General features: G+C 38.9%; 2 protein-coding genes across 2 annotated transcripts; one reads left to right on the plus strand and one right to left on the minus strand.

The window, feature by feature from the left end:
* Positions 1-26,559: 26,559 nt before the first annotated feature.
* On the minus strand, positions 26,560-68,199 carry fam135b (family with sequence similarity 135 member B). Its single transcript, XM_054606225.1, has 20 exons — positions 68,144-68,199; positions 59,290-59,386; positions 55,036-55,115; positions 47,238-47,377; positions 43,313-43,383; positions 42,149-42,322; positions 40,681-40,807; positions 37,650-37,809; positions 36,029-36,078; positions 35,174-35,329; positions 34,175-34,248; positions 33,931-34,085; positions 31,881-33,846; positions 30,367-30,533; positions 30,002-30,093; positions 29,794-29,891; positions 28,705-28,856; positions 28,384-28,494; positions 27,710-27,823; positions 26,560-26,854 (listed from the first exon to the last, which is right to left on the minus strand). Exons 2-20 carry the CDS (start codon positions 59,364-59,366, stop codon positions 26,649-26,651), a joined length of 4,170 nt encoding a protein of 1,389 aa, XP_054462200.1. The 5' UTR covers positions 59,367-59,386; positions 68,144-68,199; the 3' UTR covers positions 26,560-26,648.
* Positions 68,200-74,522: 6,323 nt separating this feature from the next.
* On the plus strand, positions 74,523-100,119 carry LOC129097751 (collagen alpha-1(IX) chain-like). Its single transcript, XM_054606651.1, has 38 exons — positions 74,523-74,551; positions 77,720-77,805; positions 79,240-79,311; positions 79,998-80,127; positions 81,668-82,064; positions 82,445-82,525; positions 84,538-84,555; positions 85,127-85,216; positions 85,333-85,368; positions 87,376-87,447; positions 87,538-87,582; positions 88,199-88,234; positions 88,331-88,354; positions 88,438-88,491; positions 89,185-89,256; positions 89,858-89,896; positions 90,024-90,080; positions 90,994-91,047; positions 91,315-91,368; positions 91,478-91,531; positions 91,653-91,706; positions 91,829-91,882; positions 91,955-92,008; positions 92,099-92,152; positions 92,316-92,369; positions 93,394-93,438; positions 93,561-93,614; positions 93,716-93,769; positions 93,955-94,008; positions 94,238-94,309; positions 94,420-94,455; positions 94,569-94,613; positions 94,719-94,751; positions 95,044-95,190; positions 95,767-95,821; positions 95,942-96,136; positions 96,621-96,707; positions 99,920-100,119. The coding sequence occupies exons 1-38, from the start codon at positions 74,523-74,525 to the stop codon at positions 100,117-100,119; spliced, it is 2,847 nt and encodes a 948-aa protein (XP_054462626.1).
* Positions 100,120-103,957: the final 3,838 nt, after the last annotated feature.

Consider the following 103,957-nt stretch of genomic DNA (forward strand, 5'->3'; position numbering starts at 1 on the left):
TACTGCAGAGTTCATCGATCCATTGAAACAAATGAACAACTCCAAACAATGCTGCACCGGCTTCATTGTTGTGCAGTTGACAGTTAAGAAGTTTATATAGGAAATTATTTTCTTGCTGAACCAAGTTAAAAGGAAAAACAGGTTGCTAATGTGACCATTACAGGCCGTCTAATTAGACCATGAGGTAAAGTAGCACACAGGGTTTAAACAAGGCCACAACTCTTTAGTCATGCTAGCAGCCCTGTGAGTCTGTAATGCTGATTACACTCAAGTAAACAAAGTCATTGGAAGGAATGCATTACTAACAGTGGGGCACAAAATGTAAAGTTGAGTCTGAGGGTTGTGCTAGAGAAACTTTATCCAGACCAGAGGGATTTATCCTCTGTATGTGCAACTTCAGAGTGCTAAACTTTTATTTTTCCAACCTGTATTTTCTCAGCCTCAGCTACTTAAAGTCAACTGATATGTGCACTTCATGCTAATCCTAGTTCCACATGCTAATAGTAGCATGTTGTAATGTAATGTAATGTAATAGTAGCATGTTGATATGTACCGTCATGCAATATCAAAATGTCATATTTCCTTTAAAAAGTGGTCCAAAAAGAGACTTAAATAGCCATATTAGCATCCCAGTAAGCCTACTCTGCTCAACACATACCAGAAAACAAGATTGTGTTTGTATGAAAACTGCTTATCTTATATCATCACCACTACTGATTTAAAGATTGGCGTTAGAGTTTTCAGCCCAAGCTGTGCTTTGAGCTAAATGCTAAACATAGTTAAAAATGATAACGTTGGCATGTTAATATATGCAAGCACATTGTATATTTTTTATATATGATATTAATGTGCTGACATATATATATGCATATTTTAGCAGGTAACATTAGCAGAATAAAAGCCTATACACTTACCAATGCGTGAGGCTGTAATTACCCACTAGAAAAGAAAATGACTGCGTAAATAAAAAAACTCTCTAATAATTACCTCCATTACCACAAATATGAGGCAGCCGTGAAGGATCCTCTGTTCTGTACGGTGTTCACGGTATGACACTTCAAGCTTTGTCAGTACAGCCAGCACTGTGTTCACTGCGTCTAGTGAAATGCAATCGACAGCGGTTCTGTTTTGATGAAGAGATATTAATACGATAACAGACCACCCAAAACGAGGTACATCGCTTATGGAAAGACTCGTAGCTCAGTTGCATTACATGATACAGATCAGAGACATGGCATCCCCCTGCCACTGTAATTATGCACTGCAATGGTGCCAATGCATGTAAATCAGCCACATTATTACAACTGACAGTAGACTCATCTCTTCATCACTTATTCAGTGAGAGGCAATTTTCCAAGACTTCCCCAGATGGTTGTCAATTTAATGCAAAATAGAAAAGAGATTCAGTCCAGCCAAGCTTAAATTGATATCTCCAAGTCATAGGTTGGATAGTTATTTGAAAGCCTTGATATAAAGTATGGGGTCTTGGTCTCATATATATCTGACAAAAGTGACAAAGAAAAATACATGTTTCCAAGAGATATTTTTCGAGGAGCACTACAAAAACATCCTTTCTGGCTTTTATGGAACCATTTATTCCACTCTAACATCACCCACACTTTTAAGGGTCACTTAGGTTTCCTTAAAAGTGGCCATTAGCACAGCTTTCAGAGACAGGGACCTCTTGTACGAGAAGCACCACTTGATACAAAAAGCTTTTGTCCTCTGATCTCTCTGTCTAAATGCAGAGCCGCAACTCTCAAACAAACATATCACGCAGGGTTAAATTAGAATGTGTCCAGATAACATATCTATCTTGTTTGAAATTCATAAACAACACACGCATCAAGCGTATTCACTATGCTTACATTCAACAGCCTATTATTATTATTAAATGGGACTTGCTCAGAGAGTGCGATGCTTGATGATATCAATAAAAACATGGCACTAAGACCTGCTGTGCCATTCATTCGCATCTTTTAATTGTAGACACCTCACATTTATGATTTGTATTTTTCTCTCTCTCTTGTTTTTGTTTCTTTTTCGTCCTTTTTGAGTCCATTAATGCCAGAGTCTTTTGCTTAAAAGCCCATGATGAAAAGGTTGGACTTGACCTGACTGAACTGCTGCTTCACAGAGTGTCAGCTGACTGACATCCAGTGCTGTGAAATATAAAATGGACAACCATTATGCAGTCGCTTTTCTCAATAATGTTTGTTGTAACAAGATTACTTTTGTTATGACCCCTGTAAATTTGAAATTGTGAAGGAACGAATGTTAAAGATCCTCTTCTGTATTCATGCTGCATGGCACACATTAAACATCAAGGCCATTTGAGAAATGGAAGATAAGATAAGATAAGATAATCCTTTATTAGTCCCGCAGCGGGGAAATTTGCAATTATAGCGTCCGAGGGTACCCTGATGTAATATATATAATATTGACAAAAATGTAATGTTGTTAAGTGAAATTGGACTTTGTTTGGTCCCCTTGTCATTCACAGGACAGGAAGTTGATTGATTCTCGTTTTACACCATTAAAGAAGTGAGATTTACCAGTTTTGGGGCAGTAACATGAGAGTGATACCCTAAGTTACTGTTGCCGTTGACAAAATAAAAATTATTTTGCTCCCTTGCATAATATCTTTCCTATAGTTTTTGTGTTTGCCGACCAAATATTCCTGATGAGGTCAAGTACATTGTAAAGGTCAAGTCCTTTTAGAAGGCCGTCCGTATTGCGAGAGCACAAACTCTGACTATTAGACACCAGATTAACAACCTCCTACCCTCGACCAGTAGCAACCCATCCTCAGACTTAGGAACCTTAGAAGCAGCGGTAAAAACTGCTATTAATATTCAGACTGCTCCTCTTTAATCAACCATCACCTATTAACTTCAACATTTTCTTCATCTAAACCACCTGTCTCTTAGACCCCATCCCGACTTTGCTGCTTAAGGAAGTTTTGTCCTTCACCGTGTCGCTGTCTTGATAACGTAGGATGACTGGGACGAGACTGAAAAAGGGCTCACATCTCAGTTTATGTATGCATGAGAAAGCAAAACTATTCAGTTCTTATTAAGTATAAAGTGGACTACAGTGAATTCTGCTGATATCTGAAGTACACATGTTGTATTTTTGATTGTAAGTATATCAGAAACAAACAATCACTATGAATGGATGCTTTTTAGACTGGCTAATAGCTGGCTTACATTATATTGCATGTACTTTAATTAGTAATTTTACTGATTTTATGGAGGAATTAGCTTCAAACTACAATGCTCTAGGTTCCCCTCTAAAGTCAATTTTTTTTAAGTTCCCATTCATTAAATGCTTGTATCTTTTCAAAATGTACTTCTTTCTTCACAGGTAGTTAGGTTCAATCATCCTAGATGATGGCCATACGAAAAAGGGTAAAACAGAGTAAACAAGACAATCCTATCTATGTACACCTGCTCGTGATATGCAGCCGGTAAGGATTGCTTTGTTTCTGTGGTGCTCCATGATGAAAGACTCTGCTGGATGCTCTGCTGAGAGCCGCAGAGGTTTATACTGATGCGTAACTATAAAAGATGCTGTACCCTTTGCTGTGATTTATTAGCTACTGTTGGATGTAACTGTAGCCACATTTGAAAGGTACATATTGGTCACAGCCCCCTATCGATTTTTCAACAGTTAAATGGATGACTTTGTTTAACGGTGAAAAAGTGAGCAATTTTACCCGCACTAGCAAGCTGTTTAATAGTCCCAAATCTATATTTCATTAAAATGATGACACATCGCACCCCTAGCCCTCTCCTAAGTCTTGTTCTATTGATCTCCAACAGTTTGGGCCTTGTAGTGAAAAATAAATCGTCCCAGCACTCTTTTTAAACACTCACCTCCAATTATACATGTAATGAAGCACAGGAATTACACAGTGACATGAGGGAATCACCACGCCATGAATCTAAATCATTCAAGATGTGTTAAAGAACAATCATGATGGCCATGCACAGCAGATGGAAAATGAATACCATCTAGGAATTTTCTCACGTGATATACTGTATGCTCTCTCACCGAAATGGAGAATCCATCTCACTTAGCTGCTCATAGTTCCCCTTTTTTTTTTTTTTTTTTTTTTTTGTGGAGCACCAAAAATCAATAGCCCTTTCTCTATTTTTTTCTCTACTCATACACACTCCTGCTCTCACATGCCTCGAACGATCTAAGGAAAAATCCCGGCTTTATATAGCCTCACAATCTGTTGCCGCTCATGAAAGGATGACCTTTACTGTCCCTAAACACCATGAAGCGTTTAGCTGGGAAAGACCTTTTTTTTATTTCATTTTATTTTCACACAATTAAACCCGAATAAGGGGCCAGAGCGGCTGAAACTAAGATGAGGGAATGTTTCTGTAATGGGAACCTGTTGTGTTTATAATGAATACTGGCCAATCTGTCTGCCTCTGGAGGGTAAACAAGTTTGACATTTGGTGTTGACCTTATCACTTCTATTAGGCTGCTTGATTTTTTTTTTTTATGACAGAGATAGATACGGGTGCTTTTTCTCATTTCATCATATAGAATGATGCTGGTTAACAAGGCATCCTTGTTAGGTCAAAGCAAATTCACATTTACATGTTTCACTGGGGCTGTCATATTTGAGGCAAGCTCATAATGAACAAGAGCAGCTCTGACTGCAGGTTTACTGAAACAATGTTGTTCCCATTTGACATGTCAGTGTGTACTGATTTTAAGTAGCAGTATATGACATTTTCATATAAATGTATTTATACTCACTGTTGGCGGTTAACATACAACATTGACCAATGTCATTAAAGCTTTGGCTGTATTATTGCAGGCTTTTACTTTGGAAAATAGTCAGGTTCACACAAAGTAACAATAAAGAAAAAGCGGGTTAGCCTGAATAGAAGTGGCTACCGTGGCTGCACAGTGAAAAAAAAACCCAGTGCTGCTGCCTACACAAAGTCAAACAGTAAGTCAAAGAGACATCACAGTAAACCAAACACACTGCTTGATTGACAAGTGACCTCTGGGAGGTGCAGTGCAGAAACGCCACGGCGAGATGCTAATCAGGATTAGCACCTGGGGTCTGTGGTTCTGCAGTGGCAGATAAAAGAATGGACGTAGACATTTGACCCGGACTGACCCAGACATACTCCACCCACCATATATGAAACAAAGTATAATAAAAGCTTCTTTAGATTGGAAATGTTCATATATCGATAAAATCACATTATTGAAATTTCTACAGGCGCCCAAATTTTCAGTTCATGCACCACTCATTCAAGCATTCCCCATGCGTCTATATTTCAGGACCCAACGGCTGCACACTGGGATAAAAAAAGTTCAACTTTTTGAACGCACTAAATGCCTTGACGAGGAAAAACCAACCACAGCTGGCAGATAAATGTATTCTCTTCCGTAAATATCAGTTTACAGTAAAGATATAGAGATTATTTTAGTGCTACCCAAAGCTTTACGATCTGTCTTACTGACTATTTTACTTGTTTCAACCTTTCTGTTACAACAATTAATTTGTTTTGACTTTAGTCGGTTAGGCTTATTGCTAAATTACCATAATTTTAACTTCGCCATCACAGCACACATGTTTTGGTTCCTTTGTAACAGCAGGCAGGACAGGAGTGCAACCTCCCAAGCCCCTTGTATAAAAGGATGAAAGCAGCGTGGCTTGTTTTTTCCACGGATTCTCTGACGCAACATCAGAACTGCCCCTGTTGTGCCCTCTGAACAGAAACTGTCCGTCCTGCTGTGTGTTTAGTTCTGATAGCCCCTAGCTCTGTTCGCAAAGAACACCGTAGAACTCCCTCAGGCTGCCAACAGCTAATAGCTCTCCTCCTACAGACATGAAATGATGCCTTCGTTGTAGTCAGCGCTCAGTACAGTTTGTCAAATCCTAAGCGATAGGTTATATGAAGACATACATGCACTTGTCTTATCAACTCAGAAAGAAGCAATTTGTAATCCTAAGCGAAAACAAAAGTCCAAACTGAAGCAGTTGTTGACCACTTGCTGCCGCGAACTGCTAGTTAAGATTAGTGAGAAGCCAGCAGTCAATAAAATATGTTATCAATACATTTTTAAAAAGTGTAAATCACAAGCATCACCTTGAGCATGCAATCCTAAATGAGGACAAAAATGATTAGGCTGATGGCACATGTAGTATGCGCAGAGGTAATAAAGTTTGCACGGGAGGACTTGTGGAATCTGATCCATTTATTTCCTCCACAAAGACCTAACCAGCCCTCCCGTCAAATAAAGCACACGCTATAATCTATCAAACAGCATATTCTTTATGTGTGTCTCTGTTAGTGTACACTAGACCTGGATCAGGTCAACGGATGCACCAGTAAATGTCCTGCCGCTCCACATGGACCCATGTACTAATATTTACCATTAGTAAAGTGGTCAGCAGTTTTGTTCACAAGAGTGCTTTTGACCAGACGTGTGGGTAGCACATCGCTTGTCTTTTGAATGGAAAGTATTTTAAAAAAAGGTCTGTTTTTATTGGTTAGACTGCAACTAAGGAGCAGCACTGTGGTTATAAGTGTGCTTTCATACTACAGAAGACACATTAGCTATGGGGGCATCAATCCACCTGAAATTCAGAATGCAGCAGGAGTTTCTTTTTCAGGACAATCTATCAACATGGTACTTTTGAAAAAAGATGAGCTACATTTTCCTTTGCAGAAATATGCCACTGCAGCTCTTTAGCTAGTAAACTGGCTTGATAGCTGTTTGCCTACAGATGGTCTCTTTAAAATCTATGTGTAGTACAGGAGTTAGTTCCTGTATATTCTTCACAATTTTGGAATTGATGCATTGTATAAGACTAAAAATCAGCCTATGCAATAAAATCACAAATTATGAAATATAGAAGAGGAAATTGCACAATGTAGTTAAGAATAACTTTTTTTGTTCACTGCCATGAAGTTAAAGTGTCACTAATCCAACTACAAATGTATCACATAGTAAATGTTATTATTTTGCTTAATTTAAAGCTGCATTTTGTTGGTGTTGTTTTAGGCCACATGGGGGCAGCATAACGAGCCGTAAACACAACATTGACTAATAGTGACCTGACAAAGTTAACATGGAAAACGCGGTAGCAAACATTAACCTTTTCTCAGTGGACACCAGACCAACATTGGCATTTTTTTTAAAGTTTCCAGTCACCTGAAGAAATGTAAGTCCAATTTTCACTCTGTTTTTAGCTCTGTTTTGGTCTACTCCGGAGGAAAATATCTGCCTTTTACCTGTTAAAGATATGTTTAAAAGCTAGCAGCTAACGTTGTCTGTCTGCCATTTGGCGCTGGACAGGTAGTGTACAGTGTTTGGGGTTTTTTTGCTAAAAAGAGACGGCTGCTCAAGCTGGAGATAAGGTTGTTGAGAGGGCTGAGTTAGAACCAAAACAATGAAGGGTCGGACCCCAAAACCAAAACACAGAGCTGAAAGATGGTAAAACGCTCTGTAAAGCTGAGGGGAACTGCAGAGCTGGTTGATTATTCTCTATGCAAACTGCCTCTTTCACAGTATACAAAGTAATTTGATCCATTGTTAAAATGTGAGTGTCATTCTAATTTGGTTTTAGTCAACTAACTGTATTGATTTTTGTTATCTCTATGCCATTGCAAACAAAACTAAATTTCTTAACAATGTTTGGATTAGTGGGGATGAAAAAGCCATTTTTACATGCTCCAAACACAACTCAAACAGCAACTAAATGAATTACCAAATATCAAAATCCATATAGCGCCACTTAGTCAACCCACTCGCCACATTTCTGCCTCTACCGCTATGGCACTTTATGCAGTACACACAAACAACATCTCAAAAGAAAGCAGACAGTCCACATATTCCGGACATATACATCAAATCCCTCTACATCAAAACATCAGCGAGATGTGAGCCAAAGAACACCAACAACAGAAATCGCTTCATCAAACGATAGTTGTAAATTTCCTCTTATCTTAGCTGTTTTGCCGTGAAAGGTTTATTTTACCGGTAAATGTGCAATTTTCGAGCAGAGGCCTAAAAAATAGGTGTGTTTTTAAGGGGTTAAGAAATGGTTTGATGACCTTCAACCAATGATTTAAACCATTTATGGATAAATCATTTTTTGTAAAGCCAATTTTAGTTAAACCTGGTTTGAGAATGATTGCTGGTTATGTGTGCATGTTGTAGCAACCATATTGGCCAAGGATAACATTGCTGATTCTGTTGTACTGTTCCCAGCTTCTTGAATGAAAAACATCTTTCTTTTGTCAGTTCACAGACACCGGGCCCTATGAGAACACATTACAAGGCCTGTGCTTCCACCTGAACCCTGGCTTTGATTACCGAAAAGAGCAGGTGTGAATTAAACGAGTGCAACAGGATAGCTTCCTGTGAATAAATGCATTTTGATTATGAGCAAACATTGCCCTCCTTTGGCCCTCATTATGCAAATTAGGAATTGTATTTTAGGGGAAGGGAGGGGATGGAGGGCGAGGGTGATTTGTTTGCAAGAGGATTTTGTGCAGCCTCACAGTCACATATTGTTGATTAACGGACTAATGGACAGGCAGCAGAGTGGGGTGAAGTAATTTCATACCAATCACTATTCATTACTTAATGAGAGATGATGACTCGGGGCACTCTCTGGCTCCAACGGCAGCAAAAGGCAAAGTTGATGAATCGTAATAAAAAAATGATATCATTATTTACCTCTTTAAATTCACCGGGGCCAAGGAACGTAATTAGGAGGCACATGGGAGAAAGATGGAACAGTTCATTTTTGTTTTACGCAGATAGACAATCATTTATCACGACCTAATAGGATTTTTGTTTACAGCTCGAGCCATCGGAACAGCGGTAGTCTTTACCTGTTGAACCAAAGCATAATCAAATCAAGTACAGCAATCTACGATATAGTTCAGTAATGCAGCTCAGTTGGCTAATGTGCAGCTTCCCATTGACTTTGGAGATGAATGAACCAGAAAGAGTCATCTTGTTGAACAATTTTACATGATTACATTTGATAGAGTTTTATTTTTAATGATATGCTTTTTTTTCCTGGAGTTTGTGCAGTGGATAATGAGGTGCCTGTAATCTTAATTTATTTGAGCTACTGAAATGGACAATTTTCTCTTTGGTTAACGGATTGATGAATGGAGCTGAGCTAAATGGTATATTGGTTTAATAAATATATTCTTTGTCATGCAGAGGTTGTTGGCAAAGTTAAGTATACAGAACAAAATGTAAATAATAGGCTGTATATATCTTATCTCTTAGCTCTACCCTACAAACCTGGAGGACCATCACTGTGACTTATTTGATTTTTGGTTAAATGATGTGAGGTGACTGATAAGGACAATTTGTATGAAAATATGCACCGATAAATTACTACTACCTGCTGAAATAAATGGCTTTAAAATGGTTCCTATATTATTACCTAATCGGGATTTATTTGCCTTGTATTGGGCCCATGTTTTAAGTTTTACATATTGCTACTATTGGGATGCAACAATATTATTTTCATTATCAATTAATCAAAAATTATACCAATAAGTCCTCCAATTTCAAGGGTTAAATCGGTTGTTTGCCATTGCTTTTCCAAACAACCCATTGGACGTTTTCTGATCTGATGCTATAGCTGGTATTATTACAAATATTACAGATGCTGTCACTTTTGGTTTTACCTCCAAATAATGTGTTTCAGGATCGCAGCAATTTATTATTTCATTCGAAAACCTGTGAAGCTGGGTCCAGTGAAGAATTTGGAACCTTTGCTTGATGCATGTCTTCAATTATAAGGTAATGATAATCAAAGTTGTTTTAAATTAATTTTCAGAACTACATAGGAAAAAAATGTTTCCTCTAGGGGCATTAGGGGCCCACAAGCAGGTTATGTTTACCGTGAAAAAAACATACATTTTAGAATTTTTGTAATTTAAATACATTTCCTTTAAACTTTAAAAACACAGAGGTACTTTGATTTCTGATTTCACCTTCTTTTCATTTACCTCCTAATCCGAAAAAGCAATTAATGTGCCATAACTCAGTTTCTCTTTTTGAAAAGTCCTCAGGCATGGTGTAGTTTGCAGGGTTTTAAAAAGATTTCTCTTTTATGTCCCCAATTTTATCATTTTTTTGTTTTTTCAAAGGAGAAATGTGGTGGATTTTATGGGATTTGAAGCAGCTTTTATGTCTTTCCTGCAGGTTTTAATGATTTTTTTTTGGGAGAACTATGTGTAACTTCAGCAACTAAGGCGCCCAGATGAAGTGCCGAAGTGCATATGGCCCAATAATCTAATCCATATGGTTGAAGTTATCACTCATGTAAACATCCACTTAAATATGCTCTCTCATTCTCCTCACAGTGTTGATCTATCATTACTGAACAGGTGCTGTTTGAATAGTGAACTGTGTAAATTTTGGAGCTAGCTGAATCGCTCTTCTCCCCTGACAGTTGGTGTGTTTCTGTGTGTGTGTGTGTGTGTGTGTGTGTGTGTGTGTGTGTGTGTGTGTGTGTGTGTGTGTGTGTGTGTGTGTGTGTGTGTTTCTGTGTGTAAGAAAAACAGGGAAGAAAGTCATATTTCTGATCACTTCACCAATGTGCAATATTCCACAGTGGGAGGGAGACAGCACGCCCACACCGGATTGATTTTGTTCACCACAGTAGATCACATTGCAGCCTCACTAAATCTGTATTTTGCTGCCACAGTATTACTCTCAGAGGACTCCCAACTGTGTGGCCGCCAGCTAAGTCTTTTATGTCCAAATATAATGATGATCATCACGCTTTCACTACTGTACTGTACTTAGAAGTAAGCAAAGTTCTTATCAGTAATGAAATCAGAAATTATAGTTTGATAATTCAGTATGGTAGTACAGTATCTTTTAAAATACTTCATCAGTACTTACAGTATAACTGAGACAAATATGTGAAAGTGTAAAGCATTAAATATGGCAGCCATCCATCGATCACAAATAATTTCCCTCTTCTCTGTTTTTACCAACTTGTTCCAGCTGACGAAATGGCCGGTACTCGCTAGAGGCTGTACATGAGCATCAGGGTGTTGGACATGTGTGTTTAACATTTTCTAGCTCATGGGTTATAACCTCAGTGTTTTGCAGTCCATTACGCATGCAAATTAGCGTTTCTCCCACCTGGCCCAAATACTTAACATTAGAATGACGTCAAGCATATAAAAAGTGTCCAAAAAAATTACTTTTTTGGAAACTGGAAAAGGTTAACAAATATAAAACCTTTGTGATTAAAAACATTTTAACAGCTTTTTTGGCCACAGGGGATTTATATATTGCAATACCACGAGTGGCCACTGGGATGAATTAGCAGTTATATCCAGCTCTCTTAGTTAGAGTCAATTGTATAAAAAAAAAATACATCCATGGCCTAAGTAGGGAGTTATTAACCATGCAGCAACAACAGTATTCTCATACCCACAATGTTACACTCTTATCTTAAGGTAACAGGCCAATGAGGCTCTTCTTGACATTAACCATTTGAATTGTTACATGAGGCTGAGAAGATATAGTTGTCGTCTTTTTGTGTGTGCACAATAAAAGTAATATATCATGTTTTATATTAACCTTTATAGAATATATAAATGTGGCATTCCGCTGTCCATGCAAAGTAATTGGGGTCAGAAGCTAGTTTATGTACTGCTTTAAGTGGTGATCCTAACGTTAACTCAGTCCATTGCTATTTTGTGGAGCACTTAACGTGTTAAGTTCAATAAAGGTTAATTGTGCAACAAAGTAAACTACGAGAGCGTCCTCCATTTAGGACTCTCCAGCTTCTCGCCCCCTAAACAATGTCCAGCTTGCTATATGTTCAACTGTGTGAAGTTGCAGGTCAAAGTTCACCAAAGTTGAAACTCTGAACATTCACACAGATTCATTTTGCCCGCTGATCACAGTGATTACCATGGAATGAATTAATATATCGACAAAAAATGTTGCTGTTTTTAAACCTTGTGTAAGAAGGCCTTTTATCTTCATCTTGCCTTTATTCTTCCTACCAACTGGTATGTAGTCAATAAGCAATTGATTAGTATCCATACACTGGAATTTCTAAACTGTAATCCAAAACGCTGCCCCATACTTGTGCAGACAATAGTTGATCGCATCCATCCAGAAATCATAAAACTTACTTTTACTGTTACTGCTACTGCTCTATATGAGTTAGAAGCAACAGGTCCCAGCCTGCATGTTCTCAGCCATCCTCACTGAGGTCCAGCTCTGCAGCAGTAAAAGTTTCTGACTTCCTCCCACTGTAAGATAATGAAAAATGCATCGCCATTGATCTCCTCGCTGTTGCAAATCTTGCATAACGTCGACTCTCCTGAACAAACCGTCCTCATTTATTTCTGTTATTCACTCTTTGTCCTACCTGGTCGCCATTAAAATGTAATGCTAACAGTTAGATACCGAGGCATCAAAGCTGCTCTACTCAAATGAGATGAGGCCTCCTTTCAATTAAAACCGACTCCTGACTGTTCTTTGTTGGGCATCCTGTGTTGGTGAATTCCTTGTACCTCTTTCATCACCTGCTCCTCATTAATTCGACTCAGAGGCTTTTCACTGTATTTCTCCTGCTCTTGTTCGTGGACAGCACTATAGGTTAGAAATGCTAATGAAACAGAGTGGTCAAAACAGGGCGTTGTCCACATCCGATGCAAGAGCGCTTAATGCGGCTCAATCTCCACCAGCAATTCCAGCAGGTCATTTTGCTCTGCATGCACCTCCTTTCAAATTCATAAAGCGGCCTATCTCTCGGTCTTCACTAGAATCCCTGCTGGATGTCTCCACTGAGGAAGACGGAGGTTTCATGTTTAATAAATCCACATTTTTCTATCTTGATTCTCTTTGCAAGCATTTCTGCCAACAATGCAAACGGTTCTGAACCAACCCACATCACGTTGCCACCGAAGAGGACATTTAAAAGTAATCCCCGGTCAAATCCTTTGTCACGACTATCTTTACCCAGAATCCACATCTGCTAGTGATTAAACGGCTCAGTAGCTTCAAAAAATTAGCTCAGAATCACATTACTTTTCATTAATAGACTTCTCCCCCATAGTCTGTAGTGAGAAAACTGTATCTCTGTAAAATGAAAAGGATGAATAGCCAACTTCTCAATTCAATTCTGAAATGTAATCAAATTGCCAATTAACTGTATTAGCAGGGGAGGCTACAATTGATGGATCCTAGATGCTCCTCTTGTTCTTAATGAAACTGTGAGGCAATTGAAACCTTCTGAGGATGACCTTCGACTACTAATCTGCCAATTAACTTTGTGAGACTTTGATGCTTGATTATTTACCTGCAAGTGTACGGCTAAATATCCACAGATTATGGGAGGAGAGCATTGGCAAAGATGAGCAAATTTGTGTACCGTGTCTTCTCTTATAAGAAGTCCTGCAGAAAAAACGACAACCCCGGCACATCTACAAAAACCCAGGCAGCTATGACGCCCATCCTCCCCCATCTGTCCATCCATCCATCTCAATCCACCCTTCCCCCCACTTATCCCCATCCAAGCTCCATTGTCAAAAGGAGCTGGACAAAAGCTTCGAGGGAAAAATGAAGAAATGCTACCTTAAGGCATGTATGGATTTCATGTATGGATACATGTGTGTAATCAGCCTAAATCACAAAAGGGTAACTGTCTGTGATAGCCATACAAGCAGATCAAACATCATATCATATCATCCTCAACTTTTCTTTTCATTTGACCTTCCTTTTATCTGCATTTTTGACATACACTACTTTCTAGATGTAGAGGAGGGAACACTTTAGCTTTTCTTTTGTACAATCTAGTTGGTAGCAAACTGCTTGTGTTGATTTGTAGTTATAATATATTAGCATCTTAGTTGATATTAACTTTGGCTTTTTTTTCTTTAATCATTTTCAATAATCATCTAAAACCTCAGTCCTTGTGTCTGGCTTTTGTCGATTTATTCAAAAGAAAGTTGGGTGTTAAGTATAGCTCCTGAGAATCCCAGGCGGTAACAAATCAAAACCTCAGCGAAAAACAAATTCTATTATATAACAGTGAGCAAGAACTGTATCCAGAGACAACATTAGATCTGTCTTTTCTCTCAAACCTTTATGTATTAAGTATAAGCAAAATAAACAAGCCGGAGTTTTGTTTTTTTATGATCTTTAAAGTTTGATCATTCAAGCACCTCTCTACCAGCTCTCCCAAAAGCTCCAATTTAAATTACTTATATTGTTATGTAGTTATCTATTTATCAACTTAAATCTTCATTTTCAGTCTTTAACCTGTATTTCACCAGTGTCTGCAGCCGGAGGCTGGCCTTCAGGGCATGGACGCTACAGCACCAACCTGTACCTCACTCCAAACTTGTCAAATACCAAAACTGTGGACGTCTCCAGATATTTTCCTAAACCTAACCTAAGTACCTTCGTTGCTTAACTCTCCCGATGAAAACCTAAAAAAATAAGTAAACCTACCTTGGAATTGTATTTTGAAACGACACCTTATGCATGTTTAGGTCGGCGACTGACATCCCATTCAAAATTGACGCTAGAGGGAATCCAAGATCACCACAGTTTGAAGCATAGGGTATAAGTATTAGTATCACGAGTTAGGAGTGAGAAAAGCTTTTTAATTTAAAGAGTTTACACATTTATTGCTTCCACACAAGAAAAATGTCGAGACTAAAGTGAGAATCATAAGTTAACAGGAATGCATCTGGAGGACAAATGTCAGGCAAGAAAAAAATCAGATTCTGCCTCGGAGGAGTTGTGTGATGTTCAGAGGGGGATCACAGCAGCCCCTGACATCTAAAGACGTGTGGTAGATTCCCAAGAGGCCAACATTGCTCCAGATCGGGAGGCAGATCCTGATGGGGGGAGGAGTAGGGGGGTGGAATGTTGGATTTGGATGCATTTCAGAAAAGCACACCATATGCACTTGTCACAGAGTGGATAATCCCGAGATATGCAGGATCAAGGTTAATCTGTCGTTAAAAATGAAATGGATTCAGAACATATCAAGACACAATATCTCTCGCTCAGCATGTTTGGGGTTTTGCCAATGCAGCACATTTTGTTGAAGGACGAAAGTCATGATGACTTACTTGAGAGTCCACTCATAAAGCCCGTATGGATATTTTTTCCTCTATAGTACATTCTCTTTCACCTCTCTGCCATCGCCTTTCTTTTGCATGAGAGAGTGGACCTTTGCAAGGATCATCTATCATTACATGGGATTACAATGTCTTTGCATGCTGGGATCTCTTGGGATTACAGGGAGATTAGTTCAGATTTTTTTAAAACCCCCGTGCCAGATCTGCCTTTATCTTTTCCATCCGGCAGTTTTTGGTAAGATGCTGAATCTCCAACATCCTGAAAGCTTCTCAGAGAATTAATTTTCACATCCTCAGGAGTTGCATAAAACCTGTGATTTGTGTGCATCTTTTTTCATTTCAATGATTTCAGAGAATGTCATATATCTCATTCTACATATTTTCTTTGTAAATTAACCAAACAAGCTTCTAAATTCCCCGAAGACTTGAATTCTGCTGCTTGTTCTGAATTATGCTGTGTCCTTAAGGCTTTAAATAAGATACAGTAGTCGTGCTGTGTAAGAAACTACACATCATTAACAATGCAGCGAGCTATAACGGGCAAATGTCAAGGTCATGTTCTGATGACATTGTCATAATGGAATCGACATATTTCATGAAATAAGGAGGATGAAGGAGAAGCATGAAAATGATGTCGCCAAAAAAAGCATTTGAAGCCAATATAAAATAGAAACGAATTGAGATAATATATCATATGCTTCTTTAAGCAATGTAAAACATTAATATGACTATTTGCATTCTCCCACAGAGTGAGAATAAAGACTGGCTGCAGGGGGGAGAAAGCTTGCCAGGCTCTGTATGAAATGAAAAACCACATATGAACACCATTTAAGGATGAAGAACATATACTGGGCTACAATTATAATAATGAGGTTATTAAAAAAACCAAAAAAAACCCACAGAATTTCCCTTGTGTTTTTTTCTTGTGTTTGAATTCAAAAATCCAAACCTGGAAACCATATTCTGACAACAAGGCTTTGGTACAGTCAATGCACACAGCTGTCCGTCAAGAAATGGTTAGCTAAAACCACAATGTGTCATTCTGTTTATATTCATATAAAAAAAAAAAAAAAACAAGCACCCCATGTTCATAAGTGAGCTTTATAGTTGTTGGTAGACATACTTTCTTTCACTTCTAAAGACCCCAGGCTTATGTCTTTATGCTAAGCTAGGCGAAACATGTCCTCATTTTCTGCGAGCTCTCTGACCATCTCAGTCCGTTCTAAGTAAATTAGTACTTTAATTTTGAATGTATAATGTCGGTTTTTTTACTATTTATTTGCAATATTCAGTCACGCTAGAATACCATGTACCCTTTATCATTGGTCATGAAAATATTGGATGATATTTACTGGCTAGCTAACTGCTAGAAAGCTAGCTTTATATTGCTAAGTTTCTATTGTTAATAAGCCTCATGCGCAGAGCTCATGGTAATATTTGTTTGCCCAATAGAGCTATAAAGACTTAACTCGCAATTGTCTACAGTCAATGTGTAATTGATTTAACCCTAATGTTTAATCATATAACCCCAATGTCAACTGTTTCTCACCAATTGGGAAGTGAGTGTATGAGTTTTGAGTTTATGTGTCTGTAAGTGAGTCAAGTAAAATCACAGTGTGATCGGACCTTCATCTGTATTTTCAAGTTCATTGTTATGACGGTCAATTTGAAACTTTATCAGCAGTCAGGTGAAAGAAATTAGAAAATCTGCAGAGAAGTCTCGTTGCAGTTTCAGCCGTACCAGCAGGACAAGGAGCAACAATCTAAGTGTGTCTTCGTAAAAAATCAATCAAAAACATCTGTTTGACGTTACAATCGGGTATGAGGTCTTAATTTTGGTGGTGAACAGACGATCCAAAGTGAGTCAATGAGACACTCGGGGGTTAAATACCAACTTTGTAGCTGGTCTTATGTTTTTGTACTTTGGCGAGGCAGGCTGTTTTCCCCCTAACTTGGCTCTGTGCTCAATGCACGACAATGAAATCCACATCAATCTTCTCATCTTCTGGAAATAAGGCAAATAAGCATATTTCTCAAAATGCTGAAGCATTTCTTTGAAACTGCATTGTTCAACACAGCATCATCCATATGCTTTCTCTTTCTCAGCCACTTAGCATCTCTCGGTCTTGACAGCCTGTCATCCCCCACAGATATATCTGGTTTCAGGATTCACTGACCTACAGCTACAGCACACCCCAACAGAGAAATAATATGGATGTGGCTGGTGAAGTGTGTTCACCAGCAATGCTTCAAAATTGGTAGGTATTGTCTGAATCACTTTTGGGAGTCGACTTGTTATTATCCAGCACCAGAAAAGGTTGGTCACCTTGAGGAAAGGTGAGAGCAAAAGTTAAGTTCATGGACTTTTAATGGCTGCTGAAGCCATGAGATGAATGGTTTTGACGGGATATTTTTGGCCTTATTTTCTCTCTAGTTTTATTAATCAGAAGTTTTTCCTTGTTCTGTAACTGCTTACTGTAGAGACTGGGAGGCATCTTGACACTTTACTGCACAGTGAGGATGCTACAGTAAATGTTAAATGCTTCAGGATCGATATCGTTACCTATAGCTCTTCTCTTCACCGGTTGTCTCACACTGCTCTGCTCATTAGACGTGTGTCTGACCTCCACGCTTACATCAGCAGCCTGGCAGCCGATAGAAAATGCCTGTTAGCCTGCTTTCAACACCCCTACATACCACATTCCTCTGCAGCTCACCAAACACAATCTATCTAAACACAATGCAATTAGACAATCTATCAAGTTTTAAAAGGACATTGTGTGAATGTTTGTCACGTATTAATGTCAAACTTACATTTAAGACAAAATGTCTTCATTGCCGAACCTTTTAATAGCCACAGCCTGTGAAACATAACGGGTGAAAACAGAGAGTAGTAGCACCATCTGCTGGAAAGACTCCTCATATCAGAAAACAGCCACGGCTAATGACGAAATGGGAGAAATAATGATAACAGGGAGAATATCTATGTCCTAATATTGGAGTATATGTCAACTTACAAATGGAGGATAACATCATTTATTGCTCATTTTTAAGGACTTTAGTCTCACATATTCTTGTGTCAAAAAAGAAAAAACTGTTACAAATGATTGATAGAAGACATTACTTCTCTGGCAAGTAGAGCACCTCCTGAAATTCTACTTCTCTGTGAGGAAAGCACTGATAAAGTTCCTATTGGAGACTACAACCACTTCTCTCTGAGAGGATCTCAAACCCATAGTGATGGTTGAAATTTGTATTAAAAGAAGATGGATGTCCACTCTAAAACCGGCAGAGCAGAGTGAAGTTTTTACTGTTTCAAACTGATGTAAGCGACATCTGGTTCAGAAAACGTTGAGTGATCTGTTGTGTTATTTGAGTAAAAGTAAAGAGTTTAATTCTAACTGAGAAGTCCCTACTCAGCCTATATACACCTGTGTTACAAGTCAGGAATGGTATAATGTAAATACATTGTTAAAAATGCATTGTGGGCAGTGTAGGATCTGGTGTTTTGTTTTTTGTGGGACCCATAAGGACTTTATGTCAGGAAATATCAGCCTTTGCTGCACTGATTTTGACCATTTGTTCAAATCCTTCCTGTCACCATCAATAAATACCCAATCCGTCTATCTGCCACTTTGGTAGTCCAGACTATAATGTATCAGTAACTACGGAATGGCTTGGCATGATAGTTTGAATAGAAATTCATGATCCGTGCACAATGAACCCTAATGATTCTGGTGTGAGGTTCACATTTGTGGATTTTGAGGGGAGTGTCGCAACAACTATTGGATGGATTGCCAAGAAATTTGGTACAAACATTCACGATACCCTCAGGAAGAATTGTGTTTGTTGATTATTTGACTGTCCATCTTATGCCACCATCAATTCAATGAATTCATAAAAAAGGACTTTGGTTTGTTGCCATATACTTGCAAAACATATGAAATTCCCATTGTGAATCTTTTTTTTGTTATGCAGCATTTGGAAAATGGTAATAAATGAGGGCCACAAACTGGGGCTAGCCAAAATGTTTGTTTTCTGGGTGATATTCTCTGTCTACAGACAACATCACACCCAGAGTTCTCTCCTTAGCATAATGACAGGTTCAAGTTTTTTAATCTTTAAACACTTTCGACAGGATAGAATATGGTGCAGAAAGTGAATTGAGAAAGCCAAAAAAAACACGAGTAAGAATTTACAGCCCTGACACCCTCATAATGGTCCCTTTGTGTTATGGAGCAGTGCCTTTATATTAAAAGGAGTCTAGTCTTCACTGTCTGCTGGTTATAATAATGAACTGCACTTGTATTTGAAAGCATGAAGCCTACTTTTTGCCAGGGTGGTATTGTTCTCAGTCAGAACAATGTTTCAAAGAGAAAAAAAGAATAGCTCAGAACAAACTGCACAAACATGATTGTGCAAGAAGATCTGTGGCGGCTTGTTTGCTTTTGTAGCATTTTTGTACTCTTCCAGATGAAAAAAAAGAACATCATCAAGACAGAAAGACATAATTTCAAACAGTGCTATAAGTCTAGTTCTGCTGTATTTAAGTCGCTTGATCTTCCTGACATCTAGGCGTGAAATCCTGCACATCAGCGTCATGGGAGATAATGAGACCATGTGAGATCTTATTACCTCCCAGCACCGGCAGTTTCATGCAGCAATAATTACTCCCACTGGCGGCTTGCTTATTGACGGTGCCTTCCCAAAGTATCACTCTGGGACTAATGGTTTCCCTCCTTCAAAAGGCAAACAATGGAATGAACACCGCTTCAATCAACCCAGAGTGATGGATTTAATGACAAAATCATTTTCCCTCCTCTTTATGGGCGAGGAGGAGCGACACATGCAGAATAAGATAGGTCTCGGAGGGGGTGTTTGCGCGAGAGCCGAGCTGTAAACAAGAGCGCTGCTTTTATTTGCTGTGATTTCATTGCATTTGATGATAAGTGAATGTGACCAACCAATTGCTGTTAACTTGCAGCAAATGAAATGCATTACTATGTGTGAGCGCGGTTCCCTCATCCGTTTTTTTCGCCGACGGAGTGATGTCTTTAGGGGTCGGGGTAGAAAAATGAGCTCTATTGATTTTAGGGAGGAAAGAGAAAGGGGGAAAAAGCAAGTGGAGGGACTCCAACTAGCCTCTGTTGGATCATGAGTTCAACATGCAGTGACAAATGGACGGCGGAATGAGAAAGAACACCCTGAAATCAAATTGAGTATGGATCGTTGTGGCCCAGATTTATAGCTCTGGGGTATCCCAAACCAGGAAGTCATAAATTGATGCAATTGAAATGGGGCGTCAGTGGGGGATTGCTGCTATGATTCGTTTACTGCGCGTGTCATCGACGGACAATACAAATGGTGAGTCATTGTTGTCCCACAACAGGGCTCGTTAATAGAATATACACAGACAGAAGTTAAAGGCCGTGACAAATCTGCCTCTGTGGACCTCTGTGGCTCAGGGAGGCAGCAAACAGCCACATACCTGCACACAAAACAAGCACCACTCAGGGATACTGACGCTGACAGGGTGACAGCCTGGGGTGGGACCGGTGCGTTGGTCTGCAGGAAGCATTGTGAAACTATTGGTCTTTAAGGGAAAGAATAGGTGTCAGTTTGTTACGAGATGGCGCTGATAAAAGAGTGTCTGGTGCAGAATTGATTAATACTATTCACAAAAAGGTACTAGAACTGAACATAAAGCTGTGATTTTATATTAGGCTTTAGAGAGTGTTAGCCTCCATCATTTTGTTCTGGCAATATGTTTATAATATTCAACAAATCTGATAATAAAAACAAAAAACATGTATTGATGCTACTAACAAATATTGCCTGTGTTTCCAATAACCCGATATATCTTATTCTTATGTGCCATAGAGCCCCATTGTTCTCCAAAACCATGAAAATTACATTAATTCGTGACACTGTTGCACTGATGGACATGTTCAGTTATTAAGATGAACATGGGCACTGTAGTTTATATTGAGTTTTTTCCACATACACTGTCCAGCTGACGGAAATACTCAGTAAAGCACTCAATGTGTATTAATCCACAACTGAAAATAGTTCCCAACAACGCACTCTTTTCTCCTGTTTAAGTAACATTTACTAAAATAATAAATAAAATGTATTTTTAAATAAAAGTACATATTTGTTTTTTAAAGATTTCCGTCCAGTTAACTTTGGGCTGAGAGCCACAGGAAGTCTGGGGATGTTGGACAGTATTGAAAGACAGACTGGTACATTGTTAATCGTAGATAGCTATAAAATACAAAAAAACAGCTTTAACCAATCAACATCTTTAATGCATCCATACTTCAAACAAAAGAGGATGCAATATGCTTTCGTATTTTAGAATTTATTTTGCCAAACAAAGGATTATTCAGTTTTTTTCACGACTTGAGATTTATTTTTGTAGTTTCTGGCAACAAATCCCATTGATTATGATAATATCTTATCTGCTTGCTGCCACAATGGTAGATGGGGCTTACCAACTCAATCCAATAGGGCAACCTAATCAGATGATCAGTCAGATTGAAAACAAGTCCACAAATTATCTAGGTTTTATGTAGCGCAGGAGGCTTTTCTTATCCTTCCCCTATGAGGAAATCTGGATAAATCTATGTTTTAAACATATTCGTGTCCTTTGTTAAGCTCTTTTTCATCTTTTAATGTTCTGAATGACATGGTGTAAAAAGTCTAACACATTACAATATCCTAACGATCGTTGTAACCACATATATTTTAACTATATACATGGATAGTACAGTATAGTATGTTAGCTGAACTCAGATCTTGTCCCATTATTGCCCACAGATCATATACAGTAAGTTGATCATGTCTGCCATCAGGTTAAATTTTTCAGTTGTAACACAATGTAGTACTTATACTCATACAACGTATACTAGTTCAGAAGTCAAGTGACTTTGTAAGGATATTGTAAGATGTGCATGGTAGTAAATGGCCTATGACAATAATCAATAACCAGGGCAGCAGTTACACTTTCTCTCCATCCAGGCTGCACACGATGACTGAAGGCTTTGTGAAAATACAGGTTGGGCCGCAGATAGCGTTTTGTTTAGTAATCTTAACCCATGTTTGATTGTATGAGGGACGAATTCAACCTGACTAAATACGTAACAGTGCTTAGGAGTGTCTCCGTATTGCCTGCAGTTTTCTCGTTCTCCAGAAAAACATGTCCAAATGTTACATGCAAAAGCACCTAGTTTGAACAATCACTCGCTCCAAGCCCCAAAAAAAGTAATTCAGCAATGCATTTACAGTTCATTCAAACATTACAACCTGAGATCGTTAAATTGAACACATTAATCTCGATTTATTTTAGAAATAGTAAGTTAAACAATGTTAATTAAAGCATCTAATTTAATGACCTGTTAAGGCTTTTACAGAAAATTACCTTTTGATATTTCTATGCAATGCTTAACTCATGTATCATAATAATGTAATGTTTCTTTAGGTAAAATGTTTGTATTTGGGGGCTTTCCCAAACAAAAATTGACATATGTGATTGTTTGTGGTAACATCATTATATATATATATATGTATTTATATATATATACCCTAGTCCCAATGGAGTTGCATAGTTTGTAGATGAAATTTCTTTTTAAAGTGCAATAATAAATATTTGATGTCTCTTACAAAAGAAAAGGTTAAACTACACAGAGGGAGAGGGAAATGTCATAATTGATAGGAAACTGACTAATATTAGAAAATGAAAACAATTCAAGCAAAGACAAAAATGAAGAGTGAATAAGATAATTATGCAAAAGGAACATTTTTATTGTAACATCATATCTGTTTACAATAATACTATTCTATATATATATATATTTGTATTTATATTTTTACATAGAACACAAGCTACTAAGGAATACATACAGTACAGTCAGCAACATATAAAAATATTAGAGTAGTATTGGCACAGATGTAGTATTTACTGTACTTTACATGTTGTACATTCAGCAAAAGAAGTGCAGAAGGAAATAAATACATGATTCTCACAGTGAAGTCAAACCTTTTTTTTTTTTTACATTCAGTTCAAACACATGAAAGATGTTCCAGCAACGAGCAGACGATGATCACACGTTTCCTTTCACGCACATACTATGCAGCCTCCTCCAGCCTCCACACACACACACACACACACACACACACACACACACACACACACACACACACACACACACACACACACACACACACACACACACACACACACACACACACACACACACTAAACATGAACAGGACTCTCAGTAAAGGGTAATCAAATACAAAAAAGGTTCAAGTCAGCTAGTTTTGAAGGTTGACAGCACTTGCAAGGACCTATTGGATTCATGGATCACCTCTGAATTCACTCTCAGTCATGACAGCAGCATAAATGTACAGTTAACACTCTCAGACACATATTTTGTCATACAAAACAAAACAGAAATACATTTTCTGAAACGAACAGAGTTCAGCTAAATGTAGATACAATTCTTTTTGATTGAATACCATGCCTTCGTATGAAACCTTCTACACACAGCCATCCATCTCATAAAACAATTTCAAACCTGTATTTGCCCTTGAAGGGCCCAATCTCAATACAACACTTTTTCCCTCCATCGATTCCCACTGACCCCTTTGGGTAAACAAGCATGGCCCTAAACGCAAACAAGCTAAAGCCTCATTCATATACAGTGTGCGTTTGTCTTGTGGGGGGAGGTTGAGAAATGATGCATGATGCATGGCAGCTCCCACGGATCGCTTACGCAGCTTTGCTTAGTGGCTTTTTGAGAACAATCTCTTCGTCCTGAAGGAGCCAATTTGATTAGAGTCAATCATGGTGACACGCTGTTTACTGTGTAGCGTACCACAGCAATGGCTCCGGAACAAAACAAAAAAGCACTGCTAAGTCATCTTTTGTACTACTTTGAAGATGGTACAATGCCTGAATGTACGAGACGGACAGTTGAGGTGTGTTTTCACAACAAGTGCAGGATGCGACCTTTTAGGTCTAAAGAAGCAGGGCATGTATGAACTAATTAAGCACATGGAACTTAGCAGTTTAGACTTTTTAAAGCTAGTGGAGGTTGATTCAAGGTTGTCAATAAAGTGCACTTGCCATCAAACCAGTGCAAAGGTTAAATATAGCTCTCTGTATGTACATAACTACATATGCAGCAGATGCTACCAACGCTGGATATGAGACGTCTGTGGCAGCACGATGATGAAAGTTTTCCAATGTCTAAATGTAAACATCATTTGATGGACAGCTCAGTGATTGGGGGAAACAGTCTAGTATTCTGGAAAACCACATCTCCGGTGTCACGCTTGAATGTGACAGTAGAGATTGCGGAAAAAAATAATCATATGTTTGTTTGATCGCTGATGAGATGATCAAGATATGGCATCATATGTTTTTCAGGAACGGGAGACGGTGTCTGCTACGACAGAGCCTCCCTGCTTTCATCATGCATCATATTGAAGTTGGTTTACAGAACATGACGGGGGGAGTACGTGAGGGAGAATCTTGGCAGTGGGTTCGTATTACGCACAGCCATCCAGTTTTTCATAAAATAAAAGCAATGACACCCTGATTAAAGCCATTTAAAAAAATGAGTGCCTTATGAAATCCATCCTCGTGTAGACAATTTGAATCCAGAATTTAAAAACGTTCATTAAGAAAGAGATGGTCATTAGACCGTAAGATTGTACTGTATAATCATGGATAATTAGTTTCACATTATATGTACAGTAGATTTGCTGTTAATTATTTCGGTAAGCCTGTTTTCTGTCTCTCTGTCACATGATTTAAAAACAAAAATGGAAATCATGTTACTTAAATGTATTATAGTGGTATTTGCTTTAATACTGTAAGATAGTTTTTTCAAGAAAATTGACCGTTTGCTAAACCCAGCCCCTGAATAGCCATTGTGACTAAGCACAACAAGACCTTCAAGCTTTGGATTCTTACGTGTTGAAGCGACACACATGGCGCTATATCAAGAGATAGTTAAACATGATCTGCAAACGTTAGTGTGTGGGTTACAGCTTACATTGTTAATAAAACTAAACTCAAAACTAGCACATTCACTGTGTAGTATCTTCTTCCTTTTTTGTGAAGCCGGCCCTGAATGCAATCAGACTAAATGCTAACGTCTTTAATGGAGAAAGAGGAACACTCCAGCAACATAAGCCAATGTGGTACATTTACAAAACTCAGTTCACGTTAAAGTGAAAATACTGCTTGAAAAATAAAAACACGTATCCAATATGTTAGAACGAAATTACAGTCTGATCCTATATTTTTGTGTCATTTAGAGTAGTCAGCCTGAATAACTGTGTGTTTAACCAACTCGTGTCGCTAACATAAGCTAGCTAGCTTGTTATAATCTACCAGCACGAGTTTGTCATTTAAAACAAAAGAAACAAGAGGAATAATTCCTGCTTTTGTCTGCTTTTGTCAACGACTAACTGTTTCCAAAATTTACTATGAATTTTGAGTCTGCTGTAGTGCCGCGCTGGTCTGGAGAGCTTGAAAGGCATAGCAACAGTAACTAAGGAGGGCAGGACTTGGCAAACGTTCAATTCATGAACTTATTCAATCAATCAACCTTTCAACCAATTAGTGCAAACAATAAATTCAGAAGTGAAGGCTAACACTGGTATCAAAGAGACTGTATTGCTCACTTGTGCTGAAACCATATACTTATCTATCAGTATCAATGAGTTCGATGGAACTGATCTACGGTTAAACATGTGTGTAAAAGCAGATGTCCACTATACTGAATTACTGGGGTTACATGGAGTAAAACATTTTACCACCATTGTATACTTTCATTTGACAGATTTGATGATAACAACACACAAAATATCACATTTAGATGGACTACCTACACTGTAGATACATTAGCAGATAAAAAATAAATAATTTGAAACAATATATACATTTTTGTATAAAGGAAGATTGTTTGTACAACAAAATACTTCATGTACAATCAAGGGGATAAATGCTGCCCATCTGTTACCTCAGCTCCAAGTACAGTTTAAGACTTTTCAGATCATTGGTGTAACCCTTAAGGAAGAATTCAATCAACCAGCCATACTGAAGGCTCTAAACCAACTATAAAGGGAAAGTAGTTAAATGCTTTTGACCACAATAAGCATCTGTTAGCGTTTTGGCTGACTCTGGTTATTAATAAGGCCATAAAAACATCGACAATCAATCCTGTGATAGATGTCAGATGTCTTGTTTTGCATGGCTACATGTCAAACTCAGACTTCTGAGTTAGTCTTTTCAACAGTCACAATACACTGATCTTTTTATAACAGCTGCTAACAATCCTAACAAAGGGGATAAACAGGCCTTGCCACTTGGATACCAGGAATTATATACACTTAGGTTACTGTACAAAGTGAAGGTAGGACCTTATCCTCCAAATCAGCTCCATCGGACACTAAAAGGTTCTGTCCCGTAAGCCTGCTGTAGTAGCACCTTTACTTGAAGTAGTTGAGCCCCGCCACTAGGAAGAACTTCTCCAAGAAAAGCTCAGAGTCCAGGACAGCGATGTGGGCGGCGCGGCCGATCAAGGTGTTGGCTGTGTTGGGCAGAGCGTGGAACACGTTCTGGCGGATCAGCCGGCACTCTTTAGCCGCCATAAGTGGCTGCAAAAGGTTGTTGATCATCTCCGTGTAAACGGGCCCTTCAGTGCAAAAATTAGAAAAGACACGGTTAGTCCTACTGCTTAAACCGATTTTGCATCCAATTCCCTCTGCTTCTAAGCTAAACTAAGCTAACTAGTTGCCGACTGTAGTTTATATAAACCTTGGAAAATATATATATTTTTTGTTTTCAGAAGGCCATAAAGACGTTTGGTGCATTACACCATATTGTAAAAGGTGTAGGAGTGGTGTTGTACTTTAAGTTAACCTACAAGTGACACATTACTAAATCAGCCAAATGATTTCGTAATATCAGTAAGACAGCAATATCTATCTGAAGCATGCTAATATTAGCTAACATTAGCCACCATAACCTACTGTTCATTCCAGACAAAACAGAGCTGTAGCAGCAAGTCAATAACATTTTATTTAATATATTTGTATAGCCCAAAATCACAAATCACAAATTTGCCTCAGAGAACTTTGCAATCTGTACAGCAAATAACATCCTCTGTCCAAGGACCTTCGCATCAGAACAGAAAAAACTCCCCGAATAAATAATAAAAAGACACCTTAGGCAGAACAACAGAGGAGGGATCCCTCATCAGGATGGCCATGAATGCAATAGATGATGCAAAACCAATGAGGGCATTGAATTGTGCAAGGGTGCGTTTTATTAACTATAAATTTTACTTGTAATTTGAAAGAGGCAGGACGTCTTAATTCTTCTTTCAAAAATCACATAGTGTCACTTTAAATAATTCCCGTCAGCTTTTACAGATACAATGGTTTAGTATTCATACTCAATACTCTGATAGATTATAAATAGAGAAAAATGGGATTGTAAATAATGAAAGGGAAGAGAATCCAGTGGCATTAACACATGCCCCTCTAACCTGTTGTCCTGTCTTTAAGAGCGGTTTTGCACATCTCTATTCTGGCAGAGTGGAAAGGAACATATCGGTCCTGTGGAGACGCCACCAACACCACGTTCTTGAAAAACTGTAGACCTAAAAGGAGACAAAACAAACGAGTAAATGAGTCTGCAGTGTGTTTGTGTGTCTGTGTGTATGTGTGTGTTTGAGACAGAGAGAGGGAGAGGAAGAAAGGGGGAAAGGACTGAATTGGTTTTAAAACGCAAAGTATAATCCCAAACTACAATGACAGGGTTGATACGATAAAACTGTGGGGTTTTTTTCAAGTCTCCTGTCAGTGTGCTTTTAAGAGAGTGTGCTGGTGGGTTTCCAATGACAGGGTTTGGATCATTTTGTCAGCCTGCCACAGCTCTGGAGGGGTAAAATAGTGTTTTCAGGCTTATCTTCTTCAAGCCTGTGTGACAAACGACTGCTTTGTTCCTCTCAAACAGTAGGGAGGCCTCTCACAGGCCTCTCGCAGCTCGCTGGCAGGGGTTTGAGTGTTAGCGAGCTGACACGTACAGAAATTTTTACAAAAAAGACAAGATGACAACATTTTCATGAATATTTGAACAGACTGTCTTTCAAGTAATAGTCTGTAAAGTGAGGCAGTCAATATACTGTCTGTGTTTCACAATCATCCTTTCAGACGGTACCTGGTTTCTGACTCAGGAGATAGAGGAATGTTTTCCGTGGATCAACGTGGTCTCTGAAGGTGAGCTGCAGCAAGGATCCGGATTTCTTCAGCTTCTGCATTAACCACAGACCTAAACAGCACACACACACACACAAGCACAATCAGGACTCCTGCTTTTTCTTAACAGCCTGCATAGAAGCAAAACAGTATGAATGATATTCTTGGATAAAAGATGCTGCTGAGGAGCGCAAAAAAACCCGAAATGCATGGCTGTACATCATTGTATACATGCCACATCTGCAGTGTGGGTTCCCTCCCCACAGCGGGGCGGTGGCCTCACCTGTGCTGACCAATGTGCTGTTGTTGTACAGCGTTCCCAAGTGTGGGCCTGACAGCGAGAGGAAAGTGTGCAGTTTGGGCAAATAGCAGCGGAAGCGAGGCCTCGTCAGCACCGAGCGGATGATGATGTTCCCCAGAGAGTGGCCGATGAAGCTGTTGGCCGAAGACAAACAACTTTCAGAGAGATAAACTTGCAACTTGAGTGGGTGGCTGGAAAAAAAACAGTGCCTCCAACACTGCTGACCTGTGACATTGTGCAATATCTTATTATAGACTATTCTGTATGTAGGAACTAGTTCCAGCTGAGGCTATTGGGAGATTTAAGCTATAACATCGGTAATTACGGAAAAAATCATTAACTTGTTTTAACATTCTCAAAGGCAATGACAACTTAATGATACTAACATAGAGGACATGCCACACAAATGAATAGTCTTCCCAGCAGATCCATGAAGCTATATGTCTGTCACTTAGTTTAATTACTGTACTGTTACAGCTTTATCCAAAATCCCTTATCGCCATGTGTGCTCCTTCTCATCTATCTGCTAAATAACTAAATATAGAAGTAATGTGGAAAGAACCAGATGCTGTTGTGGCAGTCCATTGCTTTTGTCTTTGATACTTTCTCTCTAGAGAATAAATACACAACAAGGAAAGTTACCAAACTTGGGGAGAAACTATCAGAAAAAAAAATGAATTGCCACATTGAGGGCAATTAGGCGGGAAGATGGATAGCTTAATTTGATGGGAACTAGGCAACACACTGCTGCATAAAGGAGTGCAGTCTATCAAGGGAAAGTCAGGAACTTATTGGCACTGTATGATAAGAGCCTTTCATCCATTCTGGCCTGCTTATCCATTTTGGTCTCGTACAGTCAATAAATTATCCTGAAGCTGTGCTATACATGAGTAGAGGCATTCTAAGTATCAATGTGCAGTCTCTGCTGCCATCTACTGCCCAAACAGAATGCTGCTTAAGTTGACGATCGCCTCCTGTTCTGACTCTGCCTCAAATGATCAATCAAAATCAATCAAAAGGTGAGCTGTCAGTAATGTGCATGTTGCACAGCATTAGAGTTGAGTGTCTGACCTTATCCGGCCTATGGTGAGATTGTACAGCTGGATATGCTGAATGATCTCATCCAGCAACCTGTCCGTCATGGTGTCGAAATCTGCAAATGTGTCGGTCTGCAGGGAAACGGCGAGGAAAAAGCACGGTCGTCAGCGCTCTACAAAGTGCCTTAAAGCACAAAATGTAAGTGTACATGTTACCAATTTGCTCCCTGCTACAAATGTACCTGGTTCCTTTCAGACATGAGGAAGTCGAGTCTGGACCCTGGCAGTCCCAACTCAATAAAAGTCTTCACCAGTCGAAGGTCTGCGCTGTTTCCTGGAAGCAAAGATGGAAATTATACTCACCGTTTCTGGCCCATTAATCATTTAAGTGACACCGGGAATTAGTATTCACAGACTACAAAGTGCGAAGTGATATTTTTTAAGTTTGCAGGACACCCTCTGAGACACTATATTACATTTACAATGTAAATAGGGCAGAAAACAGGATGTAAAGTATGCAGGAGTTGTGTCCGTTTAAAGACTATTACTTTCTTGCAGTGTAATTGGAAAGCAGTGAACCAGAACTTTCAGCTGTATGCAGACTCACCATCAAGCCCGTGGACACACACCACAAGGTGTATGCCGTCATCAAACTCCTCGTCATCCTCTTCCGGGGGGAAGTAGGGCAGATCCGATGCCAGGAGAGGGAGGTCGCTGTACAAGTTGGACTGAAAGCTCAACTCTTTGAGCAGCTCTTCTTTGGCTTTGTAGAAACTGGAGAAAAAGGAAATGACATTTGAAAAAAAAAAACACAAAGCAAAAGATTGTTTTCTGTATGTAATATGTAGTATGCAATAAATCGACAAAGACCTTTCCAGTAATGTGATCTAAGATTTAACCTTCCAGAGAAGTTTGTATAACACTAAAAGTGAATCATTCTGACAGTTCTCTGTCTTTGGTCTAAAATATAATGGACATCCTGCCTTGCATTTTTGTACAATATCAATTAACATTGCCCCCTCCGAGCAAATTAAGGGTTTTAAACAAATGTCACACAGATTTACGAGTAGCTCCTCTAGGTTTTATTACTCTTTCATCCCGCCAGGTTAAAGATTTCAGCTTTGGAGTAGTCAAAACAAATCTGTTTCCAGCTACTGTACTTTCAGCTAACCATGATGGATTTGTCTGCATCCTTTGATGTGATTTAATGCATTAAAGACGAGGCATTTCACCTCGTCTTGAATTCCTCGCTTCATATTTGCCCTGACTTCATTTTGTTATGCTAGGCTTTCCAAGCATGAGTAACTGCCAGCTACCACACCAGATGTCAACAGCCGTCTCCACATACCCATAAAACCTTGTGTTTTGGCCTTGTTTCCTGTAGTGCGTGTGGATTATCGTCTGAATCCTACAAAGTTTTTCTTGGAAGATGGCCTGCATTTGCTGATACATTATTAACTGACACACACACACACACACACACACACACACACACACACACACACAAGTCAGAAAGGCATAATTCTCACCTGCCTGAACACAAATAACTAATGCAGCCTTAATGTCCAACTGAAAGTACAAAGGCAGGTCCTTTTTGCAGTCATAAATCTGTCAAAAAAGGGGCTTTTTACAAATTCCATGCTCATATATTTGTATTATGGAGAGTCCCAAAAATCTGAGAATGCTCTATCAGCCTTAAAATTTGAAGTGGACGAGCCAGTGGATGCGTTTAAAACATCAGCACTTTAACCCCGACAGATGTCTGACTGGTAGTTTAGCAGCTAGCTCAGGTGCAACAAATGACGTGTGTCCATGCTTGTAGAGAAACAGAGACATAAGCTAGAAAGCTAATGTGGATAGCAGTTCAGAGTGTGTGACTCGTTTTGTTTTGTGTGGCAGGCTGCTGTCTGGTTGTTAGTCGGTGTCACGGACAAGCAAAGTATTTGTGCCTGTTCATGGACCCACAAATCGGACCAAATAAGGGACCACAGGAAGTTCAACTTACAAGGCAGGCTTGTTTGGTTTAGCAGGAAATAACATGCTTTGAAATGGGGTTTAAAACACATTTACAGCACAATTTGTCCTTTGCTAACACTAAGATAAGCTGAAACATAAACTCACTTTAGCATTCGTTCGTTGGTCTCCTCATCCATGTTCAAGGGATTGAGCGAAGACGAGGAGATTATACCGAAGGAGCCCAGGGGCTGATGGGTGATAGGTGAGGTAGTTTGGCGAGTGGACATTCCACTGATGGATGGAGAGTCTCTTAGCGCAGACGAAAATGGCAGGCAGGTCGGAGCACAGGACACTGACATGTTCACCACCTCCACCATCTTCTTATTCACGAAAGCCAGCCCTGAGTTGGGGATCTTAGAGGGCTTAGTCGGGCAGTCCAAAGGCTCTTTCTCACTGGCTGACATCCCATTGAGGTCAACGGGTGATGCAATATCATTGGCAATCAGCCCTGTAAGGTCACCTGGCCTCTGTGTGGTGGTACTTCTGTGGAGGTCATCAGTCTGTTGAAGCCCTAGAGGTGATCGGGAGGGATCCAGACACTTCTGGTCCTCAACACTAATCAGTTCGGTCTGATGGAAACTTTGGCAGTCATCTACAGTGTTAATTCTCTCCTGTGCTTCTGCACTTTTATGCACACATGGTTTGTTTCCACAGCTGCAGGGCACTGGTTCTGTTTCAACGAGATGCACATCCTCCTCCGAGGCGCTTACTCCACTGATGTGTGTTTGATAGTTCATATTCTCCCCCTGGCTGCCAATAACAGCGCTTTCCTTCACATGCAGGCTCTCTACAGACTCTTGTAAAAGCAGCACTTCAGACACACCACTTAATACTGACTTGGTTCTGTATGTCTTTGACAGATTCTGTGGAGGGATGAACTTTTCAGAGCTAATATTCTCTTTGAGCAAATGGCCAGGATTTGGTTTTGAAGTCGGGTCGAAAAAAGATGACTCAGATTGCTCCGCATCCAGGTTGCTGTTCAAAGAAGAGCAGTTGATCTTCAATGAATCCTGGTGTTGCGCTAAACTGTTAGTTTCCTGGTTGAGGAGCACATGGCCCTCCTCGGTGTCTTCAGGGCTGTTTATCTGTGGCGCAGAAACTGACTTTGTTAGTTTACTGAGCTGCCTCTGATGCTGGTCCTCCTCGTAGGGCAGGGAGCTAATAGAAGTGAGTGAGGCCTGTATGCCTCCGCTGCCGTTGCTCTCCATCTGCAGGCCTTCCAGAGAGCTTCGGTGGACCGGGTGGCGGCACACTATTTGCTGTGGGATCTCCCGTTCGCTGGAGAAGTCAAGAGGAGGTCGGCCTCGCAGTGCGGCCTCCGGGGGCCAGGCCACCGAGCTGGGCTCACTCTCAATACCTGAGTCCGAAATAACTGAGGATGAGCGCTTCATGATCTTGGAGCCGATCAGGCCTCCACGTTGAGTTACCTCTTTTCTGAGATCACCTGTAAAAGTAGGTATCACTGGATGCGCATGGGCAGGGTTGAAAGGAATATCCTCAATCTCATCGTCCATGGAGTGATTTAATGGCATCGCAATATCGGACTCCTCTTCGTTGTTTTCACTCTCCGTTGCATTGCTGTCATTTGTGGCATCACAAAGTATGATGGCATTTTCCGTCGCGTGATGAGCGGGAGACTCATCACTGCTGTTATTACAGTCAGTGAGGGGAATTTGGTTTGAGGAGAGAACCAGGAGTGCTTCTCCTTTGTATGGATCCAAATCACAAGGCTTATCTGTGATGTATCTCAGGCCTAGATCACAGCTCTCCTTATCCTGGCCTTGTTTTTCTTCTGGTTCCTTCAAGTGTTCTGCCGATGCTCTAGAGGGGTCAGCAATATCCTCGGTACGAATGAGGTTCTGGGTACTTCTGATGTTGCTATTGGTCTTACTCTGCTCTGCCATGAGTGAGACGTATGTGGGTAGGTCCATGCAATCATCACTGTCCAAGGGATCCAGGTGTATTGCTGGTGATCTGGCTCCCTGGCTGCTTTCAAAAATCCCATTGACATGAGAGATGGCGGGATCTGAGTGGGTCTGCCCATCAGTTGTTGGCACATGCGTTATCCACTCTGGAAAAACAAGGGCATTGCAGTAAACCTTATGTGGTTGGATGTAATTAAATAAAATATTTTCAGCCACTTTTTTCATATTACCTGTTTGAGGAGACTCCACATATCTGTCCTCAAAGATGATGGGCAGGCTGTTCCAGTCTCCATCGATGTCCAGGCACTCAACAGGTAAAGGAGGCATCTTGGTCAGGTAGTCTGAGCTCCGCACTTCTGCAGCTATCTGGCCATGTCTGTTGATTCTGAATCATCAGGATAATATCATCAATACTACACTTCTCTCCATTTATAGAATAAGCCAGTTATTTTTCCTGAGAAGGCTGATACTCACAGTTCCTCTTGAAAAGTCAAAGATATCTCCTTGGGGTGTTCGATGAAGAAGTACGCCTCTGAGAACCTCCTGACCTGGTGTTTCGAGACACAGACAAAACTATTTCCATCAGTCAGTCCGATGAGTCAATCACCGAATTTCAGCTCACACAGAGTGATTCATATCGCTGCTTCCGGTCTGTGACACAAGCTTGTTACAAAACCTTTCTCCTGCTCCAGCTCAAATTAGAAATGCATCATCCTTGAAAGTCAGCCACTGTGACAGGCAAATCACTATTTCTGGTGTATTTTCACCCCACAATAATTACAGAACATGTGTTAATTGAATTCCGAACTCCACTGGTGGGTGGAGGCATGACAGTATTCCCTCGGGGAAATCTAATACCAAAGCAAACATGTTCATTATTTTCAGACAACTGAGACCAAACAGTGCCGCACAAGAGGGCCTTAAGAGCTACTCCAATTTGAAACACATATTCATATTAAAAGCCAAGTGATTAAAAGGAAATTGCACTGGAAATCACCTTAACTTGCTCAGCTGGGTTTAAGCTACCATCTAAAATGGCATCTTATAATTTTTGCTAATTACTTGTCAAAAGTTTGATCAGTTTAACTCATAAATCTACACTTTACCTGATCCAACATGGAGGTTTATTCCTCTTCACAGCTGGTTTCATTGTTATATTTTTACTTTTCTTAGATCATCCCAGTGTGTTTAGAGAGAATTTCTATTCAGTATTTTGTAAAACCTTTAAGAAAATTGGTCACGACATGCCTTAAGGAGCCGGTCACAGAGCTAAAATGTCAACGGTTATGAAAGCATTTTGATTGTTCTGTAGTATTTCTGTATTCTTCTGTGGGTGCTGAGAATATAAATGGCTCAATTTAAAGATATCACAGCAGATCGTCACCATTGCACTCTAATATATATCTGGAGAACACACAAGAAATGTTGGCGTTTGAGCATTGTATATGCCTTTTGAAGGAATATCACTCTCACCCTGAGTGTGTGGTGCTCCTGGGCCAGATAAGAGAGGATGTGGGGGTTGAGAACAGCGGCCTCCAGGAAGTGGCTCCACAGAGCAGCCAGCTGGGAGCAGAGCTGGCTCACGTCCCTGCTGATCTGCTCCGCTACCCTCTCATGGCCTTCTTGTAGCTGATGGGGACAGAGATGAAAAAAAATAAGATCCCTATAATATCAAACTGAATCAGTCTTCCTAGAATACAGCATTCTATTCTAGGATTCTAGGATCCTCGGTTTTACTGCTGCCATATTTTTATCTACCGACAATGTGTGTCTGCCTGACTTGCATGTCTTCGGATCATTGTAGAAAAACTCGTAAATCAATCAACCCACGCTGTTCTCTATGTGAAAGGCTGGTTATAACAGCTGGGCCATCATATTACCCCACACATACATATTATAATCTATTCAGAGACTTGTTTTAACACTTGAAACTCATGATTGATTAATATCTCAGTGATCCCCTTCACGACTAAACACAACTTTAAGAATTTGAGTCACCAAATAAGATATTGTAATTAAATCCATCGCCGTGAACTAATACCATTGTCTAAGATGAAATCCACTGTCCTACGGATAGTAAGAAAATAAATGCAGAATTTCTTTTTTCAGTTAATCCAAAATCCTCTTGGGTTTGTTTGCATTCCAACCAAAAAAAAATCATAATCCTTTAGCCCCAAACATCTAGATTAAGAAATGACATTTGTCTGTGCAAATAATTAACTTGTTTTTTGGACGGCCAAAAAAAAGCGTTTCCTATACCACTACATCTGAAATAACAACAAATAAACAACATCAAAATAGGGAACACAATTTTAAAAATGAACATACCTGTAACTCTGTTGTGAGCAGATTTAGAGTTCTGTCTACAGGCAGCACCTCTGTGGAAAGAAACAATATTTGCAAAGCTTAGTGCAAAGGATTTCACACAGTTTGTACCGAGAGATTAAACAGGGTAACTACAGATTTAATAACAGACAGTTCAACATTTTATTTAGAATATTGTGTCAATACAAATAAAAGCTTCGGACCAGTCTTTAAATCTTGAATAAAATCACAAATCTGTTAAATAATCCCATACATTTTGGGATTTAAGACAAAAAAAATAATGATTATGGATGAAATTAAGTGTTAAAGGCCATGAAATATAATTGTGACTTCAACCAGTGGTAGAAACGAGTCAGTGCATTTATTTATGTACAGTTCACTTTCTAGGTATTCTGGTTCTTACTAATTTACTCCACTGCATATATTGACAGTTCAGATTACAGCTTTGATTCCAAATATAGGATGCATTTATAAAATACAATGCACTATTATGAATTAAACTACTAACCAATCTTTAAAATTAATAAAATCAGCTCCACAAGTTGTCATGGAGCCTACTTTCACCCCTCTCAATATATATTATTCTTGATTCAGTGCTGACAGGAAGGTGCACATTTCTCTCACTCATCTGTTGTGATGTTTGAGAGATGCTTGTTCACTTTAGTCTTTCTGCTTTCGCATGTTTTATTTAGGGGGCCTTTAATTCCCTGACCTTCCTGACCCTTTAAGGATAAGGAGTGCACTTCCCCTTTAAAATGTCTTTGTGGGTAGTTTTTCCTGCTCTAATGTTTGTCAGTTCCAAACAAGGGAAAGTTTACTTGTTTCTCTACCTCACAAAAAAATATTACTGTTTTGTTTATGCCTCTTCAGAAGGCAAATATGATTCATATCTTTTGACAAAGTGCATTTGACTAATTGGCTCCAAATGAGGGGAGATTAATGCCACCTGTGTGAAAGTGATTCCAGAGATCAACCATGATTGGCCAAAGAGAGCAGGTGACAAGGTATAAAACGTTTAGCAAGCCAGCAGATGGGTTTGTATGTTCTCTACTCGCCAGAAAAAGGCTGTGTGTTTTGTGTACTGGAAGGATTGTTCTCATTAATCGTCTGCAGAGGACCTTAAGTGATAAACCTAATGAAGTGGTTTATGTTTCCCTTTTGTTGCCAGTCTGAATAAATTCTCTGGAAAGTCTACGCCTGCATGTTAGTCCATTCTTCCCACTTACGCTACCAACACAAGTAACACCGTTAATACGTTGCTTTGTCAGTAGTAATAATACATTATTTAATATTATGTGATACTACTCTGAAAGGAGTCAATACAAAACAGGACTAATTCTTCATTTGATACTTAAAATATATTAAGCTGGATTATTTCTTTCTAGTTTTAGCACTTTAACTTTAGTAAACACTGTGAGTATTTCTTCAACCACTGCTTCTCCCCGTGTCCTGAATGAAATGTGGACATCAAGAACAAAGAAAAGTGTTGTTTGATGATGAAAACTACACCGCTATCTTAATGGGATATCAGACATCTTAATTACCAATAGACCTCACATTTTTTTTTTTCTAAATTTGAAGACCACAAATAAAAGCTTGAATACTGAGCCTTGCATATGGTCACCTGAGTCCAGTGGAGTCTGCTGGAGCTGTGGGATTTCCTTCATCAGTGCAGAGTGGTAGGTGTGCAGGCCTCTGTGTGCGACCAGCAGGAGGCGACAGAGCCGCCGGTGCCACGTATGAGCTCTCTGCAGGCAGTTTTCACTGGGCAAATAAAAGCTCCCCTGCAGAGAAGGAGACGGAAAGAGAGGAAATGTCAGATGCTATGTAGGTCAGTAGTAACCTCACAGAAAACAGGCCTTCCTTAATAACAGACATGTACACATACTTGACATTTATAGTTAAAGTATACAACCGCAATGGTTGCACAGGATGGTCACTGACCTTGTGATAAAAGGAGAGTGATTCTGAATGGAGACGAATAAGATAATTACTTGGAAGATCAAATACGAGTTTAGAGACAAATGGACCCTAAACACAGCTTGCGGCGAGCTGTAAAAGCAGATCAATACGTGCATGTGGCCTCGGGAGGATGTAACGCATCCCTGTTATAACCTTTTAAAGATCACAGGTACAGGACGTTCACACAGAATTCAAGACGCCCAGGTTTGTCTGGGGCTGGATAAGTAAAAAGAAACAAATAGGCTAGTAAATCGAAAATGATGTGAATTAAAACTGAAAATGAAATCAGTGGAGCTACATTCAAACATTCAACAATGCCAAGTGAGGTACAAAGCCAAAGGAAGCAAGCTTAAGTGAGTAACGTTTAATGAAAAAGACGAGAAAAAATAATCCTGTAGGTCAAATACAATCCCCCCCTGCTTTTGAGTGCTGGCTGAATATAAGCTGTAATAAGTACCGTGTTTCCAGTAGATGGCTCTCTAACAGCGCTGTAGAAGTATTAACTGAATTTCACCATTGCATTAAGTGTAAAACTGGTCCAAACAGCTGCAAATCCCCAAGGCCTTTATACTATAATCATTTCTCTAATTGAATTTCCCAAAGATCTCATGATCTGCTACCCAAACGTATTAGTCGTCATAATACAGAGCCAGGGAGCCTTGGTTGTGACCAGTTTCTGCCCTCGTCCGCTGGTCCCTGACCTGGATCAGTCTGCTCCACGGTACCATTCTCCTCATGGCTGGGATGCTTCTGCAGCGCCAGTGCGGCTCAGGGCTTTGAAAGGCATGTGATGCCTGAGTATCTAAGGGATGTGCTGAAATTTGCCCCTAGCAAGTAAAGTCTCCGGCCCTATCATCATACCTGTGTGTGCTCTGTAATTGCAGCAGTGCAGTATAGCCGAAACCAGGAAGGAACATCTGTATGGTTACTTTCATAATTCTTTTTACCTTTTTATAGAGGCCTGCCTGGATCAGTCTGCGAGCGAGGGGCAGTGAAAAATAGCTATTTTTCAGTATGAACTAGTAATTATCTTAAAATCATAGTTTCTCTCCGCGGCTAAAAATGTCTGGGATGTGCCTTAGTTGAATGTCACCTGGCGTGATAATTTCTGCTTTTGTTTGCTGCTGTTGATGCAACTTTTACAATTCAGCGTGTACTTGTATATGTCCACCAAAAACACCCAAGAATCTCATGCGTCTCACTGCATCTCACAGCAGCATTTTCCTCTCTAAATATTCTTTACGACCACAGAGGGAACTTTGTCCTTCCTTTTCGAGATGTAAAAGCAGATATCAATGGATATATCTACAACATGTGATTTTGTTTTATTAAGAAATAACAACATAACAATTACAGGAAAACGCTGCGGTGTTAAAGGGGGTAAAGTGCTGAAAACGTAGTGTAGCCGCAGGTAAGAAAAAAGCTCTAAATTAATAAAGGTGAAGGAAGAGGCGGCATTCGGTGTAGATTTCACCTGCAGCTATGCAGTACGTGGCGCTTGTGAGCAGAACTCATTACTGTGATCAAACGAAGCCCCCCCGCTTGGCTAAACGCAGAGCTTATTAAAGTGCCCAGCTAGGGGGTGGGAGTAAAAAAAAAAAAAAAAACGGGAGGGGTGTTTGGGAGGGAGGAGGGAGGAGGGAGGAGGAGGGGGGGCGACCATGGCGCTCATTAAGATTTACAGTGTAGACCGTGGCGTCCGCAGGGACCTGAGAGATGCATGTTATAAAAGAATGGAAAAAATGGAACCGACTGTTTTACAACTGTACACAAGTTGGAATAATTGGCAAACACCAGAGAGAGAATAATTAGAGATAATGGCTACATGAAGAAAATGAAATGAAAATGACATGCAGTCCAGGAAATAGTCCAAATATGAGTATAGCATGTTAACACAGGAAAGAAGATGATTTGTATATTTAATACATTTTTGTGTTGTATATTTTGAGATGATGACCATGTCTGTATGCTAAATATGAAAGGTAGAGCCAGAGATGGTGATAGATGAATGTGTATGTTCGGGTGCTTAAAGGGTCATGAATGAATTTAGTTCTTATATATAGTAAAACATATACTGTATAATCATGATTATTAATTACGATAACAGTTATTCCATTATCACTTCTGTCAACGTGCAATTTTGAAGCTTAACTGTGTTTTAAATGGGCACAAAGGCATTTCCAGGGAGAGCTGCTTCCACTTCCAGATGCTAAGCCTGGAGCCTTCATGCCTGGGCAGGTGGGTTAATCAGATATTATTAAAAGCCACGGTGCAGCCCAGTAATAATCTCTGTGTTGGCCTCTGGTCTTTCAGCCTTAAGACTGCACGGAGCCCAAACAAATGACTGAATCTGAGGACAGACAGGACCAGGATTAGTAATCCAGAATGACTCCCCCTGCTCTGCTCAGCTCTTGGGCTGAATCCTGTTGCTTCTGGGTGACATGCCAAAACAAATCACAACTAAATCCATCGGCCTCTGTCACTAAACCGAGATGATGTTCACGTCATCGCTTGGCATTTAGCTACTTGCTCTCTCTCAAAAAAAAAAAAAAAAAAAAAGGGGAACAACCAGAAGAACAGAGACTGGCTCGTTATCTGGCTCATAATGGTTTCAGCTTTGTGAGACAAAACGGGCTTTGGCTGTTTGTGAGTTTTCTATTTGACCGCAGCTGATCGGCTAAAGGTTAACATACCTCAGAGATGACAGGCTTGCAGTAGCCAGCTCCGAACACAAGGTTCTCTACCGACATGGCAGATGGGTCGCTCGGGCTTTCTGGCGAGCCCTTCCCCAGCCAAGAGCCCTTCCCTGTACGTGCAAAGCTGCAGAGAGAACAGGAAGGACACATGCAGGGGACAAAACATGAGTGTGTGAGTGTGTGTGTGTGTGTGTGTGTGTGTGTGTGTGTGTGTGTGTGTGTGTGTGTGTGTGTGTGTGTGTGGAGACAGATAAGCTGAGAGACGGTGGCTGCTGCTGCTCCAATCAAATAGGTGCTGCAGTAATCTATGTAATGCACGGCTTAACACTGAGTTTATGATATTGACGGCTGAACTCATCAGATAAGTGTTTGGAAATCCATCCGTTCAAGCAGCTGACAGAAAAATACATGTTATAGTGGTTCATTCACCTGAGTTCTTCTGTTGGTAATATGTATACAGTTGCATTATAGTTTTCACTCCAGAATTCTACATCTTCCAAGTGTGACCAGCTGTACAATTTGATAATGAATCGACAAGAATGACTTATTTCCCACTGACCATTCGGCTAAAATGATGCATTGTCCAATCATTGCTTAGCAACCGTAGCTATGCACGACAGGCCTTTAAAGCTTTCGATTTCTTCAGTGAAGCTGTGTATATTTAAGCATCGAAAGAGTTTGGAAAGTTTTAGCTTTACCAAAAGTTATTATGCAAAAGTGTAAGGAATAGGTTTAACAGCGTTAATCTGCTCTAATGCAAAACGTTGCAATAACTAGTATGTCGGAGTGGGTAACGAGCTTACTACCTAACAGAGCATTACTTTCAAGGCCGATGTGCTTGTCAATAACTTACTAGGTTATTCTCTTTGCAACTGCTACCATTGATATAAAAAAATAAAAAAAAACTTTTTGTGATTACATATTAACTATGTAATATTTCTCCACTGTGTGGCAGACAGTCCTGGTTGCTATCAGAGTTTAGATCAACATTGGCAACTTTAAAAGTCCAGCATCTTCAGCAAAGTTACACAAGCAACACATTAATTAGACCTCATCCCAAAAAGCCTTTTCTCTTGTAATGTTAAAAATGAAAACAATATTATAGGGATGTCAACTAAGCAGCAACCAGGCTTAGGGTTGAATGAAAATTAGCTTAATTAGCTAGCTAACTACAGTTGATAAAAATCCGCAAGCCATTTTAAGCTGTCAAAAAAGACAGATGTAGTCTAGAAATGAAAAACTGCTTTTGTCTAACTCTGTCTGAAATCGAGGACCCAATGTTCTAAAGATAACAAAAAGTATTAAATCTCATTCTGAACTGGATATGTGCCGTGTCAGATTTGAAAGCTTGACGGGCATAGCATCAGTGACTTTGGAGGACAGGATATGACGGTGTGAGGTCCTGAGATCAGATACCAGAAGAGTCTTTCTGTTAAATGCAAATGTTTGCCCCTGTGAACTCTACCTGATTAGCGGCTGATGTAAGGCAACCAGTGAAGCATGTATGGAGACAGAAATGACGGACAGGTGGAAGTAGTCAAACATGACGGGGACGTGGTGGTGGAGGCCTCTCCGCGGGTGGAAGTGGAGGCTGAGGGTCCGACTGCTGATCAACGGGACGGTCGCTATCTCTGCCAGCCTGAGGAATGGGGAAACAGAGACAAACGTTACACTCACACACAAATGACACATATTTAAAACATATATTAAAAAGGGCTAATCCAAGGGAGTCCAATACGTCTGACAATACACAAACAAATTATGTGTTGATAAAACTAAACGATATGTAAAGACAAATGTAACGAAATAAAAATCAGTTAAACTCTGTATTAAAATGCTACTATGCTGATGCTGATTTTATTGCATATACTAAAGGTATAAAGACTGTTTCTCAAAGAAGAAGCTCTTTTCCTTTTTCCAGACTCTTTAAAAGATCTCTGAGAAGGAGGACTGCTGCTCAACAATAATAAAACATTATTATGAAGGACCTGTAGCGTAAAGTGTCCCTGCAGCTATAAAAGAAAGAGAGTCTTGGCCGGAATTGTAATGGAGACCTAGTAGACATTCTACAGTCACACAGACTTGAAAAAGCAGCTAGTGTTAATGCTATTATACACACAAGGAGCTCCATAACTCCTGTCCTGTGTAGCCTTGACAAGTACTATACTCACACAGGTATGACAAAAACTCTGAATTAACAGTTTTAAACATAAAAACTTGACACTACATGTCACTAATGTACAGCTGCAGGCCAGTAAAAAAAGGCAGTGTCCCAACAAAAATAGTGCATTTTTTCCATTTGCTAAAGCAAACTAAGCATTTCTTCTATTTGTCCCAAGCAGACAGACAAATAACAGTTATTGTGTTTTGCTAGCAGAGAAGTTGTGATCAGGTGCTTAAATAGATGGCTATGAGCCAAAAGACATAAAAGCCCTTATTTGTGCCTAGTTTGCATTCTCACTCTTGCATAAAAGCTGCACAAGGGGAAAGACTAATGTTCTCTCTCTCTCTCTCTCTCTCTCTCTCTCTCTCTCTCTCTCTCTCTCTCTCTCTCTCTCTCTCTCTCTCTCTCTCTCTGTCCCTCTTAAACACAAATAAACACACATTTCCAAATTGCCCGAAAACCTACTGTTGCTCATTGTCGGTGAAATGAAGGTCCAGCTTCAACTGAAAGTCCACCTCACTCAAGGCTTCCTCCACCTGCAACACATCGGTACAGTAGGGTGGTTATTGCATGAACATTATAGGATGTCATGAAAATACCACATGGAAACATACTTAAAGTAACTTATGAAAGTGAGATAAGCACTGCTACAAAGGTGCGTACTGTTTTGAATGCAAGTTTGTACTTTCGTTTATTTTGACGTGAGACAACAAATTGAGGTTCATTCGAGAAAATCTGCAAAATGCTTAATGGCATGGGAAACTGTGACAAAAATTATGATTAATAAAAATTAAGCCTTTATTAGTCCCACAATGGGGAAATTCGGTTCTCTGCATTTGACCCATCCCAGAGGAGCAGTGGGCTGCAATGAAGCGCCAGGGGAGCAATTTTGGGGTTAGGTGTCTCACTCAAGGACACCTCGGCATGTTGCCTGTAAGGGGTTTGAACCACCGACCTTGTGGTCAAGCGCTCTACCTCATGTGCCACAGCCGCCCCAGGCTGTGGCACAACCACGCTGTGGTTTATTACATAATAAAGGAAGGTCAAATGCTTGACAATGATCCCCTCAAACATAGATTATGATTCTCATTCAAAATAATGTTATTTCCTCATTTGGCAATTTCTTTCTTCTAATCTATCTAATAATCAAAACTAATCTCAACACAATAACTGTTCATAATGAAGGCCTCACCTGCACGACAATAATGGCAATATTGGATTCTGTGAAAACCTCCAGTTATGTTAAACGACCTTATGTAACCTCTAATGGCAGTATATAAAAATTCACTTATGGTATGGTTAAGGTTGGAAAAAATTGTGCTTATGGCAATTATGATGGCGCAAGTAGCAGCTGCCGCCGGTAGCTCTTATGAATTTAGCTAAATTTTAGTCTCAAGTTGTTGTCTTTTTATCTTTACTGGAGCACATATTGCTTATAAAAGAATACACTCATCAAAGAAGCGAGAAGCAGACGTGGGGATTGGATTCATTCATGAGGAGCAGACATTGAGAAGATCGCCATCCACAGCCAACCACCCAGCCAGAGCTGCTGGACCAAATACAATTGTAAGCAGAGTCGAGAGGGTGGAAAACTGAGATGGAAGCTAAGCTAACACCAAGCTTGAACCAAAGGATTTTCCACCACCAGGATCAAGCCGCACCTGACAGGGATCCCAGGAGAGCGCACAACTCCGGTGGGATTCAAGCAATCCCTTGGGAATACAGGTAAATAAAACTAAAGGGACAATCCATAAAAAATGAAAGTGGTCAACCATGTTTTACCACACTGCCTCCAGCTTCAGAGCACCTTGGTGAATTATACATTTCAACTTTGGTGTCTCAACATTTCTGATCATCTCTTTCCAACAATCACATGGTGTGGTGTCCAACATCCAACCTGTCAATCCAAAATGTCCCATGTGTGTGCAATTGGGACACCATCTTTATACGCATCAAACAATTCAGTGAGCCTTTGTAACCTGCATGGAAGCATCTCCATTTTTTGGTTTCTCAACTCATTTACTCAGGTTTTCCTCACTCATGTGTATGTCCAACATGAATCAATGAGAGGACCAGCTATCAAAAGGGACCAACAGGGATATGATGGACATGTACACTATGTACAGATGTTTTTGTGTAGATCAAAACTGCTATTTTGCTTAGAACCTAATGTGACCAACCTTGTTTTGCAATGCTGATTTAGTTCTTTTTAATGATGTTTTATGTTCTCTGTGTGATCTTCAACCTGATGTAAGTTGAACAGAATTGAATTACTCTCATGTTCAAAGAGCCATAGAATACCATGGGTTATGGAAATACAGAGCTCCTATTTTGAATTTAAAAAACAAAGTAGAAACACAAAAGGTATGAACAAACTACAAAGGCGGTGCCCTCAATGGAGTCTTTTGAAGATTCAAGGGCGGTGTTGCTGATTAGAATAACTGCACAGTTCTTCCTCTCGTTCTCCTTACATGTATTTAAAAAGTACACACACACACACACACACACACACACACACACACACACACACACACACACACACTGTACAGTAAACATACAAATCTTTGCAGTCTAGTCCTTTATCGACGCTCTGATTGATTAAGCATACATGTGGGTGTACACAGGGGAAATGAGGGGGCTATTTTTGTCCGTGCTATCTGTAGCTGTGAGCTGCAGATAACCTCCGGAAGGTTAATGAGCCGGGAGCCTTCGGGAGAGCTTACGGCTGAAATCTGATATGTCGTAAAGCTCCTCTGTTTCCACACCTCCACGTGAATGTCTATGTTTAATGAAATCTTCTAAAATTAGGATCGGGCAGAGTCATGTGAGACAGAATATCCACGTTCTGACTGTAGCGGGGCTCTTTCCACAGTAATCAGGGCATCCATACTGTAGACGTGTCAGAGAGCAGCTGAGCGACGGTACAGGGTAATGTCATGGTTTGAGCTACGGCTATCATAAGGATGATTAGCTGCGAGCTGGGGGGGCCATCTTATCTCCCCCACATCCCGACCTCCAGCCTGTCACAGTTGATCAATTTGAGCTCCGGTGGCTCCCAACAACAAAACCAGGCAGTGTGGCTTTTCGGGGTCGCGCCCACGGTGGAACCGTAAAGGACAGTACATCAATAACTGTCTGGCAGGTTTACACGCCTGATCATTTCAGCGTTACATGGGAGCGGTCTGGGGCGCAGGCAATTTACATTTGTCTGTCGATTAAAGCACATTAATTCCAAGAGGCAAGCTGTTGAACTCGATAATCCTCATACTGTTTCTGTGTCTTCAATGGTGAGAACTGAATTCAATTAGAAAAGAAGATTAACTTTATCTCAACTTTGTAGTTTCAGAGATGGAGCTGTAGAATTAATATGATGGATTTTAGGGCCAGACTTAGTCCCTTTGGGCGTTTTGCGTTAGGCTGTTTTAACTCCAGCCAATCATTTCACCATTTTTCCAAAACCACTGATATCTCTGCTTTAAAAAATAAATAGAAATATATTACTGGATTCGCCAAAGAAAGGATGGGCAGGTCCAATCATTACTATGGCCTTTACACCCACTGTGACAGCTTCTTTAAGGCTGGTGGGCAATCAATAGTTTCAGCCTGGGGGTCACACTCTGAACCCTGACTTGAAGTTTGAAAGATAAATCTGAGGGGCTGCAAGATGATTAACAGGACGGAAGAGAGAAAATAACATTTGTTTTTCCTAGCAATCCTGTATTTTCCAGACTTCTAAGAAAATAAAACCTTGCCAAGGAAAAATCAATCTTAAATTGAACACAATCACTGTAGTTACGCGTAGTTACGTAACAACGAAAATAGATACATGCATGTAAACGTGACCCCAAGCCCTATAAGACGCCTTTGTCAACAGCTGTATTTTTTTTTTTAATAGATGTGTATCTGTTCTGCTTAATACGTAGCAATGTACAAAAGATTCAACAAGCTGGCAAAAATGGAAGACTACGAATCAAAAACTGTCCCTCGCTGACATTTCACGCCACTTTTATCAAATGACAGATCATTATTACTCTTCCATTATTCAGCATGATTATATGACTTCTTCATTACATATTTATGTTAGATCTCCCCTTTAATTAACTGGCTTAAATCTCTGTTGTTTTTGTCCGACAGTAGGAGTGGGGACCCGGAATTTGTGTGGGAGGCAACAGTGGATGATAAAGCCCCATTAATTAATGGCCATTTAATTCGACTATCATACAGCTGTTTTCACTGTAATTATCTGTCATGCATTTCACAGCGAGGCTAGTGATAAAATGCAAGCAGCCAAATGCCATTCTCCATCCCCATCCGGAAGTGTGTGTGTGTCTGTGTGTGTGTGTGAGAGAGGTTGTTTATGTGTAGAGAAAATGTCACCAGCATGACTCACCCTTTCTCCGTCCAATAGCAGATGCACTTTGAAGATCATACAGTCGTTCACCGTAATCTCCTCGTTCCTGTAGAGGATCTGAAATATCCGGCTGAACACGGTGCCGTCGTGAACCCCCGCCGAGCTGAAGCTGCATTCTCCTGATGTGGGACACAGCATTGTGCACAATTAACACAAACATCAATCAGTTTGTTGCAACAACAGTATCATTTATTCACTGCAACAGTCAGTAATGTCACAACATGCAGAGCTTTTACACTACTAAACAAACATGATTCTTTTTTTATGATTAAACATTAAACACTGGTTTAATTATGAAAAGGATCTTTCTACACCAACTTATTTCTTTATTTAATTGCATATTTAGGTTTCATCCATTCTTATTATATAATATGCAAAACTATAATGAATAATATGATTTCACAGAGTAAAAATGATATAGGAAACACACAGCTTTTCATAACCAGAAATAAAACAAGGCCTTCCGATTGGCTCATGCGTCCCCTGATAAATGCAGTGTGTGCTCAGATTTGTAAATATGTACCCAGATTTGAAATCGCATGAGTCTTGCCAACGTGTGACCTGACATTTTGCAAATGTTTACTGGGATTGGTGAGGGATCAGAGTGTGATCTATATTCAGATCTGGAAACCAAATTTTTTTTCTTCAATTGAACAGATACTAAGATATATATCAGAGTTACTGAGCCATCTAGACCCCATAACACCATGCATAGAATCATTTATAAATGTTTGCTTACTAAATATCTGCACAACCAAGAAAGTTGGTTTTCATCGAACATGCATACTTTCAAGTTCTACACATTGAACAAGTCTACACCTATCTGCTTGTGCATAGTCAATCAAGTCCCTTTCAAAGTAACCTTGAAGGACTAGTAACACTTATTCTCTTTCTTGCTGGGAGTAGGTGAGGTGGTGGATACCAGTCTGTCCAATAAAAAGCTATACAGCCAGTGTCCTGTCACCTTAGCTTAGCATAAAGACTGGAAGCAGGGGGGGGAACAGATATGTGCTACGATTGTCAACATCTCCCATGTCGCAGCCTGGCTCTCCTGCTGTCCAGCTGCGAGCGGTGACAAGTAGTTGAAATCCCCCTGCTGAGGTTGTGCTCTTTTTCAGTCTCCTTCATACTCTCCCTCTCTCTGCAGGCCTCCTCCAGATATTGCTGCTACTACTAGCAGTATCAAGCAGCCACAGCCAGGATGATGGATGTGTGGGAGCGTGACACAGTGGAGGTGTGACAGAAGCAGCGTAAGCCCTCTGGGTATGAAGAATGTGATTGATATCATTGTTTTTTGTGTCCTCCTTGTGTGTGTTTGGGTTTCCCAGAAAACTGTCTACAGAAACACAAGTTGGGTGGATTAAAGACAGTAAACTGCGCAGGAATTAACATTAATAATTGACCAGTGAAGGACTTGTGATTTCCCCCCAGGTGCTTGCATGCACTCCCTCCTGTGCCGGGTGGCCCCTCAGTGTGGCCAAAGTGACTAAATCAATGAAGTGTATAGCTGCTGCATTTGCCCTTGTTACTTTCACACACTCACACATACAGTACTTCGTTTGTTTTACGGGATTGATTAAACTATACATTATGTGCCGAGGGAGCAGGAGTGATAAGACCTTGATAAGAAAGCTGCAGTGCTGAGATCTCGGCTTTGACATTGCTAGCATTGATGTTGGATACAAGGGTTAAAGCAGCACGTGAACTATATAATGCAGTCCAATACAACAGCCATACAATGAGGTCTACTTTTGTAAATCTTATAATGTTAGATTTCAGTTGAGAAGGAAAGGTGGTAATTGAAACTTTTGAGACTGTTTCAGTTGGCGTTGCATTCAATTATATCGGAACCCTGTTGAAACTGAAGGAATTATGATTCAATTCAATTCAATTTATTTTGTATAGCCCAGACAATCTGTACACATGCGACATCCTCTGTCATGAAGCTTTTAATTTTAGAACTCAAATGCATTTGTGAGGGGCTAATAAAACTGATAATACTTGGCAGACACTTCAGAAATGGCCAAAATAGAAGTCTATGAGGAAACAACACTACTTGGTTTATCATTTATTAGTTTAATGGAACACTTGGGAGGTTTGATAACGATTTACGCATTGAGAAGGATAAAAAAAAAGTGTTGGCAAAATTCGTGGGAGGTAATCATTTAACTGACTGTACTTTTAGACATTTTTTGGGTTGAAAGGGTGGAGTTCATTTATACAAGTATGTGTTATGATCATCACAGAACAGGTTAAATGTAACAATAGTGGGAGGGGGAGCCTCAGATTGGCACGCAATGTGTGTGGTTGTATGTCAATCGCTAGTTTCAAGTCATCTTCAATACGGACGATGTTCATTTAGTAAATGATGGTCACATATATAGTTTACAGTGAGTTTCAAGTTCATAAAAGTTAAATGTAACAATTTAGTCACCTAAAGATTTGTTCAGTTGTACTTGTACTGCTCCACAGTATCACTTCTGGTACCAAAAAAACAAGATGGCGACGTCCAAAAACCAAGATAGCAATGGCCAAAATGCCGAACTCGAGGCTTCAACCCAACAGGAAGTCAGACACTTCTAATTTACTGTGTGATTTTACGATATTGTTTGCCTTTAACCGGTACTGCACTTTAACAAACACCTCCTAGAGACTTAATCAGATCAACTGCATGACGGTTGTGCGATTTATTGTGCTTGATAAGAGCCAAGACCTGGGGAAATCATGCCAATTAGACTCATAGTCATAGCGTCAACTACTCGCAACAGGAAGTCAACCTCATGTGACAAATACCATTTGATTTACATTAGATTTACTGTGTGTGGTGTAGACATTTTACACAGCATCATAATGTGTAATGAGTTTATTTTCTGGTGCCATGAAATATTTGCAATGTTTAATATTATTTCCACGCTTTTCCTGTTCTCATTGGATATCAGTGTATTTAGAATGCATTTCATTAATCCCATTCATGTTTACAGTGAGTTAGACCCACAAAAATCAAAATCAAACCCACACATTTCTGACATTTTGGTGTACTGCAGTTCTCACAGGTTTAGGGGAGATATCACATCCCACACATTAAAACCGGCTGAAATGCCCTTAAGCTTTAGCCACAGTGAGTCTGTTCAGGAAATAATAAGCTTACCGCCTCTGGTGCTCTACATCTGCTGTGTTTGAGAGTGTGCGTCTGCTCGTCACTCCCTATCCTATAAACCTATGAAACACAAAACTCTCAACGCAGAATTGCTCTGCATGATACTAATATGATAAAATATGTTAGTCTCATAGTCCATGCGGTAGGATTCACCTTAAACAACAATCCAATTCTCCATGTTCGCACTCTTGAAAATGAACATGTTTTGTGTGTGAATCACAGTCATTAAATGCTCTGGTTGAGTGTGTGGCAGGGTCCTTCTCACACAATGCATCTGTGTGAGGGGCACAGACAATTGAAATGTCAAGCATGCACTTTTACAGAGAACATAGTGAATGATTATTTCCTGTGTTGTTGTATGATGAATGTATTTCCTCTTGCTGGCCGGAGAGAGCTGGCTGGTGCATTGATGCTCAGGATACAGCCTGTGATGTGGACATACTTAATACATGACCTTGTGGAAGGAGCTGCAGGGTGGAGGGCTGCAGCCTTCTAATTACCATAAGAGAATGATGCTCACTGTAAGGCACAGTGCTGCAGTGTTTTTTTTCATTTGCCTAATATACTATTGCCTAAGAGAATATAGGATTGCAATCGGTTGATTAGATATAGGCTTTGGTATATGTGACATTGTTATAGAGTTGACAAACAGCGGAACATAGGATTATAACATCTGAAAGAAAATATAGAATAAATTACACATGAATGTAGTTGAAGCTGAATCTAGTGATGTTACCCAGGTTGACATGACTATGTTAAGTTCACTTCTGTGCGTAAACTAAGAGCTTGGTGTGTTTAGCCTAGCTTAGCATTAAAGACTGAGCACACGGGAAAACAGCTGACTTTGCCCTGTCCAATATAAAAAATGATGCCTACCTCTAAAGCTGATTTATATAAGATGTATTGTGTTGCCGAGTCATTCCAAATGGCTGTTGTTTGCCAAGAAAAGCTATGGATCAATAAATCCTACAAAACAACAATTTAACATTTCTGATTATGTAGGTTATGAAAAAAAGACGAACAATGTCTTAATTAGTCAGCTTTTGAGTAACGTGTTGCCACATAGAGTTCAGAGGTTTCATTTGTTCTACTTTGCAAAGAGCCAGGCTAGCTGTTGAAGCTGCTTCCAGGCTTTACGGTAAGCTAGGCTAAACGCGGCCTGATTTAAGCACAAACCTAAACCTGCATTAACTGATTCTTTAGCAGCAAAAACAAGCTGCAAACACACCATTGAAATATTATCAACTTTTTAGTAAACTGTTACCGTTTTCACTTTGGGCAGATACCGAGCAACATTATCTTTCATTATCAGTCATGTCCAATATTCATTTTAGTATTAGCTCTGTTTTGGTCTCCACCAACTTGCAATGGAAACTCTTAAGCAGCTAAATGCCCCACTGTCTTCACCAGGTTAGATAGTTTGTCTGTCTGTTGTATGGTGCCATGCAGGTAGTTTAAAGAGTTTTTAATGGAACTTTTATCCAGAAATAAAGTCGCTATTGCATCAGAGCACAAAGAGAGCCAATACGTTTATTTCATGAAATATATGATTACTTATTGGTGTTTAAATAAAGAGATATCATGTTACAGTGTTAATTAAATATCTTTTTGCTAGATATTTGCTTGTGCTGCTGCTCACTCAAGGTCAGTTTCCTTCACATTTGGCTGGACGATTCTGGAAATTAGGTTAAATTAATAAATAGAGTATATTATGTTACCTGAAGCAAGTTTATCCGTTAATGAATTGATTTAATGTACAGTAAGGAAACTGAACTGTTTTACCGAAGGTTCCTCCAGCTAGACTTTGCTCTCCCTTCTAATCCTCACCTGACATCATGTTAATGTGCACCTTCAGGATATATCACCTTAAAAATAGACTGCTGTGAGCAGGCTTACTGAAATGCTATTTTTATCATTTCCATTGTAATCTATTAATATTTTGCCTATTTAGGATTTCTCACCATCCTTTAACTAAGGAGGTAATGGAAATTCCTGTTACTGTGTTTCTGGAGAAAGCACTTCAATTAACATGAATCACAGTCACATCTCAGACTGAGACACATGGCCTTCACAATCAGCCATGTCCTTGCCACTGCACACAAACACACAGACCACACGATGGTTCTGCTGTGAGAACATTTCAACTGACGCCTTATCTATTTTTACCTTAACAATAGGAGCTAGATTACTCAAACAAAAGTCCTAGCATTAATATAACCTGGAACTGGGCCTGGAATCATATCTAGGACCTAAATGTCCTCACAATCCAAAATGTCCTCACAAGCACTGTAGGCTATACTGTCAGGAATAGGTCCTCACAAGCACAGCCAGATCACACACACACACACACACACACACACACACACACACACACACACACACACACACACACACACACACACACACACACACACACACACACACACAGCGCTCGAGTCATGACAGGCTAAAAATAGCCGTTATTACTGCAAATCAGTATTGCCAGTGAAACGGCTTTCTGCATTGCCAGAGATCCAGATTTTAAAGCTTGGGTAGGTTCAGAAACACTGCGTCACAACCTATGAATACAAAAGAGAACTCAACATGTGGGGAATCTTTTATGATAGAAAACCTCTGCAAGTAATTGTATTTAGGAATTAATGTATGTAAAACGCACAGAGCATGAAGTGAAGTGCTGTTTTTATTCCCATTTATCTTGTCGGTTGCATGTTTTGTCGCTGTTTATCTACAGTATTTTAATTAAGAAACACACCCTTGAACGGAGGATTTGCAAATGAGAATTAAATACATGTAAATATTCTTCTTGAAGAACAGCATTTTACGGTTAGCTGTTCTATTGTGTTTTATGTGGCACTGCAAAAACCCAGCTTTAAGCATGTTCTGACATTTTCTTCAGTCTTGAATCCTTCATTATAAGACAAAAAGAAAACTGAGTTCTCTATAATCCACTCTAATAGAGTTGTATTTGCTTTACAAAGTGCAAATATCTTGAGACAGCACAGATTTATCAAGAAAATAACAGATTTTAAAACATGACATTCAAAACAAAAAATAATCTTGCCACCATTTGGTTTTAGAGGACATGGGAGACGTAAGATTTTTTGCAGGGTGAGTCAGTCAGTCTAAACCCAAAGATAGCCAAATGTGTTAAATCACTCAGACAAGGTAGAGACATAAAATTCCCAGACACCACTCTCATTCTGTGATGCACAGCTTTAATAGCTGAGACTATAGCATCAACACACAGATAGATTCATTTACTGTGCACAGTTACTTGTAAGATAAATCTATTTGGTTATTTTTTATTCATGGCTTTTACCCACAATAAATATGAATTGGTGCATTTCAAGGTAAATTCATTACAGCTCAATAAGCAGATGTTGAAATAGGCGGTTGTTTTGTTTTCCATTTAAAGAAAAGCCTTGGTCACGTCTAATTGAAGCTCTTTTGAATCCACAGATCTCAAAAACACAGCCAAGAGAGCTAAGGCATGAATATGTGAGATTACTACAATCCAGAGAATGTGGTAGAAAATGTCAATATTTCAATGACTGTAAAATGATGCTCACTAGTTCCAGGAACAGGATAACTGCCCTCCCTGCGCTACCATGTAGTTTAACACAGAACACAGTGTTAAAAATGTGTTTTCACACACACTTCAAAGGCAAGCATGAACAACATTATGTGTGTCATTCAGAGGTAAACTGTGGTCAGGAGAAGATTCTCTGTGTCGAGTGAGATTTTCTCACGCTCAGTCTCCTTTGGATATGGATCACTGTGGCTGAAACACCACCAGTCCAAACAGGATCTTAACTTTTAAATCAAGCTAATTGGCAAAATTTTATGCCAATAATGAAATTTAATCAAAATGACCTCTGTGTGAACTTCTCTGGAAACACATTTAAATCACATCTGGTCAAATGTAATTGTATGTACACTGCCGTGGTTGGGATATCGTCTATGACATATAAGTCTTCTTGTGACTCAAAACGACTGCAAAAAAGACTATAAACAACCACAAAAAGATGCAAAATTACCACAAAGGGATGCAAAACAACTATCTGACTCAAAACAACTGCAAATGGACGCTTAACAATCACAAAGATAAGCAAAATGACAAAAAAGAGATGCAAAACAACTACTTTGGGACTCTAAAGGAATGCTAAAAGACCTTAAACAACTACAAACAGATGCAAATTACCGAAAAGATGCAAAACAAAATGTGCTAAACAACCAGAAAAATATGCAAAACAACCACAACGATGCAAAACAACTACTATGTGACTCAACATGGCCCTAAACGATCAATAAGATTCCAAAAAAATTACTGTAACAAGATGAAACGGCCACAAAGAGATGCAAAATTACTACAAAGAGATGCTAAATAACTAAAAAGAGACACAAAACAACCACAAAAAGATGAAAATGTCCACAAAAACAGAAAAAAGAAACTACAAAAAGGGCATCACAGTTTGATTACTGAAAACTAATACAGCAAATTGTGATCTTATCGGCAGACTAGAATAAGGACAGTGTTGTTTGACCGGTAAAATCCATGTAATACCTAGAAATGTGATGTATGAGTGTGTGTTATGTAAACCTCACTTCCTCTCACAGTACCTGTATTGTCTTGTGCTGTCACTATTAACCTGTGGGGCACTCGAGGTGAGACCTTCAGCCCTGCTCGTACCTGGTAGAACCTGTGGGAGAGGATACAAACACAACAGTCAGCTTAAAACTGCGCTAAATAAATGCACATACTGATGTCTATACATGGCCTGGGGGCATAAAGAAAATATACAATGTGAATAGTAAACAGTGTTCTGCATATTGTCTTATAGCATGGTAAAAGAAAGGAAGGCTCCAGTTTTCTATAACCAGTGTATTTACACTCACAGATATTTTACATTTCAGGTTCAAGATGAGTCACCTTCTGTGGGTGGGACTTTTTCACAGATGACTATAGTTGTCACCAGAATTGAATGTGTGCCAGTGGGCTAGTGTTACAGTACAATAATTCTCAGGGTCAGAGGCTTGACTTGAGAATGTTTCACTATATTTTAAACTAGTATTTCTACAGATATTAAAGATGTAAACTGAAAGCCTACCGTATTCAGATATGCTTTTGATGTTAAACATTTGAAAAGGTGCATTTTGTTTCAAAAACAGGAGGACATATGACTTAATCAAAGACCTATTTGTGTTTAAATGTATTTAAGTGTCATTTCTAGATGGAATACAGAAATGATAATGTCATGTTGAACAGAATCAACCATGGATTGTACAAATGTTGCTAAATGATTAAAGGATTACGGGCAAAATGGTTATTAATAATGGAAAAGACATAGTAATGTACCTCTATTCAAAGCTGTAAGGTATACTGTACATTCTAACAGATGGGAACTGGTGTTAGAATCTTACATTTCTGGCAAACATTTGAAGATAGGACAAAAATGTATTGATCCCAGGAAATGAAGGTGATACATCTTCAAAAGTAATTATATTCATAAGAAAGAAAATATCAGCCCAGAGCTATAAAATGGAAAGCAGAATAGAACTGTCTCACTGGTTTATATAAGGATTATTTACATGACATTCCAGACCGGGCAGCGATGGAAAAACATGCTTTGAAAAGGTCACTTTGACAGTTTAAGTCAAAGCAGCTTTGTGTAAAAGCACATCTCGGCTCTCCGGGGAAACATTGGCAATCTGAGAGACCCGAGCGTGGCTGCGTGGAACACAGTCATCACATCAGCGCGTTAGAGACGGCGCCCCTTAGGATGGACGCTTGACAGAAAAATAGCACGGGAAAGGTTTTGAAGGTTGATAAATAAATAAAAGGGTGTTTATGGATTGAAATAGGTCAACTCAGTGGCCAGTGACTGGTCAGAAACTAATCTGCTACCTCTTACAGCAGAGGGTAAATAAACTTTTTTGCTCAATGTTGAATTTTCAATAAACTACAGTATTATGTCCTTTTTTAGATCTCAAATACTTCTTATATATATATATATATATTATATTTTTTTTTCTATGTGGGAGGACAATCAAACTCTTTACGTTTTGTTTGTAAAATAAAGTTATATAGATTAAGAAAATGCAGCTGGTTTCGTAATTGGAGAATCTGAAGCAATCAAAGTCTCTAGCTTTGCCTCCATTAGTGAAAACTAGAAGTGCCATTGGTTTCTTTTCAATCAAATGCAGATTTAATCAGTTCTTTCAATGCAATCAGTCTACAACTGGGCCCTTCAAAGTGTACAGCTGCACGGTCCCCCGGTCTGGTACAGGGATTTGTATTGATTTCAGTAATTAGATTGCTGCGTGTTGAGATGCACAGGTCACTAAACCATTCTTATTCATAGTACTTCACCTTTATATTGGGATCCAATTTTTATTTTTTTGTGTGTCCACAGCTCTGTTTTCCAAATCCCATGCTTTTTCTTTTTACTTTCACTGCATCTGCCCTTACAAAGTAAATACTGTTGCATGCAGTATTCTAATGGGACATGGTACTTTGTGATATCATTTCACCTTAAGCTTTGACCCTATTGGTCATATATCCGCTGCACAGAGGATTGTGGGTGGGAATAGTCAGAATGCTGTCTTACATACCATTAAATGAGACAGGATGCAGTGGGACATCGTGGTATTTTGGGCATACTGCATCTGACATACTATACATGGGGACACCTAAATATTTTTCTGATATGAACAATTAATCATTCATCGTCTGTATGGTACAAATCCATGTGCAATAACCCGGTAACTTTAAATTCAAATTGTTTACATATTTATTCAAGCAGCCTTGCACTCTATCTGCACTTTTATCTACACTTCATTGTCGTTGTTTTTTGTGTTTTTTATGTCCATATATATACTATATATATTTCTGTGTAAAAAATAGTTAACATTTATCCTTTTTTATTCTTTGTTTATTTGTCCGTTTCTGTGTACCAGTGAGCGTGTGAAACCGGAGTCAATAAACATGGCCAATAAAGCTGATTCTGATTCTGATTCTGCCATACTTAATGGTATGGTATGGCAAGTGGTAAAAACAAACATATTAGTGCACTCAGCTGAAGAGATTACTGTGATAAAGCTTTAGCCCATCCCTTTTGGAGAGGGAAAATCATTTTGATAAAGCTGGCATCGGATGAGAGGTTTTAATCTTCCTGCAGACGCATCAGCAGGATAAACATTAGCCTTTTTTTCATGTCATAGTATATTATGGAAAACTCAACTGGAAGGGTACACATTTTAATTTAACTGATTTTATTTACACTTTCAATGCCATAGCCCATTATATTTAAATTCATTGTTTTTGTGTTGTAATTTTAATGTTTGTGTTTTGTGTTACCCTCCTCAGGTGAGTACTGGCCTACAAAAGCAGATGGAAAAGTTGTCATGCCTCCAATTTTTATTGGATTATTGGATTATTTTACCCCAAAAAATAATTGGGGCCTGCGTAATGAGGAAAATGCAGATGCTGCACTAATTTTCAGGTCATGTGAAGAAAACAAAGAACATACAGTATGTAAAAGAAGGTGTTCCTTTAGATAATTTGTTTAAAAAAAAAAAAATTCTGATTATCTATAATTCACAGATAATAAATGTAGGATATATATATACATAGGTGTCTGTTCATCTACTGTTGTTATTCATATTCAATTCAATACGGCCTAACGCAATTAATTTACAATTCTTATTTCCTTTTTTTAATTTCTCTATCATGATTAAGATTTTTAGCTGCTGCCTCATTTACCCATGTGGAATAACAAACAAACGGCTGACCAAACAAGATCAGATTTTATATAAATTGCTAATTTGAATTTATACAGATAACAACTAGGAAAAATCAGCAAGTAAATGTAGCTTTAGCTATGGGTAGCCATGTCTATGTCACTTGCTAGCTTTAACTTTCCTTAGATCTCTCGCGTTAGCTGCCTAGTTGGCAGAGTGCAGAGCGTGTAACAATGTTTTCTAGAAACCACAGTTGATTTTGTTAATGCAAAATGTATGCAACATGCCGTTTTCACAGAAATCATACATTTTTATGGTTTAATATTTTAAATGATCAGGTAGATGCCAAAAAGGCTGATTCTTGTCCCAACTCAATTTGGACCAAATATGCTGTGTTTTGCCTTTTAGTTGAGGGTAATCTGTTGTCTGAATGTTAATGACAACCCATGCTGATTTCTAACCCGACATTTAATTAAACCCCCTGATGTCCTGACATACATTTGCAGGGGATTATGGGTACTTCTCAGACATGCCTGGCAACATCCAGCTAGCATTTAGTTGTTGAGTGAGACAGTTTAACAGAGTAGTCTTTGATAGACTGGTACTACACTTTAATTTACTTAATACATTATATTGTGCCTTCATCATTTTAAGATTTGCATATTTTCATTAGTATTCATTTTATACATTTTCATCGCAGTGCGTGCAGATTTACAAGGTTTTAATCAGTTGGAGGGATGGTGTGTTTTATTCAAAGTCACAGCAGTCTGTCTGGCTTTTGCAATTATTCCATAATTAATCAAATTTTATCTGGAAGGATATATTGCCATGGTCATAAACTGCTGAATAAAATTAATATTTTTTATAATGGCTGTGGGAGAAAAAGTCACCGAATGTGAAACCATTGTACTTTACTGCTTCCATTAGTCATCTGACAAATTTAAGTTCTGAATTAATTGCAATCTTTAATCTTAAAAGAATTAAAAGAAATACAGACGGATATTAAAATATGTCCTTTGTCAGCATTTAACACGAGTTAAACGAGTTTGCTGAGTTGGCACTTGTGAAGCCAGGTAATATAAACAAATATTATGACTCTGGAAATGTGTTATCTGCAAAAACAAAATTGCTTACCCCCTTTGAAAGAGATCCACATTGTGAAACTTGTGCAACTCTACAGAAAACTCCAGTGTTCCCTGTACTTCAGACATGATATAATCCCACTCATCACCTGTCAAAAGAGAAGAAAAACACAATAAGCAAAAATAAGACAGAAACCAGAGCAGAAGATGAGAAAAATGATGGCATCTCTAAAACTAGCTCACGGTGTTCTCTTTCTGTTTGCTGAGGTGATATGACTCATGCAGACCAGTGTGGAGAACGGACTTTAGACTCCCAAGACAGACATCTTCTGAATATTATCACCATCACTGTTAAATGTTTGAGAAATGAACATCAGCGTATGATTTCATTATTTCAGAGTAAATGCAGGTGCAGCTGCTCTCTTTATTGTCATCTATCCTAATAAGGGATGCTGTGAGCTGATTTGAGGTCAGCTGCTTTTACTGTCAATGTCGGCCTGTCAGCAGGGTACATTGATATTATTACCTGTATGATTAGGATTAGGAACTATGAACTGAATAGTTGTGCTGCTTTAATATAATATACAAATACCTGCAAAACTGGCGATCACTTGTAATAAGCTTTGTACATATAAACTACTAGTCGATTGTGTTTTTTATGTCTTTATTCAGAACTTTCTCTGTGATTCATGCACACACAATATGTGGAGAAGGTTCCCATGCACACAAGAAAAAAAAAGAATAATTTGTCAAATACAATGTCTTCTGCCTGTTTCTGGTATACTCATCTTTTGTGTGCTTTTAGTTGGGTTTAACCAAACACTTGTTATGTGACCACACAGCAATGAAGCCCTTGATCTTGTTGAAGGAAACTCTTGTTAAGCAGGAACCTTCATCTAAACACATGACAACGAACTAAACTGCTGAAAAAATCCACACATACTGTCGAATTTTCTTCACAACACATATAGTTCCTATTAGCCCCTTAAGATAAGGGGTTCAGCTCAGAGTTTCATTGTATTTAGCAATGACTGAAAGGACTATTAACCTTACGGCCTCAGATATACAGGCTTGTATAAAAGTTCATTAATTAGCTTGTTGAGACAACTGCAGGCGAATACCCTGTATGTCTAATACATCAGACCAATGAAAATGCATGTCTCTGATCGACATATCCCAGGTTCCCTGAAGCTCAATTAACACCCGAGTGAGCAGAGTTTTTCATTAACAGCAATTAAAGCTCAAAAAATGCCCAGCACGTCCAAACATGACCACATTCGGTGAAAACAAAGACGTGGACTCTGCAACTTTCAGAACATTGAAAGCTGAGACGCAGTAAAAACTGAGCGGCTACCAAACAAAAGAAGATGAAACACTGACACGCTTTCCAGTGAAGTGTCTCAAATAACCCCTCATTGAAACGTAATCCCCACCATGTGTGCTCTATTGAGGTAGTGTTCCTGTAAGTGTTGGGAGTCATCTCTGGAGAGGACGGTGCACACACAAGTGTCATTGCTGTGAAACACCTTTTTGAAGAGCAACTTCACTTGTGCATTGCGACCAGTCCTCAGCTTAGCAGGCTTAAAAAGCATAATACTGTTTCAGTCCACTTTCTTTAAGCCGTTAAGATTTATCTAGACAGGCTGATTTTAATTCACCAGAGCTCAGACACTCGGGTATTGTGAGAAGATAATTTGCTGCTACTGAAATGCAAAAGTTACTGCTAATTACAGTGAACGCCAGTTTGCAGATATGATGAGTGGAGGCCTACCACCAGACTTCCAACTGTGGCCTTTAGCTAATAAAGCTAAAATGAGCTCCATTAATTTGTACAAAACACTGTCTCCGGCTGACTTTTTTAATGTTTTCAGCTGACTCAATTTAAAGCAAGAATCCTGTTAAAGTAGTGTCTAATGTTTTAAAAGGCTTTATATGACACTCTGCTTAAAAACTGAGATAAAAGCCACATGTTCTATAGGCAAATAGTCAGCATCCTTGAAAGTGCATTATTTAGCAGACACATAAAGAAACAGCATTGTTCTTGTAATGTAATGTACAGTCAGCCATTCTTAGAAAGAAATAAGAGTCAAATTCTTCCTCACCATACTCATATACTAACTAACTGTTTGGCTGCTTCTCTTCCAACTTCGCTTTAAACGTTAAAAGAGCAGAGACTGGTGTTCATGTCCTAAATTGCTTTGTAGTTATGTATAATTACGTTTGTGACGTGTTTGCATATTTTTCTAGGTTTCTGTTCCTATTCTAAGCCCAACCGTGATGTTTTTCCTAAACATAACTTTGTGGTTTTGTGACAAATGATGTGCCGCCACCGCCACGTAATGGACTGTTAATAGGTCTTGGTCATTTCCTGTATATCTGTGAGATCATGTTGTACAGGATGATTATTTTTTTCAATTAAAAAGCATGCCATTCATAATTTCCTTAGCTACTTCGCCAACAATGCCAACGACTAGGTGGGCCAAATACTGAACAAAAAAAGAATACAACAGACAAGAATGGGAAAACGTGAGTGGGTTATTCAACCTAAAGTATGGGACAATTCAAATGTGAAAATAACACATAGTAAATGTGAAATACGTGCACATCTTGTTCAACAAGCCTGTGTGGTGGGGAACGCCCCCGAGTAGTGAATGCAGCATAGAGTGTAGTGTTTGTGAACGCAGCCCTAAGGCCGGCTCCTCCCCCAACCAATTCCCCAATAAGGGCCAGATCATAGATGGCACCTGTTGGCATGGCTTGGTTGTTCTTTGGCCCTGTCCTCTGGCATTGTGGTGGTTGGTAGTGTTGCTGTTGCTTGTTTAATATGATCAGTTGGCATGCCAAACTTTTTGAACTACAGCTGCCAATGTTAACTCTGGTCTAACAGGTCAGCTGGAAATTGTTTTAGAATTCCATCGTTGTCCTGCCTACGATGAGTTATTCCATATGTTAATACCCCATATCAAAGGTGGTTCACCTGTTGCTGTTTTGCGTCTGTTTTGTTAGTTTTTTTGTTGCTCCTTGTCGTGTTGTTTGATTTACGTTATTAAACCAACTGGGTTTGTTTGTTTGATCTTTAATTATTTTTTTGTACTAGTTCCCTTTTTCTTCAGGGAAAGTCGAGTGCTATTGTTGGGAGGCTAGGCACCCGTGTTGAGGTCCCTACACCTCATGCATGCAACGTACAACCACTGGGATACGAGTGATGGCTGCACCATTTCTGTGGTGAGGATTGCTGTGTTGGACCTGAGGTGAGTAACAGGTAGCACCCCTGGGCACTCCAGTGTGTAGTCTGCCTCACCACCACAAGTCTCAAATTAAATTCCCCAGTTTTACTTAGTTTATGTTGAACAGGACATTTCAGAATATTAAAAATGGCTATGTAGTTTTAGAGTTTTTAGTAAAGGCGTTTTAACTTAGCGTGTAGCAACTATTATTAATCCCCTATTTGTTTCCGTAATTTCCATTAGTCCATTTGTATTCTTTTATCTCGCGTCGCTGCAAATTTGATTCTTTGCTTTCTAAAATAAAAGCTTTAGTTAATTTTACAAAATGTGTCAGTCTCCTATCAGTAATCAATCTGTGAGCCTTATCAATTCTCAAAACAATATCTTAAGGTTCTTAAGCTTATATTTCCTAGGGTGTAATTCCCCAAGTGGTGTTGCTGGTTCCATTTCATGTTCCCCCTAAACTCTACGACACCAGCACTGATAAACAGAAAGGAAACACAACGGCATCTTTAAATGCCAAGTAGCCTACCCCCCCTCTCTAGCCAACTGCACACAGCTGATCGAGGAAGAATCAATCAATTGTTTATGTCTAAAATGTACTAATTATTTTGCCCTGAATCAGTTTATATCATATATTACATTACATTACATTACAGTCATTTAGCAGACGCTTTTATCCAAAGCGACTTACAGTCAGTAGTATATTACATATCATTCACCCATTCACACACTGATGACAGGCTACCATGCAAGGTGCCACCATCAGACTCTAACTAACATTCATGCAACATCCAGTCCACACCGATGGCAAGCCTTCAGGAGCAACTTGGGGTTAAGTGTCTTGCCCAAGGACACATCGACTGCCGAAGCCGGGTATCGAACCACCGATCCTCTGATTGGAGAACTACCTTGCTCTCCACTACGCCACTACGCCACATATATACCCTTATCAGTTATCAACTGAAGGATTGGGTTAACTTTGGCAAAGGGTGCTGATAAGTTTTTCAGTATTAAGATTTATTGGCCATGTCCTTTTGAGCACAGAAATGTATTCCAGTGTGTCTTCCAAAAAATAGAATTTCATTTGAGCATCAAAGGTGTTCTCTCTGTTGGCAGTGAAACACTCTCCTCCACCTTGCTCATGCTGATAAGATGCATCATACAAATCTTGCCAAGTGTAAGGAGAGAAGGGCCAGTAAATCTTCAGAAAACCTCTGCCTTCCAAAAACCAGCAGTGTAGAGGAGAAGAAAAGGTGACACACGAACACAAAAAAAACCACCTTCTCTAATGTAGCACATTAGCTGGCCGCTGCTACATATCGCCTGAAGAGACTAGAAATTACACAACTTTTCTTCTTGCTGACTCTGTATGTCGTGTCACATTGACACACTTGCAGCTCCGAGTGTTGACTTTCTCGTGTCAGGGTGACCACAGATGATGGCCGTCACCATAATGCCGTGAGCCAATCACAAGCGGTTTGATGTGACACTTGGAGACACTGGAGTAGGTACAGCTTGTGATTTCTTTAGTTTTTATCAAGCTAGCCAAAGCTGCATCACTGCTTCCCTAATTCACCGAGTTGTAAGCCAACGTCCTAGTTGTCTGTTATCTGCTGTCTCAGAGGTTAAAAAAAAAAGAGAGCTACTCCAGTGATGTGTTAGGCAGGCAGTAAGGAGACTGAACGCTGTGTATTTCATTAAATGGAGGCTCACAGTCCGGAGACTTAGGGCTTAATATACTTCCGTTGCCAGCAAAGCAATCTACAGAATATGGCTAGAGCACACATACACTGTACACATCAATAAATTAATCAAATCTGCAAGGCACTGATCAAAACACCCACGCTGACAGCTTCAAACATATACAGCTGTCTTACATCTACGTAGGATCATTTGTTTCCCTTGATGATATTGATGATCATGACACAACTCGTCAACTGCAGCATTAGACAATGTCTTTAAAGGGCAAATCGGAGTTACTAGTTTTTCATGTCGTCAATAAATCCCATAAAAACTAACAATTAATTAGTTCCTCTCTATTGAAAATCTGTGTATCACAAAACCCCTCGGCTCATTCTTGCCTTCTAAAGATGCATGGTAATATTTAATGAAATTAATCCCCCATGACTTTTATTTTAAAGCTTGCGGCTTTTCAGACATCACTTGTTAGTGAAATAAAGTATTTGTTGGTTCATTACATTTGTAGACCGAGAAAGAATATTCTGATTATCGGCATTTTACGAATGAAAACGTTTTTGGGCTGATGCCAGCAGGCCTATTTTGAGACTACTTCATCCAGGTCCCAATTTTTTCTCCACCAGGAAATTTCAGGTCTCTGAAACTTAGACCTTATGTTGGTCTATCGTAGAAAGTTCTAAGACTTGAAATTACATGTCTGTTATTTCATGGTCATTTCCTTGTAAATTTTTCATGAAATTTCCTGGAAAGAACAATTTAATCAATTAAATGGTGAATAGAGATGGAGTGCTTAGTTAGTTCATTTTTAAATATCCTTTTTAAATAAATCTTACAGAAAAAAAAAAGAATCCAAATGTGTTTTTTCTGTTTCCTTCTTTTTAAGGTTATAATACTTTTTTTTTTTTTATGGTTTTGGGAATATCATTTCAACATGTACCTTTCTATAGAATCGTTGTCATTGCTAGTGACCATTCCCTTGGGTTGAAATGACATGCCTACTCTTACCTATAACTGTCCGTTTGGCTTCACTGCAGACACATACATCTGTAGCTCTTATGTCTGACAAAGTAGATGTTCAATGAGTGTTTGCTGCCCTTAGAATTTTTGAACGTGTAGATTTGTACTCCACTTTTCAATACCAACCCAAACTACAGGTTAAAAAAAAAACTTAATCTGAAATCCTAAGGACTTTAAATCAACTCTAAAGGTGCTGAATACGAGATTGGGTCCATTACTGTTCCCTCTCAACATGGCGACGGCTGAGCCAGCAGCTTGCAGCTAACGTTGCTCACAGTGCTATCGGTGCAGATAACGGCAACAGTAATGAAAGAGCTAACGGTGTTTAACAGCGGGAGGAACGGAGCGTGGGAGCTGATCTTCCTCGACAACGCCGTCAATGCTGACAACCGCCATGTGAGCGGCTGTGAGCTATAGGCAGTGGGGCACTCTCATATACACTAACATGCTCTAAAAGCGTGCACGGCAATTTCAACAAAGCAAGGAGAAGCTCTGATTATAACGCACTCAAAGGGAGAGTGATTTTATTCAATGCTTAGGTAGACATTACTCCATGCTATCTTTATAAAACATATAGTAGTCTGATCCTATATTTGTCCTCTGAATGTCGAATAAAGCTCCTTTTGAGGTCAGTAATCTATTTCAAAATGGCTGTAATGGGCCTTTTCTGATCATTTAGCTGTGTGACTCAATTTCTCAGGCTCTAGTTTGCGTGAAAGACTGCCGAGCATTCAAATTGAATAGAAAACATACTAAACATGTGTCTGTTAACACACTTTTAATCAATCAATTAATCAATGAAAGTCATTTTCCTACAATACCAAAGGTTTACCTAAGCAGGGATCTTCTTAGGCCGTTCACCTTTCTATTGTTATACAAATCCCAGTATAAAATGCATGTTGTGCTCAGTTAGCTTCACAGTGCTGCTGTCCCCCACACAGACAACCTGTAGCCGAGCCAATTCTCAGAAGTTGCTGCTTGTGCATTTTCACAAATGTTCACCTTGCAGCAAATCATTAAACACTAATCATTACAAAACAGCCATCTGCTGTCTGATTACTATTTAATGCAGCCCACACACACATATATGCACATGCTGGCTTTCTTGGAGAGCTGGAGTTTGCAGTAATCCCTCAACTTTTAGAAAAAAGTAAAACTCCTGGCTGCCCTTCAACTGCCCTCCTCCAATGCCAGCCACTCCTGATGGTGTCAGCTCAGTTTGGGATGCTGCCTGACATCTCCAATCTCAATTTGGGGCTAATGAAGAGGCAACATGTTCTTAGTGACTGAATGTGGAATGAGCAGATTTTGCAGTCTACGTAGGCGTAGGTGTGATTGTAACAGAGTCATTGTGTGCCTTGACTGGGAGCCGCTGTATGTGTGTGCACAGCTCAAAGGGCCGGAAATTAATCTTGGGCATTGTTCCATTCATTAACATCGAACTCTTTCTGCAGAACACAATGAAAGAAAGAGGGCAATAACCAAATAAAAGGAGCTGTGACAGAATGCGAATTGGTTTACAGCACCTCCTTCAAGCAATGAAATGAAAATAATTAATACAAGTGTTGTGAATTTCTGTCCCGGTTTTGAAGCGTTTTTGAGGACATTAACATCTGTCAAATCAAAAGTGCCTGTAACGACGTTTATTTCTAACCGTTTCAGATTTTTAGGAATAGTCCATCTGCACACTGGGTATGTGGAGTGCCCTACAGGAAATCACTGAGCCAGCAATCATGTGAGAGAATAATCTAGCATTCGCTTAAACCCTTCGTGATGCTGTATTAGGCTCTCTGTTGTCCAAATGACAAAGCCAAATCCCTGCAAAGGCCGACAAAAAAAGGAGACCAAGTAGAATTATCAAGTTAAATGAGTCAGAGTATGACTTTGAGAGGATGTGACTGGCATTCTTGCTATCTCCAAATGAGATTCTGTTATGATCAAAGAGCTGAAAAGAAAAAGAGAAGGGGGGCAGATAACATATCCAACTGGAAAATCCTACATCCACTACCTCAGAAGTCCTTAGTGGAGTTTGGAGAGACCATAAGCAGATTCACTATTTCTATTCACTACTCTGATTCACCATTAATGTGTTTGTATGATAACCAAATGGTAATTATGTAATGTGAATAATTGGTCAAAAAGTATGAAGGTGGACAGTGCTTTGGGTCAGTTAACTGCTTTGTAATGACACAGCCCAGCACTCTTACATGGTCTTGTGGGTTTCTGCTCCAGTCAAATGTTTACATCAGGGCCTGAAGTCAAGCTTTACATTACAGTATGTGAACAACCTTTAATTAACTGTGATCTATCCAACCCGTCGTTGTTTACTTCTACTCTCATGTGTTCGCAGCCTGCTTGTACAACTCTGCATTGTTTTATGCTGAAGTGGGAGCCTTGCTTTGTTCATTTTCCGACAGCGTGTTGGACTATTTCAGACGACAGCATCTGTGAATCACTGATAATAAACAGCACGCACTGTGCTGTGTGGCAGCGTCCTGACACACGTCCTCGCTTGCCATAAAGCTAAAAAAAAAAAATAATAATCACACATTTCCCTGCATGGTTTGTCATTCTGAATTCAATAATAGTGCATTCATTTAGATCATTCTGAGCACCAAGATGCTTGAATAAGTATTTGTATTAATATCTTTTTGATTTAAATAGTCTTGCTTGCAACTTCATCAGCCTGGAGTGTTATTATTTCTATTTCCTCAAGGACAAAGCCTTCAATGTGTCAGACAAAGAGCCATAGCTGCCATATAGAATAAAAGTATTGGAGAAAAAAAAAAAAAAAAAAAAAAAAGCATCCTCATCCAAGCCAGTCAGCACTCATACAGCAGCTTTCTCTGCTGCAAAAACAATGAGCTCCTCTCATGATCCCAACACACACACACACACACACACACACACACAGTCAGACAGCCAGAAGCAGGCTGTCACATGCAGATAAACCAGCCTCACCTTCAGCAGAGATGAAGCGCAGTATCCGCAGAGGGGTTCTGGTCCAGCCTGCACTGCGTGGAGCGCTGTTTGCAGAGAAGATGCGCGTTTTGCAATGTTTATATCAACGCGTCTGCTGGTACTGCTGCAGTTGCCATGGTTATTCATCCATAGCCTGTATGTTCTGCAGTCTCTTTCTCTCTATTCCCTCCCTCTATCTCTCTATTCCCTCCCTCTCTCCCTCCCTCTCTATTCTCTTTATTCCCTCCCTACATCTGACGGGGATTTTCAATTTCAAAAAGTGCGGCTGTCGCGGAATCTGTCTTTGTTCAATTCAATTCAATTCAGTTTATTTTGTATAGCCCAGAATCACAAATTGCAAATTTGCCTCTAGAGGGCTTTACAATCGGCACAGGAAAAACTCCCCTAAAAAACCCCTTTAACAGGGAGAAAAAAGGAAGAAACCTCTGGGAGAACGACAGAGGAGGGATCCTTCTCCCAGGATGGACAGAATGCAATAGATGTCATGTGTACAGAATGAGCAGCATAACAGAGATACAACACATTCAATGTATATGACATAAATGATTCATATAATAAGACTACTTATAATAACAGCAGCAATTATTACAGTAGAATTTGTGTTCATCCTTCCCCACCCCTCCTGGTCCGCCCTGCGTTTTGCAGACAATGCATAGGGGTAGTTTCATAACAGGGATATCAATGTGTGTGTGTGTGTGTGTGTGTGTGTGTGTGTGTGTGTGTGTGTGTGTGTGTGTGTGTGTGTGTGTGTGTGTGTGTCCTGCTGCTGCACTATAGTATGCGTCCAGCGGGCGAGCTGACGTCACAGACTGCCCCCCCTAAAAGCTGAAGTGAACCGTGCTGAAAATGAATTAACATGCTGAGAAGCAAAGAGTGTTATGCAAAAGAAAAACATGAATGTAATAATAATAATAATAATAATAATAATATTTTTTTTAAAAAAGCATGCAGGTGTCATGTGACAGGTTATTGGAGGTAAATTCAACTTTTTGGACTCTTCTCTTAAGAGGTAGATCAATATAAATTGGGAAGCCAATGAATAACTGTGAATCTGTTTTTTTTTTATCCTGATCTCTGGTTTATAGATGACCAACCTGAAACCCCGCTTCATTGTGTAAAGTAGGCTAGCAGATATATTCCTATAAAAAACAGATAATAAAGAAGTGGTCACAGTTATTCAGTGGCTTACCGATATGCAGTACCAGTCAAAAGTTTGGACACACCTTCTCATTCAATGGTTTTTCTTTATTTTTATTTTTTTTTTTTCTACATTGTAGATTAATATTGAAGACATCCAAACTATGAAGGAACACATATGGAATTATGTGGTAAACAAACAAATGCTCAACAAACCAGAATATGTTTTATATTTTACATTCTTCAAAGTAGTTGAATGAGAAGGTGTGTCCAAACTTTTGACTGGTACTGTATATCGGTAAACCACTGAATAACTGTGACCACTTCTTTATTATCTGGTTTTTTATCCTAATCTCTGGTTTATAGATGACCAACCTGAAACAATCTAATTTCTGAGTTTCCATCTTCAAAGTGTAAAGTAGGCTAGCAGATATAATATTATTATGGCAACTATGTGATGATGGCTTTTGGTCCACAGGAACTCCATCTGAAAAGTTAGATGTTGCAAGTTACACTCAATGTAAATATCTATAAAATGACCTATATAGAATCAATAGCGTACTAGTGAAACTTTAAACTGAAATGGCCTTAAAGTAGGTAACCGCCCTCATACCAGTGCACCAGCGGTACTAAAAGCTCCAGACTGATGCGGGTCGACTTGCTCGTACAAATTTGAATCCAAGTTGCGATGAGATCACACAAGCCACGATGCAAAATCAGTTGTGGTCAGATCAATCAATTCCTTGATCTGACCACACACCTGTTAAGTTTTGTGACGTTAAGGCCGTGACACAATCTGTCCACATACAGTCAAACATAAACACCTGATAAAGGAATCAGAACCACCTCTGTGGTTGTTCTTGCTAATGTAGGCGTACGCCCTTTTACAAGATAACACAGACTCACAAGGTGATAACAATACCAGCGTCACTGATAATGAACATTTGTTACAGGAATATGCTCCAATCAAGCAGAATAACAGCTGACCTTAAGTCTGCATTTACTGATTTTGTTGGCCACAAACTACTTTGTTCACAGAGCGGACATGTTATCTTTTATTTCATCTTTCATTTTGATGTTGGCAAACCTTTGGGCAAATCAAATTAGCATTTATTTGGAGTCGTGTTGGTGGCCACCTGTCAAGAGGAAATGGTATGTTTACCAGATAAGGCTGTCGGTCTTTTGGCGCTGGCTAGAAACCAAGTTCTTGAGAGCAGAGGGACTGAACCAAAACAGTAAAGTTGCCGGCCTTAAAACCAAAACAATGAGCTGAAAGAAGATCGAGCACTCTGTTGAGCCGGAGGTAACTTCAGAGTCAGCTGATAGCCGAGCGACACCTTTCACATTATACATGAATTTATTCTATAATCTCTATCTCTATTCTATAACTCCGTGTCTTGAAAAGGGTGATGCAGATCATGAACTCATAACTCATAATTAATTTCTTTGCATATTGTTAAATGTAGGTGTTTAATCAATTCAACAAACTGCAAATCTGGGGCCAGGTATTCCAGCATAGAAGTTGTAGACGTTGCACACAGGAGATAAGGAGTTAATAGGGGCCCGGAAGCTACCCTCTGGCAGGTTAATCTGGCCATGCCCAAAGTGCAGTGAAAATGATGTTGCCCATGGTGACAATTTATTTTGAGTAATAAAGGATTAAGTCTAAAATGTATTTTCTTGCAGACATTTAAAGGTTAATGTGCACAAAGGAGCTCTAGAATAAATTAATTACATGCCAAATGAACAGTTACAGAGCATTTTAAACACTTTACACAGTGTGTAAATCAGGAGCTAGTGGAAACTGTATTTCACTATTTCAAGGATTTAAGAAGTGAAACTGGTACAGAAAAACAGCATATGAGCAAAGTACCAAGATATAGACAAACACTAACCAGCATTCTGTCGTTTGTTCCTGACAGTCAGGTACTGCAATTAAAATGCCATCTGTCCTGGTTAAACAATTCCTCACAGACTAATCACTTGTCAGATAAGGGGGAGGGGAGGATTATGTAACTGCAAATAAATAAAAATGTGCATTGCGCATAAGCTCTTGGTGTTGGTAACCCTGTGTTTGTCAGTTGTCATGTTATCACTTTTCTCTATGGGTTTCTTCTGGTGTTTTGTGTCTCTGATGCCCAAAGTGAACCAGTGCAGGATAGCTGTTTTCCTCTTCTGTTCCCAGCTTCACCTTCCTCTTTAAAAAAAACAAAGTCAATTGCTGCTTTACTCTCATGGCGTTCTGCCATAAACTCCAAGCACTCTTGATTAAGAGAGAAGCACTATTGATTTTTTTTCTTTTTTTTTCCGACTGTTGCCAAAGCCCAGATGACCATAGTCTGAAAAAAATAAAATAAATAACTGCCACAAATTTCAGATAGGTTTCAAAGCAAGGACACTCATTTGTACACAGTCCAATCTGATTATATCTGGTTTATTAAAGAAAGACCACAGAGGATAACTAAAAGTGATTATTGTGGCTTGATTATAGGGGCATTTTGCTTTTAATTTGATTTGGCAGAAAAGTGCTTTTCGGTGATGTAATATGAAGAGGGGATGATCAGACACATCAACTTATCCTCATCTCAGTTCATTTTGTCAACTATGACAAACTAATGAAGTATACAGACTGGCGACAAATACTGCAGATGCTTCCATGCAGGGCACTGAATGGTTTGATATCAAAATGAATCATACATTATCCTCAGAGTCACTAGATATATACCCAATTCAACACCTATGAAATATTTTGGAGCGACATGTTCGACAGCGATCTCCACCACCATCATCAAAACACCACAAAAGGTTTATATCAGCAGGAGAAACACAACTGTGCATATTTAGTGGGCCACACATATCCTTGAGGTAAACCCTGAAGCTAGACAACTATTCTGGGGTATTGGCCAAGTGAGGAATTCTCACTGGAAAGAATAAGCAGCATATTGGGGTTTGGTATCCAGATCTAATAATAAATCCATATGTCTGCCTCCTGTTTTTATGCTAAGCTAAACGTTGTGACTCCATCTTATACTTAGAGCGAGGATAACCTCCAAAAGACCACAAAAACATAGTCCTCTTACAAATGAAAGTTCACATTTGTGATTAATATATCACCTCTTCATGCAAAACCCTCTGGTATGGTCTGGTATGACCAGTAGCTTATGATGGCTTATGTTAGCTTAATTGAGCAATCTAGATAGATATTGCTGTGTAGAGTCATTTTGCCGACTATATGATTTTTTATTTTTCTACTTGTTCTTACGCTGTGTTTTCAAATGCACATTATCCAGTAATGTTACTTGTGGCACTGTTCAGCAAACGTTAAACAAGCTAACTTGTTTGAAGGTTGTGTCGGCACACGCTCAGTAGTCTGCTGATTACTTGCTCACATCAAAATTCAACAATAGGCTCCAACTCAAATTAGTATTTTCAGACTCCAATAACTACTGTAGTGAGCAACTTCAATGCTATTATGTCCCCTTACATGTAGGATACTGAATACAGCATGGGAACTTTACATTTATATGGACTGTATCTGTTGCCATATTACTTTAATGTCTTGGTGGATAGCTAACTTGGCTGTCAGCCAGCTGTTTCTTCAGGTCACCTGAGCTGGTCTTTAAAAGCTAGCAGAAAGAGCTAAGGACACTTACAAACTATTATGTACAACCTCTTAAATAAATCTACACTGGACACTGCAAAGCTTTTACCAGGTGAAAAAGTGTCACATCCGCATAGCCAAAGTGAACCACAGCTTGATGTCATGGCTCTGTGACCATAACATTCTTGTTTTGAACAGAATCATGCTGTCATATGACTAGAGGGCCTTGGCGTATGTGACTGCAGGTCACAAGTGTGATAGTCATGGGGCCTGCCGTGTGGATGAATAATCACATCTCGTTTCCTCCCCCCCCCTGTCTGAGCATGAGCTCTCAATTATCATGGCTGGACACATGATCTCTCTGCCAGATCTCCGAGAAGGCCCAGTCACTGTATCATGTTCCCTTACAGCTCTCTCAGAGGAGTATTGTAGTGTAGCTACAAAAACAATCAATTCATGCAATATTATACTGTACCAAATGTTTTATACTTGACCTTTATATAATTGGTTGTAGTAAATTGCAGAGTATCAGATGACTGTGAGGTTATTGATTCAAAATGTCAGGATAGATAAACCAATAATTCAAGATATACACAGAGGAAAACGGTTTTAGGAATAAAGACATTGGAGAAATACTTAAGTTTTACGCTGTGGCATTCACCGTCATAAAAGTAAGTCCAAGTCAAAGTGACCTTTATGCTCTTGGACAGCAGTGGTTATCACTTTTTCAGATTACACCTGCCGTTCCTTTTAAAGCAGGTGTTGCAGAAATCTGTAGCGCATTCATGCTTTTAAAACATAAATGACATTTGCTTCAGAGAATTCCGTACCCACAGGCAAATTGGTTCCTGTCACATGAAAATGGCTGTGTACCATCAGAGCCGAGAAATCTTTTTGGGGATGAGACAGGCGTACCTGTAAGATATGTCAAAGTTAAATAAAGTCGTAGCAATCAAGACTGCCACAGCGTATTTTCCAATTTGGGTTAATGTGATATTCCTGCAAGAAATCAGCCCGTCGCAGCTCCCTTTGGGCTCTCAGATCCTCAAAAGTGCGGCAAAAATCACAGATCAAACACCATAAAATCAATTACATAACACGCAGGATACAACCAGCATGTCTGCCTGAGGCCCTTCTGTTAATAACAAGGTATTCCTCATGTCAACACTACAGGCTAACATGCATTCTTCACCTGCACTGATGAGCACACACGATTATGAAATCCACATTTCATCGCTCGCTGGCTGCTTCTTCCCGATCCTGACAATAATTATTAGGAGAATTGCATACAGGCATACGTGTCATTAGGAGGCACCGTGAAGAAAAGAAGCAAGGGAAGGGGGTGGTGGGGGGGTTGCATCTTTTTTAAGTGTTGGTAATAAAATGTAGCCGCCACCTCCTGAAGAACTCCTGGCCAATGGGAACCCATTGAACAAATTTATATGTTTCCTCAGAAACTGCTTGAGCTTCCCCTGCGCCAATTCTCTCTGTCAGTCCTTAACATGCGCAGGTAGGACAGACTTCTGGGATTTCATGTCCGTGGCTCCTTCTGCTCCTGAATCTCACCACTGCTCCTCGTCGCTGAGCCTGACTGTCTCCTGTCAAGGAGGGGATTGAAACATGGCCTTCCCCAACTCTGGTTTGAAGAGGTAAATATCACATGTTGAATTGATGTCTTTGAGCTCTTCGTGTGATTTACAGGATACTGAAGACCCATTTCAGACTGGGTATTCACTAATTATCTATTTCTAATCTTCATGTAGATGCCACATTTTCCGTCTGACACTGGGAAAGTTAAGATGTGTAGTTTAGCATGGACTTAAAAAACAAAAAAAATCCAACCCACTCATGCAGCACATAAACTTCTACTGTGTAGCACTTCTACAAAGTAAAAGAGTCTTTAGCCCTTCAGTTTTTCAATTCAGTTCCTTGGGAAATAGCTTGAATGACTGAATTTACATTTCATTAACACCTACAGCATCATCATCTGGGGAAACATTTTCACACATATATTGCTCAAAGTCTTAGTCTGTACTTTTTCTGCAACAGACAATTAAATTACACGGACGATTGCTTCATTCACAACAGCGATCCATTTTGGTGTAATTAAGACAAATGAGGTAGCAGAAATCATGCCAGGAGTGCTGGCTCAGTCTCAGGATTCTGGGAGCACCTAAGGAACATCGCAGCATGGGTGGCTGCGGAGGGGAAAGTCCCATCAAATGTTGATGAATGTCAGGTATTGAAGAAGATGACATGTCATTACCTAATTGACTTTGACTGGTATTTACTGGAATATATTTGGGGATTTTTCTTCACTTTTGAACTGTGGCAGCACATAAACCACAACTGTGTGAAACCACAACTTGAAACACAACCTTTGATCTTGCAGGATGCAGATAACACACATTTATAATTACAGCATATTTCATATTGGTGCATGTTTGACAGCATGTTGCGTTAGTATGGTGGCATAGTAAAACTATGGGAAGCCATGCATGCAGCCTAAAGCCTACATTAGGACAGCTGTAAATCTCTAAATCTTTCAATCTTCAAATGGCTTTCATGTCATTACTTACAGTGAAAACTTCCCTGAGGATCTCTTTGTCTGCTAGGCAACACATTTCAAGCAGCAATTGTATTTGCAAGGTTGCCGCTGTATCATCCTTTTATTGCGTACCAAAGAAAAAAAGCAATGCTTTTGTTGATTTTGATTCCAAATGAAGTTGTCATGCACAGAACTGAAACGTGTGACTTTGTATTATGAGAAGTGAGAAGCTTATTGTAAGATTATGTAACAAGATCCTTTCGGGGAAATGCTTTCACTTAGATAAACTGTGACTTTGGCTGTGATTAAAATATGACTAATTTGCCATAAATTCTGGTAAATCAGGACTTTTTTTTCCAAGCAAAAAAGCATGTCTGAAACTGCGTCGAACGAATCCGCTCCAGAAAACCTTTTGCCTTCGGGAAGAGTTTAACAGTTCAACAAACAGAAATTCTTCATTAACATAAAACCTCGACACAGTGCAGAGCTGAGAGGCTGTAGCGTCTTAAGGCACTGCTAACTCATCAGTCAGGCTCAGGATGGCCTCTAATCCTAATTGATTAACGATGTCCTCACTTCTGTTTATTCCAGTAAGGTTTCTCCACTATCTGAAAAAACTCCTTTCCTTTCTCCACACTTGCTGCACAAGTTCGCAAACCATAAATTATGAGCCATGTTTTCCTCTTCCACTGGTCATCCCTCGTCATTACTTTTCTCAGAGGTCTTTCAACTTGCAAGTCAGTCATTAATGTTGCAAAAATGTCAAGCTTGCTAATCCAAGAGCATAATTAAGACTGACCTTACACTACAGAGAAGTCTTGATTATCTGTAACCTGCCCCCGGAAATGGTTAGCTTAGCTTAATGTAAAAGTAAAAGCTAGCTATATACTAAGTAAAACAAATGTGCCAATCAGTGCCTTTTAAAACTAGCTAATTAACGTGTTGAGATCTTATTGGTTTCATACGTACAAAAGCTTAACAGACAAAACACCAATTCGTGGCCTCACAGGTGGTCTTACCTATGCTAAGGTAACGCTAACTGTCTCCTGGCTACTTCTTTATATTTGACATTTGAGGCCGATCAATCTTTCCATCTAACTTTCATCAGTGCATTTTCCCAAAATGTCAAACTATTCCTAAATAACTCCGGGTTGATACATTTGAAGGGTGAAACATTGAAAGCTTCCCTCTTGTCACATTTCATCAGTGACATGTAGCTGCACCTGTCTGGACTGTAGATGGATCTGCGTGGAAGGCAGGCAGCCTATCCCACTGGGGCTCTGAAGATGCTCCTTTAACGTGAAGGGCAGAATGTTAAAGCCCAGACCTTGGTTGCTTGGCCATTAGTCATTTATCTGACAGTTCACTCACACACACACACACACACACACAAACTTACTCCTCAAGCAAACACACATTTGCAGGAGAGTTCACACGCCAGAGATGGGTTACGCCCTACGAAACACCAACCGAATCTAATTAATTTCTCATATTGATGAGCTACAACCTTTGCTTTTGGAAAGGACTCCTCACTATCACCATCAGTCATGTTGATGATGGATTTGGGAGTGCTGTGGAAAGCTTTCAAACCTCAGGACACACATTTGTAGGTGTGTTATGATCGCTTTAGGGAGAGCTAAGGGACAGCTAATGCTAGTGAAAGTGTGGAGAAAATGTTGCACCGCTTAGAGACTTCTGTGTTAAATGTCTTGCATGGCTATCACAGTCATCTATCATCCACCTTCTACAGTATTTGATAGTGAAATGATCTGATTGGTTAAGTTAGACCTGAATGGGCGAAGCCAATAAATCATAGTTATAGCATATGAATGCTTTACCAATGTAAGAATACATTTGTTTCATTTTATAAATCAATCCAAACTCAAAAGTCAACAGTCAAAAGCTATTTCATCTATTGTTATAATAAAACAATCTATCATAGCAGCTTTAATATTTTAAGCGTAGTTCATTGTGAGCAATAAGAGACGACCAGTTTAGCTAACTGATGTTAGAATTCCATTAAAAGCTCCTCCAAGATGTATTTACTGTCATATCCCATTATAGTTTGATCTTCACTGGAATGCAAAGCCAAAACAATTTGCTGAAGCTGTGTAAACTTTTTTCTTTCTATTTATGTGCCCTGGAAGAGCACAGAGGACACCAGCAAAGTGCTTCATGTGAAGGGTTTTATTGATTCAGACACAAAGAAACTGTCAAAGAGAATTAGATGCCTGGCTGAATACTGATTTTCTCCATCATTCCTGAACAGAAAGCTACCGCGGCAGCTATCGATGTCGGCCTGCTCACCTGTCTGTGTGGCTCTGCTGTCCCTCCTCCTCGCACCGGCATTTGGACGTAAGTCACCCAGAAGTCATAGCACAATCATTGACACATTACAAAATCTGAGCACTGTATATTGCATGAATGTCACCAATACCGTGAAACTGTTTGTCCTGTAAACACAGGCAAAGAGGACTGTTAACGACGTCATTCTCATTATCAGATCTCACAAAGCAAAGGCCAGAAATAGCAGACGCACTGTGCTGGTCTGTGTCGTAGGATTAAATCAGATTAAATGTCCCCTCTGATAATCACAACAAGTCAATTCTCTGCAGATGTTTTGGGACACAGTAAATCTATCACTGACTCACAGTGAGTGCCACTTACAGTAGGTGTACTGCTTTTTGAAACGCGCCTCGTTACTACGGTGCACACACTCGCAAATGCATGCGACATCTTAATTGTGGTTCATCTCCTGCTCATTGCACTAATGACTTGCTTTCTGAGCGTAATGCTGCGGCATGCAGTGACTTTAACAACTTGAGGCCCACATGCAGTCAGATAAGTGTTTAGTGGTAGTAAATATGGGATTATAAATACCGTCTCACCACTATATCTCGTTTCTCAGCAGTTATGTGGGATCTGGGAACGGCTTCCAGATGTGTTGTGTTCACTCTGCTCACTGTAAATGAGCTGACTCAGGTGGAGGCCCTCCGGCTGCCACCGTTGAGGTTTCATGGGTTTTTTTGAGAGGCATTCCCCCCTCCTAACTGCAGTGTAGTGACTCAGGGATAGCCCCCTCTTCTGACACATACAAGGAATTGATTGTCCACTTGTATGTTAGAGGGGCGTTTGTTTAAAACATGTCTGTGGATCTGCTAAATGTGGATCAAGTACTAAAAAAGATTTATTGAAACTGAACGAGTAGGAACTTTTCTTAATTCACCTAACGCACGTTTATTATTAAGTATTTTATTTTGTAGGTTAACAAAACAAAAACTGAAAGTATAGATTTCACAATAAAAGCTCAAATGACATGGCGGTTTGATGGATGCTGGTTTCAGTTTCCACCATAGGAGACTTCCATCTTGATAAATCATACACATAAGTAGACAGGAAAGTGGCTGACCTGACCATATTGACCTTCTTAAATGTTTCTGATGATATATGGCTATGGCCACAGTCATGAAACACTAGCTGCCATAATTATTAACATTTGGTTTCCATCTCTGGGGACATATTTGGATCACAAAGGTTGTCTGCATTATGAATCCCAAACACTGTGTTGATTTGTGTGAAGTGTAGTTGTAAGAGGAAATGTGCATAAAAAATGTAGCACAGTGCATTATGATGTAAATCCCCTCTGATGTCAAAGACTTTGCTTTTCACTTGTATTTGTCTCCTGGCAAAGCCAACTGAATAAGACCGACCGGTGATATATTGCATTTATTAAATTCAGTTTAGAATTGGATTAAAAGGATAACAAGATATTTTTTTTTGTCCTATCAGAACTAGACCTCAACCGATTGGATGGCGATAACGTCTGCCCACCAATGAGAAGTGGACAAGACGATCTTCCAGGTAAACAAAAGCTTGAAAAATCCCTGAGAAAGAAAATAGACTATTCAAAGGAAGGCGGTGAGTTTTAATTAGTTGAACAGGGTGGGCCGCCTGATGTCACAAAACACCGCTGGATTTCAAATGAGGCAAATAAAAATGTTCCACTTGAGCTTAACAGAATTTTTGTTGGAACAATCCGAACTCAGCAAGATTGTAATTGCTCACACACACACACATCTGCGCTCATGCTGCTCTGTGGTTTGAAAACGTGTTGTTGTATAGAAAAGTTCTTTATTGCACATGTGATTCATTATCATCTTGCTTCCTTTTTTTTTTTTTTTTTTGCTCATTTCATAAAGATTATGTAAAGCCACATAATCTCAATAAAACAAGCTCCTCACTGTCTGTTGTGATCACAAAATAACCTTATCAAGATACCAGAAAGTAAGAAAAATAAATCCTCCATAACCTCAATATTAATTATTCATGAAGTTAAAAACTTTAAGCTCCTGAATTTGTGTCCAGCTATCATTTAAAACTTTATAATATATACATCATAATGCTAGCACTCATAAAGTCTTAATGCTAATAGTTGTGTGTTCAATGCTAATATTGTTGCTTTTAGCGATGCTGTAACAATAAGTGCTACTACAGTCATAACTTCCACTGACGCCACCATCATATAAGTCATATATTATCCTTTGTAGGTTTTGATCTGATCACCCAGTTCCAGCTGGATGTGATCCCTCTGAAAGGTGTGAGGAAGGTGGACGGCTCCACTACCCTTCAGGTGGCCTACCGCCTCGACAGGGAGGCCAACTTCCAAATTCCAACAATGTAAGTACAGTAAAAGACGGTTTAAAGGAAAACAGATAAAAACACACAAGAGGCAGCAGTGGTCCTCCTGATGCAGGTGTTGCATTATTACAGGTCCGCCACAGATGTTACTGAATGGCAAGCAGCATATAATTGGTAGAGAAAAACATGTCTGAACCTATTTGGCAGACTAAAAAGCATTTTTGTGTATGTGTGTGAGTGAATGGGGGATTGGAAAAGCACCTTTTGGACCCTACTCGAAGCCCTTTGTATATATAAGGAGGCTTATATCACCACGCCTTTTGGCAATGATTTATCTTCTGCGGTACATACTCCTTTAAATGTTTTTAATAAGAGGTTAGTTCAAACAACATGGCTGGATTACCCCGCTTTGTGGGCCCCTATTGAGCCACCCACCAGCGGAGGCTGAGATATGCTATCCTGGGTATCAATCGAGCTTAAAAACAGAGAATCCTAGATTACACATGATACAATAACACGACTCTTTGACAACAATGTATTCATTAATTAACACAAGACCTACCAAGATGACCCTACATTTCCCATAATGCATCTCAATAGTATCTTTCATAAGACCGTCAGTGCCAGGTAAATGCCCAGGTCTTTTTCTACAATTCTACACCACTGGTTTTTAATGCAGACTGTCAAAATCAAAAATTTGTAGAAATGACATCCTTTTTTTTCAGTCTATAATGCAGTACTGTGTAGCAACTGCAATATAAAAAAAGAGACCTTTTAAGCACTTTATTTGACAAATGATATATGATGATAAATGTGCAGGTTAATGTCTTTTTCCGCTTTACATAAAGATGTGTCCTGCTTCCCAGTTTGCCTGCTGCAGTCTGTTTTGGCTAATCTTTTCCTGCAGGCCAGCTTTCCTTAAGCTGTTATGCAACTCACTGGCACCCGGCACCTACGCCACTCAGGCCTGTCGCACTGAATGTAAATACATGTTTATTTCCCCCACAAGGCCCGTGGCACAGACTGTGCTTTGAAGTCCGCCCTTGCCAGCAGGCTCCATGCTGCACTCCCCTCCCATCTCTTTTCTGCCGGACAAAAGCGGCACAAACTTTAGACTTGTCACCTCAGGCAAAGCTAGAGAGTGGTCTTCATTTGTTTTATTGGCAAACAGGAAACTCTTTTTTTTTTTATTACCTCACCTTGATCGTTTACAAGATGGTAAAAGTCCGGTTGCAGCGGCCATCTATGAAGGCACCACCTACTGAGAATGTGGCTTGTTAAAAAAACAGAAAGCACCAGACTGTGGATGCTTAACCAGCAGTGATTTATGCGCTGAGGCAACCTTTTTGATCAAAAAGCACACCTTATTTTTTTGAAGCACTTTTAATTTATATGTATCTGACTCTCAAAGACTTGATTCGATGACAGTTTTGTTAAATGGTGTTTATTTTGTGATCATGAATTAAGGTGGAAATTAAAGATTTTTTGAGCATTATAACCCAGCTGGGTTATAGATACCATTGAGCTTTTCCTTGATACCTCAGTTAATTTGAACCCCTGTGCCAAATCTCTCTCATAGGCTGAACTTCCCTCGCGGCTTCCCTGACGAGTACTCCGTCATGGTGACCTTCCGTATGATCAAGAACACAGTGAGCAAAGTGTGGAACGTCTGGCAAATAGTGGACGAAGACGGCTACAAACAAGCCGGACTGAGGCTCAACGGGGACCAGCAGGCTCTGGAGTACTTCCTGATGGGCGCTGATGGCAACCTGCAGACCGTCACCTTCCCCGGCCTTTCTGTGCTTTTCAACACCAAATGGCACAAAGTGATGATTGGCGTGGAGCGCGACCAGGTCACTCTGTACGTGGACTGCCAGCCTGTGGATCAGAGGCCCATCAAGGGGAAAGGCCCCATCAACACAGAGGGAGACACACTTATTGGCAGGCTGGATGCTGATCCCGACGCCTCCGTAGTGGTAAGTGAGGATGGAGAATTGCCTGCTGCATTTAATCATGTTCACTGACTCCACTTCCAGGGCTCTATCAGTGAAATGGTATTCTCTGTGAACTAACACATTCAGGTTTATATGTGTGCTGAGCTCTGCTATAATTCTAAAGTGCTGCTTTCACAGCAAAGCTGCTCAGCTGGGTTCCAGTAGGGGGGAAAAAAGAAAAACTTAATCCCTGCACAAAATAGCATTGATGGAACATTGAGCTCAACAACCCATGGAGGGAACTGATTCAAAGCTACAAAGAAATGATTGCACCATAAGGCAGCAGTTCAACATTCTTTTGTCAGTGTCTGAAAATGAATGCAAAGTACTGTATTTGCAGTAACATTGACATCTCTTTTCAGTTTGAACTCCAGTGGATGTTGATTCACTGTGACCCGAAGAGGGCCCAGAGAGAGAGCTGCAACGAGCTGCCTGCCACCGAGGTACAGTAACAAGGACTTGGATCTGCTCAGCATCTGCTGTGGTTTGTGGTTTTATTCAGGTTGATAGGGAATCCAGCATGCCGAGAGAAAAACAAGGGCAGAAATGCTGAGATGGAGTTGCAGAAGTGTCAAACATACTGCCAAGCATTTTCTTTTCGTACATCCAGCAGTTGCAGTTTATCCAAAACAATTTGCAAGTTGGACAACAGCAGATTAGAGTTGTAGCTCTTCAAACATTTTTTGCGAGGCAGAGCAGTTGAGGAGAAGGCCGACATGATCTCATTGGCTGTGTTAAACCGCCAAGCCACAAACACTAGGCTCCTTAGCTAACTTCAATAACAAAGAGGAAGTTTGATCGAATTAAAAGAGTGAGATTAGAAACCCAACCTGCATAGTGTGCATATTGCAAGATTTTTGTGGTTACCTTTTCATGTAAAGTCAGCACAGAATACAGCATGTGGCACTTGTGTTAACGTCAGTTGGCCACATGCAACATGGAAACAATATAAGGCAACAACAACAACATGGCTGTATCTAAACTGAAAAAGTCTCCGATTACACTGACTTTGCTTTCACGAAAATTGGGATGAATTAAAGGTGTTATCATGGGTACATAAAATTTAGTAGGCCCATATTAGAAAATGCTTTAACAGGAAACATATGTTGGCCAGCCTGAAATAACTTTCCAAATACAGACACGCTACCTGCTGCTACTTGATTATCAGCTGACAGGAATGCAATATAACACCTGCCGCCTGCTGTTTAAGACCATTAAAATGTGGTTTTCTCCACCCATGTTGCAGAGGAACAAGGGTGGAGCTACCTTGCAACACCCAACAGAGTGAACTCTGAGAAAAACGTCTGTTGAATTTTATCCCTTTTTACCATTTTGCTTTCATGAAGGGTCAGCAGGTTTACCACCGTTATTACAACCCTCATTTAAGAGTCAGTAAGCTTAACTAGCCAACGAAGATAGCTTACCTTAGAATGCACTTTTTAAGGTAGTACAATGAGAAATAGGCTTCATAGGTTAGTTTTCTCCTTTGTTCTTGCATTTTTCTCAGGGTTTCCTTTATTTAGCCAGAAAAAAATGTGGTTCTTTAGCTTCAATATTAAAGTTAAAAGTTGTATTCTCAAGGTACGTTCAAACAGAAAGCAAAGCAAGTTTTAACCTCATTCTCATGCGTTTGATCTCAGAACGCCAATTGTAAACGTTGTCTAAACTAGCTAGAAATAGATAAGGCCTCAACTGAACTTCTGAATTTCTATTAGTTCCCTCCAGGCTATCTCCTATTGACTTTTTTATCTGTAGCTTATGTTGCTGAGGTTGATTCTTAAAGCCCCTGGATAGCTCAAATGTTTTTGTGTGGTTGAAACATTTTTAAGCAAGGATATTTGTACAAAATCTCCCTGCTTTTTTTTGTTTTTTGTTGTAACATTGACTGGGAAAGTCAAGTTATTATGACAGGCAATTTGACACTTAGTAGTAATGTAGTGCCGAAAGGTAAACAAATACGGATGTTCAATGTCGGACAGAATCCCTCATTCAAAGTAATGAGTTATGACACCCACATTTAACTGATATACTTCTATATTCCATTTCCATTTGGCTTTAGCACATCTAATGAGATTTTTTGCCTGAGAGAAATACGTGTAGCCTGTAATGAAAATGCCACTCTGCTGTATCACATCTCATTTTGTTGAATGTGAATGCAAATAAGCTGGAGCGTTTTTTATTTCGGTATATCAAAATGCAAATATACCTTTCCACTGTACACAGAAATATTTCCTGGCCTGGTGCACTCTATTCAATTTCAGGCTAACATTCCTGCATCAAGCTGTGAGGTGGTTTTGAACATGGGGAGTGTTGGTACTATGGGCTGTATATTCAAATGACAGCATGATATACTCACTTCTAAGAACATGAACAGGCTTCTGCTGACACTTTTGGTGAGGGTGGTGTGACTACTTTCACTAACTCTCCCCTTATCTGATTTCTCTTGCTTCTTCAGATGTATGCCAATGCTGAGGTATTTATTTTTCTACCTACTCTACTTCCTTTTTTGCTCTGTAATTTTAAACCAATAATCTACTTCAGTGCTTCGGTTGCCTAATTGCCTCATTGCCTTATTGCTTTGTTCTAAGCCTAATTTATGGTGTGGTTTTTTTTTTGCTTGGTTTCTATTTTAGAGCACAGAGGAATATATATTGTGTATATATATATATATATATATATATATAAATATGAATTGTATCTGAAATTTACCAAATTGGAAACATGCCTGCAGGCTGTAGAAATACACACGCACTTTAACACAGACATTAAGAATAGCTACATCAACATATTTGTACCAAATGAAATGGACCTGCTTAGCGCAAGCATTTCTTATATTTTTGTTGTATTGCTTTACATATCAGAATATATAAAAAGCCTATGGTATAACATAGTTTATTATTGTGGTTAAATGATTTGATGAATCCAGTCTCTGAAGGTGTACGTTTCATGATTTGTTTTAATCATAAGTTTCATTAAAAGCTATATTCCTAGTTTTAATCCAGCCACTTCACTGTCATATGCTGACTGGTTGTCTCCACTCTCAGCCTGACAAATCAATCCAAGGCCCCCCAGGAGTCTCTGGCCCAGAGGGCCCCCGAGGGCCATCAGGAGAAAACGGCAGGGATGGAAGAGATGTAAGTGTTTCCGCCTGGAGTCCTTTATTGACTGAATCACTTCGTAACACAAAGCAAATATTTTTCTTTGTTTGTCTCTGCTTTCTTTAACTATGTTGTTTAATTCATCCCTCCAGGGTCTTCCAGGTTCAACTGGCAGTCCAGGCAATCCTGTGAGTATGAAATGTTAAATGATGTACTGACAAACTACTTTGAAGGCTGTCAATCCATTCTCCCTCTTATTGTGTGATTTACTTTGACTTTACTTCTGTGTTCAAGCATTCACAGAATTTTAGAACTGATTTGTCCAATGAATTGGCATTACAAAATATCATGAATTGCAGAGATCGCACCCAGAAACTCTTACCTGTTTTTTTTGTTGTTTTTTTTAAAGTAAAAAGATAATGTATGTAGCGTTCAGTGGCATCGGGCATTCTGACATTTGGTAATCAAGGTAATTTTAACAAATCAACAAATAGATTTTTAAACCACAGTGAAATGCTGCAGGGGGTTATAACCCACCACATGACTGAAGCCCTTTCATTTGCTTTACTTCATCCATTACTCAATGTTTTTTTCCTTCTTCCCTCTGGGCATTGTACATCAAATAAGGACCAGCAGTAAGATAAAGGAGGGACATTTCTAATTGTACATTTTATTTATACAAGTCAAAAGCAGGTCAGTCAGAGTAAATGCTACTGCTTTGAATGTTTTAAAGGGAAATGGAGGTTACTATACCATTGATGCTATTGTTAAATCAGGGTCTAGGTCAACATCAAGTAAAACAACGTCAGCAACATGAGCGCTTATGTCTAAACCAAATTTATTTGTTTTTTTCAGATTATCAATTATAAACATACAACTTTCCATACTGTAGCCTCACTAGAATTAACCAGAAAAGAGGACAAAGCCCAGATAATCAAACAAAAATAACCAACAATGTATAAAAGAGCAATGGACTCCATGGGGGGTGCAACAAGTAATATTAAGCTATTTACATTAAATAGCCCGACGCTTCTGTCTTGACACAAAGCCATGTAAGCTACTCTCTAACTTGCTTAAGACAGTACTTTGTAGCCACAAGAAAGTGTTCCCTTCCAGTGCGTCATTTTTCATAGCCTAGACATCCCAATACCCATGTATGACTCCGGAAAACCCATGGAAATGTTTGAAATTTGCAATCTGGTGTAAGAATATGGCAATCATTGTATTGTCATGCAGTCCTTAAAATTTGATTTGGGTTGCCGAATAAATTTGGAGTATTTCATCCATCTTCTTTTGTTTACCATGTATATGTGCAGTACACCTTTGAGCCACATAAGGGAGCCTGAATGTTCATGTTGTTTTGATCATTGTATCCTGTCTTGACACAGAGACAAATGTAACATTTATATGTTCAAGCAGATTCGTTCTTATGTTGCTTGTAGTAGTGATTGAAGAGAACTTGCTGCATTCCCAAATTGTTCCCCTATTTTGAATTTTCTCTTAGGTACGAACACAATTTACGAGTGGCTCAGACCTGTCGGAGGAGTCTTGTGCAGTAGTCTGCTATTATCCATATAGTTTTTTCACTAATGGAATGTACATTATTTACAATTTTGCAATAGAAAATGCTATACAAATTACACTTCATGATTCTGTTGACATTATCCTGTTTGGCTCCGCATTAGGAATTATAATATAATTCAAAATTGACTATTGATGCTATTGTATAACACAACAATATCAATAAGCTGCAAAACTACTTAAATTATGCACTTATTGAATGTAAATCTGTCTCTGTATTTTGGGAAAATACTGCTGTTCTGTATTTTGAATTTTATCCCTTTATAGTTTTCTTGAAAGTCAGTCGTCTTACAGATAAAACAAATATATATATACAAATATATATAACAGCCCTGACACATTTGAACTATTTTAACTGATTGGACCTCAGTGTTAAGTGTTAAGTGGAGGCAACATATTTACTGGTGTGTCTCTGCAAGTTATTGTTGCCCTTTTCCCTTCAACCCGATTGTTATCTGCATAGCCTCACAGAAGCTTGAGTTGTCTTGAACAGCAAGAGCGGTCTACCTTTAATTGATTAAATGTGTCACTGCCTCTAGTTATCTTAAGCAACATTGCCGAGAGATGCAGGAAGAAGATAAAGCTGTTTTATCGTAGTTGTGTCTGTTTCCCAGGGCAGCAAAGGAGAGCAGGGGGAGATCGGTCTTCCTGGACAGAGAGGTCTGCCTGGCCTTCAAGGAACAAGTGTAGGAAATATCACCTCGTCCACTGACACACACTCTTTTCTAATATCTGCCAGTACTGTCTGTGTGTGATGGTGTGTTTACTGTCTGCAGGGTTCTTCTGGTCCAATGGGTCCCAGAGGCCTTGTAGGGGAGAGAGTGAGTAACCAGTTATATAATTCAGAAATCATACAGTTAAACAAATTGTGATTCTTTACAGACTTAAAAACCATAATGTTAAAGTTATGAATGTTATAAAAATGCCATAGTATAGTATGTGGTAAAATGTCTTTAAATAAACAAACTATAGTATGGTATGAAATATTTATTTAAAAAGTAATTTAAAAACTGATATATGTCATACAAATTTAATAAAAAGTCATAATGTAGTATTTCATAAAAAATATTAATGAAGTCATAATATAATCTGTCATAAAATTAAAAGTTATAGTATAGTATGCTATAAAATGGCATAAAAAGGAAGATTATATGTACATGTGTTTTTCATGTTATTACATTTTCATTAAAAATTGTAAAAAAAAAAAAAGTATGTCATATTAATGTCATTACAAAAGCATATTTAAGAATGTCATAAAAAGTCACAGTACAGTATAGTATGTCATAAAAATGAATAAAAAAGACATATAAGTACATCATTACAATGTCATAGTATATTTTGTCATATAAAGTTATAGTATAGTATCACGTAAAATAAAGTCATAGTATAGTATGTCATATAGTACAATAATATGGTTTGTTTACCTCCTGACTGCAGGGTCTTCCTGGCTTCCCTGGACCCCAAGGTCCTCCTGTAAGTGGAAACATCTCTTATTAAAGCAACATGCATGGAAATGACACTGTAAGACACTGTCATACTAATATATATCTTATGTCTCTTGTTTCACAGGGCCCAGCAAGTGAAGGACCCCCTGTATGTGTTTGCAACATCTTCTGCTAAATTGTTAAACATTGTTGAAATGAGAATACAAGGCTTACTTGTGAGGTATCTTACAGGGACCATCAGGGAAACCGGGAATCCCAGGAGATGAAGGAAACATCGGGCCTGAGGTCAGAACAACACACATTCTAAGTTTGAATATGTTTTGATATTAACTCAGGTACTTGTGTGTTTCATGCTATACTTTATACTTCTACTCCACTACATTACATAGGGAAATACTGTATTCTTTACTCCACTATATATATTTTAAAGTTATAGTTAAACGCTATAGTTTCTACTTCCGTTAAATAATAGAAATTAAAATATGATATGCTAATAAAAAATAATACATCATTAAAGATAAAACAATTTTTGGCTTGTGACATTTTTGTCTACTTTGTTGGGAAGCACTAAAATACCGAACTGTGTAATAAAGTAATTAAAAGTAACTGCAGCAAATAACATCAGTCAAATGTTACTTCCATAATCCTGCATCAGTATTCACAATCTAAAATATCATTATGTAATATCAGTCACATGGGGAATTTCCCTGAGTACTTTTCCTGTGGATACTATGTGTTAAATTGGCTGATATACTTTTAGTTATACTACTTATATTGTAGTATTTTTTTGTTGTTTTATTGTATTGTTTCACTGAAGGAACTGAGTACTCCTTTCACCACAGAAAATAGTCGTAGACAAGTTTAAGAGTTTTATAGCCCTATAAATCAGTTTGATATGATGAAGTTATGGCTATACACCAAAGTTTGCATTTAAGTGATTGATATCAAATGTTAAGCAAATACTTCCTGTACATGCAGGGTCAACCTGGACCCAGAGGGCTAGCCGGCACCTCAGGGCTTCCTGGCCCTCCTGGTCCACCAGGGCCAGCGGTAAGGACCAGCACTAACCCATTAACCCATTAACATCTACAAGTGTATCTTTTTTAATACATTTCATACAATACACATATAACAGTGTGAATTGTATTTCACTTTTTGGTTGTCAGATTTATTTTTTATTTTTATTTTCATTTTAGATATTTGAGATCTAAGAGCATATATGCAGATATACTGATATTTAGCTGCTGATTGTTAATATTTGTCATGCCAAAATGCTAAATTACTCCAGTGACATTGGAGGCTCCTCATAGACCTTGACCATGAAAATCTAAAACAAGGCAGCTGATTGCGTCATGCAGAAATGTTGACAAAATGAAACGATAAATCAGTATCTGCATTACATTAATTGAAGCTCAATCTCAGCCACATACTGTATACTGACCAACTGTTGAACAGGTGTAGCCCATCATGACTCTATTTGGACACTCATACATTTCTTCTTGAGCTCAGATTTCCATGTGAAATCATGAGTGAATTGTGTCACAGTCTCTTTTCACCTTTCCTCTCTGGGATTTTTTCTGTTGGTGGATTTATGAGGACATCTAAACCCCCCCCGGCGTTGTTTTAGATGTCACTCTGCTGTCTGTTTTAGGGACCGCCTGGTGCCAGCATTGAGGGAAGTGGGGAACCTGTGAGTGTTTTACTAACTCCAAAGTTCATTTCCTGGATTGGTGGCAGTGAATTTATAATCAAATGGAGTCATTAAAGTTAAGTGTGATGATTGAGTCTGTTTTGTCCGTCCCATCTCTTCTCCGTAGTGTCCTGCTGCCTGCCCTGCTGGGCGACAGGGAGTGGCTGGTCGACCAGGGATAAAGGTAACAAATGTCAATAAAAAAACTATTTTTTTGGACTGCTACACAGTCGCCTACAAACTTTCGATTTAGTTTGGAGTTAGTTAGAGAATCAGTGGGGAATCCCTCTGTGGGATTAACAAGAATCTGATCAGATGCAGTATTGAATTCAAGCTTATAGCTAAAATAATAGACAAAAAAACTAAGCAAACTTGGACATCATGTGAAAAAAGATCATGTGAATTTTGTATCTTAGTAACAACAAAGTTATTTCTGATTCTTTATTTCATTGCATGATGCAAACTTTGACAACACGTTGAAATTCAAAATGTATTTTTCCCACTGAAATATTTAATTATTTGGATTATCATTCAATCTTGTGCACACATTCATGGTTCCCTGCAGATTAATTGTAAAGACTTTGTTGATCCCTTAACTTTCATTGAACACATTATCAGGTCAAACATCTAACTTTGTTCCAATATGTTAGTTCATGACCAAATACCTGCAAAACTAAAGTCATTTCCATCAGTCTCAGCTTGGTCTTTGGTACTAATTAGCAAATGCTAGCATGCTAACACACTAGACTAAGATGGTGAACACTGTATTTAACAGTATTTGTTAAACATTATCATGTTAAAATTGTCATTTTTAAATTTTTGCATTTTGACTTAAGCATTCATTTCAAAACACAGCCCCTAACTAGACTAATACAGCCTAATAAGCCTCACTGTAACTAATACAGTGAGGCTGTATTAGTCTAGTTAGGGGATTTAGTAGGAAATCCAAAAATTGCTTTGGAGTTGACTTTCACAATCAAAGCTATACATCCACTCTCATGCAGAAACCTTAAGATATGGCAGTAAGAAGATTAAATCTAATACATTTGTTGATAAAGTTGTACACAATTGTTTATATGATTTATTGTTGCCTTCAGGGATATGCAGGTTTGCCTGGTGAACCTGGAAAAGATGGAACGTCCGGAGAAAAGGTACTGTATGTGAGAGAATGGAAACAGAAAAACATCTGTTCAACAAATAGGTTTATTCTTAACATCCCTCCCTTACTCATGACACTTGAAAAGGTTCCTCTACACTTACAAACTACTGAGTGAGTTCCCGTTTCCTGTAAAAGGTTCTATGTGTGGAAAGAGATGGAGAACAACTTGCACATACATGATTAGATTGCAGCCTGTAAACAGCTTAATATGATTATCTCTGTTCTCGCAATTTGATTAATTTGTTCTTGTTTACCACAGGGAGAAGCTGGACTGCTAGGTGCTCAGGGGCCACCAGGACGCATGGGAGATGACGTGAGGGAACTTATTCTTCAGTCACAATTTGTTATTAAAGAACTTTGTGTGGTTCGTTCACAGTAAGTGATATAGATATGTTATTTAAAATGCTGTTTTGTCATTTCAGGGGCAAAGAGGGCCAATTGGATTCCCTGGAACCCTGGGAGAAAAGGGAGACAGAGTAAGTAAAGGCAGAGTTTCATAAAAATGTTTTGCTACCAAGGCATGCTAACAAATAAAGGTAACATTTACTGGCATGTGATGCTGATACAAACATTAGTTTCCTCCTCTCTGCTCCCCAGGGTACTCCTGGTTTCAATGGTGTCCCGGGACCTACCGGCCCACCTGGAGCTCCTGTAAGCACTCTTAGATTGATCAGCTTCATGTCCTCTGGTCTTTGGTATTTACTCTTAGAGCACTAGGACAGGATGTAATTGAAAAACTAACTCTCAGATGTGCGTGGGATGTCTTCTCTCAGGGTGTGGAGGGAATCCGTGGACGTCAAGGTTTGGAAGGGCCCAAGGGTGACGAGGTGAGTTCTACAATTCAACTTCTGGATTATCTTGCAAAAGCCTTATCTAAAATACTGTTTCGACTAAATTAGGGCGCTATGGGACCTCAAGGAGAGCAAGGTCCTTCAGGGGAAAAAGGAGACGCTGTAAGTACGCTGATGGGATCGGATGAATTTATTAATTCTTTAGCTCAGCGTTTTTGTGACTTGGTTATAACTGTGTTTTTGACATTACAGGGAGTGTCTGGTAAAGATGGCTTGGATGGAATGCCTGGAATTGATGGAGCTAAGGTGACTTTTCATTTTCAAAAGCAAATCATTTTTTGTTCCATTATAAATATCCACATATTGAGTTTTCCCCCAATTTATTTTCTCTTTTTTGGATGTAAAGCCTGTGATATTTATCCAGCTCTATTCATTATCATATTTGTATACATAATCTTCTACTTAACAGGGACAGCCTGGTACTGCAGGAGCTGTTGGTGGCAGGGGGATTGTGGGTATTCCGGTAAGTTCAGCTTCCTTTTCATTCACTTCATTGGCCTAATTTTCTACTATAATATGACATCTTTGGACATATAGCAGTACAACTTTTTTTCACTACATGATGAATTTTTTAGACATACTAAACTATGACTTTTTTAGTCATACTATGGTATGTTTTGTATGTCTTTTTATACAATATGACTTCTTTGGACATATAATGCTATAACTTTTTTATGATTTTCTTTAACATACAATAGTATGACTTTTTCTTTACATACTTTTTCCAACATATTTTTTCGTAGTACATCATTTTCAAGCCACTCTAGATTATTGCATTGTTAGAGCCTCTTGAAATCTAATAGGAGGTTATTTGTATGCATGAGTATGAATACATATTGGCCTCTGTAGGGGTGGCAATTTCTGTCCATCAGTCGTCCATTACTTTGAAATGTCTCAACAAATAAGGATATGACATGGAATGTTATGCAGACATGAATTCTTTTCTAATAGTGAATCCCAGTCACTTTAATGATCTCCTCACGTTTTCTCCGTACGCCACCAGCAGGTTGACTTTAGTGTGTTTTTGTAAATTATCTAAACACCAAACTAAGATGGAAAACATTACACACAATGCCATGTTCATGTCATATGGCATCATGTCAGATTTCCATAAGACTTGTCAAGAGGGTTGTATAAGATAAGATAAGATAAGATAAGATAATCCTTTATTAGTCCCGCAGCGGGGAAATTTGCAGGTATGATAAAAGAGTTGTTTTTTTGTACTGGTAAGGGCCAAGTCGGACATAATGGAGCCTTCAGAAACATTTCTCAGAAACTCCTAATCACGATGACTCTGATTTGGCATGACTGCAACATGAGTAAGGACTGGCTAATATGACTGTAGACTGGTTGTCTTGTTCAAAAGTAGTGTTTTATATTTATGATGCTACTTTGTTGACCCTTTTTTTTTTGTAAATGCACTCTAAGTTCTTCAATAACAAATCATTTTCTGTTTTCATATGATGTGTTGCGTTGTGTGTTCCCAGGGCCTGCCAGGAAAGCAGGGACTAGTTGGACCCTCTGGTCCAAAGGTAATTGGAATAATCGCTTATTTAATGAGGCATGTCCACATAGTGCATCCAAATGGTATCGCAGCACATCAACAGAACTCACTCAACCAGATCGAACTGACACATCCCTGTTTTGTATTTAGGGCGATGCTGGTGATGAGGGACCCATCGGCCCAGTTGGACCTCTCGGAAAGACTGTGAGATTCTTCCATCAAGCCCCTATATCACTCAGTATATTCATCGGTTAGTTTGATGCATGTGCTGCATGTGCTCAAACCCAATATCTGTTTTCCTGTAGGGTGAGCCTGGAGAAGATGGAGAAGATGGGAAACAAGGAGATAAAGGAGCAACCGTGAGTATACATTTAGTTTTTAGTTGTGTTTGGGACATTTTAAGGTTGGAGTTCTATTGATTTTTTGGTGTTTAATGGATATAAATTGTACTTTTTCTTGGGGTTCCAGGTACATCAATATTACTAAATTGATATGTAATCTGTAGATGTTGTGTTAACTCTATTTTTTTTTTTACAATTTCCAGGGTGCAGCAGGAAAACAAGGGCCAGTGGGACCTGCTGGTCCTCCAGGCATCAATGTGAGACTTATTGATTATTGATATAAAGTTCCATAAATGTATTTTTTGATGATTAAACTATAAGAAACAAAATTTTCAGAGCACATGTAATAGCCACACTACTTTACAAAGCAATGTGTGCTAATGATAAAGAGATTTTATAGAAACAAAAAAATCATATATTGCACAAAATATGAAATGTAAAAATGAATTGAATACATTTATATCTATATAAATGTTGTATTTCCAGGGTGACAAAGGAGATAAAGGTGATACTGGTGCCTATGGACTGAAGGGTCATCCTGGACACAAAGGGGATCAGGTTAGGCAAATCTCATTTTTACCAATATTACTTTCAACCCCCATAAAAAAATATATATATAATGAAATGTTTGGAAGTACCTCAAATAAAATTTCTCATGTGTTGTCTAGGGGCCTATAGGACCAATGGGACCAAAAGGAAGTATGGTAAGAACTATTATGATCTCAGTATTTGTTTTAAAAGTTTCTGTTAATGACTCTTTCACAGCCAGTTTACTGGTCCAAGAGTAACAAACTCGCCTTTTTACTTTTGCGTACAGGGGGACACAGGTATACAGGGAGATTCAGGCGTCAAGGGAGACCAGGTATGGGAAGCTAAAATGTTTTTGATAACTGTTGCCTGTTGAAAATGCTTTAACCTGTCTGTGAGTGGATTTGAAAGAAACAAACTAATCCTTGTGTGTTTTCAGGGCCCGCCTGGTGTTACTGGAATCAAAGGAGAGGTATTAAAGTCTGAGCTGCAGAATTCAAACAACACTACTGTTTCCACACTGTTGCCTTCAGGTCGGATAGAAATTGATCATTCCAACACTGTGCTGTAACACCTCCTATTACTGGTTGCTTGTATTGTATGTGAACATAATAATGTAAACTGAACCTACCCTACCTTACACACACAAAAAAGACTCAAGGCATTAAAAAGTAGCAGTTATAAAATGAATGGACATACCGCTTTGTAGTCTTATCAGAATGGGATCGTAATTGCTTTTTTTTTTTTTTTTTTTTTACCTCAAGCATGGTGAGAAGGGCCTACGAGGAGCGACAGGAGATGAGGGGAGAGCAGGCCGGCCGGGGCACGAGGGTTTGTCTGGTCCAATGGGATCTCGAGGGATGGAGGGTGAACCAGGCCTTCCCGGATCACCAGGCCCCAGAGGTCTACCTGTAAGTTTCACCAATTACCTACATTACTTTGGTTTAAGACCAAATACCATCAAAACTAATGAGAAGACCGTCAGCCTCAGATGTAATTCGTGCTGACTAGCAAATGTTAGCACTCTTAAAGGATGTGGCTCTGAGGAAGTGCGGGGATCAATCCCAGGCTTCTCCAGTCCATGTCAAGACACTAAAAGACACTAAACCCCAAACTGAGGCGTCAGTCCATGAAGTGGTGTGAATAGGTTTAGTTCTGATGGGTAGGGGGCACCTTGCATGGCAGCGACTGCTATCAGTGTATGAATATGTGTGACGAGGTGAATGATGACGTGTACTGTTAAGCACACTGAATTGCTGGAAGACTGGAAAGGTGCTATACAAGTCCGAGTCCATTTACCATAAATAGCTAAACTAAGACGGTGAACTTGGTAAACATTATACCTACTTTAAGACAGTGAAATGAAAAATATAAGTTCTAAAAACTTTTATTTAAAGATTTTATTCATCTCTTGCTTTAAAGCCATAATGAATATGCAGCAACCAGCTGTCACTTTGCAGTGTTAATGTTAATTCATTTATTCACAGGGCCCAAAAGTGAACGATGAGAAGCTTCGGGAAATGTGCTCAGCCGTTCTTGAAGGTGCAGTTGTTTACTTTAATTTGACATCATCACATCCATATCTGCATTTATAATTATCCCATGATACAACGCATTATGGCCACTTCCTGTTTTAAGTTGATTTGTTCATTGTCCTTGTAGAACAAATGGCAGAGTTTATGAAAGAGTTTCTAAAGAAGCCGGCAGCCATTGGTTCCCCTGGTACTCCTGGACCCTCAGGACTTCCTGGTCCCCCTGGACCAGCCGGAGTTTCAGGACCAGCAGGGGCTCCAGGGCTCAACGGTGCCAAAGGCCATCCAGGCTTTTATGGACTTCCAGGCGGACCAGGCAAAAAAGGTCAGTGAACATTTTAAATTCATTCTCTGCTACTTTATACTGAACTACAACAAGGACGGTCCTAAGATAACCAAAGCTGCTGACATCAGAAATCTTCAGTAAAGCCTTAAGTGCTTTGCAAATACTGTATCTGTTTCACCAGCACTGCTATTGATAAGCTGTGCTGCTGTGATGGCTGCTTTATGCTACTCCTTTATTTTCCTGGGGGGCTTCCAGAACCTATATGGTGGATGTAGTGGAAGGAGATTAAGCAAAAGTAAAAGTAAAAAAAGACAGCACACTGAAAGAAGTTATTCATAGCACCCTGCGGACAGGATTCGCCCATGTATGACATTATACATCCAACGATTCACTAAACAAGGCTGAATTAGAGTGGGGTCATTAAGTTTCCTAATTACATTGCTATAACTGTGAAAACAGTATGCCTCTCCGTTTCATTTTAGCGTTAATTTGTGTGTCCTCTACGCGCTCTTCTGTTCTGCAGGTGACGCTGGGGAAAAGGGAGAAAAGGGAGAAAAGGGAGAGGACGGTTTAGGAATCAAAGGAAGCCAAGGTGCTCCAGGTGTACCAGGTAAGACAACATTTTGTCATAATAATCACATCACTAAAAATGTTCCTCATTTCTATTAACTGTAACTAAAATTGTAATTCTCCTCACTGTTTATGTAAGGAAATATAATCTATTATGGTACTAATGAAAGGGGAAAACACTATCTAGTATGGTATTCAAATGTCATCAAAATATGCCATAGTCATAATATAGCATGTATTAAAAGAGTCATAGTATAGTATGCTGGAAATAACTTCATATTATAGTATGTAGAAGAAAAGTCATTGTATATATTGTCAAAAAAGTCATAGTGTAGTATGTCGAAATTAATCAAAAAAGTAATGGTAAAAAATTGTATACTTTGTCATTTTAAAGTCATAGTATACTATTTATTAAAGAATTCATAGTATAGTATGCCGGAAATAACTTCATATTATAGTATGTCGAAAAAAGTAAAAAAAGGTCATAGTATAGTATGTCGAAAAAATGTCGTAGTGTAAGATTTAAAAAATAATTCCAAAAAAGTTTGTCATTTTAAAGTCATAGTATACTATTTATTAATAAAGTCATAGTATAGTATGTCGAAAAAAGTTTAAAAAAAAGTCATAGGATAGTATGTCGAAAAAGGTTAAAAAAAGTCAAAGTACAGAATGTCAAAAAAAGTAAATAAAGGTCATAGTAAAGTATGTTGAAATAAATAAAAAAAGGTCATAGTATAGTATGTCGAAAAATTACTCAATGTATAGTGTGTCAGAAAATGTATGATAATAAAGTTAAGCATTCAAGGATAATTTATTGTCATTATGAAACACAGGGAAGCACAGCTGAATTCAGTTATAGTTTATTTACAATAAAAAAATTACAAACAAAACAAATCAAATACAGTAATGCATTCGTCATAGATGTTTATCCATTTGTTGTAACAATGGAAATACAGTTATACTTGGCGCTGGAGCTCCGCTCTTAAAATGTTCCCTGGATTGCCTTTGGTGAGAGTGGGCTGTGATTGGTGTTTGAATCATAGCTTCTAATCGGCCAATCGGCTGGCTGTCAGCTGGTTACAGCTGGGGGCGTATGACTTCCCTGCATGAACTAACGCAATGTTTCATATAGCAGCAACTAAAACAATTCATCATCAGGAAACACTGTTCATCAACTTTGACAATGTTTGAGCTCCAAGAATCATCAATGTAAACACAGTCCACTTCCTCTAGTCTCACTGGAGTCCTGCACGCCATCCTGCTGTCAGCCCTTCAAGTGTAGCTTGATCTGAGATTCCACAGTAGAGCCCGGTCTCTGTAAAGATGTGGACACAACAATCACTGACCCAGTTACATAGTATAGTATGTCTAGAAAAGTCATAGTATAGTGTGTCGAAAAAAAAGGTTGAAAAAAGTCATGAAAAGCCAAAGTATGTCAAAAAATGTAATTGTATAATATGTAGAAAAAGTAATATGAGTATAGTATGTCTATTAGAAATTTAATAAAAAAAAGTAATAGTATAGTATGTTGCAGAAAACTCATAGTATAGCATGTCAAAAGAAAGTAAGGGTATAATATGTCAAAAAATGATATTGTATTATAGTATGTCAAAAAATGATCATAGTTTAATATGTCAAATAAATCCATGAAATAGTCATTGAATGCCATGTCATATTGCCATATTAAAGTAACACAAAAACAGCCATAAAAAATCTTAGTGTAGTATGTCGAAAAATAAGTCATAGTATAGTATGTCAAAAAAAAATGTCATACTATAGTAAGACGTAAAAAGTGATAAAAAAAACTTGTACTATAGTATGTCAAAAACTTTTTTTAAAAAAAGTCAAAAATGTTACATTACAGTCATTTGTTTGTTGAAAAAAGTTTTAAAAAAGTCATAATATTGTATGTCGAAAAAAGTAAAAAAAGACATAGTATAGTATGTTAAAAAAAGTCATAGTATAGTATGTCGAAAAAAGTCATTAAAAAGTCATAGTATAGCATGTCGAAAAAAGTAAAAAAAGTCATAGCATAGTATGTTGAAAAAATTCATAGTATAGTATGTCGGAAAAAGTAATAGTATAGTATGCCGAAAGAAGTCATAGTATGGTATGCCAGAAATAATTTCATATTAATAGTCGATCGAAACAATTTTTGCAATAAAGTTTATAGAAAATGTCATTGTATAGTATTTCAAAACAAATGTCATAGTATGTAGAATAAGTCAAAGTATACTTTGTTTAAAAAAAAGTCATAGTATTGTATGTCGAAAAAAATTCATAGTGTAAGATTTCCCCCAAAATATGTAGTTTGTCATTTTAAAGTCACAGTATAGCATGTATTAAAGTCACAGTATAGTATGCCGGACTTAAATTCATATTACAGTATGTAGGAAAAAAAAATCCCATTGTAAGATTTCTAAAAAAAGATATAGTATAGTTTGTAATTTTAAAGTCATAGCATAGCTTGTATTAGAAAAGTCACAGTATATTATGCCGGAAATAAATTCATATTATAGTATTTCGAAAAAAAGTCATAGTATAGTATGTCGTGTTGAAAAAAATTGTCATAGTATTTCAAATAGTATCTCTATTAAAAAAATCATAGTATAGTTTGTTGAAAAAAAGTCACAGTATAGTACATCAAAAAATCTATTGAAAAAAAATCTGAAAAAAAGGCATGATTTAGTACGTCGGAAAAAGTCACAAAATAGTAAGTCTAAAACAAGTCAGAGTATATTATGTAGAATAAAAGACACAGTATAGTATGTCGAAAAGAAGTCATAATATAGAATGTCCCAAAAAATCTAAGTTAACTACGTCGCAAAATGGTGATAGAATAGTCTGTCAAAAAAGTCTAGTGGAGTTTGTCAAAAAAATCCATACAAATCCATAGAATTTGGTCATAGCATAGTAAGTAAAAAAAAAAAAAAAGCAAAAAAATGCAATAGTATATTATGTTGAAAGAAAAGACATAGTATGGTATGTCACAAAAATCCCTAAAAAATATGTCGAAAAAAAAGACATGCTATAGTATGTCAAATAAAGACATAGTATAGTATGTTAAATAAATAGTCATAGTATATTATGCTGAGAAAGTCCTGAAAAATATCATAGTATGGTATGCCATACAATGTCATTAAAAATATTCAGTCAAACGGTGATGTACGTAAATGTTTATATTAATTTCTTAGCAAATTAATTTTAATTTCATTTTGACTCTACTATAACATGTTTTGTATCTCCATTCAGGCCCACAAGGTGCTGCTGGCATTGGCAAAAATGGCAAAAATGGACAACGTGGTGAGACAGGAACCCCTGGTGTCCCAGGAGCAGCAGGACCACAGGGACCTTCAGGGCCGCAAGGCCTTTGTGATCCATCAACCTGTATAGGCAGACTTCCGCCTTTCTATATGGTCAGTGGAAAGAAGTCTGCCGGCTATAAAAACTAATGAGACACCAGAGCTCATTAACACACTCCAGATTGCATCCTGCAGTGACCAGGTTTTAGAGCTTCTCAGAAGTCTGGACGACATGGTCTTTGGGAGTCTTCAAATGTCTCCATCTGAACCACGGATCTAAGAGACACAAAGGGAAACAGAGACAAAGGCACAATTGTAGAATACTGTATAGACATTTTAACTTGTATGTGATTTTAGTGAGAGCTTATCTAATGTTCAAAGATAGCTGCTACTGATGCCAAAGCAACTTCTTCCAGCCGACGACAGGCAATGCATGCCCATGAGTTGTCCCATACAAATCTGAGCGGTTACAACTGCTGAACCCTTATCTTCAGAAAGAAACAAATGAGCAGGTTGTTAAGTAATATAAAAGTAAATCTCTCCGATTTTCTCTTATACATGTTCTTTTTCATTCTTTGAATAAGCTCCCTGAAAACATTGCTCCTTCTCTTTTAGCCACATGTAAAGCCTACAACATATGAGGCGCCTTATTGAACCACCGATTCTCCTCTGCAATCATGAGCCAGTTAGAAACAGAATTTGGTAAAGAGGAACCATGTTTTGAGGCTTTGCTTCCAAGAAAAAAAAACTACAAAAACGTTTTCATTAACGTCTACAATTCACTACCAGTGCCTACTTGAGGTGACATCTCCAACAATGCGTTTTGTTTTTTTACATCTCGGATCGCACAATTGTTTCGTCTGATTTTGTCACATTGATTTGTTCTCTTTCAAACAATGTAATAAAGTCATGTGTTTTGGAAGTGTTGCACATTACTGTCTTAAATTTCACATTTAATTGAGCATAACATCTATCATGGAGTACCTGCAGCGATAAGTATTACAATTCAAGAAATGACACAGCACGATACAGAGAATTCACTAGATTGGTATTTTGATGGATGATAGCCACTCTATAGTAAAATAGTTTATTGATTTATATTGAAAACAAGGTCCCTGGGTTGTTATGGATATAATCGGTTTTTCAGGAAGGCATATAGGTGTTTTCAACATCCTCCCTACCTCTGTCTGCACAGCACAAATACAGTCACAGATCAAATATGACCTTTAGTAAGCTGCTGGAAAGAGTTAGCATAGCGGCCATCCCAAGGACATCCTTTTGATTTAATAGATTGTATCATGGCTTGGAGCCAGTAGATTTTAAGTTGTGTGCATAAGTGAAACGGGATACGCAAGGGTCATAAGATTCATAAGATTCAGCAAAAGACGGGTGGTTGTGTTTTACATATTTAGCTTACAGTTAAACATGATAGATGTTGATGTATAGTGACGGAGAGACAAGTATTACCTATTAAAAAAACAAAGCAAAGTGTGTATTATAAAATGAATCCTTTCCAGTCTTTATTATACAGTACAGTACATGTCTTTGAAATACTTACAATATGCTACTAATTTAAAATATCTCAGCACCAATTCACGACGGCAAAAGTGGGGGAAGCGGGCTCGTACATTTTAGTTAATGGGATAAAAATGCATTTGTAATGGTTCAAATCATGAATAATTTAGCAGTATAACTTAAAAAAAAGAAATAGCAATTAGCAAAAAACATCTATTTGAATGATGAAAGATGTTTGCTTATATGCATTACTAAATTTTAAACTGTTTGCAACAACTCATCATCCAACAGAATTACACATATATTGATAACTGTAACGAACATTAACAAAACCAAGAAAGGGCAATACTGATATGGTTTAATTGTTCAATAATAAACCATTGGCAATAAAACAGCAAAAAGATATCTTAAATTATATGGTACCATTAAAAGAGAAGTCATTTCTTCCATACACACATTTTGGGCCAAATTTCATTCATTAAGTTTGAACTTCATTGCATTTCAAGCTGCTCTTTACCAATTTGATGAAAAGAGAAAAAAATGTTATGGAGCTACAAATATCTGCCACTGAATGGATATTTTTCAAAGGCAGAGCTGATCTGAAGGCTGATCTGCTGACAGAGCAATCAGTGGTGGGTGCTACGCCTCTGCTGCGACGCCATCAGCTGTAACTGCTGTATGCTGTATTCCATATATAGCACCTTTTACATTTTAACCTTTTGCAAACATTAACCTAACATTAGCAACAATAAACGTATTGTTATCCTAGACAAAGTGCGCTGTAGCACCAAAAACCCCCGATTGTACTGGATTTAGCGAGATGAACTCTTCATTTGCAAGATGAAGAATGAGCTATCTAAAGCAACAGCGTTGTTTTAAATCCACAAATGAAATGACTCGACGAGAAATATCAGTCAAATTAAAAACTCAAGGCTGCTTCACTGATACCAACATCTTCAAAACTAAGTTGTATAAGAGCCACTTCACCTTTTTCATGAATGCACTACCATTTGGTAACCTGAGCAACAGATGATGAGTATGACTGATATAGTGATGCATTTTGATCATAGGTCATACTGTTTGTCTTGACAAGCACTCATAAGATTTCTATATTCTCTTCTTAAAAATTGCTCCCCCACATCCTTTTTGCTAAAGTGTGTGTTTTTCATTTTTTGAAAGGAAGCCATATGTGAGACCTTTAGTGGAGGTTTATTTAATAAGTTCAAGATGGCCAGCACCTCTGAGGTTTTGGAGAGGTGTAATTGGTCCACAAGGTGAAACATCCTTCAAAATGGTTACCACAATGGTCTGGTCATCAGGATGCAGGGAAGCAACTCTCCAAACTTAAGGTTCTAGGGGACAAATAAAAAAAAAGCGATGTCTTTTCAGAGCAGTGCTGAGCTGAGCTGCCCGGACGCTGCCACAGCGTAGGCTCTTTATAAGCCTCACCGAACAGAAAGGAGGTGACACATTTAGAGAAAGTGGTGCGAAACAGGCAGCTTTTCAAGAAAGGTGAACAAAGGCTGCAATTACACCGCCTCCTCAAAGCTGTTTACTGCTCTCAAGTCTTTGAATACCCCCCCAAAAAAGAGAATGACCCGAGCCACTTCATTAAACATAAAAAGTACAAATCTAACACTGACATTTCTTCTATGTTGCATTTTTTTTCGAAGGCAAATAAACTGAATTTTTGGAATGAAAGTCTGCAAATCTTTCCAAAAGCTTGAAACAAAATTGCCAAGGCTGGCTCTAATTTATGAGTTGCGACAGAGATGTAATATCTTCTGCCTCCAGTTTATTCCCAGAATAAAATCTTGTTTTGTTTATATCTAAATAAAATCAGACAGTTTTAGAAATTGAGCAAAATTCCAATTTGTTTAAAAAAGGGGGGAATTTTATTTGTTATGCCTGTTTTGGGGTGCCAGTAATATCTGAAAAAAAGGCTACATAAGAACTCTGCTACCAGCTTGGAGGCAATAAGTGCACCAAAGTGGTCATTCATCACTCTCCACACTTACTCATTAACACTCCTTCTACACAAAATCACTACTGGTATTTGAGATTGTGCCTCACACTGTCTATTCTCCCCCCTTCCCCCCCTTTCCCGTCAATGACAATAAAACAGATAATTCCCCTGACTGAGTAATTATCTCGCAGAGGATTCCCCTGCAAGAGATCAAGTTAACTGACATCTATTGCTTATCGTAGGACATTGCGGGCTGTGAATGGTAACTGATGCAAAATGGTGTGACGCAGAAAAAAAAAAAAAAAAAAAAGCCTGTGCTGCAGACATATTCCTGCAAGAAAACGCATTGCTGAACTCCAACTGAGATAATTACTGATGAAACGATACAAAATACAACTCCCAAATCTTCCCAACGGATGGGGAGGGGGGGTTTTAGAGGAGGGAATTAAATTGTCCTTGTTGTCTCCCTATATATTTTACAGGAAGCATGCAAGTGTGAAAAAAAAA

The sequence above is a fragment of the Anoplopoma fimbria genome, chromosome 10 (assembly GCF_027596085.1).
Source record: "Anoplopoma fimbria isolate UVic2021 breed Golden Eagle Sablefish chromosome 10, Afim_UVic_2022, whole genome shotgun sequence".
Classification (NCBI taxonomy): domain Eukaryota; kingdom Metazoa; phylum Chordata; class Actinopteri; order Perciformes; family Anoplopomatidae; genus Anoplopoma; species Anoplopoma fimbria.

Excerpts from the sequence above, each read along its gene's own strand:
- fam135b (XM_054606225.1), bottom strand. The coding sequence starts at position 59,366 with ATGTCTGAAGTACAGGGAACACTGGAGTTTTCTGTAGAGTTGCACAAG. Across the intron at positions 34,249-35,173 it reads AGGAGCACCACACACTCAGG|GTCAGGAGGTTCTCAGAGGC; the intron begins GTGAGAGTGATA and ends TCGAAACACCAG. Across the intron at positions 27,824-28,383 it reads TCTCCTGAGTCAGAAACCAG|GTCTACAGTTTTTCAAGAAC; the intron begins GTACCGTCTGAA and ends GTCTCCTTTTAG.
- LOC129097751 (XM_054606651.1), top strand. The coding sequence starts at position 74,523 with ATGGCCTTCCCCAACTCTGGTTTGAAGAG. Across the intron at positions 82,065-82,444 it reads ATCCCGACGCCTCCGTAGTG|TTTGAACTCCAGTGGATGTT; the intron begins GTAAGTGAGGAT and ends ATCTCTTTTCAG. Across the intron at positions 94,752-95,043 it reads TTACTGGAATCAAAGGAGAG|CATGGTGAGAAGGGCCTACG; the intron begins GTATTAAAGTCT and ends TTTTACCTCAAG.